Below are 144,179 nucleotides of genomic sequence, written 5' to 3' on the forward strand. Positions count from 1 at the left end.
GCAGAAAGTGAGGAGGAATTAAAGAACCTTTTAATGAGGGTGAAAGAGGAGAGCGCAAAATATGGTCTGAAGCTCAACATCAAAAAAACCAAGATCATGGCCACTGGTCCCATCACCTCCTGGCAAATAGAAGGGGAAGAAATGGAGGCAGTGAGAGATTTTACTTTCTTGGGCTCCTTGATCACTGCAGATGGTGACAGCAGTCACGAAATTAAAAGACGCCTGCTTCTTGGGAGAAAAGCAATGACAAACCTAGACAGCATCTTAAAAAGCAGAGACATCACCTTGCCGACGAAGGTCCGTATAGTTAAAGCTATGGTTTTCCCAGTAGTGATGTATGGAAGTGAGAGCTGGACCATAAAGAAGGCTGATCGCCGAAGAATTGATGCTTTTGAATTATGGTGCTGGAGGAGACTCTTGAGAGTCCCATGGACTGCAAGAAGATCAAACCTATCCATTCTGAAGAAAATCAGCCCTGAGTGCTCCCTGGAAGGACAGATCGTGAAGCTGAGGCTCCAATACTTTGGCCACCTCATGAGAAGAGAAGAATCCTTGGAAAAGACCCTGATGTTGGGAAAGATTGAGGGCACTAGGAGAAGGGGACGACAGAGGACAAGATGGTTGGACAGTGTTCTCGAAGCTACGAACATGAGTTTGACCAAACTACGGGAGGCAGTGCAAGACAGGAGTGCCTGGCGTGCTATGGTCCATGGGGTCACGAAGAGTCGGACACGACTAAACGACTAAACAACAACAAATGTTTAAGTAAATGATTTTACTAGTCCAGTCGCGCTTCCGGACATAAATCTTCCTTTTCAGCAGAGGTTAAGGTTAAGGATGAGTCAGCGAGAGTCGCAAATTCAGGAACTCTGGAGCACATTGTAAACTCAAAAGACTTTATTTACAAAAAACATAGCCTGGAGATAAGGCAGACATCCTTCATCTCTGAGCAAGAAAAACTTAAACAAAACTTTGCCTCAGCGCACAAGCTCGAGACATGATTTCTACTACAAACTGCAACCAAGAGGAAAAACCGCTACTAAGAGAGAGAGCACATGTAAGGAACTGACTATTTATACAGATTGTCTAACATTCCCGGATGATCCATGATGCTCAGCTTCTCAGTGTTCAGAGCATCTAGTACAACTTAACCCTTTAATACCAACATGCCGGTGCTGGAAAGGGCACACAAAAATGATTATATTTTATTAAGGAACGCATTGGAAAACATTAAAAGTGTGTATTAAATGGAAAAAAGAAAAAAGAAACATAGCAACTTGCATACAAAATGTGTACAATGGGATGGGACACCGGGAGGTGGCACACCTCTATGATTGTCAGCAAGCATGAAGCGGGATGGAATTCACTGCTCAGCCCATCCCTAGTCATAATGTGTAGGGCAATCTCTTCTCTGTTCATGCCCCAATTTGAGAGTAAAAGAAATAGTCATTGGGTCCTGTGTAGTTCTGGAGAAAGACAGAAGAACCATCGCTAAGGCCATATTCACACCTTCCTCCAAATAATCCTGGGAGCTATAGTTTGTTAAGGATGCTGAGAGCTGCTAGGAGACCCCCACTACTGGAGAGCCAGTGTGGTGTAGTGGTTAAGAGCAGTGGACTCGTAATCTGGTGAACTGGATTCACTTCCCCACTCCTCCACATGCAGCTGCTGGGTGACCTTGGGCTAGTCACACTTCTTTGAAGTCTCTCAGCCTCACTCACCTCACAGAGTGTTTGTTGTGGGGGAGGAAGGGAAAGGAGATTGTTAGCTGCTTTGAGACTCCTTAGGGTAGTGATAAAGCAGGATATCCAGTCCAAACTCCTCCTCCTCCTCCTCCTCCTCCTCCTCTTCACCTCCCAAAGCTACAGTGGCAGAGTGGGCTAACAATCAATCCCTCTTCACAGGGAACCAGAACAAGGGGCCCACTATGCACATAGAAAGGAGCCTCAGTGCATTCTGACTGAAGTCCTAGAGGCCTGTCCTTCTGAGGCTGCCCTTGGCTTTTGAAGGGAACGTGGGGTGCTTTGGAGGTGCCTCTGTCTTGCACACTTTCTTCTAGACCTGTGTGTAAATGATATTTCAAAATTCTGTAGGCAAAGAAATTGTGGCAACTTCCTCACCCCAGGGTGAGAAGAGAAATTCTCCAACACTTTCATTGGTGAGGGGGACCCAGCCATTGTGAGTGGTAGTAGCATAGCTTCTTTCTCTCCCCTACCCCACCCTGACACAAGGAATTATTGGAAGCGATGGAGCAGCTGTAGTAAACAGGACTGGAGCCCAGTGATCCCAGTTTCGAAGATAAACTTCTTCTTCAGCCTGTTAAGTTAACAAGGTCCCACATCGCGTACAAGTTGAGGCAACTGCTGCATACTGGCTAGCAAAGTTCCTTCCGTCGGAGATAATGAAAACATATCATTTATTGTAATATTGTACTTAGTTTGATGATTCTGGAGTATCACTTGTATGAACTGTATGTCTTGTAATAGAGGGTACATTGTGACAAATACATTCGTTGTACTTTGCTTGCCATATATTGTGTCTTTGTATGTTGGCCTGAACCCCTGGTTTTATCCACTTGTGTATGTTCCTCCCATGACTGCCAGAGTTGGTTATATGTACTGGTCTTTTCAGACCTGTGGGGAAGACAAATGGGGTTTATATCCTCTGCATTTCTCCCTCCTCTAAGAAGTCTCACTGCTTCTGTGCTGCTGTGGCCTCTGCAACTGGTTCCCTTCAAACTCTTCATATTGTTGGATGGGCTGGCCACATCTTCCTGAACTGGTAATTCTTTGGACATGGAGAGCAGTGCAGAAAATATTTTTTGAAGGTGAGAGGATTTGGGATGGTGCATTAGGTGTAGTGGTTGTCCAGTCAGGAGGGCTTTTGGAGTAACACCATGATACATTCTGGTTTCTATGAACCATAATGGATTGGATTGGGTCATCTACTTTCCACCAGAAAACTTTAAGGACTGGAATGACTTGGTTCCATTACTTCTTAATTCCTGGCATAGATATTGTATGATACATCATTAGAACATTTTGCTCCCTTTGCATTATTTAGATGGGTTGTAATTCTAGCATTAGCTTAGATCTTAGCAGGATTTTGTTAGAAAATAAGTCTTTATTGATCTTCCTACTGTCATGTACACTAAGGCAGCCAATTCTTCTCCTGATGTATTTCTACGTTCTAAAAGGCTTAGATCTAAATCTGTAGAGTCTCAGTTGTTTTTCATTAAGACATTTTTCATTGTCTAAATAACCTTCATGGCCATACTTTATTCTTTTTTAGCTTTTCTGCTGAAGAAGTGAGCATAATCAGACCGGTAAGAGTGGGAGAAGTTGCACTTCTGAATACAGGGTGTACTGTCACCACCGACCATTTTTGCTTCAGTGTTTCACACCATTCAAAAAAGGGCTGTTCACACATTACACTGAACACGCATACAGGGTGCTATACAAGTGTCTGTGTGAAATAATATATGCATGTTCTTGTCCCCTTAAATAAACTGGTGTTTCCATCAAATGCAGGTAGTGATGGAGGAGAAATTTGCCCTGTTCACCTGATGTGTTTTGGGTAGATCATGACCTACATCTGAGCAATGGTCCACTTTATAAACCGCAATCCAGTGGATTCCATTGCAAGGTTGATCATGTTCACACCATACATTTAAAGCCCTATGGTACTACTTTAATCTGCCACAGCTTCTCCCAAATAATTCTGGGGAAGGTCATAGCTGTTTAAAATGGTATCATAGTGAGAGTTGTGTGCTACCTCCATCCTCCCACCTTGATTTTGTTCCTTAAAACTTCTACAATATCATATCCGGCCACTCACAGCCTGAATGACTAGCACATAGGACACCTTGCTGCTAGGCGCCTTGAGTGTACATGAAGAAAATCTTGCTTGGAGTGATGGGGCTTATTTTGCTTTCAGGGGGAATTGAACAGTAAAACCATGGCTGCTTCCATTGTCTATACTATATTCTGGAGGATCAGACAACTTTGTGATTCATGAGCTCATTTTGTGTGTGGCAGTGTTATGGGAAGCAGAAATCAGACATATGCAAAACACAATAACAGGCATAATCCAGATATGGTCTGAAGAATCTTGCCATGACTTCCAGTCATCAATCAGTTATGTGCCATTTATTGGGTTTAGTTGGCTTTAAGTGGACCCAATGTTCTCAATAGGAAATTTATACGGAATTCATATTAGCTGCCCTCTTAAACAAGTTCATAAAACCCTACAGGACTTTAAGGTATCCCCTTAATTGTCATTTCTATGTTTGCTGTCATTTTCATCAAACATCATTCACAAAAACAGAGGGTGTGGTGCAAAACACTGAAAGGTTGACCATGCAATATAACATCACTATGGGAATGCTTTGTCCAGAAAAGTGGATTACTTTCCAAAGGTGACGCTCATCTGGATTTTTTTCCCACTGGCCAGAAGGCAACTTTTAGATCACACAGGGACAAAGTCGGAAGGCAACTTTTAGATCACACTGGGACAAAATATATTGGACAGTGCTGAATATTCACAGCGTTTATTTTTCATGACACCAGGTGCATTTCAAGGGGTAATATTCTTTAGTCTGAAAGAGCCGTATTCACCTAGATAAACAAAACCTTTCTGTGCATCCATCCTGCTGCACTCTTGACAAAGTGCTTGCCAAAGGAGAGGGATTGCACCACAACAGTGGAGATATTTATTTAAGGGGCACACAATTTGTGCACTGTGCTCCATGCGTAAGAATGTAAGGCGAGCCTTGCTGGATCTGACCAAAGGCTATCTAGTACAGGATCTTGTTATCACAGTGCCCAATCTAATGTTTCTGGTAAGCTCGCAAGCAAGAAAAGTGTTTCGGCAAGGAGCAGGAGAATTTGGCTTTGCCTACCATGACATGGCCCTGCCTCTTGACAGAAGAAGTCTTACAAGACCCAGGCTCAAGTCCCTTGAGAGTTTATGTAATCAAGGCCTGAAGCCTTCTGCAAGGAGAGTGACCACTTACATATCACTAAAAAAGAGGAAATCCATCACTCCCCCCCCCCCAAAAAAAAACTAGACAGAAGAGGAAACACATTTACATAAGAATCTTATATAGTAAGTTCAGGGCCGGATTTAGGTTTGATGAAGCCCTAAGCTGCTGAAGGTAATGGGGCCCTTTATATGTCCAGCTGTCCTTTGTCAACAACAAATTGTCACTGTTTTTTGTGTTGAATATATGCTATATGGTAATTTATGGACCTAATAGGTATCTAAAGCCATTTGCACATGTTGCCCTGCAACCAGTCCATGCAGAATGTAGGCACCCTATGTATAGAAATGAGCAAACCTGTGATATTTTAGGGAGCAGGCTAGCAGGTGGGGCCCATGACTTAAAACATAGGAGCCTACACAACACTAAACACTGTTGCTGTATGTAGGTTTTATTTTATTTGTTTTTTTAATCTTATATTTTGGAAATGTACATCCAGGGGTTTTTTCCCTATGAATTTTTTTGGGACCCGGTGTACAGCTTCCAAGTCATGTGGCCAGCATGACTAAGCCGCTTCTGGCAAACCAGAGCAGCACACGGAAACGCCATTTACCTTACCTATTTATCTACTTGCAGTTTGACGTGCTTTCGAACTGCTAGGTGGGCAGGAGCTGGGACCGAGCAACGGGAGCTCACCCCGTCACAGGGATTTGAACCGCTGACCTTCAGTGCTATAATTCAAACAGAAATATGAAACATCTGACCATTGCACGTGGTGAAACCATTTTGAGTGGGACACCCCAAATTTACAGATGCCACTCCAGCTTCTGGTGCCAATCCTGGATGTCCCATTTTGGATTACTCTGCTTCCATCTCCGCTTCCTCCAGTGCTTCTGCCCCCTCTGCTGCCACTGCCAACACCAGTACTTCTGGAAGCTGATGCCGCACTTGCCCAGGAACCAAAGGAGCGTGGAACCAAAAGACTGAGGTTTTTTTGGTGCTGCACTCTCCTATTCCTCTGGCACTGCTTCAAGAAGTGTGTGTGTGTGTGTATGTGTGTGTATGCATGTGCATGTGTGTATGGCAGTGGTGGAGAAAGGTGGCCGATGGTGTGATGGTGTGGGTTTGGGGAGGTTGTGTCCTGATTTACCCTCCCAAGATGTTGGAGGGTATGCAATTGTGCTCCTACTCAGTCTGATGTCCACTTATTGGGTGATTTCGAGCCTCTGCCCTTCCTTCTTATAGTTCTTTTACCTTTAAAGTGGATTTAGACCTGAAAGGCTTCAAACAGAAGAGCATTTCAAGAACAGAACTGCCCTCTGACAGGCTTTCAGAGTACTGCCCTCTGTAAAGTAGAACCCACGGCCACCCTTATCCTTACTCATTAGGCTTGGGCCTAGACCTACTTCTCTCTTTTTGACCCCAGCAACTGCTCCCTCCCAATGAAGACAGAGAGCAGGAGCCCGACCTCAGAGAAAAGCAGAATTTAAATATTCCTGAAGGCCACACGACATCATTTCAGACCATTTAAGGCTTCTGTAATGCCATTCATTCAGAAATAAAATAGCTACCACTCCTGAAGTGCCATTCCATTAGAGAGCAAGCAAGCATCAGTAGTGAGATAAATGAGAGTACAGAAAATTGATTTTATACTCTGGTTGTAAGTGTGGTCAAATTTCTTTAGGCCAGTGCATCAAAGAGGATTTTTAAGTTTTTGCAGTGGTTGAAAAACAAACAGTAACATAATATATACGCTTAAATAAATGCAATTGGATATATATTTTGATTTGGTTGTTGCTGAGTTTAGATTAAAATAGTCATTTGCTTCCAATGTGGTACCAGTAGCCCTTTCCTTTTTGTTTCTTCCCTTCCCTGTCAGCCATATGCTTGTAAGAAAGCAGAATCACTGCTACCTCTTTTCTGCAAAAAATACCTCCAAATGGCTTTATCATGTAGCAAAACCTCTCACAGCTTGATACTTGTGTGTGTCAGGCAAATAGTAGAACATATTCACTGCTCCTGAGGAGATTGTGGGGGCCTGGAGACAGAAGGATACAAGATTTCATGATATTTCAACTTAATTAAGTCCTCCTGTAGGCCTGTTTGCATACTGAGAGGCAAAGAGCTCTCCGGTTTTGAACAAGACATGTGCGTTGCAAAATCCTGATTCGATTGCACTAGGTTTTCTTTTTCCTGCCATGCTAAGTCAATGTTTAATTGCCAACCTTTCCCTTCTTATTTTCAGATCTGCCTGCTTTGGATTCTTGCCTTACTGATGCTGGTTGAACAGCGGTACTGCTCAGTTGGGACGAGTCATTTCTTCTCAGGTGTTTCAGATCTCCTCATGGTTGAGTAAGAGCAAGGATGATTAATGCAACATCCTATTACTCTCCCTTCCTTGTCGTGTTAAATAGTCTCCAAGGTAAGTAGACAGCAGGACGGTGACATTTTGAACAGCCTCGGCGCTCTCTTGGCATCTTAACGAGAGCACTCTGGCCATTATTTCCCCCCTCCCACTTAGAAATTAAGAGAAGAATCTTCAACAACACTGGCAAAGCATCACAGACACATTAGCATGCCAAGGCTAATGTCACCCAATATGGCTGTTCAGATAAATCAGTACTGTATTTCAGGGCTGAGTCACAAAAATCTTGAGTCCATTCCTGATTGTTGTTGTTGTTGTTGTTGTTGTTATTTTAGATTTTTTCATTGGCGAACCAGAGTCTGGGGTGAGAAAAAGATACAATTATGTGTCTGGCCATGGACCAAATGGGCCAAATCCTTAGCTCATGCGAAGGAAGCCAACTTGCTGATTTAGAAGTGTCCATATGCTTTTCTCTAAATTACTTCTGTGTTAGTAAAGCCACTTAAATAACACAGGTGGAGTCGAAAGAGAAAAAGTCTTGATAACATTTTAATGAGGACGCTGAACAAACTAGTGTATAATTTGAGGAGAAATAAATAGCGAGGTTTTGTCTAATTTAGGCCTTGGATATAGCAGGGAGGCATTCAGCCAAGCCTACAGAGGAAAGCTCCCTCAGAACTATGCAGCTACTCAGAGCACATGCTACCTCAGTGAAGATCATGGCGCTCTGCCTGGTTGCAAAGCAACACCTCCTCCACTTACATTAAGCCTTAAGTTACACACCGAATGATCTCTGCTGTTACACTTCTAGTACTGGGGATGGGGGTGGCTGAAAATATGAACACAAATACTGGTACATTAAAAAAAATCACATTAGTACAAGTGAAGTAAGGGGAAAGGCAACAGAGAAAAGAATTCACCTCTTATTTTCTGGGCCAGTGTGGTCCTTTCAAAGGCTAGCATAGAACAGGGCAGGAATTGTGGCCTTCTAGATGTCGTTGGGCTGAAATTCCCATCATCACTGACCAATGCACATGCTAGTTTGGACTGATGGGAGATTGGAGTGTACAAACATCTTGGGGAGCACAGTTTCCCTATCCCTGGGGTAGTCATTGCAGATGTGGTTGAGGACAAAGGAAACCCAAGTTCAAATCCCAACACAGTCATGAAACTCACTGGGCATCCTTGAGCCTGTCACTTTCTCTCAGCCTAGCCTCATCTCAGAGATTGACTGTGAGGGTGAAACTGGGGAGAGCCTTGTACTCCACTTTCAACTCCTTGGAGAAAACACATAAAATAAACCCATGGTTTCTTCATACTCATAGAAAATCAGGGTTGGGGCAAAACACAGGCGCCATGCAGAATAGTGGAGCTCATGGTGTGGGGGACAATACATACCACCCATTGAAGGCAAAGTGGTTGGTATTATGGATCAATGTGTGTGTGTGGGGGAGTATATTTAGATCATGAAAGGGAAATATGTGGTAATAAGTCAGGGTTGTCATATTAATTGTGCAGAATTTTATTCTGGAATGGTTTCATGGGAGGTGATGCTGTTGGTTTCGTCCCAAACAGCAAACACTGCAAAATCTTGTGGCATCCCTGAAAAAAAACCTCTGAAACTTTTCAATATGTATAATGCATATGCAAGTGCATCTATTAAAATGATTAGGGAGAAGCAATAATTTTGAAATGAGAATGAACATCTGGGTTGGTTTTGCTGCCCACTCAGTTTCTATGGGTATATTGCTCTTGGGTGGGTGGGTGGGGGATGTTACAATATCCTGACATTGCTGTTTGCCTGATTACAGTTTGACCTGCAGATTTACTAGCTTTTGTCAGACCTGACAGATAATTATAACATTCCAGCTCACATAACCGGGTGTTAGAAATTTAGTCTTATTTAATGCCTTGTGTTTTTCAAGCTTTGTTTTGTACAGTACAATCCTAACAAAATGCATTGCTAGGACCTTGCTTTTATTCTTTGGAATAGCAACCAAAATGCTTGAACTCTAGAGAGAATTTATATGTTGTCAGTGGTGGGTTTTTTTTTTTTTTGGGTGTTCGACTGGAAAATGCTCCTAAATATTTCCCCAAATGGGTTCCACTCCTCATCTTTTAGGTGTAGCCCCGGTTTCACCTGTTAGCAAAAATAATACAAAGGTTCCATTCTGAGGAGTAAGGAGTAAGGTCAGGGGAGCCAAGGGGAGCCAAAAAGGCTCCATGATGTGAGAGAGGGCACTCAGGGGTGATCATGTCAAGGGCCTGAGCAAGTAGGACGGTTGCCCAGGGTCTCAACAGAGGAACCAGTCATATCATCTGGGGAGAGGGGGCCCAGAGCCTTCTGAAAACCCATTGGATCTATCAGCCTGCAAGGCAGACTATCCCAATAGATCCCCCACCTCTGCAGAGGGGGAAAGGTGCTCAAATCCTAGAATAGAATAGAATAGAATTGATCTTTATTGTCATTGTCCCCATGTGGGAACAACGAAATTTCTCGATTGCTGTATCAACTCAATTAAAACACTCCACATGAATTAAAATACTAATAAGCACAATACAATACCTATAACTCAACAGGAAGTGATATAACCATGACAAGGAGCTGGTGTCAATATCCTCCTATGTTCAGATCACCCTCTTCCTTCCCTGTTGAGAAAAAAAGGTCCAGAGTGTGGCCTGCTACATGTGCTGTGGAAAAGAGAAGGCATTCAGACAAGACCATTGTATGGGTTAAAATTAGGGCACAACTTTATTGAGTGCAGCAAATGGATGGGTTTGGCATTGGAGAAGGCAAGGATCCTGATCTGAACAGCCCCACCTTCTGTTTGAAGACATGCCCCAGCCCATCTGCTGGAACACCGTAAGTTGGTGTTCCTGCCCAATGCCATTCGTCTTCCACTGTTGTGACAGCCTTAACAATAGCAAATTGTTCTTGTTGTGAGAAAGGTGGACACCTTGTGACCAGTAACCAATTGTGTTTGGGAGTAAAATTCCTTTCTGGCCCTGGCAATCCAGCAACCAACAAAGTCCTCAGCAAAACCCTTTAATGGAGATGTTGGGGGTTGGAAGAAGACTGGGTCTTGTGATCAGGCCAACGCTTCTACGTATATGTAGTGCCATACCAATCTCTGAGAGACCTCACAAGACCTCACAAGCTCCCAGGAAGTTCCATGAGTCCACGTGGGCCAATGGGAAGTCCTGCAAGACCTGGCTTCCTCTGCCTGGGGCCTTGCACAGTCCACACAAAGTGGTCCTTACTGGGGAAGTGTTGTGGCAGAACAGGAATAAGAGTAAGCAGGGCTTTTTTGAGCTGGAACTTGATGGAACTCAGTTGGGTGCCATTACCATTATAAGAGAACAAGGGAGGCATTCATGATGAGTTCCGGCACCTCTTTTTCTAGAGAATAAGAATATGTGAGGGGGTGGGATTCACAAAGATATCCTTGGAATGAAAATTGGAGTTTTTCAATTATGTATCTGTTTTCATCTGGGAAATGTTGAAGGATACATGCACACCCTTAATTTTAATTTTTTTTTAATGCACATTGTTTTGTTATGTTTCTATTGACATTATATGCTGCCCTCCTCTTTTAATGTGCTGTTATTGGCGTTTTGTTTTGTGACGTTCAGTATAAGGGTTTCTTGCAAATTACAGTCTTTTAGATAATATTTTTCTGGCCAATGCAAACTGCAAGAAGGAGTTTTATTGATCAGAGCCTGCAAACCACATTGACTAAAAATGTCATCAATTAAACTCAGATAATAGTGCAGTCTTGCTGAAAAATAAGCATCGGTAACATCTCAGTAAGAGAATGGTTCAGGGTTGGATTTTTTTTGGGGGGGGGACACCCTCTGTTCCTCCCATATTTGTGTCATTTGCTGGTAATGACTCTGCACTGTTATTGACAATAATCCCACACTAATGAACATATAGCTTTTCGCTCACTCTAAAAACATACGTTAAGTGGTTTAAATTGTGCATGTGGGTCAGTACAATTACTGCATCATATAATCAGTCCTTGAAAATTTATGAAATCATGAACTCTCGATATTGGTCCACAGCATGCTTGGAAAAGGCTCTGAAATACAAGATAATTAACATCCATTGGTGAAAAGGCCCCAAGTGTAATAAGGTAGATACTTTTTGGCAAAAGCATAAATCTGGTTTATAAATAATCTGGAATATGGCAGCTATTTGCAGTGGGGAGTGCAGGGAGGAGAAAGAAATGGGTGAGACATGTGGGGTTAGCCATTCAAGATTCTACTTGGACACTGTTTCCAATGGCCGAATCCTGGCTATGTCTGGGAAATTCAGGACATATGGCAACCCTATCCTGAAACAAATAAAAAAAATTGTCATTCCTTTAAAAGGCTCTGTGACTTAAAGTCAGGATCAGTGCCAGATTTATGTATAAGCTAAACAAAGGACAAAGGACAGCTGGACATATAAAGGGCCCCATTACCTCCAGGAGCTTAGGGCCTCATCAAACCTAAATCTGGCCCTGGTCAGGATACTTAAGGACCACCTCCTCCCATGCCATCCAGTATGTTGTAAGTCATTCTGAGACTTGCTTTTGCAGCAGAAGAGCATGATGTACCTGCAGTAATGATGCTTAGGGTGATCTTATAAACAGAATAAAGGCAACCAGAGTGAAGGGGCTGAGCTACTCTACAAAGTAGGTGTAAGTCAATAGCTCTCTCCATGATCTTCTCTGCTCCGTAGTTCTCTTTGGGGAGCCAATAGACATCCCTATGTTTCTTCTTCACGCAGATCATGCAACATGTGTCCCGACTCCTCCCTTTAACTAAGGACATATCCTATGTTCTTATCCATGCCCTGGTAATTCATGATCTGCCCTTTAAGGACTTTTTTTGATTATGCCTTGCACACTTTCCCATCCGTGTCTGAATTTCCAGCTATTCTGCAATAAGTACCACAACCATGCCCCTGTGTGAGTTTAAGCTTCCTGTTAAGCACGTAGGTGATGTGATCCTGTATCACAAGTCTCACTGTGATCAGTGGGGCTTTCTTCCAAGGAGGAATGCTGAAAACTCTTGTTTGGTTCACATTTGTAAGTGCAGCAGCCTGGTCCACAACTCCCGTAGATCGGAATGCAGTTGTCCTTGAGATTTCACAGTTTTCTGAATTTTGCACTATAGTTATCCGTTAAGCAACATAACAAAATCCATAGAAACATGCATGTTTTAGGTTAAAGCATGTGCACAAATCCAAATTTCCATGGTTGTTTTTTTTTAATCACAGAAATGGGGCAGCAGAATGGCTGTATGGCTGACTGAACACATGCAAAACCGACACATGCTAGAAGCACCTGTAGAGACATCCCTGCACCCATCTAAGTGTTCATAGGGTTGGAACCTAAAAGGAAAGTTATGGTTAGTTTACTCTCATATCCTGCTTAGCATAGGAAGCCTAGTATAAGAGAACCTAGTGAAGTATAAACATAGAGAAGGTGCAGTGAGCTGTATATGAGCTTGTGTCTAGTTTTGAAAAATAGAAACCAGAGCCAGCCCTACCATTAGGCAGAATAAAGTGGCTGCGTCAAGTGGCTGATACAGCGGGGTTGGCCATTTCAGTGTTGTGTTGGCAAGGACAGAGTTCTTTGTGTCCTACAGCATGCCCTTCAACTCTCAGCCTGGGAAGCTTTGGTATAGGACAGGCATCCCCAAACTGTGCCCCTCCCAGATGTTTTGGCCTACAACTCCCATGATCCCTAGCTGACAGGACCAGTGGTCAGGGATGATGGGAATTGTAGTCCAAAACATCTGGAGGACCGAAGTTTGGGGATGCCTGAACCTAGTGAAAGGAGTACCATGCGTATTTGCAGGGGCCAGGTCCTGAGTGCAGTGAGGAGATCCAAGCCCTTGCTGTGTTTGTCTTGGGAGAGTCAGGTGCAGCCTGGCAGGTGTGGCCAGATCAGGAGATGTGCAGCACCTGGAGGCAAAGCCAGGAGGAGTATATAAGGCCAGCATTTTGCCCTGGTTCTTTGCCACAGCAATGTAGTTTTTTACCCTGTTGTTGTTAGTTCCTGCTCCAGTGTGCCTGTCCTTGCTCCAGTTCCTTCTCTTGTTCCTGTGTTTCCATCTTCCATTGAACTGCTACCATTTTTAGCATCCATACCCTGTTCCTGGCGATTCAGGTCTCAACTGCAGCCACCTACAACCCATGGCAATTAGGAAGCTGCCTTAGAATCATAGAATTGTAGAGTTGGAAGGGACCCTGAAGATCACCTGGTCCAACCCCCTGCAATGCAGGAATATGCAGGTGTCCCATACGGGGATTGAACCGGTGACCTTGGCATTATCAGCATCATGCTCTAACCAACTGAGCTATTTCATTATACAGAGCTAAACCCAGTGGTTCATCTAGTTCTGTATTTTCTACACTGACCAGCAGCAGCTCTCCAGACATGGTCCTCTCCCAGACCTACCTGGAAACTGAACCAGGGATCTTCTGCATTCAAAGCAGATGCTGTGCCACTGAGCTGCAGTCCTGCCTTAGGGAAATGGGAAGGCACCCCCTTGTCATTGCCGCAGGCAGCAAAATGCCGTGGACAAGACCAGACAGAATTGATACAAGTACAGAAGAATGCTCCTGTTTTCAGCTGTGAGTTGTTGGATTGTGTGCCCTACATATAAGCTAGCACTTGGCTGAGTACATTCTCAAGAGGCCTGCAGAGCTGAGTATAAACTTTGTACCTAGCCTACAGCTACAATATCCCCTTTCTTGATATATTGAAGAGAGTCAAGCTACATAGCTGAAAACGATGTAGAAAAACCTCCATGGAATGTAGCGCGCGCACACACACACACACACACACACACACACTCCTGGCACAGTGCTTTTTTCAGCTGTATCTCCCAATGTGCCCTTTTTTCAATTCGTAGACAAATGAAAACTCGAAGATCCTATTTGACAAAAAGTCTGTTATTGAGAGTGCTCGCACGGTTTTGACACATTAAGTAGTGCAGTGAATGTGTTGAGTATTCATTGTATTCATTGTAAAAATGCTTAGAAGTGTTACAAAAAAAATAGTTTTTGGATTCCAGGTTACAGGAGCAGAAAAGATGGAGGAAACTCCCATTGACTCATATCACTGAATGACAGCTATTGGACCAATTCTATCTCTGCGGGTTCCAAGAACATCTTTCTCTCTTGCACATAGATTAGTTTAATTTGCTTTATCTACTGTTTAAAGGCGTTTTTCACCTACAAATCTTCCAGAATTCAACAGCTTAACCTCCTATGCAAAGAGGAATGCTTATGTCATTCAAAACTGATAAGACAGACATTCTACTCCAGCTGTAGTTCTGTTTTAATAGTTCCCAATGAATTAGTATGAGTATCAGATTCTAATACTTTCTCCCTCCCTCCCTCTCTAAATACTATTGTTAATCCAGTGGCAAACTTTCAAGATGATTGTGTTGGGTATTATAGGGCTATGAGTAGTTTAATTGAATAGCTAGGACCATATTATGTCTAAGGTACTTACTAACATACCTTTGAACAGCCAATGAGGATATCAGATTATTATTTTGTCACTTGAAAACATAGTGAAGATAAAAATATTTGCACTTATATTTCTCTTTTTGGTATTGGCAGTGCAATGCTCTTTGTATCTACTCAGAAGTAAGTGCTATTTGTAGCAATTTGATGAAGCACTTTCTTTAAAAAAATGTACATAAATTCTTTTTGCATATTCACTCTCTCCCCCCCCCCCAGTGGACTTAGGCAAAATAGATGCCTTCCACAGTAATGTCCTCTGTTGTGTTTATCTTCAGTGGGCCATTTGCCTTTCATTGCCCTTGTGCATGATGGTGACTGATTATCGCATCCTGTGTACATCTCTGTGCAAAATAGCCACACATAGAAAGCATGTACTATTGGGGAATGCCTTGTCTCTCGCTGCATGCTTTCAGTGCCTTGTTTTCTAGTCTATCTTTCTCTTTTTGTCCAGAACTGAGTCCTTTTCCCTCGTGTTTGGCAGCACAGGGCTATCTGCTGGTCTGGTTGGACCATATATAACATTGAGAATAATAACTCTCCCAATATTATTTAATTTTAATTAACAGTTACAGCCATTCCGCGTTCAAACACAATCTCTTCATCTCCTCCCCATCTTCTCCCCACATAGCACCGAAACATTTTTTTAAAAAACAAAATAAAAAACCCCACTGCCCTCTGTAATAAATAAGGTTATTTGCCTGCCTGTTTGCTTTGCTTTTTAAAGATAAAGCTATATGGCTGGGGCTGTGTTAAGCGTGAGTAAACCTGGACTTGTCCTCTTTCCAAATTGGATTTGGAATGCTTTCCTCATTTATTGCTTTCCATTTTGCCGGCTGCCAAACCTCCCGCTAATATGCATAACATGGTTGTCATGGGAAGTACATAGCAACATGTCAAATCTATGGTTTGTGCTCCAGGAGGTGCTGTTGACATTGGAATGGATTCTGTACGCCCTCCCACTTGGCACTGGAGACAAGGAGTGGGGAAGAATCACAGCTGCTAGGAAGTCAGTAAAGGGAGGCTGGAAACAATAAGATAAGCTCAAGAGTAACCTTAATTCCCCCCACCCTTTTAAAATACCTGCATATATATATATATATATATATATATATATATATATATATATATATATATATTCCAGGATGGGGGCATGATTGCTTAGAGGACATACCTTGTTTGCCTAAAGCAGGTGAGCAAACCTTTTGAGATAAATCTAAACTTTTGGAAAAGCCATTGTTGAAAACATATTGGCCCAGAAACTGTCTCTGCTCTCCCTCCTTGTCTTCCTCCTTCCTGTCCTAGAGTTTCCACAGGGTCCTTCCTCAGACTGGGGCATTGGGGGGACTAAAGTGAAATGGCCTCACTGACAGCAGATAGTTAGATAGATAGATAGATAGTTTCTAAGATTTAAACAGATAGATAGTTTCTAAGATTTAAACAGATAGATTTAAACAGATAGATAGTTTCTAAGATTTAAACAGCTTTTTGTCAAAGCTGCAAAGCTGTGGTGGCGCAGGAACTCTCAAGAACCACCTCATCACTCGGTACCTCACTCTGAACCTTCCTTGGATGGTTCACATTGGCTAATGGACCAGATCTGACCACAACCTTCTGTGATTTCCACATTCTACCCAAGCAATAAATACCCATCACTGTGTCCTCATACTTATACTTTTCAGTATCCTCTGTCGTCTGTCTCCATGTTGCCATTGCTTGTCTCAGCCGTAGGACTAGAAAGGACCAAGAGGATCAAGCAATTGCAATTTCTTACGAATTCTTCTGATGTGCCATACTTTCCCCATCCCTCACAGATGAGCTTCTTCATGATGTGATCTCTTACGGCAAAAAAGCAAAGCAGTTGTAACTTCACCTATTTATTGCCCATACTGGCTTGGTCTGATGGTCTGATGGGAGCTGGAATCTAGCCATAGGAGGTTCCCCATCCCCAAATGGCAAAGAGGACTGTTCACTAGTTCCCCTCATGAATTCAGTGACTTCATGAGAGGGAGAGGGCTCCCTCCCATGCCTCCTGACTGTCACTCAATTAACATTAAGGGACGCTACACACATATGGTTGTAAGTGCAGATAATTCTTCTATGTCAGTGTTTCTCAAACTTGGGTCTCTGGCTGTTTTGGGACTACAACACCTATCTTCCTTAGCCAGCAATACCAGTGGTCAGGGATGATGGGAACTGTAGTCTTAAAAAACACTGCTCTATGTGATCAGGAATCTGCCCTACCCCAGGGTCTCAAATCAAATGGAGGAGCCCTATGCATGTATATGCTCATAGCCCATCAACATTAAGTGTGTGGATGTTGGGGAGTTGGCCAGTCACCAAGCTGACTTCAAGAGTATGGCGAGAAGTTTCCTTCATCACAAGTTCACTAAACATATGAGGGTGGGGGGATGAGTTAATAGTCCTGATGCCTGTTGAGCTTTGGAGCAATTAAGTGCTCCACTGCTCATGCAAAGTTCTGCTGTAGCTCCCGTATTTACTCTGCTGTCAATGCATGCAAATCCCTGACAATGAAGTGTATGGGACAGTCCTTGCCCACAAGTGCTGTGCTGTGTGTACATGTGCATCGGGGCCACTGGATTGGAGCAAATGTGGATTGGAGCAAATGTGTCTGAATGCACATCTGGTCAAGGGAATTGTTTTACGGACCCTTCCGTGCAGGAAAAGGATACCCATTATTGAAGAGAACTGGTTTTTATTTTCAAGTCATGCAGGCTATTTAAAACTCAGGAAATGGCAACAAGAAATCTCATATAGCTAACAAGCCTACTGACTGGAAATGATTGGTCATTTGGAGGAACTGATCTTTAAATAAATGTCAAATAAAATCGTACTACATCTCCTGGGAACACTTTATAAGGTGTTCTCACATTTGAAGATGGTTTGTACTATTTCCTGGTCTTTTAAGTGTTATTTATTACTGGAACCACCAAAGCAGCCAACGGGATGCTTTTTCACATCTGAGCATCAGCAGGAGTCTAAGATATCCATTGTGCCTGACTAGCACTGAAATTGCTGGGGAATAGTTCCTATGTACCTCACCCAGTGCCATTGTGCGCTGCTTTGGGTATCTGTAGCTTACTGAGCTTGCCTTCTTCCCCAAGAAGAGGAGACTGGGAAATCACTCAAAGAGTTGTATCTGAATGGTAAGAGGGCGTTCCACTATTGTAACTTGTTTGGCCTCACAGTAAAACACAGCTGGGAAGAAGAATGTCTTGCCTCAGGCCACTGAATGAAGCTATAACTTGGAGGAGAAGCAACCATTCTATCCAAATGTGTATAAGGAAGTCCCAACTGCCTTAAAAAACAAACAAACCCCAAAACAGAGGAGCTGGAGACATTCTGAATAGTGAAGGGAAGCAATGCCTGTTGAAAGCTGTAATGAATAAACCAGGTTCTATTTCTGTTTAGGTGTTTTAGCATGAATGAGATTTAGTGCACCCCAGGAAGAATACAAGTAAGGAATCAGACAACCAATACGTATTGCAATTTCTCTATAAAATTGCTTTCTTAATTAACAAATGTGGCACATAACAAGACAAGGGAACATGCACTCAGACACACACGCAATCACACACATGCATACTCACACTCTTCTCTAGGCTGGCCAGACCTAGAGGATGGCAGACAGACAGCTGGATCCCAACTGCGTCCGACACACACTTCAGTCCAAAAAGGTCCGATCTTACATGCTCTTCTCGCTGTGCATCTGGGTCTCCACATTTTTCACTGTTTATGACATGTTCGTTCTTAGCATGTTAGCATGTTCTTGGCATATTACGACTCTTATTGTTTGTAACTGGTCTTCTATAACTTTGGGTGTGATACGATACTCATTGTTTGTAACTAGAATTCCATAGCCAGCCTTTCACGCTTCCTTGCAGGTACGGTTCTTTTGCCAGAACATGAACATTCCATTAGCCCTTTGATCAGCACAGTTCATTAATAACAGCATCCATTTTATGTGGCATGCTTCAGCCATCTTGCAGCACATTCAAAACATGCCCTTCATGACAAAGTTTGTTTCCCTCTGTGGGGTTCAAGAAGCATGTAATGAAGGGGTGGAGAACCTCAAGCCCAGGGTCCAAATGCAGCCCTCAGCAACCCTCTTTTTAGCCATTGAGACTCAGCCCAGTCCATTCCATCTCCCTGGCTCTGCTCTGTGAGTGCTTTTGCCTGGCTAGATTGCATACTTGAACTGTGATCATTTCTATTTCTTGCTGGATGGAGAGGTGTGTGTGTAGGTTCTCCCTGGGGAAATGCAGCCCTGGAGCTGAAAACTCTTCCTCACCCCCAATGGAAATGAAGGTAAACATGCATCTGGGGTTGTTTGTGTATGTATAGATGCATGTAGGGGGAATTAGCTTGAGTAGAGTAGAAAAATGGATGGCGGGAAAGAGGTTGAACACTTCTGTAATGCCCCAAAGTCTGTTGTTGTTGTTGTTGTTAGTAGTAGTAGTATATTAATATTTTATTAAGATAATTTCAGTTGTAGAAAATGAAGTGAACAAATATTATTTAAAATGGGCGCTGTCTTTTTTGGTGATGCGTAAACGGCTACCCGAATATGTAGGCATTTATTGCCAGACGTAGCAAGTTTTGAGATCAAGTTGTAAAGTTCAGCCTCCTCTGAAATCAATAGTATCTGGCTGTTGGGAATTCAAGTACTCTAGCATAACTGCTATGACTTTCAAGCTCTCTCTCTCTGTGTGTGTATATGTGTGCATATATAATCTACATATCTAAATATAATAACGCAACATATTGATGTGGATGCTTATCGTAAACTGCAGTGATGGAGGTGGTAAGAGGCTGGCTCCACAGCTCTGCCTGACAAGACTGAGGAAGGTCACCCTCTGATTCCAGAAAGGTCAGCTGAAGGTCAGAGATAATGGTTTCCCATAACTGGGGTGCTAGTGCTGAGAAGGCCCCCTCACAAGTAGGGATCAGGAATAAATTCATATTAGAAGTGCACCTACCCAATTTGCACTTTCCAAAGCAATACCCAAACAAAACCACAGCAGTCTGTCAATTTTTGCACTTCTCTGAAATTTTCAATGTTGTTCTCCAGCCAAGCAGTGTGTGCAAAAGTGCATGCACTAGAGTTAAACATGCATAAAAATGTGCATGTTAATGAAAATTGTATATTCGGGGAAATTGCATACAAAAATGTGTGTATTAGGGAAAAATGCACTCAAATGCTGATCAATTTTCACGAGGATGTGTTTTTTTTTAAAAAAAACTTTCAAAAACTGATGTAGAAAAGTAGAGAACTGAACTTAAGACTGGGATGAGAAAGAAAAGAAAAGTGACAGATTTGTCTATCCATACTGGGGCCGACCCATGAAGCTTCTAGCAATGGCACTGCAGCCATTCCACTGAGAACTTTAAACAAGTTTCTAAGTTAAGGCACAGAAGAGATATGGGAGTCTTGGGTAAGGAGGTAGTTCTTAATGCTCTGTAGCAGGCATCCCCAATCTGCGGCCCTCCAGATGTTTTGGCCTACAACTCCCATGATCCCTAGCTAACAGGACCAGTGGTCAGGGATCATGGGAATTGTAGTCCAAAACATCTGGAGGTCCGAAGTTTGGGGATGCCTGCTCTGTAGCATTCACACCCTCCCTCCCCCATAAACAGAGAAGCTAGTGCCATTTGCAAATATATTTTCCAGTTTTTTTTAGGGGTGTTGACATCAGGTACTGAGAATGAATCAACTCATTGAGAAGACATTTGCAAGAGATGTATGGGGAGGGCAAAAGACTCCATGGAGATGTAATATATAACCTTTTAAAAGATTCATAGGCCAAAAGACATATGAAACCCTGGAAAGGCATTTCTTGATTTATTAATGTGTCTGAGTAATCTTTTATCCAATCCAAATCTAGCATTCTAGAAAGGGAACCCATAACTCATTTAAAGAAAAATTAAGAGACTGTTAGTTTTTTAAAGAGACTTTTTAAAAAATCCCTATTATTGAAAAGCAGGCATGCAACCTGATTCTATCCATGTTTACCCTGTTGCAAGTCTCATTGTGTTCAGTGTGGCTTACCCCTAAAGAAGCCTTTGTAAGGTTGCAGCCCAAGTCTCAAAGCTTAGATAGGAAGCATGTATGTATTCGTTCCTCCCAGTTTAAAAACGCAAGCCATCAGTTTACAGTGCTAAAATTTCAAAAGCAAAGTGAGATTGTGCTGTTTGTAATGGTGGACGAGCTCCTTCCAACAGTTCACTTTGTAACTGGTTCAGTTTTCTGAGCTTCCTAAGAGAAAGTTTTAATGTATTACCTGCCCTTCACTTTAAGGTACCATTTTGAGAAGACAGAGAAAGTTTTAGTGAAACTCTTATGTGTGCTTTTCTCAAAGAGGGGCTATAATTAACAATATTATTTGTAACACTGGTGCATCTGGAGAAAGAGATGGAAAAGAATTTTGGCCAGCATTTTTAAAGAGAACCAACCAATTCTCACCTTCTGAACCAACACACAGATAGAAATGTTCTTCAAATTTCACACCTTTGTGATACCATTCTCTGCTCAAAAGCACAATAAAAATGCATGAAAACGCATCTTTTAAGAAAAAAAATGTGTCCAGAAATATGTGCATTGAGATAACATGTGTATTTAAATACGTGGCTAAAAATGTGTTTAAGTATGATTAAAGACGTTTATTTAAAAAAATATAGATGGGAAATGGGGTGAAATGGAGTTATGAATAAACACATGTGACTCTCACCTAGGCTAGAAATAGACTGAACTTTCCATACCTATGTGGAGAAGATCCTTGTCCAGAATTCCTGCTGGTCCTCCCCCTCCACAATTTTCTCAGTAAACTTGGCAAAGGGGTAAGAGACCATTGTGGAGAAACATAGCTAGCTGGCAACAGCAGAGGCATTGTGGACATTATCTGGATGTGTTGTAATGGACCCATTATGAATGGCATGCTTGGGAATTTATTTATTTTATTTTATTTATTTTCAATGTTGGGTGTGTTGGCATGTTTTTTTTACAATGCTGTTGAGCTGCCCAGAGTGGCTGGGGCAACCTAGTCAGATGGGCAGCATACAAATATTATTATTATTTATTAAAATTTTATATTGCCCTTCACCTGTAGTTCTCAGGGTGGTTCACAGCATAAAAATACAAGATAAAACACACAACTACAACAACAACAACAACAACAACAACAACAACAACAACAACAACAACAACAACTTATTATTTATACCCCACCCATCTGGCTGGGCAGCTCCCAACCAAATATTAAAAACACAGTACAGCATTAAACATTAAAAACTTCCCTTCATTCATTCAGATTTATATAGCACACTTCATCACAAGATTTCAGGGCTGTTCGCAAGATAAAAATACAAGGTAAAAGCACAAATAAACAGCTAAAATAAAAACAACAAAATAACCCACTCTCCCACAAACATATTTTAAAAGGCTGTAGAATATTAATCAGCCAAAGGCCTGGTTGCAGAGGAACGCTTTTGCCTGGTGCCTAAAGAAATAAAATGAAGGCGCCAGACGAACCTCCCTCAGGGAGGAACACAAAATAAATGGGGAGCCACGCAGAAAAGGCCCACAAAGAAGGGCCTCAGATGATGAACCTCAGGTTGGTTTATATGGGAAAGGTGGTCCTTGGGGTATTTTACATAATAAAAACAAGAACAAACCAAACCAATAACCAATAACTCTCCCTCACCCCTCACTCCACCCCTTCCACAAACACATTTAAAAGGTGGTTTAAAATTTGGTAGCAGGGTGGCCAAATTTTCCTACTATCAGAATTGTTTTTTTTTTCTAAAAAGAAATGCCAATGCTCTAGATAACTAAGAACCAAACTTGGCCCTTGAATGCATAGAGGCCAGACTGTCTCGGAAACGTCTTGCCACTTAGAAATCTGACAAAAGAAAATCAGCCAGATTTGTTCACTGCTATTTGCATTTCCCCCCTCATTCAGGGACAGAAGTACATTTGTAATGGCTGCAGTGATTGAGAATATTCATCTCCTACTTTCAGCTGGCATATTTACAAATGGCATGCCCTTGTTACCAAGGGCAAAAATTCAGAGTGCAGCCTTCAACGTCAATATTTTGGACAGAATAGGATTTGGACCATAACACTGGGATTTGAGGCAAACATTGGTTCTCCTGCTTGCCCATTTTCATGTCCATCTGCTAGCATGGCACTTTGCCTAGCTACAGAGCTGTGGGCCAGTTGCGATAGATGTATTTAATAAATGCAGGTAGTTTTCAGAAAAGACCTCTCAAATAGCAGCAAGAAAGACATCTACTGGATTGTATGCACACTGATCAGAATCATTATAAAGTCTGTTGATGCCAAACTAAAGCTCACCAAATGCACTGGTAATCAGGCAATTCATATTCTCTTTCTCCCCCCCTCTTTCTTTCTTTCTTTCTTTCTTTCTTTCTTTCTTTCTTTCTTTCTTTCTTTCTTGTAAGAATCCTCTCCCTATGATCTTTAAAAACCACATATTTACATATTTGTTCTGGCTAACGTTAACAATTATTTAAAGGAGATTAAAATGAAAGAGAGTAAGCAAAAAGTATGGATTTTTCAGATTCCTTTACTCTTGTGGCTGCTTGAAAGGGCTAACTAAACAACTGAAGAACATTAATGTTTATACTTAAATAAAACATTGACAACAGAGCCATACATAGCAATAAACACATGGGAATTACAACAAAATGTTGCATTGTGTATTCTCCCACTAAAAAGAAGTGCTCCTTTTTATGGTTCCAGCCAGACATCTCCTTCCACCAGGGCATTTTTCTTTTCTTTTGCTTCCTCCTGGATTCCTTTTTTCCTTTCCAGATGTTCTGCTTTAAGCAGCTGCTGAGAATGCTGTTTGGGGCATCATTCAGCCCACACTGAGGTCCAGTACCGAGGGCCTTCTGACGGTTCTCTCACTGCGAGAAGCAAAGTAACAGGGAACCAGGCAGCGGGCCTTCTCGGTAGTGGCACCCGCCCTGTGGAACCCCCTCCCATCAGATGTCAAGGAAATAAACAACTATCTGACTTTTAGAAGACATCAGAATGCAGCCCTGTTTAGGGAAGTTTTTAATGACTGACGTTTTAATGTATTTTTAATCTTTTGTTGGAAGCTGCCCAGAGTGGCTGGGGAAACCCAGTCAGATGGGTGGGGTAGAAATAATAAATTATTATTATTATTATTATTATTATTATTGGAGGTGGGGATTGTCTCATTAGCTTATATATATATATATATATATATATATATATATATATATATATATAAATTTCTGCAAACCTTGGGCTTCTCGCAGATAAGACAGCCTTCTCCTTTTGATTCTCTGTCGCCCCAATTTGGCTACAAAACAGTAGTTGGTCGCCATTTGAGTTCACTATTAGAAGGAGTGGTATGTGAAAATGTGTGCACTTTTGTATATTCTATATTTATGTAATTCCTCCCCCCATGGTTCTAGAGCCAGTGTGGGGAATATTTGGTCCTCTGGGTGTTGCTGAACTACAAGTTCCATCATCCCTAATAGTGTGTCCCATGGCCAAGGATGATGGGAGTTATAGTTCAGTAACATCTGGAGAGTCAAAGGTTTTCTGCACTTGCTCTAGTATGTTTCCTACCAAAGAAAGCCAAACAGTTAAGCCTTCATGTTCATTGTTTCCCTCCATGCTTTGAGCTGAAATTCAATCCAATGTCCATCTGCAATCTTTTCGCCACCTCTTTGCCAGACAGGACAGAAATGGGACACTGACTGGCTATGAATTCTTTCCTTACTCATAGAGTAGAGTGAGAAGAGAAGAAGGCATTTTCAGGCTCATTATTACCTCGGGTTCAAAGAAGGCTTCCGTACATGATGTAGCCCCTCCAGTGCACCTTCTCCAAAGCAAACTTCTATAAATAAACCCGGCTGTCATCGTATGAATGTGATGCTCAGCTCTGCCTGCATAGTTTTCACAGCACAGCACTTTCTATTCACTGGCCTTGTCGAAGGAATTGGAGTCAGAGCTGAAACATGTGCCTCCTTATAGCTGGCTCTTATATATGAAATTATAGCTTGGGGGAAAAAGCTCCTACAGTGGAATAGGCATTCTTCAAGGGACAAAACCAGAGGGAACCATCTGTCTAATTGGTTAGCCATAGATACAACTTTTTAAAATTATTTTTAGCAAGACTGAGTAGGCACATGTCCTGCCTTCACTCAGCGGCGGAGGAAGCAGCTCGGGTACCTGGGGTGGCATGCCCGGGGCAGGGCGAGCTTCCCATACGGGCAGGGCAAGCCATCCATAGGAGTGGGGCAAGCCTCCATAGGGGTGGGGCGCACCACGGGGCCTCCGGAGTCTGCCTGCCTCCTCCCACTCAGATGCCCTTCAGCTGGGGGGGGGAGGTGGCTGGTGGACTGTTTGGGCAGCGTGGAGCCTGCGCATGCCCAAGTCACTGCGTCTCTCCCAGGAGAGATGTGTGGCTTGGGCACGCTGCAGGCCCCACGGTGAGTGCCGCCCAGCATTCTGTCACCCCCCTCAGTGATGACACCCGGGGTGGCCCACATCTACCGCACCCCCTTCCTCCACCCCTGCCTTCACTGTGCCCTCCATGCACTCAAAGGAAATGTAGTTTGTCAGCAGTGCTAGGAAAACTACATTTCCCCATGTTCCTGATGGCTGGCATGCAGCTGGAACAGAATGCTAGATGCAAGAAGGCAGTGAAGATCTCTCCTCGCCACCACTGCCAGGCATCAAGGCAGGTGTGTGGGTGTGTGTAAGCCAGCAAAGTAAAACTTAAAACAGATTGGCTGGGGGAAACTCAGCCCGAAGGGTGTGTTATAAAACAACAACTTTGTACACTTCTCTCAGCAACATATGTATTTTTTGTGTTCATTTTTCGTGCTTCAAAAAATTCAGAAAAGTGCAAATTTTGAAACAGAGCTGTACGTTGTTTTGCTTATAGGTTTGGGAAGCATGTATTAGACTGAACAAATTTCTCCCCATCTGCTGCTATACAAAACATTAACATATAGATCTGAAACTTGGGTCTCATACATACACCCCACACAAACAAAATAAAACTACCTACATTACACACACACACACACACACACACACACACACACACACACACAGTGGTACCTCGGTTTACAAACACAATTGGTTCCGGAAGTCTGTACTTAACCTGAAGTGAACTTTCCCATTGAAAGTAATGGAAAGTGGATTAATCTGTTCCAGATGGGTCCGCGGAGTACTCAACCGCGGAGTACTCAACCTGAAGTACTTAACCCGAGGTATGAGTGTTCCGGAAGTCCGTAGTTAACCTGAAGCGTACTTAACCTGAAGCGAACTTTCCCATTGAAAGTAATGGAAAGTGGATTAATCCGTTCCAGACAGGTCCGCGGAGTACTCAACCTGAAGCGTACTTAAAAATACTTAAACTGAAGCGTACTTGAAAATACTTAAACCAAGGCGTACTTAAACCGAGGTATGACTATATATATACAGTGGAACCTCGGTTTATGAACACCTCGGTTTATGAATTTTCGGTTTATGAACGCCGCGGACCCATCTGGAACGGATTAATTCACTTTCCATTACTTTTAATGGGAAAGTTCACTTCAGTTTATGAACGCTTCAGTTTATGAACAGACTTCTGGAACCAATTACACCCATGTTTCAGTTTATGAACGCTTCAGTTTAAGTACTTCGCGGACCCGTCTGGAACGGATTAATCCACTTTCCATTACTTTCAATGGAAAAGTTCGCTTCAGTTTATGAACGGTTACTCCGCGGACCGTCTGGAACGGATTAATCCACTTTCCATTACTTTCAATGGGAAAGTTCGCTTCAGTTTATGAACGCTTCAGTTTATGAACAGACTTCTGGAACCAATTGTGTTCATAAACCGAGGTACCACTGTATGTCATTTTCAATAAACCGAACAATTTGCAACAAAGGTGTTATTCTTTACAAGTAGTGGAAATGGTAAAAAAAATATCAGAGTACCTATAGTGTGGCTTGGACATCAGAAGAGGAAGTAGGGGAGGGTAGAGTCTCTTACCAAAAGAGAGAGAAAAAACTGGGTAGGTGGGGCTCTCAATCAGGTCACTTTTGTTAACAAATTGAATAAAAGGAGACCAAATTATTGTAAAATTATCAGCTTTGATCCCCCACCAGCTTTGTCCTTCTCCTCTCCTGGGTCAAATTTCCATCCAAGACTAGTTGCCAAACTCTGTTGTACCAAGATTTAAGGGAGAGATGTTTTGATTCTCTCCAGTTCCTGGCAATTTCTGAATAGTGGCCAGAGTGAAATGCTTGTCAGAAATCTTAACTAAACACACACACACACCCCTGCATATACATAAACCTGTTTGGATGGAGGCAAACATTTAAACTTTTCATTTTGACATCCAACTAAAAGGCCACTTTTGAGTGCTAGGTTTGACTAGATGTTACAGATTTGACAAGTGAATCATCCAAAGCTTCACTTTAAGAGAAAGCTACCAAGGCATGGTTCTGTCAGTGTTCTGAGAACCAATTCAGTCAGAATGAAGTCTTTTTTTAAATGGAAAAGCAAAGGCCACCAAGCAGGCGTAGCACTGAGGATGTTAACTCTCTGTTGCCCAGTTGATAGAGATAAGAATTCCAAATAAGGCAAGAGAAGAGCTTTGTTGTCTAAGAAATCAAAGAGCATACTGACTGAAATAACTGTCTTACAGGCTAACACAAGCACCCCCAAACTTCGGCCCTCCAGAAGTTTTGGACTACAATTCCCATCATCCCTGACCACTGGTCCTGTTAGCTAGGGATCATGGGAGTTGCAGGCCAAAACATCTGGAGGGCCACAGTTTGGGGATGCCTGGGCTAACAAATATGGAGCCCAGGACAGGTGGCATCAAAGTTCAGCATGGCTGGACATCTGCTAAGGATTCCTATGCCAGCAAGGGACCCAGTGACAAGTCTACCTGGTCTAAATCATCCATTTCACCACATTAACCTTCTTGGTAGCCCACCTTTGACTTGGGTCCAGACAATGGTGGCATTGGTAGGGAAAAGCAGTCGATGTCATGGGGTACCCTCCAACACGCTGAAGTGAAAAACTGGGACACCATCTTCCAGGGCTCCACTTCTGTGTGAGTCACATGACCCACATGAGAACGTGGCCCCGAAAAAGTGTTTTTTTCAGGCTGAGATCACATTGCCATGTTCTCACACCAAAAACAGGATGTCCCAACTTTATCAGGAGAGTTGAGGGTATGTCATGGCCCACTTGCTTGCTGATTCTGTGCCTGGCAAGCAAGCCAATGGTGATGTGGAAGAGGAACAGCAGCAACAACTAGTGACAATTGTGGTGTGGAAATACAGTCAATAACAGAATTGGGACCATGGGGGCTGCATAAAGGATAACTGGCTTGGTTGATGTGCACAATGACTGGTTATCTTGCACATTGACCACTTAACCTACATTCCCCTTAGCTTGTGCAGGTGGAGCTGGTATGGGGTCAATTATTAGTGGTCAGCATTGATTTCTTCTCAGTGTTTGGTGTTTGTTTCATCAATATTTTCTCCCTGGCTCTTCTGCCAAGGCAGGCGTTTGTGTCCCACTCAGATGAACGTGCAAGACAGGACACAATCACAGACAGGCTGGATTACCCCATTCTGATGTAAGTGAACTGATATTCGTTGAACTAATACTCATTAGCATCTAAATGAAAAAGACTATTCAGAGGCTAAAATTACCTTACTGCCTTTTGCCATCTGTTAAATAAGTATCAATGATATTTAACTTTAGTCATCATATGGGTGCTAACTATTTTGCTCACTCATTCAATTGCTAGGTTGCCCCAAAAAGACAAAGGGTCACTCCAGATGTGCTTCCTCACGATCATTTGTGATCATGGTGCTATTGGGGTGAGCATACATGATCCTGCTGTCAGTCCTGTTTGGGGTGGTCACACCACTTCATTTCTAATCAGTGGGTATATGTAATTTACTGCTCAAGTCCCATAACATTTTATACCACAAATGTTCTGTTGTTGTTGTTGTTGTTGTTGTTGTCCTGCTTTTGTTGGGCTATAGCCTCTTTGGACAGCAATCATGTGGGGGAAGCATTGCAGAACCTACTAAAGGAAAAAAAGGGGGGAAAGTCCACCAACAATGCACTATTATTGTGCCAAGCAAGGGCATGTTGTGGAATACACCTGAAATAAAACCTAAGTCTGGAAGGCCCACAGGAAGTGAAGAGTGCCTGAGGGTTTGGTCAACATGTGTGTGCGTATATAAAAAGGTAAAATATTTGGGTGTATGGATAACAGCAAAAAAATTAACATATATAAAGATAACTATGAAAAATGTGGCATGACGTAAAAAGAAATATGGAAATATGGAATAGGATGAACCTTTTTTATTGGGAAGAATCACAACAATAGAAATGAATCTACTTCCAAGGATGTTATTCCTCTTTCAGACAATACCAGTAATAACAGGGAATGGATGCTTCAAAGAATGGAAAAGAGTTCAAGATTCATCTGGAGTGGGAAAACGCCAAGGATAGAAAATAAGATTCTTACAGATGTGAAAGAAAGAGGCGGATTCTCACTTCCAGACCTAGTATTGTACTATGAAGCTGCATCCCTAACATGGATCCGGGATTGGATCAAGTTAGATAAGGAGGAAATAACAGAACTGGAAGGACATGACAATAGGTTTGGATGGCATGCCTACCTATGGTATGGAAAAGCGAAAATACACAAAGGGTTTCATAATCATATAATAAGGACATCATTATTCAAAGTTTGGGAAAAATATAAAAAAATATTAGAACCTAAGACACCCTGGTGGTTATCACCTATTGAGGCACTATCACTCAAAACATTGGAAAGAAAGGGAGAATGGCCAACATACAGAGAGTTATTGGTAGAACAGGAAGGGAAACTTAAATTGAAAGGATATGAAGAAATCAAAGTACTTCTTCAAAGCTGGTTGCATCGTAGAGAGCTAAAGGATGTCTTTAAAGAAGACAACAAAAAAGGCCTTTTATACTTGGTTTCCAAATTCCAAAAGGAAGTGATAGAAGGAAATTCTAAGTTGCTAAAAAAGACATATAATATTCTTTTGGAGTGGGAAACTAAGGATGAAGAAGTAAAATCAGTGATGATAAAATGGGCACAAGATATAGGTCATAATATACAATTTGATAATTGGATAAAATTAAGGAAAATAAATTTAAAATTTACGAATTGTATATTGTTGAGGGAGAATTACATGAAGATGATGTACAGATGGTATGTATCACTGGTCAAACTAGCAAAAATGTATAAAAATGAACAGAAGAAGTGTTGGAGATGTGAAGTTGAAGGTACTTTTTATCATATGTGGTGGGACTGTAAGAATGTAAAAACATATTGGGAAATGATATACAATGAATTGAAAAAAATGCTGAAAGTAACATTTGTTAAACAACCAGAAGCCTTCCTGTTAGGTATTCTGGGTCAATATCTGCCGAAAGGGAAGAGGACATTATGTATGCTACTACCGCGGCGAGAATTTTGTTAGCACAAAACTGGAAGACTGGAGAAATTCCAGCAAAAGAACAATGGCAAGTGAAATTGATGAATTATGCAGAAATGGTGAAATTGATGGACAAACTACGAGAAAAGGACAACCGGGACTTTGAAAAAGACTGGGAACCTTTTATAATATACTTGCAGAAACAAAATCAGAACATTGACTTGATGGTAGGACTTAAATAAATGTGCACATTTTCTCTTTGATAGAGAACATTTAAAACAAAGAAGAAATGATATGGCGGACTGGTTGAAACAGCAGTCCAACAACAGATAAGGGGGTAACAAACCAGAAATGGGAGCTGGGGGAAGCCTGGGAGGGAAGGGGTGAAGATGTGTAACATGTATGTTATTGATATGAGATGTTTGTTCAACTAGAAAAGAAAGTTAACATTTTTTTAAAACAACAACAACAATGTGTGTGTGTGTGTGTGTGTGTGTATTTCGTTCTCTTCTAGTGGACAGACAGTGGAACAACCTGCTCTGAGTGCAGGTTGCCATTATTAAGAAAACAAGGGTTCATGGTGAGTTCTGGCATCTCTTTTTCTACAAAAATAGCTCTGGTGGACACTATGGGAGACAAGCACACAAATCACCCAGCCACACCAGCTGCTCGCAGAAATGATTGGTTTTATAATACATATTCTTTCAAGAGAAAAGAGCCAAGGAACACATATACAAGAGGTCAGTGTTAGAACTGGTTCAGCTTATTACAATAACAGGTGGGGCTGCAGATGTTAACCACCTTGTTCACACAAGCATTTTCCCTTGTGATCCTGTTACAAGGAAGGGGTGTGTGTGTGTGTGTGTGTGTGTGTGTAAAAGTTTTCTTCTCTGCCCTAAAGATATTCAACATGGGCCTTCAGAATTAAGACCCAGAACTAAGGCGACAGTCTTAACCTGAATTACATTTATGCAAACCCACTGAATTTCCTAGAAAACTTAAGGATAAGCAAAAGGACAGGAGCGCTGAGAAGAGATTTATTACATGGAAGACAGAAGAAATTACTTTAGGCCAGATTGTGTCTTAGCTTACACTGGTGTAAATCTGCAATATTTTTATTGACTTCACAATTATCGATTCGAGTTAGTCTGGATTTACAGCAAAGAAAACAGGACCCACCCTTGCATTGCAGTGTGTTGCAAGCTACTCTCAAAATATAGCCAGTCAGCTAGAGCACTGAATCAATTCTTTCCCTTTTCCCCATGCTGTGCAATTTTCCTTATGCCCATTGTAATATTTTTACTCTTCCCACCAAGCCTTTCCACAGTGGAGCTTCAGAAATGGTGATGAACTAGCAGAACAATGACCTTTCCTAATGAGAAATATTACAAGACTGCTTGTCTGACAGTATTTTAACTGTTTCTGCTGCTGGAAACTTAACTAGTGAGAAAGGGCTCCTCACTTTTTCTTTCCAAAGTTAACCGTACAAGTCTTCAGGCTATTCTGATTTGGTTTTCTGCTGAAATAATAATAATAATAATAATAATAATACCACCTGTATTGTCATTGTACAACCTGTGTACAATGAAATTAAACTGTGTACAATCTCTTATTGAACAACACACCACCTCACAAGTCAATTTTGCTATGTTATTTTCCATTCAGCAGCCTAACAGCCCATGGATAGAAGCTATTTTTTAGCCTGTTGGTACAGCTAATTATACCCAAGGGTAGAAGATTAAAGAGGTGATGGCCGGGGTGTGAGTCATCCCTGAGAATTTTTCTCGCTCTCCTAAGGCAACAATCCCTTGCGATGTCATATAGAAGACTCAAGGGACAGCCCATGATATCACATACTGTATTCACCACCCTCTGTAGAGGCTTTCTGTCCATGGCTGTCAGGCCAGCAAACCACACTGTGATACAATATGAAAGGACACTTTCTATTGTGGACCGGTAAAAGGAGTTCATCAATTGTTGTTTAACATTATTCTTTCACAAGACCCTGAGGAAATGGAGTCTCTGTTGGGCCTTTCTGACCACCTGAGTTACCGGTATGTTGATTTTCTAAGTGAGGTCCTCACTAAGGTAAACTCCCAGGAATTTAAAAGAGGAGACTCTCTCCACACAGTCCCCCCTGATATACAACGGGGCAGGTTCCCCTCTCTTCCTCCAGAAGTCCAACACCATCTCCTTTGTCTTACTAATATTTAGCTGCAAGTTATTCTCTAAGCACCATCTAGATACTTTTTGAACCTCCCCTGTACGCTGTTTCATCTTCGCCTGCAATTAGGCCCATTACGGTAGCATCATCTGCAAACTTAATAATTACTGTGGATGGATCCGATGATATGCAGTCATATGTGTACAATGAGTACAGGTAGGTACTTAGCACACATCCCTGTGGGGTGCCAGTGCTGAGCTTCAGGGAGGTAGATGTAACAGTCCCAATCCTCACTGTTTGTGAATCTGACTGGCGTCTATTCCTAGTGAATATGTAACAAAATCCAGTAGCAGGTGGTGTGGTGGGGGAGCAGCACATACCCAACCTCCCGACACCTGAGTTGCTGATACTTGCCTTGTGGGAGATGATATGGGGTGGTATTGGTGCAGTGCAAACTGGCAGGAGTACTAAATGGGTTTGACCACAGAGTTTGCACCGTGCTAACCTCCTCCCTGCCTCCCTTCTCCCCCACTTCCTTCCAGTAAGCACCTGCAAGTCAGCTATTAGGAACCCAAGGTTATGTACTGATCACTCCACCATGCTATCTATAACTACCAAAATTCCTTCTTAGAATCACAAATACAGAAAAAAGAGAAAACAAGCACTGCATAAGGTTAGCAAAAGATGGGTAAACCAGTCTTTTCCCAGCCTGGGTCATTTTCACATGTGGTTATTCATAAGCAGATTCCATTGTGTTTCTGCTCATGTATACAAACATTTTTAAAAAATAAAAAACCAGCATGAAAACTCACATTTAAATGCATATTTTTTTTAAAAAAAATGCATTCTATCTTAAAATGTACAGTTCCGAAATATTTTATCTCAAAACACACATTTTAAACACACAGTCTGACATGCAGCCTGTGCCAAGATCAGCATCACTACATTCGAAAAAAATCCAGTAGGTAACTGCATTTAGATACTCCAGTGGTCTGGATCAGGCCAGTTCATAATGGAATTCACAAAGGCTGACTTCTTCAGGAAGCCTTATTTCAGCAACTTCTGAAATTATTGAGCTTATGCTGATGAGGTATATCTGTTTCCTTTCCCCGTAAATTGTGACAGTATTGTTAAAATGTGTGTATTCTCTCTCCCCCCCACCCCCGTTATTTGGTAGTAGCCTGATTCCTTATGAATCTGCTCAACCTTCAGAGGTACACCCTTTGCCAATGTAAGTTGCGTGATAACGGGGTATCAGGGAGATCTATTTAGAGGGCTAGATACAGTATCAGGGATGAGGAGCCTGTGTGCTTCCAGGTGTTGAACTACAACTCCCATCATCCCTGTTCCTTGACCATGTTGGTTGGGGCTGATAGGAGTTGGAGTCCAACAGCGTACAGTGTGCCACAGGCTCCCCATTCCTGGTCTGGACTGATATATGGATATACAAAGATAAATAATGTGCTCTTTAGATCTCTGCATTAACCTTGCAGAGCTAGAGGTCCTGCCAATATTCCTGTTTTCTTTGGATTCCTTTTTGGAGTGAAAAAGTGTTCTGCTCTGGAAAGGCTGCTGAGGAATTGGATATCTTTAAGCAATCAGCCCACTGTACCAATCTAAATTGACACAAGATAGATTAGAAGCTTGAAAAAGAGTTTTGACCTTTTGCTAGGTAAAGTACCAGTGCAGTATCGTCTGTTGTAGTCTTGTTTTGTGATACATTTCAAAAAATGCTTTGGGAAATGCCAAGAGCTCCATCATTGTTGCTGAGATATTTTTCAGCTGAGGTCAATAAAACTGTTAAGAAAAAGCTCCATAAAATTAACTTGCCTCTCAGTGTGTTGAGTTCGGTATCTGAAGAGTGGCTTCTGTTGATCTCTCTGCCCTCTTTTTTGTAATTCCTCCTTATCATTGCTTTTCATTTGATCCATCTCCCTGTTAGCACTCCCCACAGTTTCTTGTAAAATGAAACTTGACTCCCTCCCCATGCTACCTGACTCCATAGTGACTGATACTCAATCTCTTCATCTTTGCCATTTCTGGACTCTGATTAGTCATTCTGTTTTTTGCTGGGGGAAGAGGTGGCATCATTTTTCTTCTCCTGGTGATTGTTGTGCGCATTCCTATTCAGATTTTTTAAATGTACCCATCTTGTTTGTTTTCCAGTTGAGACCTGTCTTTGTGCATGTGTGAAAATGACATACAGCCAATACTCCAATTGATTCCAGCCAATAACCCAGAGATAAAATATTTTGGGTACTGAAGTGCCATCAGATCTCACACAAAGGAGAAGTTTATTGTTGGTTTAAAGGTAAAGGTAAAGGGGCCACTGACCATCAGGTCCAGTCGTGTCCGACTCTGGGGTTGCGGCACTCATCTTGCTCTATAGGCCGAGGGAGCCGGCGTTTGTCCGCAGACAGCTTCCAGGTCATGTGGCCAGCATGACAAAGCTGCTTCCGGCGAACCAGAGCAGTGCACGGAAACACCGTTTACCTTCCTGCTGGAGCGGTCCCTATTTATCTACTTGCACTTTGATGTGCTTTCAAACTGCTAGGTGGACAGGAGCTGGGACCGAGCAACAGGAGCTCACCCCATTGCAGGGATTCGAACCGCCGACCTTCTGATCAGCAAGCTCTAGACTCTGTGGTTTAACCCACAGCACCACCTGGATCCCTTATTCTTGGTTTACTTATGCCAAATCATGCAGCTTAACCAACATGCTTGTTTGGGATTCATAGCCCATGTTGATCTGTTCCTCTAGCTGTTGCAGGATGACTTTCTCCTAGTGGGATCCCTCTAATAAATGACCTAGGGGCTTCTTTGTTGTTATTATCCATGAAAAGCAAATAAAATAGTGCAGCTTGTATCTCTGAAGACCCAGGTGGATGAAGCTAGCAAGCACGGCTCAGTAAGAAAGATGTTTGATATTTGCACAGAGTCCCTCCAAGCCCATCCTGGGATGCTCTTCCACTCAGCTACAGCATCGGCAGTATCAGGCAAGATGTACCAGTGGCCTGACTTGGTATAAGGCCACTGGTACACCGAAAAATTGATGCTTTTGAATTATGGTGCTGGAGGAGACTCTTGAGAGTCCGATGGACTGCAAGAAGATCAAACCTATCCATTCTGAAGGAAATCAGCCCTGAGTGCTCACTGGAAGGACAGATCCTAAAGCTGAGGCTCCAATACTTTGGCCACTTCATGAGAAGAGAAGACTTCCTGGAAAAGACCCTGATGTTGGGAAAGATGGAGGGCACCAAGGAGAAGGGGACGACAGAGGGCGAGATGGTTGGACAGTGTTCTCAAAGCTACGAACATAAGTCTGACCAAACTGTGGGAGGCAGTGGAAGACAGGAGTGCCTGGCGTGCTCTGGTCCATGTGATCACGAAGAATCGGACACGACTAAATGTCTAAACAACAACAGCTTCCTATGTTCTCTATTTATAAATAATAAAAAGCAGCATGCATAAGAGATGACAAGCTGTATGCTGGCCTACCAATAATAATGCCAATGTTGTGTTATTGGAAAAGTTTGTGAAGACACAATGAAGCATTGTGTCACTGTATGTTTGCAAAAAGAAGAACTGTGTGTAGGATTATGGGCAGTTTAGTCATTTATCTTTCCCTGCTGCTGCTACTGATGAAATGCTTTGAGCTATTCTTTAGGCATCTTAAGTGGGATTTGTGGATGCACATAACTTCCATGAATGCTAACAAAAGCTATGCCAGACCTTCCAAGTGTCCCCATTTTCCAGGGACACTTCTGGATTTAGAAAAGCCACCCCAGTTTCTGATTTCAGCCTGGAATGTCCCACTTTTCCTTAAGAGGCCCCTATTTTCATTGGAGAAATGTTGGTAGGTAGGGAGTTATGCAACCCGCAAGCCAAGGAGATACAACCTTTAGAAGACATCTGAAGGCAGCCCTGTATAGGGAAGTTTTAAAATGTTTAATGTTTTATTATGCTTTTATATATGTTGGAAGCTGCCCTGAGTGGCTGGGGCAACCCAGTCAGATGGGTGGGGAATAATAATAATAATAATAATAATAATAATAATAATAATAATAATAATAGGAAATCCTTATTTTCATAGGAGAAATGTGTATGTTATGATGTAGTGCTGAAAGTACAGAGAACCTCCATTCACTTCAAGGAAATATGGTGGCTGAATGTGTTGAAAAGCAGCTTTTGGTGCATTTCTTGTCATTATAATTAACCTGAAAGATTGAGTGGTAATGAATATAATTTTAGACCCTGCAGGGTGTGGTTTCTGAAAGAACACAGTGTCTGAGAAGGAATGGATACAATGAGAAGTATGTGTAGCTACCAGAAAGTTAAGTCTACTCAGAAGTATGTGAGCATAGGAGTGCCTCCTTAAGGGGTTAAAAACGATTCTAAAGAGCAGAGGGAAGAAAATAATCAGAGAGAGTGTAGGAGGCTCTTCTTAAAGGTTGTGGTTGGGAGGATGAGTTTGCCCTGATGAACAGAACTTGGCTGGTGATGAGCTGTATAGACAAAGGCTACCAAAAAACAAAAACAAAAAAACCAGCAATCATGCTCTTAGAGAGGAAGTGCCAGGGAAAAGAACTGCTCTTTTGGCAGAAGTGTTGACGTGGCGGGCAGGTGCGGGGGAGAAGGATCAGGTTCCTAGCGATAAAAGAATTGCATGAAAAACAAACAATAAATTGCAAGCAATAAGATGAAGCATTAAGCACACTCAAGAGTCCCGTTGGACATGAACACGAACTCCCACATTTTATCATTCTGCTTTTTGCAGGATAGGATCTGTGTGCATTAAAAAGGGGAGAGGGGAATAAATTAATTAATACGTGTGAATGTGGTCCGAAACATATGGAGGGCACCAGGTTGGCTGGTGTTGACAAAAGTGAGCTGGATGGACCGCTTATCTGACTCAACACAAGCAACTTCACGTGTTCCTAAAATTTGTAACTCCTGCCCATGAGTTTGCCATCACAATTATACACCATACTCACAATGCCAGCCACAAAGGGAGGAGTCACTAGTCAGTAACCACCAGTCACACAGTAATAATGGGTCATTCTATTGGTGTCTTCTTAGTTTCAGTTAGTGGCCAGTGGGGCTGTGTTGGTGGGGCTGTGTTGCTCTCCTGACTTCTCAATGCTGTGTGACTCTGCTGGTTACCAAAGGGAAGAGGCTAGACAGTGAGCAGCACAGCATTCGGAGCATCCTATTGGCTGCACTTGCACTGTGCCAAACTCCCCACTGCCCTGTCCCTCATAGGAACTGACAGTGTGGTGTGACATTAGGAAACCAGGAGAGAATCCAAACCTGCTCAGCCCTGCCCACTTCTGCTGCTTAGTGTAATACATACATACTTCCATTTATTGTGCATTTAAGGGCAAGAAGAGGAAGTCATTGTTTGTCCCTTGTTTGCATATGTGTGAATTGTACACCTACAGGGCTGGCCCATGGCATTTAGCTGCCTGAAGCAAAGCAGCAAAATCTAACCCAGGGGTCAGCAAACTTTTTTCAGCAGGGGGGCGGTCCACTGTCCCTCAGACCTTGTGGAGGGCTCGACTATATTTTTTGGGGGGAAATTGAACGAATTCCTATGCCCCACAAATAACCCAGAGGTGCATTTTAAATAAAAACACACATTCTACTCATGTAAAAACACCAGGCAGGCCCCACAAATAACCCAAAGGTGCATTTTAAATAAAAGGACACATTCTACTCATGTAAAAACATGCTGATTCCCAGACTGCGGGCCGGATTTAGAAGGTGATTGGGCCGCATCCAGCCCCCAGGCCTTAGTTTGGGGAACCCTGATCTAACCCAAGTCAAGGCACCTAATTCCCAAAGCTTTGAAGTCAGTTTGGCCTCTGAGGCAGAAAAATCTCAGAAGTGCCTCTTCTTGGGAGTAAAAAATAATAATCAAGAAAAACAAATAAAATATCTAATAATTTGCTGCCCTTTCTTGACATGGAACATTAGCAGTCTGAAGTGGCTGCTAATGGTAGGGACTCTGCCTAAGGGTAGGGACTCAGTGCCTTGGTATTAAGTAATAGTACCACTGTATTCTGCTCTGGTCAGACCTCACCTGGAGTACTATGTCCAGCTCTGGGCACCACAGTTCAAGAAGGATACTGAAAAGCTGGAACGTGTCCAGAAGAGGGCAACCAAAATGGTCAAAGGCCTGGAAACGATGCCTTATGAGGAATGGCTTAGGGAGCTGGGTATGTTTAGCCTGGAGAAGAGAAGGTTAAGGGGTGATATGATAGCCATGTTCAAATATATAAAAGGGTGTCATATAGAGGAGGAAGAAAGGTTGTTTTCTACTGCTCCAGAGAAGCGGACATGGAGCAATGGATTCAAACTACAAGAAACAAGATTCCACCTAAACATTAGGAAGAACTTCCTGAGAGTAAGAGCTGTTCGGCAGTGGAATTTGCTACCAAGGAGTCTCCTTCTTTGGAGGTCTTTAAGCAGAGGCTTGACAGGCATATGTCAAGAATGCTTTGATGGTGTTTCCTGCTTGGCAGGGGGTTGGACTGGATGGCCCTTGTGGTCTCTTCCAACTCTATGATTCTACATAACTGTGCTGTTTCCCCCCCAACTGCTTTATAAAATAATCATTGCTGCACTGCTATTGGTGCAATACTTCACCTTGGGAAAGTCTCTCACATTTGAAGAAAGAAATAATTCTGTTGTGTAAATAATGTTGACCACCAGTAGGGAACCTCCCTTATTCCCCTACATATTGCTATGTTCGCAAGTAAGTGGAAACGTTTTGGTGAATCTTTCTGGAAACCACAATTCTGTCAACATGCTGGGAGGCATTACTGAGAAGCCCGAGGCAATATACAAGGGGGGAAATAGTGCCAGTAAAACATAGAAACCTTTCCCAGTGAATATGACATACTAAGTAACCGAGGGATATATTGTAATTGTAACATCTGTCTTCTCTCAAGTAAAGATTGGAGAAGGGACTGTGACACAATTCCTACTTTGGAAGAAGGGATTTATCTACTGCTAGAATAAATTTTTTAGCTATAGCTGCAGAAAATAAAACATAGAAGTCACTGTAAAGAGGGTGGGGGAACATGGAATTACCCATTTGTGAGAAATTCCATGTAGATGACTTTATAAATAATACAAGCTATATGTCATCCTCTTTGTGTCACACTGTGGTAACTGAGGATAAATTATTTTCTCTTGAACACATTCCTATGGAACACTTTATGTCTTTTGCAAGGTGCTTACCTCAAAAAAGAACATAAGCTCCTTTTGCAAAACAAAACAAAACATAAGCCAGAACAGTCTTTAGATATAAATGCCAAGCCAAGCAAATGTCAGAGCCCCGGTCTGGTGAGGGGTATGCTATATGCAGAAATAATTTCCTTTGTACATGCAAGAGGCTGTGCTATCTTAGGCATCCAGAGAACTCTGTGTGCTTCTCCTCATCCCTTTATTTTGAAGAGAGGACCAGCACAGTCCAAGCATCTCCTTCTTCACTCTTGTCAGTGTTGCATTTCTCTAGGAGGGACAGGCACTGCCACTGGGCAGTGTGAGGCATCTGCCTCAGGTGGCATCTATTGGGAAGTGGGCATTGGGGTGGAGGAGGAGGCTTAGGCAACTGTGAGAAGGCAGGGACCTTCAGTCCTTATGATCACCTCACTAGGGCAAGATCTACTGGGAAGAGTCGCTGTGCTCACTAGGCGTGAGATGTTTCTTCTTTCAATAAAAGAGTTGACTTCACTGACGCCGTGTGAGTTATTGCTGACCTGCTCCCGGCACCCAACCCAGACATTAGGGATGGGGGAGAAATTTAATTTGGTTCTCATTTAAAGAGAATTTTCTTTTTCAAATTTGCACTCTAAATTTCAATCTAGACCTCCAGCCAAGTAATAGGTACCAAAATACGTATGCTAGGGGTAAGGCATGCACATAAATAAGCTTAGAAGTGCATATATTAGTGAAAATACAATACAAAAGTGCATTCTATTAGGGAAATTTTCTAGCTATTGAGCTCAGTGGTGCTAACTCCCGGGTAAATACATATAGGATTGCAGCCTTAAAAATAATGTCATTAGTGCTTTTTTCAAAATTTCCACTGCAAATCCTCTTTTACTCAGCATCAACATTGTGAAGAAATCCCCCTCTCTTATTCTACATTTTCTTCTCCCAGTTTTTTGTTTGTGGAGGTCTGTTTTCTGTTTTACATAGCAATATGCAAGCTCTGTACCTGCAGACTTTTTATCTTTCATTATAGTTTGAATGGTTGGTTTACAGTAAATTGAATAGTTGGTGCATTTCTTATCCTCTCACCCAAAGGAGTATAGATGTTTCCTTTTAACAAGACAAGAAATGTTGACCGTCATATCAGTATGCGCTGTCTGTTGATAATTCTGGGGTGCTGCTATATATTTACTGTGTCTTGCATTACTTTATGTTTCGAGAAGCTGGACGTTGTCTTTTGAACTATGCATTTTATGTAGTCCAGCATTTATCATTTTCCCCTTGATGGTTTACCTTATTTGCCTCTATTTGCCTTATTTTGTTTAATTGTCATGTCCTGTTCTTGTTTTTCTTGTAACATGTCACATCATCATCATCATCATCATCATCATCATCATCATCATCTTTCTATACCAGCCCTCATCTGAGGACCACAGGGCAGTTTACAGCATAAAAACACACAAATACATAACATAGTAACAAACAAAATCAATAACCCTCTTCCACAAACACATTTAAAAAGTCACAGAATATTAATCAGCCAAAGGCCTGGTTGAAGAGGAGCATTTTTGCCTGGTGCCTAAAGATATACAATGAAGGCACCAGATGAACCTCTGGGAGGAGGGCATTCCACAAGTGGGGAGTCACCACAGAAAAGGCCCGCTCTTGTGTTACAGCACTCTGGACCTCACGTTGAATAGGCACATAAAGAAGAGCTTCAGATGATGATTGCAAGCTCCAGATGGTCTTTGAGGTTCTGAGTTCTGAGCCATTCAAGGCTTTATAGGTCAAAACCAGGGCTTTGAACTGGGCCTGGAAACTAATTAGCAGTCAGTGCAGTTGAGACAGGAATGGTGTTGCGTGCTCATACTGTTTTGTCTGGTTAGCAAGACAATGGTCCATCACATGCCCTGACACACCTGCAGGTGTAAAGAAGTAGAGCTGCATGTCATCAGCATATTGCTGACAATGTACTCCAAAACTCCAGATGACTCCACTCAATGGTTTCATGTTAAACAGCACAGGGGATAAAATTGAATCCTGAGAAACCCAACATTGAAGGCTCCACTGGACTGATAAGCACTCCCCAAGCATCGCCCTCTGAAAACGACCATCCAAGTAGGACCGGAACCATTGCAAAGCAGACTTTCCGAGTTCCATTGAGTTTGGGCTGCGAAGAAGAAGAAGAAGAAGAAGAAGAAGAAGAAGAAGAAGAAGAAGAAGAAGAAGAAGAAGCAGCAGCAGCCCTGGCAGTAAGTGAGATAAGTGTGAGGGAGAGGAGAGGGTTCTGGAAGCAAGTGGATGGGTTTTCTTCTCTGGCTCAGGTTGAAATCCAAACCAGGAAAGAAAGAAAAAACACCTCTTAGGGCATAAAGCTTAAACCATCTATATGATATAAAATTTAAACTGCTACTGTGTTTGAATACAGTACATGGCTTTTATTGCTGCTAGGTCCATTTTTCTAGGGCACCAATAGTTGTTCAAAGCTGTAGCCATTGCCAAACTATGATAACAGTGTCATTCAGTCTCATGAGCTATTCATGCTAAGTAGTCATTTCTTCCAAAAGTTGCTTATTTTAGCTAAGTCAAATTTGTAACTTATGCTGACACGGTATGAGTAGAGACCTGAATAGACTTCCTGGAAGAAGAAGAAGAAAATGCTTAAAAAGTGGATTCCATAGATTGGAGATTTACTTAAACTCTGTCTTAAATGAGTATAACCTAATGCTAATGCTGATGGACTGAAAGAAGATTTACAATTCCTCCAACTGTAATGACCACACTGATGAGGCTGCAAGAATAAAGCATTCTTGTTTAATCAAAGCACCAATTTTTATTCCCCAAGTCTTCGGTCTTGAACGTCATTTGCATGCACCGTAGCCCAACATACAAAACAGCTAATCGGACTCCTGCATCATCACTCTAATAGCCAACTCAAGTGGGGCGTGTCAGTAGGACTGGAACAGACACACTGAAAAGAAGAGCAAGGTATAAGTGTTCTTGGGGAAAGCCCATGATTTGCAGAAGTGCAAAAATGTCATTTGCAAAAAAAAAAAAAAAAAAAAAAAAAAAATCTAAGGGGACAACCTCCCCCTGCCGAAAAAACCCAGCCTAATGAGGACTAAGAGTGCATGTGTGTGTGTGTGTGAAGTCTAAGGAGGAAACTCCCCCTAATTGCAACCCCTATCTAATGGATATACTAAACTTGCTTCATGGCTACAAAATACTGAGTGTTAGCTGAACAATAAAAATTGAAAATAGAGAGATGGTGAGGTCGGGAATACATGCCCTGTTCAGATATGCTCTGGTTAAGAGGCAAGGTTATACTGTAATATATTGTTGCAGTTTCCATTTGCTGCAAGTTCATTTCCCTGTTTTTGTTCATGAAGGCGCTCGCCATGCTAAACACTCAGTTATACCTTTTTTTTTAAAAAAAAGAAAAATAATAGTAAAAGTAAAGAGATATACCAACTTGGAACAGCAATGACTTGTCTAAAAGTACCAGAGCGGGTGAAAAAAGTGTATTTTGAGAGCAGATTGGAACAGAGATAGCTATCTAAGGGGAACGACTTCCACACTGACAGGCTTGACACAGTAAAGGCTCTATTGCCTCTCAATGTGAGATGCAATGGCAGAAGTTACGGTTCCTTGACAATGTCTCAGTTGAAAATATTTGTGATTTTGCCAAACATGACAACATACAAATTCCAGGATAAGAAGCAGTCTGTCAGAGAGTCGGTGGTTTAAGGCAACTTGTTGAAGGTCAAACCAGCCTTAAATACTCAGAGACCTTTCAAGGCAATGCAAAATTTGGTTCAAGGTTAGGGATAGGTAGATCAAGCTATTTCTGTCAGTTTCATATGTTTCCATGCATATGCCCAATCTGTCTGCATTCATCTGCAGTTTTTTTAATTAAAAAAAAACACAGAACAAAATCTGTTCTCTAATATTTAAATATGTATTTTTATTTTATTTTTTCCAAAATATGTCTTAAAATATATTTTTATCTCAATGAACTCATTTCTAAATACGATTATCCTAAAGTCCATTTCTTCTTTACCGATCTTGGTACATATCTGAGCTGAGAACTGTATTGTAAGATTTGGAGAAGTGAGAAATCTGAAAGATAATTGCATTCTGATTCACAGATTACCCATCCAGAAGGTGCGGATCAGGTCAGATCACACCAGAATTAACAGAAATGGAACTTCTGAAGTGTCCCTCATGTGTGTGTGTCTCCCCTCCCCTCCCCTGCTCTCTGTGATATTTAATCAGCTGTACCTTCCCTCTATAATATTATTGTGTCAACACTGGTATCTTCAGAAAATGTCAAATACCTATTATTTAACAGGACGTAAGAGCTAGCTAGAAAGGATTCCCATTATCCACATGGGGATGGGAGAAGGGGGAGAGAAAGGAACATCAGGGTGAAGTTTTTTTTTAGGCATCTGTACTCAGAACTCTCCTTTCATCTCTAGTTTTTATGTTTCTGTATCATGTTCTGCAGGAAAATGATGATGAAAGAATACTAGCACATCCATGCTCATTCCTTCCTGGTAATTTCTTTGTGTGACAAACAAACTTTAAAGGACCTGTCAGGTCAGATTTCCCAATTACTTGTGAGGCCTACGGGTGTATAGATAATTATATAAAAAAGACAGTAGTATTTCAGTACACATGCTTTTAAAAATATGTCAGTCCCTTGTGTAATTGTGCATTTTCTAAATTTCAAGTGCTTCTGTTTTGAAAAGAAAAGCAGCCTTATTTTGTCCCAAATGTGTTATTAAAGTTGTAGCAGCGGCTTGGTGGATTCTGGATCCAAGAAACGCTCTGATGTTTTGAGCGATGTTTATTGGGGGAACTAAATAAATTGGAGAGATAGAGTAATAACCTGCCAATTGCCTTTTAATCTTAAATGTTTGTTTGGAATGGATTCCATCCCATAAATGAGGCAATGAGGGCTGAAAGTCCATATGTATAATTGACAAGGCAGTAAAAAAATAAAGCCTCTTTAAATGCATAGTGGAAATTAGGAAGGGGAAAAAAATTCTCAAGGAAAAGTACTGGCTCCCTGTGTCTTACGAATTATGCCAGAATATAAGCCCAGATCTATCCATCGTAAGTGAGCAGTGACTAGAGACAATTTATACAGTTTGGGGAGGATAGAAAGAGAAGGAGTGTCCACCATAGCTGCCAAGTTATCCCTTTTTTTAAAGGGATTTTCCCTTATGCTGAATAGGCTTCCTCGCGAGAAAAGGGAAAACTTGGCAGCTATGCTCAGTGTCCACTGCTACATCCTTTTATCTATAGCAGGGATAGTCTCAACACTATATGTTGTTGGACTACTACTCCCATCATCCCTGACCATTGGCCATGCTAGCTGTGTCTCATGGGAGCTGTAGTCCATCCACTTCTGGAGGGCACCATGTGGCCTATCCTTAATCTGTAACGTGTAGTTTAGGGATCCAGCAGAAATTTCCAACCACTTGGTCGTCCTGGAAGAACGTACAAACAGCCATCTCAGTTGCTCATCCCCATTTTGTTCCTGCCTTGGAACAAAGTCTCCAGTTTGTCTGGAAATAATAGCTGGGCAAGGGCGAACAAATTAGGCCACGATGCATTTTGCAGCTCCCATTGGCTCTCTCTGTTGCTAAGCTCAATCGCTGGTGCTTCCTAATTTATTTATTCAATTTAGGGTCTCTGGTTTTTTGACTGCCCAATCAGCAACGAGTGGTTGTAACCAAGGAGAAACAATATTCAGTTTAAACAGAAAGAAAGATTAATTGCAACCAGAGACCCAACCCATCCAGTTTCCTGCCTAAAAATCAACACAGTGCTATTTAATACTTAGCAGACATAGTCTGTTCCATGCAGGTGGCAGGGACAGAGTTCTAAAAGAATAATAATCTGGTGCCCAAAGGATCTTTGTGTAGGTGCCAAGCGAGTAGGGTTAGGGAAGGGATTCCATAACTGGGGTGTCAGCACTGGAAAGACCTTCTTAATAACCACCCACCCCAATGCTCTAGGCTACCTGAGTGGCAATATATACCGTATATTCCGGTGTATAAGACGACTGGGCATATAAGACGACTCCCAACTCTTCCAGTTAAAATATAGAATTTGGGATATACTCGCCGTATAAGAAATATGACCCGGCGTATAAGACGGCCCCTGACTTTTGAGAAGATTTTCCTGGGTTAAAAAGTAGTCTTATACCCAGGAATATACTGTATGTCTAATTGAGCCTCCAATAAAGACCTAAGGCTCAAGGTGACATATACTGTATATGGTCCAAAGCCTTTTAGGTCTTTAAAGATTAGTAACAGTGCTTTGAACTGGGCCAATAAATGGATATCCATGGAGATGAGAACATCTTCCCCTATTTACTAGCCTCACCACATTATTTTGGGACAGTTAAGAGTTCTCAACAGGAAGCTTCATGCATGAGTTTCATGCATGAGGCATTACATAATTCCAACTGGTTTTTGACAAAGAGCAGAATGAGATGTGTCCTATATCATAGGCTGTTTGGTGCTGCTTGATTAAAACTGGACCTACAGTAAGTAGTGGAAGTACCAATTTGACATATTCAGGAGCTACTATAAAAATACTTTTATTATCAGATCATGGCGCAGTACTTGTGGAGATGTTCAGTTCGGAACAGTTGACATGTATTTTCCATTCATCAAAACAACCACTTTGAAAGCTGCCTTCTAGATCAATGTCCTTTGGAGCACTGTGGGAAGTTGTTTGAGTGTCAGACTAAATTTCATACACATATTTTAAGAGACTCTGCCATAGGAAAGGGGTCAGAGATACTGCATGGTGGTTGCAGATTTCATAGGAGTATGGATTAAACGTCAAATAAAAGTAGCAACGATGGGAATAGAATTTAATAAATTACACCCAGTAAAAAGTCTCAGGAAGGGTCAAAATAGTTTAATATTTTAAATAGTTTAATACTCAAGAGGGGCAGAAACTGCTTTTTTAAAATCTAGATTTATAATCTACTTATCAGGTGTGAGTTAAAAGTAAGAGTTGATTTAGTTAATATTTGTAGAACTTGCATATTTGGTTTTTTAACCATTTGCTAATATTTCTCCATTTTCTATAACCAAATAAAAGAATAGTTGGGGGGGGATAGGGGGAAGGAGGAAAACCACAGTGTACAGCCAATAAGTCCTTTAATTTGTTAAAAGGTATAGTAGGTACAAATTAGTCTCAGCATTAGCATCAGAACTCTCATTTCATGTGTTGTTTCCTACAAAGATCTATAAGTAGTTTACAAAAATTAAAAATCCAATACAGATTACAATGCTGAAAGCCAACACAATGAAGACAGGAAGGTATCAAACTATTTTAAAAAAATTCTCCACCATCAGCTTTGGCCACCCCTCTCCTCTATGCTGGTTTATCTTCTCTCCCCCCAAAAGCATGGACGTGCGACAAATTGCAGGTGCTGAGGGCCTGAATCAAATCTATACCATGACATGGAATTGGGATGACCACCACTGTCATGCAAGCCCATGGATAGCTAGATCTCCATTGTGTACCCCAAAATCCATGTGGAGAAAGCAGAAGCTCACTCCCAACACTTGGGACAACAAGGTCCTTGAAGGGGGGAGTGACATTTCCCTTGCCTCAGTATTTCATGGAGATCCATGCTATTCTCCCCCACCCTTACCCACCACTGATTTGTATTATACTCAGACTAAAATGGTAAAGTCTACACTTGCAGGAAAACCACTACAGCTTTAATTAACTTAAGCCCTGTTGATTTCAATGGGTCTACTGTAAGCATGGCTAAGTTTGGATCAAACTCAACCCCATGTCCGATCCTAGTTGCATCTTCTCCAATGCAACTAGACTGATTCCTAAAATATAGTGACAGAACTATAGGCAACCCTCCATGTAATGTCCAATATATCGCTTACATGGTAACTGTTTCAACTCCTTTGATTTATGATGTTTTCCCTCTAGCAGTACAACACAAGCAATGTCCCACTTGCCTTTAAAATAAAAAATAAAAATTGTACTGTTTTCCACAGATTGAAGACTGTAGGGCAATTTCCTGTGTTAGCTATGTTATGTCTTTTCATCAGGTTGATCATCTAAAGATGCTATGTGAAGTCTTGGGTGCCCCCCTCTCTCTCTCACCTTCCATTACATTAATATCTCTCAAAGAAATCCTTGGCAAGGCAATAAATCTGTGACCTATTAACCTTCCTCTGTGTTAGCAAGGAAACCTATGGACCTGGGCTTTCAAAAATGGGGCCTAAGATTTGCTTTGCATGGGTGAGAACCAAATTCGGTGATACATGCAGCTAAGTTTTTTCTGTCTTCTTTAAATCTAACCAAAGGCAGCTTTGAAGGGAGAACACAAAGCTAACCCTTCCCTCTCCCTTTGCCTCTCACCAAAGCTGCACCTCACCCCAACCACCTCTCCTTCATCCCTTTAGTCCTCACCAAACCTCCACTTTCTGGCCTAGGCCTCCTGCCTGTCTGGGCTACCCAGTTGCTCACTTGCTGTCATAGGCTACCTACTCACATGCCAGCCTGGGTAACCGTCTCACTCACTCCTAGCCACTCACCTGCCTTCTTTTGTCTCGGGTTTCCCTCTCCTTGCCCTCTGATGCTTCTGCGATGGCCCAGCAGCTCTGAGAACCCACTTTGTCATACTGTAGTTCGCAGCAGCACCTGTCGGTGTCCATGCAAACTGCAGCATGATAGCACCCTTGGAAAAACATGGATTAGGAGAGCATTACCACACAGTGATGATTTTACAAACATTGAAAAAGAACTAGGTGTTTCTTAAAAAAAGAAGAAGAAGTAAAGCTGGCTGGAGTAACCAACTTGGTTCCTACCACGTTTTTTGACTACAACTCTCATCATTCCTTGTTGGAAGTGTAATAGCAGGGATCATTCAGTTTGTAACTTAAGGGTTAATTATGTTACCAGTAAGTCATCTAACCTAGAGCAGTAGTGGAAGAAGAGGAGGTGTTGCTTAGCAACCAGCATAGTGTTCACTGAGGTAGCATGGTGCCCTGATTGGGTGCATAGTTCTGAAGGAGATTTCCTCTGTATGTTTGCTTGAATGTCTCCCAGCTATGTGTAAGGCCTGAGGTAAGAAAGTCAAAACATCTCTGTTTATTTCTCCTCAAATTTGTTCAGCTTCCTCAATAAAGCATTATCAGGATTTCCTTTCTCTCTGGATTCTGGCTGCATTGTTCCAGTGACTGCTAGCATTTCTGACCATTGACCATGCTGATCTGGGGAAGATGGGAGTCCAATGATATCTCTGGAGCACCTTGTTGGCTATGCCTGAAATATGGCATCACCCCTTCCAACTGCTGAGGAAAGGGAACCTACAGTGTTAAATTAAGGCCTGTTGGAGTGTCTGGCTTTGATTGCTTATCTTGCTTCATAGCTTATTAGTTTTATAACTGCTTCGGAAAAGCAAGAGCTTATTAAAATAAAATATTATGTTCTGTTTATTGCATTGCAAGTAGTTAGAAAAATTCGAGAGATACATGTTTCCCCTTGCCTTAGTTTTACAGGTACTGTTAAGTGCCTGACAACTAATAATTTGGCACCTCTGCCTTCGTTATGGCCTTGTTAAGAGGGATAGCATTCAAGATGCTTCTAAATGGGCCTGTGGTCATTAGGCTGCAGAGATTATATCTGTTGAGGAGTTTTCTCTAATAAGGAACAAGAACTATGACTGGAGTGTACAGTATCATCGAAGCAAAGAAAGACCATTTTCAGTGACTAATTATAGCCTAAGGCAGCAAGGAAAGACGTAAATAAGAAAAATCCATCAGCAGAATTAATTTGGATGTTGGTAAAAAAAAGAAAAAAAGAGGATGCTTTGAAAAGTGTTTGGTAACTGCTCATAACCTTATTCATTCTTTACACTGGCATCCGTGTCACCATATATATTACCAGCAGCTTGATTATAAGGAAGACAAAATGGTTCACATGATAATGTGGAGGTGTGAGTAATATTGTTCACTGGGCTAGAGAGGAAGTTTTATTTACTCAGAATAACTGCTTTAAAGACTGCAGTCTGGACGCCTTGCATCCAACTGTGAATGTGACAGCACATAGAGTGGCCTTAATGGGGTTGCAAACTGAATTTCATCTGAAATGGGATTCAGATTACAATAAGCATTTCTGCAAAGTTAGAAATATTTCTCAAGAGGAAAACTCACCCAGGTGCACATTTCTGTGATGGATCTATTCTACTGGTAAAGGCAACCATTTTAGCATACTTTCCACCATGCAACTGGTGTGCTGTAAATTCTGCATCCCTTAGCAGTGTGATTCATGTCCTCTTCACGGCTTCAAATGAACATAGGGGGCTTAAAGTGGGGAGGGGGAGGAGTCATTCATGCAAGCCCCACCTCAGGGTCCTCACACTCACCAGCTTTTCTCCTGACCATCACATGTGCAGTAAAGGCAGAGTCTAACCGCTTTCAGCCAGAAACCTCCCTAGTATCAGGAATGTTGAACATTCAGGAATTGCAATTGAAGGGAGGTCTCTAACTGCATCCCACCATGCATGGTTAGGATCTCCCAGCAGACTTTCATGCATTCAGGGGAGGAGGGAGGGGGCTGTAATACAAGAGAATACTTCTCCTCCAGGACATGGCCCCCGCCCTTACAAAGTTGGAACCCTCACGCTTTCTTTTGAAGACCTGAAGAGGGCTACAAATAACCAAACTGACTCAAAGTGAGAGCGTCATCTCTATGGACACTACAGGATATCTGGCACCATTCCCTTGCTTTTGATGACAGAGCAGCAAGACGTTTTGCCATCTCTCATTCTATGGTGTGAACCATAGTACTTGCTGTACTCAGAATGTCTTTTCTTATTTCTGCATGGTTTTAACCCTTCTTGCAAACAAAGCAAAGCAAAGCAAAGCAAAGCAAAGCAAAGCAAAGCAAAGCAAAGCAAAGCAAAGCAAAGCAAAGCAAAGCAAAGCAAAGCAAAGCAAAGCAAAGCAACAACAAAAAACCAAAAACCAAAAACCAAAAACCAAAACCTCTTTATGGAGACAAAGGTTTTAATCCAGGTCAGTTGCTGCAGTACAATGGACAGCTCCCAGCAGAGGACAAAGATAGCAAGGCAGGTCAAATGCTGAAGCACCATGGACAGCTCCCAGTAGAGCAACCTGCTCTGACATGGGCTGGGAGTGCACTGAAGCCTTTTGAGACTCTGTTTCCAACCCACGCTCCAAGGCTCCACCTCATTACTGGGAATTAGTACCCTTAAACACACACACCCTGCCCTGACAACAGGCACTTCTCTTGTACTCAGTAGCCTCCTGCTTGGTGTGCTCTCTGTGCTGTTGCACTGAAGAGGTAGTTTGGTTCCTCAGTCCCTGGGGAAGATATCCACGAGGATCCTGGTTTTGAATGCCCTGGTGGTGTAGGATATGGAACAGGGGACTCTTGCTCACCAGTCAAAGATTCAGTGGTCTTTTGGACACCAGGCTCAGAGTCAAGAATCCAGCCTGACGTTGATAACCTTTGAGTCAATGTACTGGTCACTGTGGGTCCACAGGATAATGACACTCCAGTGCATTTGTCTGCTGCCTCAGCAGATCCAATGACAGAGCCTCCTGTTAATTATGAGTACACGCTGTCCTTTGCCATAGGCTCAGGGTGGATTAGAGGATCTTAAAAAGTCAAAGAAGAAAAAGCTGCATCCACGCTTCTCTCTAATCTGTAATTCCCATTAACTCTGGCAGGAGTCAAAATGAGCACATGGTTGATGGAGATACAGTGCTCGCTGAAGAACCAGTCATGGCAAACTTGAGGAAGAGAAGAGAAAAGTGCAAATACAGAAGGTATTACTGAGCATATTACTAAGACTTTCTTACCATCCCGACTGTGAATGGAGCCTACCTTGGAATCATCAGCTCTGCTTTGCTCATTTTCCACAGTCAACATTCTTTTGAATATCCCCCACTCCCCAGGCAAACATTCTTGCACAGTGCTTTCAATAGGGACAGCATATGGTATAAAGTCTCTACTGTTACTAAGTAAATCTTATTCCCCCCCCCCAAATCACCAGCAAATATTGATCAAGAATTGCAGGTTCCTCAGAGACTTTCCAAAATGAATTAGTTTAAAGCAGTTTCAGAAGTAGTAAAGATGAAAAGCGCTTACATAATTATTCCCCTCTGACTTTTGCTATGGATTTGGGGGCTTCCAAATAGCATGGCCTTGTTTGGACCAGCACATTAGTAATTTCCATTTCCAGCTTTTGTTCAGATCACCAAGTGTGTACAGTTTGCTGCACTTTTGGGTCTGTGCATCTCCCAGCCCCCCCCCCCCCGAGGTTACCACTGTGCACAAATGCATGTCACACATTGGTCAAAACACCACATTTAGAAAGGGAATCCTGATGCAATTGCACATGCAGAAATTCCAAAATGAATTTTGGAAATTAAACGGAAAGACAGGTGGGGTGAAATGCAGAGCCGAGCCGAGCCACAGAACAATAATGAAACTGAACAGGTGGCATCCATTCATTGCCCCTCTATTTGCAAACCATTTTTTTCTAGAAGCAAATAACATAAAAGTGAGTGCTAAACGTGTGCTATATTCTGCTATACTGTATTTCGAAAGTGCCTTTTACATGGTGTGAAAACTCAAATACAATGTGAAGAATAACTGGGAAATAATGGGGAAACAATGTCATGTGAATGCAGATGTAAGTACATGTGACTGTGAACTCTGGTTTATTCCAGTACTGGACTCTTCCCCCCTCCTCCTAAAAAATTGTAGATCAGATATTTTAGCAACTAACAATGCTTCAGTATTTTATATCTGTAGCTGCAGAAGGAGACCTCAGATTACGACAGACTATCATTGCTAGAAGCAGAGATGAGGATGTACACTTGTCATTCTTCCCTCCTAAGGCAGTAGATAAAGGGGACTTGTTTTCTTCACTGTTTTCCTCCATTTCCCATTGTCTGGATGCCAGGAGCTTAAAGATAATTATTACAGTCTTCATGAAATGCTTTCTGCTGTGGAGATGAGACTCTGGGGAGTGGTAAGAAAGTAAATGGCAAGGAGGTAAACAGCATAACTAGAATTAGATTAGCTAGAGCAGTGTTTATCACTCCAGTTGAATTGCCTGGGAAACTTGTGTTATGTCTCATGCTGAGTTCAGGGTAGGTGCAATGAATGAGAAGTGGCACTGCTCATTATACAGCATAACTACTCAGGATGGAGCTGTTGAGTCTTTAGTCAGGATTTTAACCCATGGGGGGGGGGGTTAAGGAAGGGTTTGGTTGGATTGTTTTTCACTTTTTACTTGAAGTTGTGTTGTTGAACAGCATTTATCTGCCTTTGCCTCAGTATACATGAAGTATCTAAGTTTTTCCATACCTTCCGAAAATCTGGGCATGTGATGACAATGTAATAAAGGCCCTAACAGGTATGGAGAAATTGTAGGCTTCCGCTTGTTGGTTTCAACTCCTATAAGCCCCTGCGACCATAGCCAATAGATGATGGGAGCTGAAGTCCTACAGGATCTGAAGGGGCACAGGTTCCCCATGCCCATTTTTGTTCTTTATTACATTGTCATCAACCATCCAGGTTTTCAAAACTGGTGGAGTATAGAAGACACTTCATGAACCTTGGGAAACGAGGGGAAATGCTCAAGGCAAGAGACCAGCTTTAGTGAGATAGGACAAAAAAGGTATTTAGAATGAGGCCTATCAGAATCCCTCAAGGCTGCCTGACCAGGCCTAGGCTATAGAGCAGGGGTAGCTGACATGGCACTCTTCAGATATTGACAGATTACAACTCCCATTATCCCTGACAAATGGCCATGCTGGCTGGGGTTTATGGGGGTTAGAGTCCAACAACTTCTGGAAGGTACCACATTAGCCACCTCTGCTGTAGAGGGACTGAGCCATAAGTAAAACCTGAGTTGGAGCAACTCAATTTTCTGGAATTCTAGGAATTCTAGAACATATGGACTGATTAAAAAAGAAAAGTCCCCTAAACATTCTGGTATATTCTCTGTATTATTCAAAAGAAGACTTTATTTCAGATTTTTGTAGGCTTTCAATTTGATACTACAACCTCTTCTTTCTTAAGTACTAATGTTTTAATGCTGGGCAGAATTACATGAAAGTAAACCCCAATGAATGAGCCCAGTGGGACTTACTTCCAAATGAACATACCTAGCTGAGCCTGCACATGAAAGTACAAACAATCTCAAACCTTTTCTGACTGACAGTCAAATAAAGAATAATGATGACGACAATCTCAAATCAGTTTGTGGGAGATTTCACTAATTTATCACAATGAACCAGGCAATATTTTAAAAGTGCCATGTGGTTTGTTCAAATCAATTCCCAATAATGTAAGTTCAGTGGGTCTTCCATCAATATATAAAAAGGGTCTATACAAAGCTCTAGGGACCCAGGTGGCACTGTGGGTTAAACCACTGAGCCTAGGGCTTGCTGATCAGAAGGCCGGCGGTTCGAATCCCTGTGACGGGGTGAGCTCCCGTTGCTCGGTCCCTGCTCCTGCCAACCTAGCAGTTCGAAAGCACGCCAAAATGCAAATAGATAAATAGGAACCGCTACAGGGGAAGGTAAACAGTGTTTCCATGTGGTGCTCCGGTTCGCCAGAAGCGGCTTTGTCATGCTGGCCACATGACCTGGAAGCTGTACGCCGGCTCCCTCGGCCAATAATGCGAGATGAGCGCGCAACCCCAGAGTCGGTCACAACTGGACCTAATGGTCAGGGGCCCCTTTACCTTTACCTTTATACAAAGCTCTTTCACAAAGCACTTTCACTGGGGGTGAGTGTCAGCAATTTAATTTACATAGTTGCCTTCAGCTTCCAAAGTGTCTACCAATATGATCATTTCTAAATTATCTCAAAATCTGCAAATAAAAGCATCATGGGAGATGTTTTATTGAGAAGAAGTTAGCTTTGAACCATTCTGCACTTCATTATCCCTCAATCATGCAATCAAACTTCCTCACCTCTGGAATTCACATTTGTCTGATTGCCATTTCCGCGCTTTAATTGGTTACACTGTAATTTCTGGCTAGACCCTGGTGAACAAAACTGGAGCTTCATTCACAGTTTTATTCCTTTAAAAAAATAAAAATAGAAAATAGAAATAAAAAAAAAGTTGGCTGAGATTCCCTCCAGATTTCCCTATCATCACCTATACAGCTCTCCCACTGGCTATAAAATACTGCAGCAGCTTGTAGGTAATTGATCAGACAAGTGAACTGTAAAATATTCATTTTCTACTTCAACAGCTAGATAATTCTCCTGGGAAGTGGATGAAAATATTGCTTATGCACATCAGGGTCGACAGAGTAATAGCAAGGTTACTGATAAGCAGGGGTCTGCTACAGAGTTCAGGCTTAATTCTTCTCCATGCCAGAGACAAGGAAGCATGCGGTCTCCCCTTTGCCTGCAGCGAGAAGTCTCATTATATACCAAAGCTGAAGGCATCAACACTGATGGGCACGTCTTGCTGCTTTGGGATTGGTACTTCCTCTCCTAATTAATCAGGTTCCATCTCGGCATGCCAAGGAACCAATTAACACTTAGCTACTGTAACCAACCTGCTAAACACCCAGATACTAATGGATACAAAAGGAAATATAAGGAAAGGTGACAGCAGAAAAGGTGCAAAATCATTTTGGTTTGTCCTTTTGTAATCCCAAATAGTGCCCCCCCACCCTATGTGCTTTTCCTTTCAATTCCTTTAAGGCTAAAACTACGTATAACAGTTTGCAAAAAGGTCTTCTTGAATCCTATATTTTAAGAGTCAAAAGGGTTTGTGCAGATGAGCTGGTGTCTTCTGCAGATCACCTCCTTTCTCCCAAACCCCATCCTATGCCCATATGCTCCAGCTCTCTCTATTTACCAGCCTTTTTTCTGGTTCTTACACATAAGAACATAATAAGTGCCTGTTGGATCAGGCTAATGGCCCATCTAATCCAGAATCCCATTGCCACAGACAACCAGGTGCCTATGGGAAACCCTAAAGCAGAATGTGACCACAAGAGCACTCTCCCCTCGTCTAGCTTCCAGCAAAAGGTATTCAGAAGCATTTGCTGCCTCCAACTATGGTGGCAGAGAATAGCCATAATGGCTAGCGGTCATGGATAGCATCATCCTTCATGAATTTCTCTAATCCTCTTTTAAAGTTGGCAAAGATCCATAGCTTATCTTTGCTGTGTGTGAAGAAGTACTTTCTTTTATCTGTCCTGAATCTTACAGCGTTCATTTTCACTTGTCATCCTTGACCATTAAACAATCTCCGAAGGGCCACAAGTACTCCATGCATGCCTGACCTAGAGAGATGAGGGGGGGGGGGGCAAATCTAGAAGCCAATTCTGTGGTGGAAACAAAAAGTCTTCAGGGCCCCGATTTTTAGTAGTGACAGCTATCACATTTTTCATCTGTGGCAATGGTGACAGTAGAGCTCTTTTTGGAAGTTGTCTGCTGCCATTTTTCTCCACAGTGTAGTTCAGGCATGTCCAAAGTCTGTTTCAGGGGCCTAATCCAGCCCGCCAGTCAGTTTAATCCAGCCCCTGTGGCAGTTTATTTCCTGGGGTAAAATTCCCCCCCACCCCAATAACTTCAGTCCTAAAAAAACTCAACTCCAACCCTTTAAAAAAGCTCAAAAACTTCAATCCTAAAAAATGTCAACAACTTTGGTTGTTCACTTCATCAAATCTGCCCCTCTTTGGAAAACAATTTGGACACCACTTGTGTTTTCCTGTCTGTTCATGGGTGGTGGTGGCTGCCAGTGGGGCCTGCCTTTTTAATTCTCAGAATGTTCCAGAATGCGACATTAACTCCCAGAGCATTGTGGGAGGAAATTGGCAGAAGCCAGCCAGCAAGGAGAACTCTGTTGCCGTCCCCAAGGTGATGTCAAATAACTAGCTGGGAACAAAATACCTGGGCTGTTGCAGCAACAAAAAGTTAGCCCCCTTGAACTTGTTAAGAAATTCTGAAATGCCTCAAGCCATGCAGTGCCTATAAACAAGACCAAATTTTCTTTTTTGCCTGGGGTGGGATTTGTGTACAGCATTCTTTTTCTAGCACAGTTTCCCTAAAGATTCACTGTCTCATTGGGTTTTAAGTCCATGGAGGATTGCTGGTGGCAAAGCAAATGATTGTAGCATTTAGTCAGATGTTGAAGGTTCTTCCATCCGTTTGTACAAAGTAATTTGGTATGAGAATAGGACCTTTCCAACCATGCCCCTATTTTCACTGGTGAAATGTTTGAGGCTATATGGGTCCCAATATTGCAAATGACAAAAATGTTTGGGGGAGATGGGATGTGTGAGAAGGGAATCCATAGGGGAGAAGACAGTGCTCAAATGCCCCCTTTATTCTGTAAATCAGTCCTCACCGTACACCTTATGACTGGGGTAGATCCAGGTTAAGCAAACGCACCTGCCTCTGTCAGATGTCATTTAAGCCTAAGTTTTCAAATAACTGCCAAGGTACTTTAATTGAAAGTGGCTAAAAGTAGTCTGCCTACAGGGCAGGAGTGCGGAAAGCAAGGAACAAGTAATTCTTTTCATCTTTATCTCTCCTGGTTGCTATAGCAAGAGGTTCTGAAGGGAATTAGGAGCAGCTTTTCAGTCCGTCTAATGTTTAATGTTTCTTAAGTAACCTTTCCCAAGCCCAAACTGTACTAATCAGAAAATACATACAGCTCCTCCATACACTTTATTCTGACACGGGCAGCATGAAAGCAAAGCTTTAAAGATGAATAACAGGATTATACATACAGCCTCCTGTGTTTATTTTTTGAAGCGGCAGAGGGCACGCATTAGGGTTCTCTTTCTCTGGAGTAAGATATTGGGGGGACTGTCAGTTAATATAAAGAAGATGCATTGGAAGTAAAAAGAGAATTTGTATGCCACAGTCAATATGAACAGTGGCGCAAGATAAATGATGACTAACCATTTTGCAAGAGTATCAGAGTATAGCACACTCTATAATATAGAATATTCTGATCCTAGGAAGTTTGATTTACTTGTCAAAACCCGTATCACCTATATAGACTCGATATATGCCATACAGATTTTGACAAGTAAATCGAACTTCCTAGGATCAGAACAGTTTGCTCAGTTAAGAAGAAAAGCTCATTCCCTGTTTCTTTCTTTATCAGTAAACTACCAATGATTTAAACCCCATCCCAATAAAATGATGGCAATCAATCAGTCACACAACTCTGGCTGCTTTCTAACACTGGCAAAAGACATTAACTTTGCTCTGTGAAAGTGAATAGCCTTGTTCTCAAAGAAGCCCCCTTTTTTGGGAGATAAAGTGCCATTTTGGGACCAGTCACATTAGCTATAAAGCGCTCTTCACCCCAAGGTCTTTCTGCAAAAACTTCCACTCAGTTGAGAAACAAATCATCCCAAATCATGAGAATTCATTCCACTGGCCCCACACCTGATATGAAGCTCCATTCTCTGGGTACTTGATTTGAGCTTCTAACACATAACTGTTGATGAGAAAACTGCTTTTCAACTTTTTTTTTTAAAAGAGATTATTGAGTAGAAGAGATACTCATGTTCTAAGGTACCAGGATTTTGTTTCTGCTCTTTTGTGGGGAGCAAGAGTCTTGCAGAGCCTTGTTGAGGGTGTTTCTGCGATAGCATTTGCCTTTCGAGCTTAATGAGACGGCAAAAGAGGCTCTCCTTGACTGTGGAAATCTTTAGGGGGATCCCTACACATGCTCACAGTGCTGCAGGGCAATTTGCAGTTCTTCCTGGACTGGCTATGTGACCACATGGCATCACATGATCACAGAACCGCATTTCCGTGCGCTCTGGTTTCCATCATGTTGTTCTGTTGCACCAGAAGCGGTTTAGTCATGCTGTCCACATGACCCAGAAAGTTGTCTGTGGACAAATGCTGGCTCCCTTGGCCCTGAAGCAAGATGAGCGTCATACCCCATAGTCACCTTTGACTGGACTTAACCATCCAGGGGTCATTTACCTTTTTTTTAAGATTGGCTAGTGGTCTGAATCAGTGTAAGGCTACTTTCTTTGTTCCTTCAGGGTGTTTATAAGAGCTTTCTGAGGAAGCCAGGCTATGGGATATTACATATATATCCACCGTGGGATTTAAGTATTGAAAACTTTCCACCAGTAGGATAAGCCATTCAGCTCCTATACCAATTCTTTATAAAACACATTTTGAACCTCTCCAAGCCTGTGCTTCTGCCTTGTTACAGGTAGGTAGCCGTGTTGGTCTGGGTCGAAGTAAAATAAAAAAATTCCTTCAGTAGCACCTTAAAGACCAACTAAGTTTTTATTTTGGTATGAGCTTTCGTGTGCATGCACACTTCTTCAGTGTGCATGCACACGAAATAAAAACTTAGTTGGTCTTTAAGGTGCTACTGAAGGAATTTTTTTATTTTACTTCTGCCTTGAGTTACTTTTCACAAAGAAAACAGTTAAGTGCTGCTTTATTATTTTGATCGCTCTTTTACCCCTTTCTTCTACTTTTTGTTTTAATCTTGTGGTTGAACTTCAGGCTTTTATTCTTTAGATGTTATATACTCTCTGGTCCCCCCACTTTTCTTTCTTTTTCTATGTGCCCCCTTTTTTCGTAATCACCCTAGTTTCACCACGCATTGGCATTAGTTGTATATAATTCATTTTTAAATACTGATAAACCTTTGCCTTTGTCATACAAATGTGATGTGCCTGTTTCCCCACACAGTGCTAAAATATAGCTCTCTGGGTGAAGATAGTCCCTTTGTTCTGTTAATCATCTGCCCAGCTCCCTATAAAAGACTCTCTCCCACTTTCAACTCAACTATTTCAAAAGCTCCTTTCAGGGCTTTATATATCCTCTCATTCTGGCCGGTTATCAGGGGATTTATTGAACAGCCATAGTAAATGATTTTACAATCCAAAAGTTCAATTAGTCCAGTTACTGCCATTAATCTAGATAATTTACAAAGATCAATTAAGAAACTTCTTCCTAAGTTCTTCTTCTTCAGTCTCAACAGGAATCTCGGCAGGAAGTATACGGGCTTGTTAGCAAAAGTGACCAGAAGCAGAATATCGGGGAAGTGCTTAGCCTTAGCTTCCTCTATTGTTAACTAAGAGATGAGTTTATGGTAATTTTGTTATACAAATGTGTGTGTGTTTTTCCTGAATGAGGTGCTCCCCTACCATAGACATTTATTTATTGCATTTATATTCCATGTTTCCTCCAAGGAGCAAAAGGGTCTGTACATGGTTCTCTCCCTCCCTGTTGTTCAATGCGCAGGGAGTTCCAAAGCTTAGGTGCTGTCATAATGAAATATCAATTCCTTGCAAATACAGAACAAAGATCATGTGACCCTTCTTAAGAAAAGAAGGTAAGGAAACATTTGCAGCAGTTAGGGAAAACAGTTATGTCACTATAGGACATTAGAAACATGAATATTCTGTACACAATGATCCCTTATTCTGGGTGATTCGTTCCTGAAATAAATTTTACATTTATATGTGAGCTTCCTGTGTTTGGATGTCATTGAATACTTTGAAGCCAAAATCCGGGATGCTGTCTTCCCAGATTCCATCTTCCCAGTTTTTATGAGAGGATGGTGGCCATTTTGGTTGCCATGATCTCGTGCAATTTTGCACCACAGCCCCCCTCCCCAAAGTGTTCCTTGTTTGGCATGGTGCCCCAAAACACACATTTTGGGGCACCACACAAGATCATGACCCCCCAAAAGAGGGCCAGTGTGGTGTAGTGGTTAAGAGCAGTAGACTCGTAATCTGGTGAACTGGGTTCGCGTCCCCACTCCTCCACATGCAGCTGCTGGGTGACCTTGGGCTAGTCACACTTCTTTGAAGTCTCTCATCCCCACTCACCTCACAGAGTGTTTGTTGTGGGGGAGGAAGGGAAAGGAGATTGTTAGCCACTTTGAGACTCTTTCGGGTAGTGATAAAGCGGGATATCAAAATCCAACCCCCCCTTCTTTTTCTAGGAAAAAAATCACGCCATAAAATCACACGAGATCACAGCAATCAAAATGGCTGCCATTCTCTCATAATAAGAAATGGGATGTCCCAGTTTTTCCAGGACACTTGTGGGGTATGCCAATGTGTCTTGAGTAGACGTTCTTGAGTAAAGGAGAGTTCTACTACTCCCTATAAGTCAATAGATGATAGAAGCATTTATTTAAAGGGAAGTCTCTGGAAAACACAGTCCGCAATATAGCTGAGGGACTGACCTTTGTGACAACCTGGGTCCAGGTCCTTGTAGAGGACCCCAGGAACATCACACAATGACAGTGTTTTTTTCCCAGCTGCTGTGCTCAACCTGTTTGCTGCAATCAGATATATAACAGAAGGCCTGTAGCTCAGTGGCAGATTTTCTGCTTCATGTGCAGATGGCCCCAGCTTCAACCTCTGTGGGAAGGGTGTTCCACAGGTTTGGGGCAGCTCTCTTCCAGCCTCCCCCACCCCCGGTCTGAGTCTCTGGGGTGGAGAAACCACTAAGCTGTCCAGAGGGATGTAATATAGCTAAAGATCACTTCACCGATTTCTATTTCTGACATTGGGCATAAACACCCCTTTTATGTCACAACCTAGACACAGCACACTACGCTGCCTTATTTTTCTCCCTTGTATTTCTGTTTCAGTGAGTGATCTGATACCGAGCCCTCTCCTCACCCTCCTTTCCGACCGCCACTTTCCTTCATCAGCTCCCTTTGTCCCTGGTGAAATAAAAGGAGCTATTTCGCACATTTCTCATTATGGGAATCTAATAAGAACTCTAATTAGCATCATGAATTCTTCCTGTAGTTCTCGAACTTTACATTGGTCTGCACACTTCTCTGCCATGGTTCTGCAAAACACACACACACACACGGTTATTCTCAAAACTGATTTATAAAGTTATGTCTCAGTTTGGCATTTACTCTATTTGTTCCAACGACAATGCAAACTGAGGCTGAAAGGGCTGTTTTGTACCTCAGTCTCATCATTGTACCGAGCTGGTACATCCAGGTGTGCGTTAAAGGCAAATAGGAAGCTGTCTTATACTGAGTCAGACCAGTCTATCCACTTCAATACAGTGGTACCTCGCAAGACGAATGCCCTGCAAGACGAATGCGTCTTGCGATCTGATGGTGACTCGCAAGATGAATTTGTTTTGTGACAAATTCATCTTGTGAATCGCGGTTTCCCATAGGAATGCATTGAAATTTAATTAATGCTTTCCTATGGGCAAAAAAAGAAATTTCAATGCATTCCTATGGGAAACTGCGATTCGCAAGATGAATTTTTCGCAAAGCGAATTGACTCGCGGGACGAATTAAATTCGTCTTGCGAGGCACCACTGTATTTTCTACCCTGGCAGCAGCAATCTGGGGTTTGAGACTTTCCCATGGGCATGAAGCTTCTTGGAGTACTTGCACTGATCTCAGCCATAATTAGGAGACACAGAGATAATGAATAATTAATAAAAGTAATAATGGAAATATATTTTAGAAAGATTTAAAAAAAATTCTAAAGAAAAATAAGCAAACTGTGAACACTCTGCTTTCAAATGAATTCTTAGACAGGGGTTATTGTCCATTTAATTTCCAGAACTCTAAAGGTGGTAGCTTTTGGAGAAAAGCAAATACATTCCCTTCTCCTGAACTGCTAGTTAATGCATGTTTTACTTTACACCACACAAGGACACTTTTGTCTAATGATCTAGCTGTCCCCTGCTTATAGTCTCTGTTTTAGTTAATGCCACCCCCACCAAAAGCTAAGTCATTTTGGGTTGTTTTTTTGTTCTCTCCCAACTTGTTGAGACAAGATGTCTGCTATTTCTTTCTTTCTTTCAACTCTACTGACCTGTAAATAGTTCCTGCATTAATAAAGCCCTTGAAGCCCAGAAACCGTAAGCAATCTTTTCAATCTAATTCACCTAAGCTGCAAGGTCTTCCCAAAGCAGTGATACACTGCAAACGCCCCAAAGGAACAGTGGCTTCCATGTTGGAATGATAACACCTAGACTGCCCCTCTTTTACCAATACCTCCAGTCCTTAAGATTAAGAGTTAAGCAAATGCTAGGAGGTGTGGGACTGTGCAGTTGTGCGCTAGCCCTGTCTCCACCACCATTCCAGATGTCCTCCAACTCTTTGAGAGAGCCAGTGTGGTGTAGTGGTTAAGAGCGGTGGACTCATAATATGGTGAACCGGGTTCACGTCTCCGCTCCTCCACATGCAGCTGCTGGGTGACCTTGGGCTAGTCACATTTCTCTGAAGTCTCTCAGCCTCATTCACCTCACAGAGCGTTTGTTGTGGGGGAGGAAGGGAAAGGAGAATGTTAGCCGCTTTGAGACTCCTTAGGGTAGTGATGAAGTGGGATATCAAATCCAAACTCTTCTTTGAGGGAACTCTTCTAAACATCGGGACTCACTCGTATTCGTGGAGGATGCTTGCTGTTTTTTAGTCTTCATTTTTCAGTGTTCTAAACATGCAGAGTCTTTGTCTGGACAGGAGGCTCCCAAGTCCAGACAGTCATCATTCATGACTTGGAGTGGTGACAGGAATGATGACATGGGGTGGAACTAGCACACTCACCCCATGACTACCCTTCACATGTTCGTAATGCATGAAGAGGGCTGAACATGGCCAGAGGTTAATCACATGTGGTTTGTTGGTGTGGGGGGAGGTGGTAGGTTCTCTAGATCAAGAGTCCTTAAAATTTAATATTCGGTTGGAAGCTGCCCAGAGTGGCTGGGGAAACCCAGCCAGATGGGTGGGGTATAAATAAATAAATAAATAAATAAATAAATAATAATAATAATAATTGTTATTATTATTTCCCCCATTCTGTCCTGCTGAAGCAAATGGCATTCCTCTGAAGAAAGTCATCCAACAATTTATAGGAATGACTGCAGATAGGAATCTATAGCCTACCTAATTTCAAATCGCACCATTTTTAATTTATAATGGCAAAATGGTCCTTTGGGCTTCAAGCTATGAAGTACTAAATGAGCTGCCTGACATTATGAATGGCAGGGAGTGCAGGAACTCTCTGATTTGACGGGGGGTGCACGGAGATGACTTGGTGTACAGGCAAAGACTTCAAATTGCTATATACTTGGGGAAATTCTAGGGACCTGCTGTGTGAAACACGTGTGATTGTTTGGAAGATAATTTGAATGAACCTAGGTTATGGTCTCATGGCAAGGTGGGGTGAAGCAGCTGCCTCTGCTTTGAAACCAGGGACCCAGGTGGCGCTGTGGTTAAACCACTGAGCCTAGGGCTTGCTGATCAGAAGGTCGGCGGTTCGAATCCCTGTGACGGGGTGAGCTCCCGTTGCTTGGTCCCAGCTCCTGCCAACCTAGCAGTTCGAAAGCACGTCAAAATGCAAGTAGATAACTAGGAACCGCTACAGCGGGAAGGTAAACGGCATTTCCGTGGGCTGCTCTGGTTTGCCAGAAGTGGCTTTGTCATGCTGGCCACATGACCTGGAAGCTATACGTCGGCTCCCTCGGCCAATAATGCGAGATGAGCGCGCGACCCCAGAGTCGGTCACGACTGGACCTAATGGTCAGGGGTCCCTTTACCTTTACCTATGGTCTCATGGCAAGGTGGGGTGAAGCAGCTGCCTCTGCTTTGAAACAACAGGTGCATAAGTCTTGCAATTTTGTGCACACTTTTCTGGGACTATGTGGGGCTTATTTCCAAGTAATCATGTGTACTATTTCTCCATATATGTATACATTGCCTGAGTGGGCTTCTGCTTGTGCAGCGGAACTTCTCCTTCTTTTCTCAGCCCTCCCTGCTCAACTGCTCTGGAGAATAATTCAAGGGTGCATGGAGGAGAAGCAGGAGGCAGAGGTGGGGTACTGTTCTGACCACGCTTAGACACAGTTAGATGAAACCCATGCAATATCATGATTTCATAAAGACATAAGCTGCCTCCATGCGCCATCTGCCATACAATGGTGGAAAGAGAAAGTATGGGCAAGCCTGCTGTCACCACTCCTAACATTCCCAGCCCCCCTGACAGCCATGTGTAGTTGGGAGCACTTCTGAAGTGGTGAGTACTCTCTGTGCGTCCCCCATGATGTAGACGCCATGGGCAATCAAAGTTCCACATCACGTGGAAGCCTACACGCACAGAGCAAGCTACAGATGTGCACCTCCCTCCTGCATGGAGGGAGAAGTCATGGTGATTCCAGCATCTCTGCCTATAGTCTGCTTGTTTCCCACTGCTACCAAGTGGATGGGTGATTGGAGACCATTAGAAGCAGGCAGGATTTCAAGCCTTAGATTCATAGTTCCTGCATCCCCACTGGCTAGCTAACTTGAGGCAAGTTTGATCAGGATTCTGCCTTTTAGGCTTCCCATAGTGCCAGATATTGACATAGCTGCCAAGTCTCCCGTATTCCCCGGGAAACCCCCGTTTTTCCAGCCGTTCCCAGCTGGAAAAACGGATTCCCCCCCCCCGGTTTACTTACCGGCCGGGGGAGGCTCCTTCTGCGCATGTCTGAAGTCTCTAGACATGCACAGAAGCGATTTCTGGCATGACGGCCATTTTGGAACTGAGCAGAGCATGCTCAGAAGCGACTTTCAATGCTGCTCTGCCCAGTTCCAAAATGGCGGCAGCACTACTTCCGGTCTGCCGACCCCTTATTTTTCTGGCAGGAACCTGGCAGGTATGGATATAGAACAGGCATGGGAAACCTCAGAATTGACAAATGGTGAGCAAGATTGACAAACAGTCTGATCTGTGCAAGGCAGTAGTCTGTGCTCCTGCCAGCAGTGACAAAAGCAGCTTCTTCTGTCACATCCTCATTTACATGAGCGTGAAAGGTTCAGGGGTCTCGCCCTCCTATGGATCTGGCTCAGAGAAAGTCACACAGTGACAGAGGAGCAGGCCAGCTGAGACTTCATTGGGGAAGAGGGCATTGCTAAAGGAAGGGGCAAGGAGGGAAATAAAGAAGGTCAGGGAGGCGTCTGATGAATATGGACCTCTAATGAATAGGACCGAAGGCAATTCATGGAAGGTAAACAGTTCACTGGGTATAAGCCAAGTTGAATCAGCAGCAGACGATACACGCTTGTCCCAAGCTTTTAAAGTGAATCGTCATAATGGCCACCACAGTGGGGAAAATTACATGCTTCCTGTAAATCATGGTGATAATTCAAAATTCATATTTTGTAGAGAGAGCTTAAACACACACACACACACACACACACACACACACACACAAGAATCACAGGCTTCTTTTCAATTTCTCTTTGCAAATTTATTTTCTTGTTTTCCAAAAATAATGCAGCTTCAGATGGGAAATGGCTGGCAGGGAAGAAAGGCGTGTTCCTCCCTCCCACCACCATCCCAACCTTGTCTTCCTGTGCAAAAGCTCCTGTTCTGGAAATGTTGCTTAATGTGTTTGCATTGCTGATAATAGAGGGGAAAGTAGATGGCAAATGGTTAAAAGTGAAGCTGAAGGTGGCAAGAATTCAGCTGGAGACAGAGAATCGGTATTTTAAAAAGACAGCCGTACAATGTGTGGGTTCATGCTCGATCTGTATGCTTATGTTGCCTGAAATTGCATTTAACATACTGCGAGACCCTGGATTATTTCCTCCCTTCTCGCTTTTAGGAACCTATTATGAGACAATAGTGTGTTCCCACTTTAAACATGGAGTACCTGTTTAACAGTCCATGAACATCAATGCTGCATTGCTCTAAATGTTACACAGACTTTGAGCAAGTGAGGGTGAGAAGGGGATGCATATTGATTGATGTAGTAGAAAAGGCAGGCTTTGAACAGTTTAAATAAGAAACAGTTGGAAAAATGAAAGTGTGTGCATGGTGTCTGAAAATTGTTATGTCCAATTACTAGTAAATGTTGTTCTTGTCATGTGAGGATATTTATTTATTTATTGCAGAAATGTATATACAATTTCTTTCACTATGCATCCCAAAATGGCTTACAAAAAGACCCCCCTACAATAAAAAATAATTAAAAGATAGATGAAAAGACCAGATATAAAACATTAGAACAACATTCATGGCACAAAGGCCTCCTGAAATAAATCTGTTTTGTCCAGGCATCTGAAACATAGCAGGGAGGCACAATTCTTTGTGGATATGTGTTGTCCTTCTGGTCCATGATGGACCCTTACTAGTATTTTCCTAGATAATCCCAGTGATTGACTTGAGAAATATTGGGGTAAGGTGGTCCTTAAGTGTCAGGGAGAATTCGGAGGAACAAGTGACAGAAGAGACGGAGCAGGGGCTCGGGGATGCTGTGGAGCCCTTCAACCGTCCAGAGACAGAGGAAGTGGAAAAGAGGGCGGAGATTAGCCACGAGGAGGAAGGGCTCAGGGATGCTGCAGAGCCCTTCAACCGCCCAGGAGCTCCGGAAGGGAGCTCAGACTCTGGAAGGGAGGGGGCTTTCAAATCAGTACAGACAAGGAGGGAAATGAAACGTAAGGATCAAAGACGTCTCGCGCGATTCCCACACCTACTTTGTTGGTGCGGGAATCTAAGGAAGCCACTCCCCGAATCTGACTCAACGGGTTCGGATGCGTAATCCTGTAGCTGTTTCTTGTATATATGTAATAAAGACTGTCAATATCAAGCTGACTGCGCCATGGTGTTAATGCAAAGGGGAGACACCACCTTTACATTAAGGTATCCTGGGGCCTAAGTTGTTCAGGGCTTTGTACACTACTACAAGAATCTTGAAACTGGCCTTCTATGCCTCGAAGGCTCGCTCCTGCATGGATCAGTGTGGGGACGGGAAGAGGCACTGGGTGCTACACACTTTGCCTGATTCAAAACCCCCAAATCACCATTGGATGCAGAGGCTCTCCCTATAGCTGGGTTTTAATTGGTATTAAGAATAGGCATTCACCAATAGGCATTCACCAGAGATATATAACAATCAGCTGCATGGAACTGAGGTTTTAAATTGGAAGAAGATTCTATCTTGTGTTGGAGGTGAATGGAAGAGAGGGGGGCTCTCTGTTATATTGTATGGGAGTTTTTCCATTTAGGATTCAGCAACCCTCTCCCAATGTTGAATTTTAAGATATACAAGTGAGGATGGTTTGATGTATGATGTAACACAGAGATTTAAATAGGGTTACCAGACGTCCCCATTTCCCGGGGACAGCCCCCGGATTTGCAAATCTGTCCCCGGACAAATTGCATCCCCAGAATGTCCCTGGATTTCATTAAATATCCCCTGGATCGCTCCCAGCTCTGGTGGCTCTGATCCCAGGACCTGGGCGCTGCTGCTGCTTTTGCTGCCGCCTTCTCTCTCTCTCTCTCTCTCTCTCTCTCTCTCTCTCTCTCTCTCTCTCTCTCTCTCTGCCCCCCCCCCCGAAGCAGCCCATTCTCTTAAATTCCCTCCTGTTGCTTTAAATCGCAGCCGAGGAAAAAGCTATGGTTCCTCACTTGAAGCCTTTTTTGGGAAGTTAAATAATATAATAATAACTCAAATAGGAAACATTCAGACTACAGTTGTTAATTATGTGATAATTTTGGGGAAAAATGAATGTAATTGAAATAAATAAGAATATGAAACACAGTAATATTAGATCATAAAGATCCATCAAGAACGGTGCGCGGGAAGCCTCTTAACAAAATTGTATTAATTTGGAACTAATTTGTGTACAGTAATTGGGTTTATATTGGAAAATCAATACAAATAATTGGTGAAAGAAAGAAACTGGCCTACTAAACACGAAAGGCAAAAAAACTCAGGAGGGTGGTTCCATGGCATCCCCATCACCACACTAGACACTCCTGAAAACAGCCATGTATAGCATGTATTATTATCATTATTTCTATGCTACCATTCCTACCAATGGAGCCCAGGGTCGCAAAGCAGCAAAACAATGCAATCCATAATAAAATAAAACTATTAAGAACATCTAAAGCAACAAGGGGACACGAGTGACGCTGTGGTCTAAACCACAGAGCCTAGGGCTTGCCGATCAGAAGGTCTGCGGTTCGAATCCTCGTGACGGGGTGAGCTCCCGTTGCTCGGTCCCAGCTCCTGCCCACCTAGCAGTTCGAAAGCATGTCAAAGTGCAAGTAGATAAATAGGGACCACTCCAGTGGGAAGGTAAACACCGTTTCCGTTCGCTGCTCTGGTGCGCCCGAAGCAGCTTAGTCATGCTGGCCACATGACCCGGAACCTGTCTGCGGACAAACGCTGGCTCCCTCAGCCTACAGAGCAAGATGAGTGCTGCAATCCCAGAGTCGTCCATGGCTGGACCTAACAGTCAGAGGTACCTTTACCTTTAAAGCATCAAGAACATCTAAAAAATCCTTTAAATACAGACACGTATTCTCTTAGCAAATAATTTCAAGGCTTCCAGGATCAGTATCTTTCAGACATCAAATGCCTGGGCGAAGAGATGTATTTTAAAATGCCTCCTGAATGTTCATAATGAGGGAGACAGACACATCTCATGAGGAAGGGCATTCCACAGATGGAGAATGGTCATAGGTCAGTGTCAAACAGGCAACACTCAGTGGTGGCACCACCAACAGGTCTTCCACTGCTGATGGTAGGACCCAAGATGATTGATATTTGGGAGGCAGTCTTTTAGCTACTTGGCTCCCAAACAATTTGGAGCTTTGTATGATAGTTCTAGCACCATGAGTTGGGCATGGAAACTCACCAGCAGATCTAACTTTGTACCTTCCTAATGGCAGGTTCCAAGCAAAGTTGAGTACAATTGTGCTGCAATTTAGCATGTGTGTGTGTGTGTTTGTGTGTGTACGTGTAAAAAATGTAACTATTGCTGCTTGTTTGAATAACAAACATAGATTTATAAAAATTACTGTTTCCTTTAAAAGAATGTAGGTATACATTTGTATAATAGCATGCACACCATGAATATGCTTAGAATTCTTGCCGGAAAGTTGTAAAGGAGATTTTCCCCTAACACTGTTCCTTTTGTGAATATGCTTGTGGGTGTATGAATCTTACTGAACATACCCAAAATACACACCATTTTTATAAACCATGTTTGGCATTTCAAAAGTCGAAGCGGAGCTAGAGATGGCTTCACACTGGGATGCACTTTCAAAACAATTTATCCACTTTCAATGTAAATTTGATAAGTGACACAGCTACCCCACAGCTTTCAAAAGATTAGGCAGGAGCAAATGAGTCCATTTTTGTGCTAAGAGCTTACACCTGTTGGAAAAGACTACTGAGTAGAAATCACATCGTGGGGGGAAATGGGGTGGATTCTTTCGGATTTGAGCCCATAATCATTTCACAAAGCATCTCTTGATAACAAAGATGCATTGTGAGAGATCCATGAACAGGAATATATATGATACCGATTGGGGCAATAGCACAAAGGGAGGGGATTTTGTCATTTCCTCTTCAATAAAATTCCAAGCTGGATTTTTAAAAAAGTTTTCCTCAACCAATTAGCCCCCCCCCTCTGCTGTTTACTATGGAATAAAACAAGGGTGGGGAACCTCAGGCCAAGGGAGGCATTCATGGTGAGTTCTGGCACCTCTTTTTTTCTAGGAAAAACAAAACACACTGCACACAGGTATTTGTGTTTTGCCCTAAGGACAAATGACTTTGGGGGTGATTTGAATCAGGAAAGTGTTGCAGGAGCAGAATTGGCCCACCTTTTAGGCAAAGTGAGGCAGCCTGAGAGCTGAGGAACAGCTGAGGAGAGGTGCTGCTGTGGACAGTTCCTTGTAAGTTATAACTGAAGAGGAAGGGAAGGGGTGAGGCAGAGAGATTTCTGAATGAGGTTTCAGTTGAGCCAAAGTCTGGCAAGCAGAAAGCGCTGGCAGGCCATGAGAGGAGGTGCGAGGTCTCAAACTGTACCCTTCTGATGGTCTACAAAGAAACTGCTGGAGCATATCGGAGAGGGCAGATAGTGTTTGATGTAGCAACCCTCTCCTAATGAAAAAAACTGCAAACTGAACAATCCAGGCATTGTACTTCTTTGTGCACAGGAAGAGAGGGACTATAGGTGTGGACACTGGGCCTTTTGACATAACCCTGCCTATGGAAGCCTATTAACAGTAGCAGTAATGATGTTAATAAAAGTAATATGCAATTAAAATATGAAGATGCACTGCAGTCTTTGTAGCTCCTGGTGTATTCTTGAAAGAAGCACTTTATATGTGACCAAGCAGCAGCAGATCACATACTGATCTTTATACAGAGCTTCATACAAGCAGACACTTCTGATTATTCCTCAACACATACCTTGAGGAACCTTCTGCACATACCGAGTATCTCCTGCCTTTGTGAGAAATGCTCCCATGAACAGCAGTGCACACATGGACGTTCTTTTGCTTTGTGCTACTCTGCGTTTCCTCTTTGCTGTGGCTCTCTCATTCTTGTGCTTGTTGTTTCCGGAGCAAACCCAGTATAGGTGGGGAGGGGAATGCAATACCTTTTTCCACACACTGTCTCACAAATTCAGCTGGGAAGCAGACTCACTGTTCCCCTTCTTTGTCTAATAGAATATTGGATTTTTCCCCCCTCCAATGGTCCCTGTACAGAAATCAATGATCTGCTAGACTGAGTGAAGAAACAGTAGCAAAGGAGATATTGTTCCAAAAACACTGATACACCATCAGTTCTTAGGTCTCCAAATTACTCTTTTCCTACAATGAAGAGTAGAGGATTAGGGGAAAAGAGCAGCTTCTGTATTTTTTGAAATGAAACAAATTCTTCAGATTCAGGAACAGAAGTGGTCAAAGAAAATTTATTTAAAAAAGGAAACCCAGTAGTTCTATAGCCAGCTTTTACAGATGTGAAAAATAAATACTTCTGTTCTTTTAAAGATGTAGTTCCATAGTAAATGGGGGCCATATTCCTAAATACAAGTGGCTTGTCGCATAGAGTGGGGCTGTTAAACTAGCTTCCTAGAAGGTGGTTTACCAGGAGGGAGAAGGATTTATTCCGCTGATGTGTTTGCACCATACAGACCTCCCTACTATTTCACATCTCCCCCTTTCCCTCCTGGTAAGCTACAGTGACTCTCCTATATCTTCTGGGACTCCAACTCCCATCAGTTTCAATGAGTATGGTCAGTGATCTGGAGGGTAATATGTTGTTGTTGTTGTTGTTGTTGTTGTTGTTGTTGTTGTTGTTGTTGTTGTTAATTTCCATACTGCCCTTCCTCCAAGGATCACAGAGTGGTTCACAATATAAAAACAAAAAAATAACACAGCAACAAACAAAAACGATACCTTCCACCAATTTAAGAGGCCATAGATTGCTTAATTAGCCAAAGGCCTAATTTGGTCATACATCTGCTGCACCTGGTCCAGACCCGACTGAACCCAAATCTCATTTCTGAAAATTGATCTCTCTCTTGACCCCCAATCTCTGCTTCCTCTGCCTCCTTTTTGTCCTTCCCCTTTTCTTATTATGCTCTTTAGATGGTAAGTCTTCAGGCATGATGGTTCTTTTTAACTTAATCACGGTGTGACATATGAGGAATCATCATCATAATATATATAACTTCCTAACTTAGTTTGAATGTCAGGTGCATTCTCATGTCGGAAGCCCCATACCTAGGGCAGTCACAGGGCTTTCAGGAGACTGTTAGCTCCTCAACTAGAGAAGGGGGAGAATTTCAACTGGAATACTGGAAGGAATTATTTTATTTAATTTCAACTCAGTTCACGTTTGAAGGAGAATCGGCCGAATTTGCAATTTCCAAAACAGTACGTGAACCAAACAACAACCATCTTTTGAAATTCACACCTCTCCAATTTTTGCTGTGCTTTTCTCAACCCGAGTAATGTGTACAAAAATGCATAAAGTAAATTGTGCATAAAGATGCATACCTGTATATCAGTGGAGTTGACATCACCATACAAGAGCTATTAGATAGATATACACATTTCAAAAATGTGTATATTAGGCAAAATTGCCTACATAAAATGTTGCGTTAGGGGAAATTCTCACTAAAATGCTGGTGAATTTCCATAAGGACTTTTTTAAAAAACAAAAAAGGAAAATGCAAACTGCTGTGGAAATGTGGAGAGCTGAGTTTAAGATTGGAAAAATGAGAAATTGAGAGAAACTAAAGCTGAGAGATTCTTCTCTCAACCATACTTGTATGATGTGGAAGAACGTCTTGTATATCTCAGTAAACCTCACTGCCGTATGGCGTATTTAAGACTGGAGGACAATCTAATCAATGCATTTGTGACATATAGACTATCTACAGAACATGAGCTCACTATTTTGATAATTATAATAAATGGGAAAGTTGTACACGGAAACAATTCCCCCAGTTGTTCCACTTGTATGCAACTGACCACAAGGTGGTAGCATTTCAGAATATTATGGTTATTGCCAGGCATTCTAAAGGCATGCTTTCTTAGTATTACTAAGCATCAAGAAAAAAGTGCACCAGAGACCCAGCATACGAGAACATGAGACGCTGCTTCCTTGCCTATTATTGAAAAAACAATAAAATTGTAAATGCAGGAAGCAAAGTTGTTTCATTGTTCTGGTCTCTAGGAATATGCGCTTTGGGCAAAGAACTTGATCATTGAAAAGCAAACTCATTTGATTGATCAATCCTCACAACAAAGACGCTATTCTCCAATATTCCACAATTTACATAAAGAGAGATTGATATTAGAGACTGGAAAGTGCATTTTAAAAATGGCTCTACAACCAGGTTTTCGAAACTCTGAAGCGTAACACTATTTGAAGAAGTGTTCTGCCCAACATTTATACTGTGTTTCTTTATCTATGAGCATTCTCCATCAATTAATGAGGTGGTTGGAGTGGGTAATGCGTGTCCTTTCTTACTTTCTACAAGCCATATCTGGTAGAAATATAAGAAGGCATCATTTTTTGTTCTGCCCTCTATTCATCACATGCAGTGCTGTTTCTGTTCTGCTGTTATTCTTCTCGCTGAAACTATGTCATTCACATAATTATGATAAATACTAATCATACTCCCTGGCTTGATTTCTGTTCTGGACATGAGACAAATAAACAAACGTTGGCAATTTCTGTTTCCATTTCCACTGGGATTCTCTGACATCCCTATTCTCTCTTGATCTGAATTCTGCAGGCTTCCTGGGTGTCTGAGTCTTCTTACAACCCTATGACATGCTTGACTGGGCCTTTCCCTGTAAGCAGGAGAAGGCAAGAAGGGTGTCTATTGTGCACCTAATACCTGTCCATTGTTATTAATGCTGTTGTTTGTGTTTTAATGTTGTAACAGTGGCGAACGGAGCTGCTTGGCCACCCGGGGCGGCAAACCCGAAGGCAGCCCCGGGAGCAGGGTTGTCTGCGGCACACATGCTCCCGCAGCGGATCCTGGGAGGGGTGATCCTAGGAGGGGCAAGGTGAGGGGGTCTATTGGCGCTTGCTACGCAGCTTGCTTGCAAACCGCCAAGCAGGTTTGCGGGCTACTGGGCAGGCTGCGGAGCCGGGCTGCCTCGCTCTGCGCTGCAACTTGCTTGCGGGTGGGGTTTGTCACGGGGGTGTCAGTGGCGCTCGTGCGTGTCCATCATGACGTACAGCGCGACACATGTGTGCTGCGGACGCCCCCGTGGCAGATCCTGGGAGTGGCGATCCTGGGACGGGCGAGGTGAGGGGCTCTGTTGGCTGTTTGCATGCCACTCAACAGAGTGGCAGCCAGCAACATCGGGGCCTCTCCTTGATGGCTGCGGCCACGTTGGCGGTGGTGGAGGTGCGGAGGGGGCGCTGCCCCCCCGCGAAGTGGAGCCCAAGGCGGCCCGCCCTCTTCGCCCCCCCCATTGCTATGCCCCTGTGTTATAACCTGCCCTGGGACCTTAGGGTGAAGGGTGGGGAAGAAACAATTAAACCAACCAATACAAATGTAATCTTTTGTACTTTAAAATGAATTGGTGTGTATTTTAAAATTCGAATGGAAGAGCTTCCCTTAAAAACAAAAACAGTGGGCTTGATATTATTGTTTGCCATTATCCCTGCCTCTCCAAACTCCAATTAAAGCCCAAAGGAAGGCAGCATGAAGTAACTATCATATTTGCCCGAATATGAACCACACTTTCCCCCCAAATTCCAACCGTGAAAAGTTAAAAGTGCGGCTTAAATATGCGACCTTGCCAAAATTGGCTTTTACAATATCACTGTAGGATTTTCTTCTATGTTTGTCACCTCCACCGCCGCCAACGCGGCCGCAGCGCCACTGACACCCCCGTGACAAACTCTGCCTGCGAGCAAGTGTGAGTGCCTGCAGAATTTTAAGACAGTAGCTTATATTCAGGTATTGTCTTCTTTTGTCCCCCCCCCCTGAATTTTAAAGGTGCGGCTTATTTGCGGGTGCAGGTTATATTCGGGTCAATACGGTACCCCCATGCGGCTTTTTCGGATCAGGATGTGTCATAGCTGGGGAGACTGCAGAGTATTGGAGGAATGTTTAATGGAAAGAAACACAACCTGCTCAGTCACCTTTCAGTGACCATGTAAGTTATACCCCTCACCCCCCAAAAATCTCCAAATTAATTCTAAAGGACTTAAAGAGAAACATAATTCTGATTTCTTTTCTTTTTTTTGAGAAATTGGAGGATAGGTTTTGACATAGCACTAAGAACATACGGCGAGTCTGGATGGATCAGGCCAATGGCCCCTCTAGTCCAGCATCCTCCTCTCATTTTTTTTTTTTAAAAAATCAATTTTTATCAAATTTTTCACTTACAAACCAATCATTTCATACCAATTATTCCAAATTATACAAACAGCATCCTCCTGCAGGTGGCCATGAGAAGCAGAAATTGAGCCCTGCAATTCCCAGCAACTAGCATTCAAAGGCAGTCTGCCTCACTAATTCAAACATTTCTTCTTTTTCTAAACTAATATATCAGGTTTGTCTATCTATCTATCTATCTATCTATCTATCTATCTATCTATCTATCTATCATCTATCTATCTAACCACTGAGCCTCTTGTGCTAGCCAATTGGAAGGTTGGTGGTTCAAATCCCCGCAGCGGAGTGAACTCCCGTTTCTCTGTCTCAGCTCCTGTCAACCTAGCAGTTGGAAAGCACACCAGTGCAAGTAGAGAAATAGGTACCACTGTGGCAGGAAGGTAAACTGCGTTTCTGTGCACTCTGGTTTCTGTCACGGTGTTCCATTGTGCCGGAAGTGGTTAAGTCATGATGGCCACATGACCCAGAAAGCTGTCTGCGGACAAACGCTGGCTCCCTCGGCCTGAAAGCGAGATGAGCGCCTCAACCTCATAGTCGCCTTTGACTGGACTTAACCATCCAGGGGCCCTTTACCTAATTTTTGTATGCTTCAGGAACTAGGATTAATCTTACCTTCTCATTTTCACTGAACCTTCATTTTAATATTATATTCCTGGCATATATAACTGTTCTTTGAGTACTTCCCAAACATAAGATCCTTTGTATTTTGAGTGTTGCTTTGGAGATCAAAAGGATCATCTTGCAATTTTGGAAGTCCCATGTTTTTCTCTCGTTGGACCATTGGGTTAGCAATGATGCTCTTTTGTACTAATACAAAAATCACATATAAATGACATTCCACCTCTCACAGCTCTACACTTTACAACTTCAGCTCTGCCACATGCCTTTTTCTATCTTTTTGAGCAGTTGCTCTGAGATGCCTTGAAGATTCTATGGTTGCATTTTCCCTTTGTACATCCTTTGTACATCCTTTCCCCCTTTCTTCTATTTCTTCTGCATGCAGCCTTCCCATTGATCTCTTTCACTATATCTGGCTGCAAGCAGCCTGCAACTTTATTCTTCCTTTTCCTTTGTTAGATGAGGGAAAGGTGTGGGTGGATTGTGTAGGCCAGGGATAGTCAACCGCTTTCCTTCCAGATGTTCTGGACTATGACTCACATCACCCCTTGGCCATGCTGGTTGGGGCCGATGGAAGTTACACTTCCAGAATATCAGGGTGATTGCAAGGTTGTGAACCATTGGCGTAGGTAATTTCTGTTCTTTAAATGTTCTCATTTCTGTTTAAACCAATGGTGATCTTAACAGGGACAAGAGTAAAATGCAACAAGCTAAAATTGTAAAGCACAAGCTACAACTGTTACCATAGTATATCAGGCAGACCATTTCAGTTCTAGACTTCAGGTGTTAGTCTTCAGCTATCTAGTGAAATAGAGAAAAGATAAAGATTAAAAAAACAAACCGATTTTACACAAGGACAAATTTCTGGATCATTGGCAAGCACTGAGGTCTTAAGGAACTCTCACCCCTCCAAAATTCCTCAGTGAGAAATGAATTGAAACGTATTTTGAGCCATTTCCCGTGAGTTAAAAGCTGAACACAATTACTTGTGCAACTAAGATGTTACCTTTACTAGGTATATGTGCAATACCTGTTTCCATGCAAGTATGAGGAAGGGCTGTGACTCAGTAGCATATTTTAAAAGTATGCATTAATTGAGGGCCTTATCAACAGTGGCACCCTCTCTGTGGAACACCCTCCCATCAGATGTTAAGGAAATGAACAACTATCTGACTTTTAGAAAACATCTGTATCAGGAGGCTTTTAATGTTTGAGGTTTTACTATGTTTTTATATGTACTGTAAACCACCCAGAGTGGCTGGGGAAACCCAGCCAGATGGACGGGGTTTAATAATAATAATAATAATAATAATAATAATAATAATAATAATAATAATAAATGCTACTCACTTACCTGATGCCTTTACTAACAATAATATAAATATTTAAATGATTTGACTTTGACAGCTTGTGTACCCTAATTTGTCCAGCAAGGCAATATCCTTTATTTAATTTATACATTAATGACTTTTATACACTGCTTTTTTTAAAAAAAAGACTCTAAGCAGTTTACAACACTGTAAAAGAAAACTAACATTCTGAATAAAAAAAAGTTTTTAGAAAGCATTGAGCATATTCGAACAAAGTTTAAAAATCAACAGTAGCTAAAGAAAGCATGTCTGGGTAGACTTGCTTAAAGAAACATGTTTTAAGAAGGCGCCGAAAAGACAGCCTGCCTGATGTCAATAGCCAGGGAGTTCCACAGTGCCTAGATAACACGATACTAAAAGACTTGTTTCCTATACATGTGTGGAATGTGTATTATGAGGCACCTGCAACAGCACCAGCTCCACAGACCAACATGGTCGCATGGGCATATGTGAGGTGATCTCTCAAGTAAGGGGATATCTCAAGAAAACGGAGCCCAACCCATCACAGGCTTTGTAAACTAATAGAAACACCTTGAACTTGGCCCAGAAGAAAATAGGCAACCAGTGGAAATCTCTGAGCAGAAGTTTTATAAGCTGCGAACAGCAGCATCCAGATCAGGCACAAGCGAAAAGTACATTGCAGTAACCCAGCCTTGAAGATCTTTGTAATCCTTTTAATACAATGTTTTTCAACCCTTCTTGTTTCTCCTTCTGCTGATTTAAAACGAATCACAATCTCCTCACCCACCCCCTTTTTTATATATAAAAAATACCAGCTCATTTTTTGCTTTGAACACCAAATATCATCTTGGGTGATATACAACGCTACTCCTACTCGGAATAGACCTATTTATGCCTAGTGACTAATAGGTTTAATAAATAATACTTTAATAATAAGACTAGATATGACTATTTTAGGTTCATTAATTTCAGTAGGAATGAGTTAAATACAACCCAGTATTCCTGTAGACTAGTCGATCTAATATTTTCATGCCCCGTTTTCTCTCGTCTTTTTACATTCAGTGTTTTTAGTTTATTTTGGATGAGCCAGATTTAAGAAACAAAAGAATTGTAGGGAGAAAGAGAAACAAATGGGCATTTCTTCAATAAAAATAAAAATAATAAAGAAAATCATTATTACTGCCACTTTTTAAAAAGTGACCCAAAGTTTGAGTTCATTCCCTTTCAGCCTTGAAAGACAGGATAGCATCTGCGGATACACAAGGAAGCTTTGGTTTGCCAGCAAATCTTAAACGAATACCAATTTTTAGTCCTTTGAGCTGCAGAATTCTTTTGAACTCCAGTTGGATAGAGGGATCACAGGGATCAATCAGACGACTGCGGGCAGGATGTGTTCATTCAGTGCAGCAGCTTTGGCACCGACAGAGGATTGTTAGAACCTATTTTCCTTTGAGCAGCAGGAGTAAGCACTGTAAAGAAACAGGACTCAGTGAGACTGCCGGATGCATAAACAGTATGTAATCCTCTGAATGCGCAGGGAATTATATCCGAACGAGGGAAAAGAACAAAAATCCGGTCGCTGCTTTCACAACCGCGTGGGGCTCAACACCCTAGGTTAGGCTGAGCTACTGGAGGACTCTTGTTTTGTCTTGGAAGGTGGGGAGGGAGGTGTACCTGGAAAACACACACACACACACACACAGCTCCCTCCATTCAGAGTCTTAATCTCTGAAGTCCAGAAAGTAAACTGATCTGGACTTAGCTGTTTTCAGCTCCACAGGTTTTTGGTTTAGTAAGGCAGATAAAGCACATCACTTTATAGATTAGCTCAAAGCTATAGAAGGGGACAGCAGTGACGGTGGTGACATTTATTGGATTGGCTTCTTTAAACAATGCGGGGATAAAACCAGCCTTCTGGTGTTTTTTGGGTTTTTTTGTAACAGCCGAGGGAAGGAAAATTCCAATCGGTCCCCTAAAAGAGGCCAGACTCTGGAAAAAATTTTTTAAAGCATGGGAAGTGAAGCTTGCCTTGATGACCAGCTTGCAGCCTAGTTCCTTCTGAAACCCTCATTGGACCATGTTTGCAATAAATTGCTGCATGTCTCGCTCCTTATTTTCCTTCCTGAGACTAGTGATGCAGCGATCACTACACAAAGAAGCTCAAATGCCATACCTAAAAGGTGTACACAAACATGCAAGGACACACACAGACACATACGCGTGCCCACACAATCTGTTGGGAAGAATCTTCCTGCTAATTATTTCTAAGGATGCCAGGTGAACATAGGGACACAGAAACTAAAACGAAACGAAAAGATCAGCAGCAGAAGGGCTCTGCCAAACACAACACCCCCAGTTATGTTTCTGTTTGTGTGAGAGATTTGAGTTGACATTGGTTCGCTCTAGCATTTGAAGGGGGGTTTAAAGCCTGGCAGATGCTTCTGTGTATTTTCCTCCTACAGATGGAGGAAGTGTTCGACAATCTGCTAGACCTCATTAAATAGCACAATCGTGGTGGAAATGGAAAGCGAGTGGTGGCTTTCACTTTTGTCGGAGGCTAGCGTTTAACAAGTTCTCCCCTTTAAAATGCATTTGTCCCTGGCAAAAAGAAAATGATGAAGTGCCCCGGCATCTTAAAACACAAACAAATGTGTTGCGGCCCAAGCATTCATGGAAGTGTAGAGCTCACTGTCAGCTCTCCTTTTGGAAATTGTTTCCTGGTGGGTAGGTTTGGCTAAATCCTTTTGCCACCTCCAGCACACTGATAAGGTGGAATAAATAAGATTTAAATAATAAATATATACATCCAATCAAATGCAAACCTGGGGCACTGCTTAAGCACTTCTAAGTCCCATTGATTTAAGCATATTTGAATTGACCCTAATTCTCCCTGACGTCTCCAGAGCTAGAGTTCAAGTAGATGTGTTTAGAATCATGATGAAAGGAAGAGAGCACCTTCTGGGTTTTTCTCCAACAGAGCAGAGGCTGGGATACTGTCCTCAGAGCCACTACAGATCCCATCCTGTGATTTCAGTCAATGATCATGTGTAGTAAACTCTGATCTCAAGCAAACTTTGGTTGTTTACAGATAGTGAGCTTATCATTACTTGAGAGAAATGGTTCTCTATAGCACCATCACTGACGGGCTCCGGGATCTACTTTGAACCCCAAGGTCCACCAACCAGAACCAGGTTGAAAATAGGGGTTCAGGAGGGCCGGATATTTATTAAGGAATTAAGTTACTGGGTGCCTCTGAGGCTGAACAGCTACTCAGCCCAGGAATTTGTTTTAAGTACCAATACTGAGTTCACAGTCTTCCCATTTTCTCCCTCCTGCCCCCCCCCTCCAATGTTCATTTCAGCAGCCTAATTTAGAGGGAGGGGAAGCCTTTTAGTTATTGCTAAAAGAATTGGTTGTCGGAAGCCCTTACTGATATACTTCTAGTGCTGGGGGGAGAATTTCAATTTACTTTGCATTTAAAGGCGAGCCTACCGAATTCAAATTTTCCAAAACAATGCAAATCAGAACACAGCCAGCCTTTGAAATACGCACTTTTATGGACTTCCCAATGCTGTTCTCTCTATCTGGCACGATCAGACATTGCTGCTCCCTGCTCTGGTGTTTCTTCAACCTTCTCCCACCACTAACAGCGGCATTATGGTAACATACCCTCTAACATTCATCATCAGAAAATAGGAACATTTCTCACTCCCCCCCCCAAACAAATGACCCTCCTCGACACCCCCCCCCGGTGCCTTCCACAGCCACAAACCAACTGGACTCAGGGGGGAAGCTTAGCAAATATTAAAATAAAGCAAACCATCTAGTGCATGCTATTGACAGCGAACATCCGAGAAGAATATGAGTGCCTATAAAGGTGAGCTTTCACACACACAGGTTTATCACTTTGTGGCTGCAATGGCAAGTTATCACTTGCCCATGGAAATGAGCTTTTACAGATCAATCACCACAGGCGGGACTTTGCTATCACTTGAAATCACCTGAAAGGAAAGCAGAAATGTTTAAAAGTTGTACAGTAAATTACCTTACACCAGATATGTGGTATACAATTATTATTTTTTGTAGTACCAGTGTATATGACTCTTAGAGCTGTGAGCTTCCTTCTAAGAACACTGTTGCCCTAAATATCATTGTGAAATTTTCCAGCCCTTTGTAACGGTTCCTTCTTAAGCCTATTATTATTATTAAGCAATTCTTTATTAATAATCAATGATAATGTTTAAGCTCCCCCCTTTTCAAAATATCTCTGGAATTTCCTCTTATTAGATTTTGAGTCAATGTACCTCCCTTCCCCCAAATCTCTGCATTTTGTTAAAAATGAATCCCATATATCTTTTGATAAAACCTACAGAGTTAAGTGCCTAATAAAATACTACACGACTAAAATTACTATTAATATTTTAGCATTATGCTGAAGCATGAGCTCCCCCCCCCCCACAAAAGGTATGAATCACTGGTTTCTTCATTTCTTTAATTCTTTATTAATTGGTACTCGAGGCAATAAACCATAATATATAACTTCGGCATCAGATAAGGTTTAATGAGTGCCTGACCTTTGCGTGGATAAATTCTCCATCAGAGAACTGGCACAAGATAACCCCTTTTGAGCTGGAATTCTTGTTACTGAACCCTGCTTCCTTTCCACTGTCCTTGACATAGCCAGTTGCTTTTTTTTAATCTGTAAAAGGCAGTCATTTTGCAAGACAGCTTCCTTTCTGAGGGGCTAATTCAGTGGAAATTTAATAGGGCTGGGGACATTTTCCATTTCCCTTTTCTTTTTCTTTTTTTGGCTCTCTGTTCCGTTAATTATTCTGCATGGAAGCAGAAGTCTGATTACAGCCATCACCAAACTGAGGACCAGGCAAGTACCTACTGCACGAAGCTTAGCTGCTATGTAGCTGTTATAAAAATTCCTGGTTTGTTTGTTTTTAAGTGAAGTTTCCTAGGCTAAATTTACTACTAAAATCCTGATCAGTATTTTTTATTTATTTATTGCATTTATATCCCCTCTTTTTCTCCAGAGAACTCAAGGTGGTTTACATGGTTTTCCCTCCCCCCCCCATTTATTCCCCACAACAACCCTGTGAGGTAGGCTAGGCTGAGAAGTAGTGACTGGCCCAAGGTCACCCAGTGAACTTTGTGGTTGAGTGGGAATTTGAACCCTGGTCTCGCAGGTCTTAGTCCCCCTCCCCATTTCTGGTTCCGATTTTCCTCCTCACTCCTCTTCCGATCTTCATGTGAATTTCTGAAAGGGGGATTTACACCGTGTTCAGTTGAATCTGGTGGACGTAGGCTTGATCTAGACAAATCAAAGAAGTGTTTCCTCAAACTCGGCCCTCCAGATGTTTTTGACCTCCAACTCCCATGATCCCTAGCTACCAGGACTAGTGGTCAGGTATGATGGGAATTGTAGTCTGAAAACATCTGGAGGGCCGAGTTTGAGGAAGCCTGAGTTAAACGCACCACAAATTTTGTATGAGAAATCAGGTTAGCAAAAAACAGAACCCCACAGTGCCATCTGGTGTCACAGTATTAGAATGCATAAACAACACATATAAAGGGCTTTTTCTTTGCCAACGTAGCTGAGTCCTTAGCATCCCTTGAGGTCCACTATCTGTTAGAGATACAAATGGAGGCTACCAAGAAAGAAAGGCAAGCTGTTGATCTTTATTGGTCTGCTGCAACAGGGTCTCTCCTTCCCTACTTTGCAAGGAGGTGAGGATGCGCCCCAAAGAAAAGTATGTAACATCTTTTAAAACCCCAGAAACCTCACTTCCCCCTTTGACAGAAAGACCACCCACAAGACCATCACCAAAATGTAACAGAAGGAGGAGTTGCCCGGTAAAGAATCTGAATATGTGACTTGACACCTGTCCATCAGTATACCTGATAATGGCCCTTTGGGGCCTGTCTTTACATTCTTTACAAATGGTAACACTCTGGAACCAGAGTTTATTCACAGATCCCATTGCCCTATTTTGCAGGTCTGCCCTGCTTTTAATAAACACCTTTCAGACTGGTTTTGCAGATACTTGAACCATCAAGGAGTTCGTGCCTACATGACTTGAGGGGGTCTTTGAGGTTGGCCAGGGTTTAAACATGGCCACTCTATTGTTTTCAGGCCTTTTGTACTGCTTCATTGGTAAGAAGTGCTATTTCACTGATAAATTGTGTAAAACTAGAGGTGGAGGGTTTAATTAAGAACTTCCTTTAGGCACGCACCGGAATGTGGCAATAATTGCCCCCCTACTGTTTTACGGGCAAGGTGGAGATGAGGTCTTTGCAACACCCTGCAGCAGGATTTGCAAGCAGCGTTTCTAATCATGCAGTACCAGTGGAAGCTCCAGTAGGGGCCGCTGTTGCAAAGGAAAATAATGCTGACTGGCTGTTGTGGTGGGGGAAATGGAAAAATGTGGAGAGGGAAATGGAATGGAATGGCTGGAATCCCAAACAGAAAGCTATTGTCCATTGCAACATTTTGTTGCAGCTCCTCTTACCACATTTCGCCCCTGTGGCTCAGTGCCCTCAGGCTTCTGAAACAGGAGCAACCTGAGCAATAGAAGCAGATCAACTCAAAGCTAAGGAGTAAATTCCTGTGGAAACAAGCTGCCACCTCATGGCTGAAAGGATATGTACCAATTGCGGAGAATTAATTAAGCTCATTTCCAAGAAGGACTGCCCTTGGTCCACTGAGAGTCAAAGGGCAGCTGGAAGACTATAATTACTTGTGTTAAAGAGAAATCACCATAGGAGGTCATCCAGTTTCGCAGTATGATTTAAAAGAGCAGCATGACTTCAGGGTATTTTTAGCTTAGATGTGGGTGAGTTGCAAAGATTGCGGTGTGTGTGTCTTTCTATATGCAACATTACTTATGGATATAAATGGAAACACTCTTTCCAATTTTTCATTCAGAATAACAAGGGGGAAGTGTTGATAACATGTCCAGCTCTCGCAATGAATGCATTCTGATACAGTCCTATTTCCTTGAGCTTATCAAGATAAGAATAATTTTGCAAAATCCTGAATTGAATTGCTAATTGCCAAACATCTTGGAAGTAACAGGATACCTAAATGGTCCCTTTCTTAAATCATGCATGCTAAGATCCCCCCCCCCGCCCGATTTTTACCTACTCTATTCAGTAACATTCAGTGAAGTGTAGCAGGTACTTTAAATCTCTAGAAAAGGAGAGACTGACCTTTAACTAAAATAAAGAAGCAACAAGCAAAGGTAGCCATAATAGCCCATTAAAGGGGGGCCCTCCCCAAAATTCATGTTACTTTTTTTAGGCCAACCACAATATTGACAAAATAGAGTGCAAGAATTCAGAACTCTTCATCAGGATAGATCAGGCATCCCCAAACTTCGGCCCTCCAGATGTTTTGGACTACAATTCCCATCTTCCCCGACCACTGGTCCTGTTAGCTAGGGATCATGAGAGTTGTAGGCCAAAACATCTGGAGGGCCGCAGTTTGGGGATGCCTGGTATAGATGGTAAAAAACAACAACAGGGAGTGGGGATTGGCTAATGTTGAGGCTATGGTTGGAATTTGCATTTTATCAAAGTTTTCAGATAAAATGGCAAAGGAGGTTGTACACAGTCTGATCAGGGCCTGTTAGACGCTTTGCAGGTTTCAGGTTGCACCCAAGGCAGCTTAAAAGGAGAAACGTACAATGGTTGGTTCTCCATGTTTTGGAAAAAGAAAATCTTGTATTTCCCAAGCCATACAAAAATCATACAAATTGTGTGTTAGCACAATATTGTTGCCCTGTGGAACATCAGATGTCAAAAAAATAAACAACTACCTGACCTTTAGAAGACATCTGAAGGCAGCCCTGTTTAGGGAAGTTTTTAGTGTTTGACGTTTTATTGTGCTTTTAATTTTCTGTTGGAAGCCACCCATATTATTATTATTATTATTATTATTATTATTATTATTATTATTATACCAAAGTGATACAAAATAGCATGTGGGCTTTCACTGTGGTTGCCAATGATTTCAGATAAATCTTAGTCAAAGCCCATAGATGGAGGGTGGTTCATCCATTATTTATTTTTTTGCTTTGATCCAGATAAATGCAGGTCAAGACATCTCAGACGGTTTCGGATAGTTGCATTTACATAGTTAAATTTTCTGTAGGGCATGATTCATAGCTGCCAAGTTATCCCTTTTTTACAGGGATTTTCCCTTATGCTGAATAGGCTTCCTCGCGAGAAAAGGGAAAACTTGGCAGCTATGATGATTGTCAAATAGGTTTCTGTTGAGATACTGTCAGCATCTAAATGGAAGAAAGAGGGTGTCATCAGGAACCAGTGGCTCTGCCAGGATATGTCAGTTTCTGTTATTTCACTTTTCATCTGTATTTTTGTCATGCAATTTTACAATGTGTTATGGAGCACCAAAAACATACCTATCTGGACATGGTGGTTTTCATCCATCGTTCATCCATCCTAACTCATTGCCTGCAACAAATGCTGTAATCTAATGACCATCATAGAGTATGCATCCACTGGCAGCTACCAATTATTATTATTATTATTATTATTATTATTATTATTTATTACATATTGCAATATGTTGCAATCAGGAAAGCAGATAAGCAATGCACATGAATTGCATCTGTTCTGAGGATGGATTAGACTTTGCAAGAAACGCATACAGCGGTACCTCGCAAGACGAATGCCCTGCAAGACGAATTTTTCACAAGACGAATGCGTCTTGCGATCTGATGGTGACTTGCAAGACAAATTCGTTTTGTGAAAAATTCATCTTGTGAATCGCAGTTTCCCATAGGAATGCATTGAAATTTAATTAATGTGTTCCTATGGGCAAAAAAAGAAATTTCAATGCATTCCTATGGGAAACCGCGATTTGCAAGACAAATTTTTCACAAAATGAATTGACTTGCGGAACGAATTAAATTCGTCTTGTGAGGTACCACTGTAATTAGCTACCCAGCTAAAGCCCTTGATTGGTGGAAAAAAACAGTGGAGTGAGATCATAAATTATCAGTGTTTGGGCTACACAGTTCAAACATATTTTATTGCAAATATAAAAGTTGGTCTACAATGAAATCTTCCCGGGTCATCCCTCAAGTGTAGCTCTGAACCAGATGTTTCCAGACATAATGTTCTTGGTTAGCTGGAGAGCACAGCTGCCTTATAAATATTCTACTTCCAGGGTGAATGTACTGCTGAGAAGTTGCCATTTCAACTCTTCATAATTTGTGGAGAAATGCAGAAGAACATCTATTCATAGCAGCCGAGATCTTCACACCAAAGTCTCTGTGGTCGATCATTATGGTGCTGTTTGCAAGGGTACTCGCTGTCATCCCAATGTTCTCATGTTTGTACTTACAGGACTTATCCCTTATGAAAGTCTCAGCTCTCAGAGTTCCAGAGCACCTGAAACAGAAGCTAGTAATATGCCAAAGAAGAGTCGAGACAAATAACTTTGGGAAACGGATTACTTACCCCATTGTGCTGTGTGTCTCCCAGACTGCATGCCCAAACCTGGCTCTTTGTAGTGCTGTAGGAGGTGGTGCAAGAGTTGGGACATCGCTGTGTCACTCCACAGCCCCCTCCTAACCCAGTGAGCTGTGCAGAGACCTCTCTCAGACGCGACACTCTCCCAACCTGCACATCCACATCATGTATGTCCCATGCACTCCAGACATCCTGTCTTTTTGTTGAGGGTGGGGCATCACATTTTCTGAATATCCAAAGCTCAGTACTTTGTCCGTATTGTATAAACCCTCCCGTAAGTCCACTGCAGCACAGTTGTTGCTTGTACGGGAAACAACGTGGAAGACATTGTGACGAGGAGATAGGATGGCATGTCTTAAAGTTCTCCCCATAGCCGCACCGCACCCCAAACTTAGCTTCTGCGTGGATGTTTCTTTAAGGGAAGAGAGCTTGTTGACCACAGGTGTTGCCAATTAAGAGAAGGCTCTCTATAAAAGGCAGGCATTTGGGATGGGAAGGGAGCCTGCCTGGAGGAGAACTGAGATAGGTTGCATGTCCTCGCTACCCAGGGAGCAGATTGGGGACATTGGGTACGTATGTTTTGCTTTCTGCAATAAAGGTTCTTTGGTTCACCTTCCACCTCCTCATTCCTTTTGTCCTGATATCTTTAAAAAGAACCGCTGCATTTGGCAGAACATTGCTCTTGTGAATGCTGAATGGAATCCGGTAGACTGAACGGCAAAAGCACTGATTGGATATTGTTTGTGACATAATCAGGGAGAGCAACACAACTCCCCTTGCAATGATTCCCCCTTTCAAAAGGCATTTATTTATTGCAGGCTGTGTGATCTCCTACTGTATAGCTCCTGCATGGGAACACACACTTGCAGCAAAACACTTTTCGCCTTGATTTCTTTCACGATGCTTTGTCTTTGAATTTTTGGGTGCTAATGAAACAACCCCTGTATTGCAGACTTGAGTCAAAATACCAAAAAAAAGAGAGGCAACACGTCGACCAATTCCAACGGGCGAAATATATCTGTTTTTATCTTTATAAACTATAACAACATGCGAGACAGTGATCCAAGGTAATCATACTGTTTCGGTTTGGTCTTCTTCAGTTTTTTAACTTGGTGTTTGCATACAATCTGCAGAACAGGGGTCATACACATATGTATTTTGACTTTTTGGAGGCTGTGCACTTCTCTGCTGTCTCAGCCCTCTATGGGAGATGCCTGCATGCCTAGCCCTGTTGTTGGTTGCTTGCTTTTCCAAAAGGGGCAAGTATAGAATGACTATCGGCTCCTCTGTCTGATGCACAGCCTAAGGCTATCTCTCCATTATATACACATGAGGTATTGTGTAGTGCCGGCACCCCCAAACTTCAGCCCTCCAGATGTTTTGGACTACAATTCCCATCATCCCTCACCACTGGTCCTATTAGCTAGGGATCATGGGAGTTGTAGGCCAAAACATCTGGAGGGCTGCAGTTTAGGGATGCCTGGTGTAATGGCTTCTGGTCACTTGCGGAAGTACCACACAATGGCTAAAATGCACTACCGGCTTACATTTGGTGCTTGTGCATTGATTCTTATCACTAGGGTGATTTAAGTACAGGAATAAACACTAGGTGGGAGATTAGCAAAGTCAGTGCTGTGCCCTGTTCACCGCTAATACCACCATAATTCAGGCATAATGCTGCATCCAAAATTACAGATTCAAGACCCTTTTCATCTGAACATTCCTCCCTAAATTAGCTCCTCAATTAATTCTTTAAAAGGCCTTTAATTACACCAAGAATCCCCTAAAGTGCCTGCTTTCCTTCCCCATCTTTCATGCAATATATTCTATTAAATGTACATTAGTTAAGATTTATTGGTGTAACTGATGCTGGAAAATTAACTATGGGGAAAAAGAACAGGTCAGCAGCATTGGTAAGCTACAGCAATGGAACTGGGCTTGATTAACAAAGAGCAATGCAAAAAATACCTACAGAGGATGTTCTGCAAATAGCAAGCTGCCGTTTTAAGGCTAACCGCAGCAGATGTAAGGAAGGAGCCCTTCCGCTGACCAGGCAACAACTGGACTCACTTCCACTGGAGAGTTTATTACAGCTTTAGGATAGTGATTAGTTCAGTATTTCACCCTAAATGTTAGTCATTTGAAACAAATAATAGTGGAGAGCAAGAAAATAAAGATCATGCTGAGTGACAGAAATTCAGATGTTCTTTTTTTAAAAAAATCATTGTCAGGAAATTTGTAGAAAAATAGTATTTTAAAAATCAGAGGGAAGAATACCAGAGGAAATGTGTATTTTTAAAATCTGCAGCTGGATGGGTGAAAGTGAAAGGCAAGCGACAGAATGATTAGCTGGAATGTACTATTGTCAAAAGATAGTGATAAATTGGGGCAATGCAAAACACAAAACAAAACTAAACACACAAAAAATATGATGAGAAGGGTCACCAGCAAGAAATACTATGATTCTCTTGAATTGGATCATGTCCATTTTGTGGAGTAGGAGGAAGGAAGGCATTTAAAGGAGAAGGGGAAGAAAAGAAAAGAAATCTGTTATTTGTCCATCTGTTTATCCATTTCTAAATGCCTCTGTGATTTAGTGCATTTGAATGCTATACGTTGATGAACTCGTTTAGGAAACTAACAAAGGTGTCATTTGCAGAAAAGACTTACAGCCCCCAACGGTAGTGTATAGTTTAATAGCCTGTGCTTTTGATTTCATCTGTTCCATAGTGCAATGAATGCTTCATCGTCACTGCCAACAAGCTGAGCCAAGCTTGCTCTAATGTTGCCTATTGCCTCAATTTTCATTGTGAGCCGAATACTTTTATCAGGACAGCAGGAGAGAGAGAGTGCTCCAACATATTATGCCACTCATGAGGCCACCCATGTGATGAGTAAAGGAATAGAGATATGCATTAACGTTATGGGAGTCCTCTTCTGCACAGTTAGTGTCTAGATCACTGGTATTTAAAGAAGAAAGATAGGGGGCATCCAAAATGAATCTGAGTGGGGAACTGCAGCTTTCATTAAACAGGTCTGGGAGAAAGATGTGCAGGGATTCCACTGTGGCCAGTTACAGATATTAGAAGAAATTCATATTTGGAGAAAGGAAACACACATTTGCACATGCTCAGTGGAGGTTTTGCATAAAATCCTCACGTTTCATTGGGGGCGATATAGGCGAGGAGCAGCTGCTTAAAATTAAAAGGGAATATTCCTTTAGGATAATTAGGCTGTAAACAGCTTGGGCTCAAGGTTCAACTGGAGGTGCAGGAAGTTTGATTTGAATTTTCCTTGCTCTGTAGAGTAAAGCTCACATCAGATTAGAACGTTTTGGTTTGGAATTGGAGTGCTATTTCTTAATGGCTCCTAACCCCGATACCTCCACTCCTGGAGACAGTGTGCTTGTGAATAACAGCTGCTGGAAACTGCAGGAGGGGAGAGTGAGTGGTGTTGGACTCAGGTCTTGCTTGTGGACTTCCCACAGAGGTCTGGTTGGTCACGGTGAGAAAAGGATGCTGGACTAGATGAGCCAAAGGAACTGCTGACACCCTGCTGCTAGGCCTCCATGTATTTTATGGGCCACTGTAAACAGGAATAAGATGGATATGCCAGATAAGCTGGGCCTCTGGTCTCATATATTATTTATTTATTTATTTATTCAATCAATCAATCAATATACTTTATTCGACCGATAGTCAGAACATTATTTATTTATTTATTTATTTATTTATTTTACCCTGCCCATCTGGCTGGGTTTCCCTAGCCACTCTGGGCGGCGCCCAACAGAATATTAAAAGCACGATAAAACATCAAGCATTAAAAACTTCCCTAAACAAGGCTGCCTTCAGATGCCTTCTAAAAGTCAGATAGTTGTTTATCTCTTTGACATCCGGTGGGAGAGTGTTCCACAGGACAGGCACCACTACCAAGAAGGCCCTCTGGCTGGTTCCCTGTAACCTCACTTCTCGCAAGGAGGGAACCAGCAGAAGGCCCTCAGAGCTGGACCTCAGTGTCTGGGCTGAACAATGGGGGTGGAGACGCTCCTTCAGGTATACTGGGCCAAGGCTGTTTAGGGCTTTAAAGGTCAGCACCAACACTTTGAATTGTGCCCGGAAATGTAGTGGGAGCCAATGTAGGTCCTCTCATCTTCTTAATGTTCACTTCATACTCACACCCAGGAAAGGTGGAGGCAGCACCAGAGATGGGCATGACCACCACAATCCAGTTATAATGGCCATATTTAATTTTACCACAGGCCATTACTGACTTGAAACATACACAGGGCTTTTTTCAGGGTGAACTCACAGGAACTCAATTCCGGCCCCTCGCAGGTGGGCGCCATTGCCATTCTAAGAGAACGAGGGAGGTGTTCATGGTAAGTTTTGGCACCTCTTATTCTAGAAAAAATGGCACTGTGCATACATACATACATAGATACATACATGACATTTGACTTGCCCTTTCTGCTCTTACATGCCTTTGGGTAGGAGCCTACAAGAAGAAAATGGTTGCTAGTTTCCAATGAAGCTTGAAAGGAGCCCAGTTTACAAATACATGCTTGTGGACCGCAGCAATATAATTATCACAGCAGCTGGGGGGGGAAAGTTGCCCATTTATATAGCTATAAGCAGACTGTATTTCAGCATGCCTGTTAATCTGCAGAAATTGTGGCTTCAGTAGGAGGCCAAAGAGGCCAGTCACCAGACCAAACCTCAACCTCCCACTGTGTTGGGGAGAGAGCGAGAGAGGGAGAGGGAGAAAGGAAGGAAGGAAGGAAGGAAGGAAGGAAGGAAGGAAGGAAGAAAGGAAGAAAGGAAGAAAGGAAGAAAGGAAGAAAGGAAGAAAGGAAGAAAGGAAGAAAGGAAGAAAGGAAGAAAGAAAAGAGAGAGAGAGATCGGTCCCCAGTATCATTAGTATGTAAGAGAAAGGATGAACATTCAATGAAAACTCCTTCAGCCAGTGCTTACTCCAGAAATCACATACATTAAGTCATCGTCCCTGATGGTAATGTCCACCGTGTGGGTAATTGCAGTTCATGTCACCCTGTTCACGAGCTGCTCTGCATTGTTGACACATGCTCCCCTGGAGGGCAGCCACACTTCACTGAACTGCTAGATAGCGGTTCAGCTGTATCACTCCTGCCTAAATCCATTTGCTGGTGCAGTTCTCCAAATGCACAGCTTACTAAATGTGAAGTACATTTAAGTGACTTATTTGAAGAAAGCAATTCCTGTGCTCGGGCACCTTAATGCGCTGATGACACATGGCACATGGACTTACAGGATCCCTATACTGTGAACAAAAGGTGGCACTAGGTTATTGAAATCCTTACTCTACATTCGGAGCAGGAGGTTAAGCAGAGCCGCATCACCGACAATGCAGCTTTTGCACATTGCTAAACAAGTTGTCTCTCCGGTAGGAGAAAGCAATTCAGTCCGTCCCGACTACCAATTAAATTAAATTAGCATTGTGGCAATAAGAAGCTGCACAACATCTTGAGATGGAAAAAACATAGATAATACACTCAGACAGTATAATGCTAGTTTTATTTTTTATTTTTTAAAAATGCTTCAGGACAGGGAAATGTATTCTTCCGTTGCACTTTTTTTTTTTTTGTCTTTTGGATGGGAGGAAATAAATTCCTGGAAATAGGAAAGGCATTTTTGTTAATCTTGTCAATTAGTCTAAGTCAACTTAGTTTTTCATGGAGAATAAAGCTATCAGTGGCTGCTAGTCATGATGGGTATATATATTACCTGCAGCTTCAGAGTCTCTGTGCCTTTGAATACCAATTGCTGGGGATCGCAGACAAGATAATCATTCAGGACTTACTTGTTGGAGTAAAGTCCTTTAGCGACCCTCCCCGGAATAAGCGCTCTCTCTATCATAATCTGAACAAGAAGTCTTTTCAACTTGCTTCCTGGCCTTTAAGACATAGAAGGAGACCCGAATCCCATTTTACATTTCGGAAATCCTTACAACATACATCAAATGGCTGCAACTGAGAGTGCAAAACCCTTCCTTTAGCGATAAAAGCCATTTTGCCTAGAAGGTATCAGCTCAATAGAACCAAATGATGCATCTTCCTCTGCACCTCATTTGTCTTTGTCATGTAACGTGTTTGAGTTTCTTCCTCCTTGAGGCTGATGACCCAGCACCCCCCCCCCCACATTTTCTTTCTGCTAAGATCTCAGACTCTTTCAGGAAGAATATTAAAAAAAGAAATCATTAGTGATTACAGCTCGTTTTTGGAAATTGGATCATTCTGTCTCCTGGTCCCCAAGGATAACTGGTTAATAACTTCAGGATGGCAAGGTAAAGAAGACAATTTAGAAAAGAAACCTACCCCGAAATCACAGGCTTTTATCTGTTTTCCAACAATGTCACTGAATCTTTCCTGGCAAAACTAATAACTTGGAGAATACTACCCTATAGTTTTCTGGAAGACATTGTAAGTGTTTTTTAATCAACAGAATTTAAACTCTTTCTTCCTGTTCTGGTATCAAGGCTTTAGATGAGACCGCAAGTCAATTGTTTTAAAAAGTCATTGTGGTAGGTGAAAGGGACCTCAATTTTAAACACCACTTATTATAAGAAGGAAATATCTCCCCACAGATATGCAGTCCCCAAAACTGCTGTTGGACTGGCTAAGGAAAGAAGCCTTATTTGAAGGTTTCGTTTCACGAAATGCTCTGAGATATAATGTGGCACAAAAATCCAGAAGATAATTTGATTTTAATTTCAGTGAAGCTGAATGCACTTATTTTGAAAATGGTACTTAAAAGAAAAAAGCAATTAGTATTTTTTTAAAAAAGAAAAGCCACATATTGTCTATTGCTTGGCGCAATTGATTTTATTATTGTTTTTTCAACAGAGTTTGAGGGTGCAAGGGTATCCGTAACTACTAGAGTCAGTGAATGTTAGAAATTAATAAACGGGTAGGGTTTATCTTTTTTTTTTTCAGTATTGAAGGGAAGATGCCAGGCCAGTGGGGTCTGTACTGGCTAAGCTCCCTTTCCAGGACAAGGAGTCACCTGGAATAAAAGCCATTAAGCACGACAAAAGATGTTGATGGCCCATCACAGGGAAATCGTTGGGTGTGTGCCAATGGAGGTTACCAAGGCTATGCTTAGCGATGATGTAGGTTACAGGAAAATTGTCACTTTTTAGAAACTAGGGATGGAATAGCAAGGAGAAGGTGGCAAACAGAAGTTCTTGGAATGCAAACTCAGTTCAGTATCACAGGTCAGCAGTGAGTCCTTATGGATGTGAGGTGCCTTGGAAACAACATACTCCAAGGCTTTTTTGTTGTTGCAATATATAGTTTACAGGGCTGCTGGTGTCCCTAGTGGAGCGTAGGCAATGTGGTACCTCCTAGATGTTGTGGCTTACAACTCCCATCAGTTGTAGCTATCAAGGTCAGTGGACAGGGAGGACACATGTTGGCTACTGAAAGGTGTACAGACAGGGGCACTGACCTGGGCTTCACACTGTGGGTACCCAATGCCAGCGTGCACTGTGTCACACCATCATGATGTCACACCACCATGACGGAGCAGTTCCGACCCCACAGCAGTGACTGGACCGGGGCCTCCACCTCTGTGCACCGCCTCTTTGGTCACCCACCATGGCAACCTCCAGATGCAACCAGATACTTCTGGGAAGCCTCCAAGAAGCCCATGAGAGCCACAGCATTCTTGCCATCTGATTCCCAGAAACTGGTATAGGATAGTGCCCCCAGCCCCCCCCCCAAAAGAGTCAGGGCTCTGTGTACACACACACACACACACACACACACACACACACACACGATTCAACATTCTGTGTCTACATGGATTGATTTAAATCTGCGATGTGACACAATCCTCGGAATGGAAGGACTGGAATGAACTTTAAAAGGATCTTAAGAAATGAACAAGTTAAAGAAAGGGATTTCCTTTCTCCTTGTTAGGCAAACTTTCAGAGATGCACTCTCAACAATTTACCAGCCCTCAACAGCTGCACTTTGTCTGCATTAGGAGCTACTTAGCTAGCACTTTGAGTTCATTGGATAGGCACACAAATACAAACTCATCACAAGCTCACTCTTGGCTCTCGCTTATTTGCAACCAATTCTGAGATAAAACACAGTCTGCCCTTTCCTTCCCTAAGCACGGTTATTTGTCCCCCCCCCTTCTAGGAATTGGATGTTGAGCCCACTGCCCTCTCCCCACACTGACTGTATGCGCTGAAGGGGATATTGTAAACACCTCTGCTATGTGACTGCTTATAAAACACACATAACATTTCTACAATGCTTCCTCAAGTTGGGGTGTTGGTTCCCTAGCACAGGGATGGGGAACCTCAAGTCTGGAGGCCTGAATGTGGCCCTTGCAGCCTTTCCATCAGACCCCCTGGACTCTGTCCAGGCCATGCTCTTTCCCGATTGTGCCTGTTCCATGCCTTTCTCAAGTGCTTTAGTCTGCCTGGAAGGTGCCCTTGAACAGTGATTGTGCCTCTTGCTTGCCCGAATGGATGTGTGTGCATGTGCATATATGCGCGTGTATCTACATGCTCATAAGACTGACGTTTGCATGATAAGAGTGTAGCCAACTCATAAAGAAAGTGTCAGGTGTTGCCTCGGCCACAGTTGTCGCCATCCATCACTGGAATGTGATCCCTGGAAGGCTACCCACAAGGGGATGAGGCTCTTGGGCTGAAGAAAGGTTCCCGCCTTCCCATAAAACAGATCTTGTGCTGTGTTAGGAATTGCATCCTGAGCTACAATATAATGGAGCATTTAGTTAATCTCTACGTACAAGGCCTCTAGGGCAGACCCTTCAAAATGCATGATTTCGCTCATCACTCTCAACCACAGAACAATATGAATCTTTGTAAGTTTCTTTTTTTAAAAAAAAACCCCAACTAAGATGATGCTATCTTACATGTTATCACTAAAACACATCAAATGTGCCTTGTTATAGCATAAGATGTGTTACGAAGCAATTGTATAGAAAAGGCTTTAGGGCTTTGCTAATTAGAACAATGACAGATAGTATAGAACAGCAAGTTACGCTGCCGAGAACAGTAGACAGGGAACAATGTATTTAAATTAGCACTTTAAAACAATAAAGGATAATATGTTAAGTATCGTGCTATCTTTGACACAAATCTCACTAAACACTGACAGAGCACAGAATGTATTCTACAAGTAGCCAGGTCAGTGAATAAAAGTGAATGAAACAAGGCCATAGATGGAAGCCACATCAGTCTTACAATATTCAGGAACACAAAAAGATTACAGTTCTTTGAACAGATGTCTATTGTGGGCCTTGGGGCCTCAAATTCCAGCAGTGCCCTATGTGATAAATTTGGCGCCCTCACCACTCGCCTTCCATTCTGCACCGCAGTTGCAGTGCCCCCTGGTGTGCCCCTGAGGCTCTGCACCCAGTGCAACTGAACCAATTGTGCTTCCCTAAATCTGTCTCTGTACATGTGTTCAAGCTGCACATATCTTGGCTACATGATCAGGGAGAGCCTGCTTTGGACAGTATTTCCAAAAGTGTGGACAGAGTCTCCCTGATTACACGAGGGAAGAATGTTTGAACAGAGCAAGACATATGAATATAGGAAGCTTCCTTTTTAGTAGTAGTAGTAGTAGTAGTAGTAGTAATTTTTATTAGTTTTCAATTACAAAATCCAATGTAAGCCTTATTATATCAATACCTAATTACAGTACCAATTCAAATACCAATCAATCATATAGCCCAGGGTTGGCCAACTCCCAGGAGACTGCGATCTACTTTCAAAATTAAAATCTGGCAGTGATCTACCACCGTTTTTGGGGGGTTAGGGTTAGGGAGGGGGATGCAAGGGGGAGGAACAGAAGCAGCAACTAACCTGACGATCGCTGGCCAGATAACAGCCTCCGTTTCTAAACTCCAGCTTCCCTTCTGAAACAATAGAGGCCAGCGCAGGGAGAGGGGGTGGGGCCAGAAGGGGGCCAGCGATCGACCGTGATCTACAAAAGCCTCACAGGGATCGACCAGTAGATCGTGATCGACGTGTTGGACAACCCTGATATAGCCAATTACACAATTTAGGTGGCCCGCTGCACGCTAGATTTGAAGGTTTCATAGTGCCCTTTAATTCTGCTTCCAAAGTGTTATTCAATCCAATTGCAATCCAATCCTAATAATAATTCCTTATACAACCGCTACAAATATTTTTTAACTTCAATTCGTGTTGACACATTTAATAATTTATGGTGTGCAAGCAAAGTTCTCTTTTCTTCTTCCTAGGTGTGGTATTTATTTTAACCATATTGTTCCATATTGTCTTGGGTGAATATTTTGTCTGTCTTGGTTATTCCTGATCCCACCATGCTTCGCGGCATTGTTGTCTCGATGCCCTTATTCTAAAGAATTCCCTCTTCCTTTGTTTTCAGCCTCTGGCTGTAGCTGCAAAACTCTGCCCCTGCTCTCTGCCATTTCCCCCCGATCTAGGAAAGGGAGTAGCCTGGCACCCTGCCAAAGCCCTGGCAAGCTTCCTTATACCACATCAGGCCATTGGTCCATCTAGCTCAGTATTGTCTGCACTGACTGGCAGGATTTCAAAGAGACTCTCTCTCTCAGCCCTAACTAGAGATACCAGGAATTGAACCTGGGAACTTCTGTGTGCGAGGCAGATGGTCTACCATTGAACTGTGGCTCTCCCCCATAAATGATTGCCAAATGATGGCACTCAGAGTAGAATGTTCAGAATTATATCTTAATTTTGGCAGATATGGTGGTGAATTTTGGATGTGGGGTTCTTTGAAATCCTGTTCTATGATATTCAGTACCATGGAGGAGATTACAGATACGAAATCTCAGCTATTTAATTATAATATCCCCACCTTAACTAAGTTCTAAATTGAGGGGTAAATCAAGAGACTTTGCATTCCAGATAATGTGCATTTAAAAATTTTGAATATTTAGATGATTTGTACTGCTGGACTTGTGTGGATATTTCCTCTTGGTCAACAAGCTGTTTCTGGGCAATGTGATGTGGGCCTTGGAAAGTTCTGGATTTTCAGCCATTGACTTTCAAAGGTAGTGTCTTCTGCCTGGGTAAATATAGAATGCTCGAAATTTAAGCAGGCACACAAGCCCATAGCTGCCAAGTCTCCCGTATTCCCCGGGAAACCCCTGTTTTTCCAGCCGTTTCCCGCTGGCAGCCCGGATTTTCTTTTTAAAAAGTAAATCCCCCGAATTCTTACCGGCCCAGGGAGGCTCCTTCTGTGCATGTCTGGAGTCTCTGAACATGCGCAGAAGTGATTTCTGGCACTGCGGCCATTTTGGAAATGGGCAGAGCATGCGTAGAAGCAACTTCCGGTGCTGCTCTGCCCAGTTCCAAAATGGCCGCAGCGCGACTTCCGCTGCTGTGCCGCAGCCGATCCCAGATTTTTCAATCTTGGAGTTGGCACCTATGCACAAGCCCCCTTTCTGAATTCATTCTGTTGTATCAGAGCTCTTTTAAAGCTGTTGGTTTCAAAACACTCACTGGTTCTGTGACACTTGGCAAAGCATTAGGCTTTAAGCAGTGCTGACTGAGACAAAAGCATAAAGACGTTATTGAGTGGCTTGTTGTAATATAGCTCCAGTTTGTAAAACCTCTTTCAGATTCAATAATAAGTGCTTTATGGCAACAATAAATACATTTTAATCTCGCTTAATAGTGACTGCCATAATACATGAAATACAATTGGAAGGGGGGGGGTCTTTTTTTTTTAATGAAGTCTCTGAATTGGTTGAAACGAAGTTCTAGTGGAATTCTAATGCAATGATTCAGTCAAAATCATCCATACAGAAGGAACCTGCTGGATAACACCAGTGGCCCATCTCAATCCACATCCTGTTTTCAGAGTGGCCAAATGGATGCCTATAGATGCAAGCAAAATTTGAATACAACAGCACACTCTCTGCTTGTGGTTCCCCAGGAAGTGGAATTCAGACCCTGGTGCCTTTGACAGTGGAGGTGGGACATATCCATCAGGATTAGTAGCCATTGATAGCCTTATCCTCCATGAATCTGTCTAATCCTCTTTTAAAGGCATCCAACTTGGTGGCCATCGCTGCTTCTTGTGGGAGAGAATTCCATAGTTTAAGCTACAGTAAGACCAAGCTTTTCTCAGCCTCAGGTGTCACAGTGATTCCATGGAATACACAACACAGACCATGGTAGTGACAGGGGAGAAACTTGCTTCACTTTGCATTTAAAGGTGAACCTACCTAATCTGCGCTTTCTGAAGCAATGTGTGATGGCTTAAATATAGCCACCCTTCGAAATTCACACTTCCCTGAATTTTGCAATGCAGTTCCCCGGCCAAGCAATGCGTTCAAAAATGCATGTATGACACAGTCATAGAAATGCATGTATCATGGAAGATAACTCAGTCATGTATTATATTAAGAAAACTTGCTTTGCAAAAATGTTTCCAGCAGGTGGGCAGGTGGTGTACATTCTAGCTTGAAATAAAATAAAATAAAATCCAGTGCTTGTTTGTATCCTCTAAGGCAGACATTTTGGTACTCCAGTAAAAAAGCCTTATTGGTCCTCTAATACAGCGTTTCTCAACCGCTGTTCCGCGGCACACTAGTGTGCCGCGAGATGCTGGCTGGTGTGCCACAACATGCGGCGACGAGAAGGGCGATTTGCATTGTCACGTGCCTGGCGGCCGCCAATGAACAACACTAACCCGCCGGAAAGCAATATTTCTCCTCCTCTTTCCCAAAGCTCAGTGCAAACGAGCCTGGCGGCCGCCAGTACACAACACTGACCCGCCGGAAAGCAATATTTGGCAAGTGTTTCTTACAGTCATAATTATAATATAGGGCGGCACAGAGTTAAATTTTTTAACTTTTTTAATGGTGGTGTGCCTTGTGATTTTTTTCACGGAACAAGTGTGCCGTGGCCCAAAAAAGGTTGAGAAACACTGCTCTAATAACCTTTACAATATGAGTCTGTCTAGAGTTCTGTGGAGTTCTAAAGTGTTCAGTTTTTGTTAAAGCATTTTTTAAAAGCACACATCAAAAACATAAATTATTCTTTTCACTTAAAAATAATAATTTGCTGCTATGCTCTAACAAACATAATATTCCAGGGTTCTTCAGGACTGCACAGACAACATTTAGGATAGTTTCACTTCTTGAAAGGCCACAGAACTAAAGAAACCCAGAGACATACAAAAATATAGAGCTATTCTGTTCAGTTAAGTAGAGTGGAAAAGCTGAAAACCTCTAACAGAACGAGATGAGAATTTGTGGAGGCCATGATTCAACTTGGGTGGGTATTGATATTACATTTCAACTCAGAACAGCTGAAAGTCCCCCAATTATTTGAATTTACCACATAATTCACCCTCCATGCAGAACCAACTGTGTGCATTTGTGTGCATTGTACTATTCGGTTGATAAATCCGCTTGATCAAGAGTATAAATTTGTTTAGCAGTTCTCATTATATTACTTCGAAGTCATTATTACAAATTTCAGAAGTTCATTGTTTCATAAGCCTCGTTCCATGCCGAATAAGCATGAGATGCCTTTGCCCGGCAGTGCTGCTAGATTATATGGCAAAACCATCTCTCAACAACTTGATTTTACAGAATCCGTACAATAATATTTCCTTTTAGAAGATTATGCACCAGTGACTATATTTCAATGGACAAAAAGCTTGTGTAATCCTACATTTGAGTAGGAAAAGAAAATCTTTCTTACAACCCTCTTAAGGCTGATCTTAGGATTCTATTTTACTTTAACCATTTTTACTGGTTGCTGAATATGGTGTTGATGAAACAACATTTGTATTGCAAAATGACATAATGTGCAGTGTTTTATAGAGGATTTGTTTTATGTCATTTTTTAAGAAGTATTGTGTAATTTGCTTTACAGGCATCGTTTAAATATTATTATACTAAAAGACGGGGAGGGGGGGATACCTTAAGTTGGAGTGGGTGGTCTGCAAGTTAAATTGTATTTATAAATGCTCCACTGAACAGAATTTTTCAAATATAATTAAAGTACAGTAATCATGTTTAAAATATAATTTCTCATAGTTATGCCCCATCTGCTCTGTACTGATAAGGGGTTCAATAAGCCAGCCTATAAAAATCAATGCCATTAAATGTTTATTAATTATATTACAGATTGTTTAGCCTTACAAGCTCATTTAATACCACCAATGGGTATTTCAGGTCTCTGCTACAGGTCCAGAAGATACATATTAAACATGTTTAGTCTGCGCATTGTTCCTCTCAATTTATAAGCAACATGCTTCATTATTTCATTAAATCTGTTCCTATATTGAGCGGGGTTTCAAAGGCAACAGAAGATAATTTCTGGGTTTGGGGCAAATGAAAAATCAGTACATATTAAAAACCAGCGAAGCATGTTGGATAAAGCTGGCTCCTGATGTTTTTCCCCAAATTATCAGCAAATTCAAGACTCGTTTTTTTTATAGAAAAAATTGAGAGCCATTATTTTTCGCTGAAGCCTCAATGCGAGCTGATTTATTCAGCCAGTGGTGTGTTTTCCATTCTTGTGGGCACCAGAATATTTCACGCTATCCTCAGGATAGCATTGAAAGGAATTCAGTGCATCTGTGGTATCTTATGACATTAAAGGTAAGTACGAGGGCAAAACGTATTTCAACATAAAACAGAGAGGTAGAGTTAGCGATTGGTAAGAGAAGTGCACCCTCAAATGCCGAATTTGCACCAATTTATTTCTTGTCAGAGTGAGAGTCATTTTAAATAGTTAAATAAATGATGCTTCCGTGTCCCAACCAGCCACCATAGTATGGTGGTTAGAGCAGCAATGGAGGGTCATTTTCAACTAGAGGACCACGTTTCCTTCTGAGCAATGTTCAGGAGAGTGGGGAGTCACGCATCAGTGCTGGGCGGGGCCAGACGAAAGAGTGGGCAGAATGATAAATGGAATTTTTACCTTTGTGCAGTAGGCTTGTTCATGGGCGTACCCAGCGAGGGGCAGGGGGGCAGCTGCCCCCTAGAAGCAAAATAATAATAATTACCGTGTTTTACGGACCATAACCCACACTTTATCCCTCTGAAAACTGAATAGGAAAAGTCACTGTGGGTTATGGAAATCGAGCTGTTTTTGCCCCCACCACGGCTGCAGCCAGCTACAGGAATAAATAATAAATATAAAATAAAATAAATATAATAAATTTCTCCCCCATCCGTAGGAGAGAGTCCTAAAGGACAGAGAGGCTTGGAAGGTCACAATTAGTCCTTTGGCCTAAGATTCTCCATCTTTAGATTGGAGTGTCAGACTGTGGACAGAGACAATGATCTATAGAGGCAGAAGGTCAGCTGCCTGAATGGCCATAATGACTGGAGTGGTGGGGAACCTCAGTTTCACTATTTGTTTTTCATTACAGATATAGTAATTACAGATATAGTAGTGACACCATACGGTAACAGAATTAGTCAAAGGGAAGCCACACTGTATCCAATAAGAATGAGAAAATGAAATATTTCAAGTTTCTTTTGCAAGTGGCTGCTCAATTGGTCATATCTGCCTCATCTGCTAATCTGAATACCCACAAAGCAAATAAAATTGTTGATAATATCGCTCCTCATTGCCTAGAGAAGGAAACATGCTGATGGATGATTTTGGGATAATGATAGATGAATCTCATTCTATAGTCTGTCAACTAAATAAATCAGTAAGGCAATCAATATCTTCAATGCATTAGCCTTCTAGAGAAGTTGCATCAGTATGGTGTCGTCGCCGCCGCCGCCCCGCCCCGGTTTTATCTACAACTCCATATGGCTTCGACCCACATTTTAGAAAGTTAAGAATGCAAAAGTGACTAATTGAACTGAATGGCTTTGCTTTCTATAAATAGGAACTGGGTTTTCTGCAGAATCACATGTGCACATGTGGTCCTTCCATCTCTGGGATCATGTGATGTGCCTTCATGGGTCTAACAAGTTGGGTCTAGGATACTGTCTTTGACTGTTAGTGGTTCTCAGTGGCTTGGATGCGCAGCTCATTTGCAGCAGGAACTGTGTGTTCAGCTTTGTGGGCCAAGTTTTATTGTGGACTAGGTCGTCCTTGCCTTTTCCTCCCTGCACATGCTCCAGGTGAATGAAGAAGGAAGTGGGGATTGCGATCTTGGTATATACCAACCCTGCCTGAACCTTCATTGTCGTGGCAGCCTCCATCTCTTTCCATCTGTTTTCAAATAGACACACATGCAGGGTCCTGAATACCAGTACCTGAATTAGCTATTGTTAGGAAGGTATTCTGAGGAACTGTTGGAACGGAAACAATGATGATGAGAGACAAAGTTCTAGGCCTAATAGACAAAATAAAAACTGACAAATCACCGGACGACATCCACATGAGCATTCTCAAATAACTCAGCTGTGAAATTGCTGATCTTCTAACAAAGATATGGAACCACATAGGCCTATATAGTCCAGCATTCTCTTCTCACCATATGTCTATGGAGGCTGTAAGACACAAGGAGGACACGACAGCTGTAGCCCTCTCCTGCTGTTGCTCCCCAGGGATCTGACAGTGGAGCAATATAGTCATCATGGCTAGTACTCATTGATTGTGATTGCTATATTCCTTCTTGCAGCAGAGGCAGTATGTCTCTGAATGCCCATTGATGGCGCTCAGAAGTGGGAGAGCGGTAGTGTGTTCACCTACCTTAGCTTTGCACACTAATAGCCTCCCTTAGTGTTTCATGAGTGAGTTCAGAAGGCTTTCATGGGTAGAAAATCCACACAACTTTCTGGACGAGGAAACTCTGTTGTGGTGTTCCTAACATGGATGCTAAGAAAAGCCAGGGTTCTTCTAAGAAAAATTAATGGTTTGAAAGAAACTGTTACCAAGCCCACAGCCCTTGATGTGATTTGAGTTTATGCAAATAATGTTAAGTGCATGAGGATGGGCTAGATACCTTAAGGACCTCTTAAAGAACAGAAGTAAACATGTCATGAGACACCGATTCCATTATCATTCCTCTAAACAAATACACGGACCATTTCTTTCTTATTTTCAGAGCGAAGTCTGTTCATTAACTAAAAAGAGCTCCTCGACTTAGCCCCTGTCCTTTTCTCATGCAATGTTTTTTTGGAGGGGCACAGAATATAAAATGACACAGCCAGCTCTTATGGGGCCTAGCAGGGCTCTGGATGTTTTTGATTGCCAATGTCAAATAAGTTGTTCCTGCTTGGTTAAACACAGGGGTGTCCCAGGGTGTTCTGTTGTCCTCACAACACAATTGTTGCCGCGCTCAGTTTGTGTGCAGAAAGTCAGAAGAAAAGGGAACCGCGGAGATAGGTAAATGCGTTATGCCCCCCGCCCCTAATGTGTTACAATTACCAGAGTAGCGCAGTGAAGGGAAATATTCCAAAGCAAATAAAATGCAGAGCAAACCAAAGGGAGAAGGGGAGGGAGAATCTAAAACAGAGGAATGGCCAAATCTGAAACTCTGCTGGTGATTCTTCCTCTCTTCCATCCAGGAATATTTTATGTCGCTGAGCACTGCTAGGTTCGAGACTAAGGTACAGTGTTCAGCAAACCCCCATTTCCCAGAGATAATGAATTTTGCAAACAAAGGTGTAGGAGTCTGTTTAACATAACAGTTTGTTTTCCCAGACCCCACTTAACATTTTTCTTACAAGAGTGTTCTACATAGGGGCTGAAGGAGGAGGAAAGTTGGCCACTCCCAAGTCAAAGCATGAATACCCCTCCAAATCAGATCAAGGACCCCACAATGCTTTGTGTTGCCCTGTTTCTGCGCTTTTCTAAGCTGCATCTCATATACGCTTATGTTCTTCAAGGTCCATCAGCCTTTTCAAGAAGTGAGATGGTCTCCCTGTGGCACACTGAAGAACTAAGAAAGAGGCTACTGCCAGGGGGAAGGAGGTCCCACTGGCAGTAGCCTCTTTTTTAGTTCCTCAGTGGGACCTCCTTCACATTAAAAGCCATCCTAAACAAAAACATTTTAGAGCCCCTAATCTCTACAAAGGAGAGGGCTGACTGTATATTCCAGAGGAGGAAGTTACAAAGCTCTGGGGCCACCACAGAAAATGTATCTGCCCTTGTATCTGCCAGGCTGATGTCCCTTCCTGGTGGGCATATGAACAAGGACACAGTACAGGTGATCTCAAATCCCTGGCAGATTCATATGGCCATTGGTGGTCTTTTAAGTGGCCTGGACCCAAAATGCTGCATTTAAAGCCTTCAGGTTTACATCCCATGTCCTGCAGAGGAAGACAGAGATTTTGTAGCACAATATGTGAAGGGCATATAATTCACTGGCAGAGAATATGTGTTGCACACAGGAAGTCCATGGTTCATTCACTGGCATCTCCAATTAAAGTAGGGTTTGGTTGCAGGCCAGAAAAGGCTCACTCATTAAAGTTTGTAAAGCTACAACCATACAGAGAAGACACTGGTGGGAAAAATGGCCCTGTGGATATGATTAACTCAAGTATGAATCAGCTTCATACCTTCAAATGCTTTCCGACGGACTGTTTTCTAAAGGAAGTTCAGATATTTAAAATCTCAGGATATTTTAGAGTCATGACAAAAAACTTCTCAGAAGTTACTTTTCCATTTAAAGAATAACTGCCTCATTTGCAAATAATTGGTGTAAATAAAGGAGATGTATGGTACATGTTCTGAAACCTACTAATTTCCAATTGCCATGGCACCTAATGAGTTGTCTTAACAGGATTACCAGACATGTAAAAGGAACCAATTACACTGCATTTAATTACAAAATTGCAACTAGATTCAAAATAGCCTTTGCAGCTGGCATTTTGCTGGCATTGCAAGAGGGAAATGAAGAGCTTGTTGGTGATCTAAGGACCATCCTTCTAATTTCTCAGGAAGAGTCACTCCTTCCTGCGCAGAATAGGAATCGAAATTAGTTTCCAGCCTTGAATAATTGGGGGGGGGGCATTTAGATGAATTAAAACATTATAGAGAATTTGTTTATAGAAATCAACACTCAGGAAGTATGGTTCACTGTTCAAATATGTTTTATTGGTCCTGTTACCATTGATAATACTGGCTCAGTATGCAAGGGTAAGCAATTCCTTTCATCTAATTTCTTGCAAAATTGCTTCCAGTCCCCATGATTTCCCTACCCCGGCTTTCAGGAATGAATGGCAGGTATTCACCTGAAAGTCTCTTGATCAATTGGCCAAAGTCTACAGCTTAGCTGAACAAACAGCAGTATACAAATAACATATATTTAATCAATGTAGGAATAAATTGATGTATATTCCTGGAATCCAAATACCTTTAAAATGGGACTACATCTATACTCCTACAATTTCCTTCTAGGTTTAAAGAGTTTGCATCTTGCAGTCACCCAAGACAAATGCGAGCGATGCTCATCCCAGTACTCCCACTGTAGCATATTTCCATTTACAAGGCAACAAAGTTATTATATAGTACCTCCTTTCTACGGGCCAAAAGAGATTTCCAACAGATGGTGTGCCTCCCAAGTGAGATTGCGAGGGCGACATTGCCCACTTTGGTTATTTTTTGCTCCTTTAATGTGTAGCTATAAATGTGTTCTGTGGGAGGAAACCCAAATGCCTGTTTTATGTAGCTGCATTTAGGGTCTGGTAGCATGGGAACCTTGAAAGCTTTTCTCTTTATTCCTCATTGTCATTCAATGTTAGTATGAAAGCCAGCGAAGAGATTTTGCATGTCGTCATGTAAATTGTTCCCAAGCATTTGCATGAACAGTGATTGGTATTAAGACTGGTGATAATTACAACGAGGGAGGCTGGCGATAACTACTAGGGATTATCTGAAGGTAATAGCAGGAAAGTGGGGGGGGGGGCTTTGGAAATCATCAAAGTTGGAGTGTCATGGCTTTTGGGGGGTTAATAAAAGGTGTGTGTGTGTGTTTGTGTGTGTGTGTGTGTGTGTGTTTACCTCTCATGTACATTTAGTTTGTCTTCCCAAGAAACACATGGGGATGTTTAATTTCTGGCAGTCTACACTTTAGGAAGTAGAGGCATGCTTCCAAGCCCTGCCTCCTCAGCACATCACATTTCAGGGTGTGTGTGTGTTACAACCCTAAGAACACAATACCCTTGTGAGATCAGCCCAAAGCTCCACCAGTTCAGCATCTTATTCCTACAGCGGCAAAAAAGATGCCCATGGGAAACTCACAAGCAGAACCTGAGTGCAACACTATTCTCCTCACCTGTGATGCAGAGCAACTGGTTTTCAGAGGAATATTGTCATGGACTGGTTGGACGCAGAGGAATAGTGGAACCACCAAGGGAAGAAGGCTCAGAGCCTGGAGAGTGGTGCTAGCACAATGATGAGTGGCTAGAGGGAGAAGAGAGAAGAGAGAAGAGAGAAGAGAGAAGAGAGAAGAGAGAAGAGAGAAGAGAGAAGAGAGAAGAGAGAAGAGAGAAGAGAGAAGAGAGAAGAAGAAGAAGAAGAAGAAGAAGAAGAAGAAGAAGAAGAAGAAGAAGAAGAAGAAGAAGAAGAAGAAGAAGAAAAGAAGAGGAGGAGGAGGAGGAGGAGGAGGAGAGTTTGGATTTGATATTCTGCTTTATCACTACCCTAAGGAGTCTCAAAGCAGCTAACATTCTCCTTTCCCTTCCTCCCCCACATCAAACACTCTGTGAGGTGAGTGGGGCTGAGAGACTTCAGAGAAGTGTGACAGCAGCTGCATGTGGAGGAGCGGAGGAGCAAACCCAGTTCCCCAGATTACGAGTCTACTGCTCTTAACCACTACACCACACAAGGAGACAAGGAAGAGGAGATGTCAGAAGCTGAAGGGGTAACAGGGCCTAGTGAGCTGGCAGAGTCTTTGGCAGAGCGCAGACCAGAACCAGAGGCAGAAGCTGAAATGGAAAGCTGATAGGAGAGAGGCCAAGAGGCAGAGATGAATCAGGCTGGTGAAGTCAGGGTTATCTCCCCTCCTCCTCCCATGAGAAGCTCCCCACACCCTGGTCTCCCAGAACCAGAAGAGGCATGAAATGGATGGAGCAAAGACAAGCATGCAGCTGTAGTCTCCGACTGCTTGGAAAAAATCCAGGGGGGACTTGGGCAGCTGTGGGGAGGTGGGGACCTTCAGTCTCTGCAACTGCTTCATGGGAGTGGGGAGACCTACCAGAGATGAACTGCTGTGCTCGTTACGCCTGACACTCTGCCAAACCTGTGCTGATCATGCTTTTGCTAATAAGGAGTTAACTCTAGCTTGCACCGTGTGATTTACTGCTGGCTTGCTTCTGACACACTGTCTCACACAGTGAAGGAAAAAATTAGTCATCATAAACACAGCAACCACTATGGAAGTCTGAAGTAGGGAGCCTCTATACAAGGTTGCTCTCTGTGACATTTACTACTACTACTACTACTACTACTACTACTACTACTACTACTACACCTTGTACTCCAAAGAACACAGGGGGGAGGCATACATAGTTTGCCCCTCTTTGTTTAATCCCCACAACGGTGCTGTGAGGTAGGTTAGGCTGAGGGGCAGTGACTGGCCCATGGTCACCTAGTGAGCTTCATGGCAAGCAAGGATTTGAACCCCAGTCCCCCGGGTCCTGGTCAAAAACTCTAACCACTACACTACAACCCTGCAACATAATTAGAGCATGTGCATAAACATGCTCTGTACCATTGCTCATTTTCAGGAAACTGTTCCACTTTATGGCTAGAGCTTAGGCAGCCAGAACCACCAGCGTTACAGTTGCAGCAATTTAAAATCACTTGTGATATGAGATGATTAATTAAAGAAGCCATTGATTGGAATGGCCAACAGTGGGAAATTGGGGAAATTGTCCATTGTTACCCTTTTCTTCACATGCTAGAGTCATGACTTAGAAGCCCATGCTAAAATGCTCTTCAAAACGTGATTAGTGTGCCTGTTTGGAGTGCATGCAAATGAGTCTATAATTTCCCTCCACAACCTATAATGGCTGTTCGTTCTTTTAAAGAGCTGGTCTCCCCACTCCCAGGTATTAAGTGAACTCTTCAGCCTTTCTTTACAGAAACTATAACTGCTTTGAATAGAGTAAAAATTCAAATAATTAGCCAATTCATGGGACACACTGAAGAATGAAGGAATGTGATTAAGGTTTGGGTGACTACCACAGCAAAGTCTTTATGAGCACACATTAGCTTCTAAGTCTAAATGTGCCTTGATTGTTTACCTGAACTCCTCAGATCTTTGCCAAGATGCATCTACAACATTTTGCTTTTGGTGATCATCTCGTTAAAACGCCACCATCTCTCCACCCCCACCCCCTGGCAGACTGATGATGCAATTATTTAAGACAGGCATAGGCAACCTTCAGCCCTCCAGATGTTTTGACCTACAACTCCCTTGATCCCTAGCTAACAGGACCAGTGGTCAGGGATGATAGGAATTGTAGTCCAAAACATCTGGAGGGCTGAAGGTTGCCTATGCCTGATTTAAGAGCAGTAATAAACTGATCGAACTGTTTGAATGAACTGGATTTAAATGGGGAAGAAGGAAGGCAGTGTTGCAACAGGTGGAGTTTCAGTAGAAAGAGAGCTTTGCTTGTAGATATCTTAGATGATGGAAGGAGGATCCTGAAAGAAATAGCACAAAGTGTTCTGAGATTCACAGATTCCAGAATACCTAGTCAGATTTTAATTTGGAAGCAACATAGCAATGTTTATTCTGAATGCTTTTATTATTTTCAAAATGTAGCAGAGTCTAGTCCTGAGATTGCCAAATTTGGGGGCCAGTGGGCATATTTAGAATTGTTGGGGGAGTGCCATGGGCACCAGTCACAGAATGATGGCTGCAGGATGTGGCATAGCACAGGTTGGCCATGCTAGGGGCTTGGCTTCTGCTGGCTACCGATGCCAGCCATTGGTAACAAGTTTTCAAATTAAATGTTATGCATACTTCCAATGCTGCGTTTTTAATGGATTTTATTGTGCCTTGAGGTGTGTTCAATAATAATCGGTACATATACATTTTTAGATAAACAGATGCATGGCAGGAACTGAAAATGAACTGCAATCTAGTGCAGAATTAGCTGGAGTTAATTTCATTGGTTGCAATGGGGGTTAAGCAGCCCAACCTGTATGCTGGATTCTTGGGCATTCTGGCAAACCAGACCCTCCAGGAAAAACACTGGCAAGAGGAGAAGCTACAGATCATGTGGAGCAGCTCCAAGGTTATGAATGGTATTACGAATGGCCACTTGCTCTGGAAACATGTATGAACTGGGCCATCACAGTTGTCTCCGATGGAGTACTCAGGTGATTGCTTTGCAATGGAATGCACCTGAAAATCCAGGTAATAAAACAATAGTAATTGGCACAGTCATTCAAGAGCCATTTGAATGAGCCCTTTGTGAGAAAGTGAGCTGGAGGATGGAGCAACTCAACTCCCATTATTGTGAAGAAGTTAACGTTTGTTATCTTTTGACCTTCTGTTCAATATCAGCCTCAGCTGCACTGATGGCAGGTATCAGCCCAGGGAAATCAACACCATTGACTTCAATGCAGGCAGCACCACACCATTAATCTTTAGTTTGTTGAGAAATATTTAACTGTCACATGGTAGTTGATAGACAATGGCAATAGATACACCATGACAGTGAGTGTTTTTAATCCCTCTCACTGCTGCTTTCCTGAGTGACGATTGTGTATACCTTTGATTTTCTCTGGAAAGTGGGTCTAGGTGAATCCATTGTATGTGCTGCATTTTATTTGTCCTTTCCCCAGCTTTTGCAGTGGCCTTCCTCCCCCGCCCAAAGCAAAGATGATCCACATTAAATGAAGGAATACACTCTTCGCTTCAGTCAAAACAAATGGAAATATCTTAGGTTCTGGTTACAGGTAGGTAGCCGTGTTGGTCTGGATCGAAGTAAAATAAAAAAATTCCTTCAGTAGCACCTTAAAGACCAACTAAGTTTTTATTTTGGTATGAGCTTTCGTGTGTGGTATCTGAAGAAGTGTGCATGCACACGAAAGCTCATACCAAAATAAAAACTTAGTTGGTCTTTAAGGAAATATCTTAGTCTTGCTGTTTATTTATCTGCTGTTTGAGCCACCACACTTATTAATTGCGCCAAGGAGTGCAGGCTGTTCTGGAACACAATGCACCCGATGATTCATGCAGGCTAATGGTTATCACTGTTTTATTATTATATAGGAGGCAGAATCGTAACAACAAACAAGTTTGTACACACAATCTCCCACTGTAGCCTACATTTCCAGCAGAATATATAATTAAAACCACTTCAGCCGGATGATTCTATTAGCAGCACAGTGTTTGCTTTGCAGGAACAAGCAACCTGTTGAAAATCATATTCAAGTATTGTCTGCTTAAGGCTGGGATCAGCACCTGCCATCCTTGGACAGCTCCCAGGGCTGCAGTACCTTGACAGTGTCCACAGCTGGTGCAGGACAGTGGAGGGTCCTTGCTTTCTTCTCTCCTGATCCAGCACTCCGGGAACAAGATCTAACTAGCATTTTACTCTGGGGCAATGTGGGAAATTAAAAGGGTGGGTCGATTCAGCCTACTGGTACTGCTTGGAACCCTGCCACCATAATAAGGAAGCACACCAGGGCCACGTTCACACCACACTTTTAAAGCACTGTAGCTTCTCCCAAATAATTCTGGGAGCTGTTGTTTGCCAAGGGTGCTGAGAGTTGTTAAGAGATTCCCTATACCCCTCCCAGACCTGCAATTCTTAGAGTTCGCTGTGAAGAGGGATTGTTAAACCACTCTGCAAATTGTTGCTCTAGGAGGAAAATAGTGGTCTCCTGACAACTTGCAGCAGCTTTCACGAACTACAGCTCCCATAATTCTTTGGAGGAAACCATGACTGTTTAAAGCGATATCATGGTGCTTGAAATGTATGATGTGAATGTGGCTCAGGGCTTACAATTTGGGAATGGGAGGGGAAATTCATCCAGTTTGAGTTTTAATATGAACCTATGGGACGCGGATGCCGCTGTGGTCTAAACCACTGGGCCTTGGGCTTGCTGATCGGAAGGTTGGCAGTTCAAATCCCCATGACGGGGTGAGCTCCCATTGTTCAGTCCCAGCTCTTGCCAACCTAGCAGTTCAAAAGCATGTCAAGTGCAAGTTGATAAATAGGCACCACTCTGGTGGGAAGGTAAATGGTGTTTTTGTGTGCTGCTCTGGTTTGCCAGAAGCAGCTTAGTCATGCTGGCCACAGGACCTGGAAGCTGTCCGCAGACAAACACTGGCTCCCTCGGTCTATAGAGCAAGATGAGTGCACAACCCCAGAGTCGTCTGTGACTGGACCTAACGGTCAGGGGTACCTTTACCTTTTTACCTAATCCATAGATCCTGAAACAATACTCAAACGGAATCGTGGCTATCCTTCAAATTTTGTTCTTTGAATTTTGCAAATGCAGTTCAACAACAACAGCAACAGGAAAAAATGTGTATTTTAGGGGAACATAAAGATAGTACTGAAAATAACATTTAAATGCATTATATCTGGGAAAATGCATGCAAACCTGCATAGATTAGAAAAAAATGCATACAAAAATGTGCATAGTGGGGAAATTCACATTCAAATGATATGGAAATTTTTATGAGGACTTTTAAAAAAACAAAACAAAACTGGGGTGCAAATGTGGAGAAATAAACAAGCTCAGTAGAATTGGAAATGGCAAGAAACTGAAGTTGATAAATGTGCCCATATCTACCACAGATGTGTGAGTCACTAGAGTAAGCCCTGGTCTGAATACAGCTGCTTCAGATATAGATTTGAGGGTTGATTTTGCAGAATCCCAGAAATTCAAAAACCCCTTTCTTGTTCCCAGATAAAATATATGTGTTAGAGCAGGTGAAGCTAAAAAGGCAAAGGAACAAATGAGGGTATCAGTCATCAAGAGATCCTGTGCGCCAAGGCTTATAACATCAATGGTCTGTGTCCTATCCTGTCCTTTCTTAAAGTCCTTGCATTTCTCTGTATCTGGTAAATGCAGGCCTCCAGATGCGGTTGGACACTGACTCCCATCAGCCCCGGTCAGCATGGCCAGTGATCACGAATAATGGGAGCTGTAGTCCAATAACATCTGGAGGGCCAAAGATTCCTAATCTCTACTCTACTACAATAATAATAATAATAATAATAATAATAATAATAATAATAATATATTATTTATACCCCACCCATTTGGCTGGGTTCCCCCAGCCACTCTGGGCGGCTTCCAACAAAATATCAAAATACAGAAATCCATCAAACATTAAAAGCTTCCCTAAACAGGGCTGCCTTGAGATGCCTTCTAAAGGTCTAGTAATTGTTGTTCTCTTTGACCTCTGGTGGGAGGGCATTCCACAGGGTGGGTGCCACTCATAGCTGCCAAGTTCTCCCTTTTTTTAAGGGAAATTCCCTTATGCTGAATAGGCTTCCTCGCGAGAAAAAGGAAAACTTGGCAGCTATGGTGCCACTACTGAGAAGGCCCTCCCTGGTTCCCTATAACTTGGCTTCTCGTAGCGAGGGAACCGCCAGAAGACCCTCGGCGCTGGACCTCAGTGTCCAGGCAGAACGATGGAGGTGGAGATGCTCCTTCAGGTATACTGGACCGAGGCTGTTTAGGGCTTTAAAGGTCAGCACCAACCCTTTGAATTGTGCTCGGAAACGTACTAGGAGCCAATGTAGGTCTTACTACAATGTGAAATATTAATGGTGTGTTGAAACTTAAGGTGACCACCATATTATGAATAGTGAAATGACCCATTCCATCATAAACATGCACCACATATATTTTCCTTTACAGTAATTGCCAAAAATGTTATTACAAAGGAAACTTCCATTTTAATCAAACAGCTATGTTTTGTCTTGTTTTAGACCTGGGGATTCCTCCCCAAAAGGCACGCATTTCCTTTTCTTCCCCTGCTATTTTAATTTCCTTACCCAAGCACATGGTGTGCGATGTATATCTTAGGAAAGCTTACACACCGAGCAATATAATTTATAGATTTATCTTAATCAGTTACTTTTGCCAACTGTGATCTTTTCAAGACTCCCTTGGCTCTCTGTGAAAGACAGGTGCCAGTATCGCTGGTTAACTATGGTATATGACTCCCCTCCTGCCCTTGAAGGTTTTCTAAGTATGCATAAAAAAGGTTCCACAGTGAGAACAGTTCTGCTATTTAAGAGCTCGTCATTTTGCTCTTGTCAAAAGAAGCAGTCTATGTTGACAGTGGTAAGTCTGCCTTAGGTGCCAGAGACTGTTCTTCCTTAGAATTCATTACAAGATAAGAAGTGTATCATTCCACTGATCTTGGTAGTCTCGGAAACAAAGAAATCATTTGCTCAGAGCATGGGAAGGGAAGATCTTCACTTTTATAAAAATCCTCATACTTATAACACTTCCTCCTCCTTATTCAGAAGCCACTGTGCCCCTTGTGGACTGAATGCTAAGATTCTGATCTACTTTAATGCTTGTTTCAAATCAAGTACATAATGATGCACGGCTGAACTGTAGGCCAGGATCCAAAACAAAAACAACCCAAATTCAAAGAAGGTTTCCACTATGCTGTCTTAGAAATGGCCATACAATTTGTTGAAGAGAGATTCCAACAGCTACAATAATATAATTCCTTATTTGGCTTCCTGTATGGTATGTGTAGTATTAGGGTGATGACTTTTTTACAACCTCATTTCCCTGTATCATAATTTGATGAGCTTTCATTAAAGATTAGATAAAATCTTACTTTCAAAGAGATTTGATTAAAAAAGTCACACACAAAATAATTTAAAAATTTTTATTTATCAGTTTTTTGACCATTTTTGAAGTCACTGTAAGCAGATATAAAATTGAACCCAAGCTTTAGAGTCACATATATACAACATTATATAGGGTCATCAAACACACAAGGAAGCTTTTTTTAGCTGCAGTAACAGTATAGACGCTGCTAGAGGACGATGTTTTGCTACCTCTCCTGTAGGTTCTTTTCCCAGCATGCCCGGCAGGGTCTGCTGGCTGAGTTTTGAGGTCCCAAAAGGGGGCTTTTACCTTGCGCAGGTGTGACATTTGTATACCCTATGTTGCTAAGAACACTCCCCATTGTGGAATGTGGTGTTGTGTCCAAATTTGATACGAAATATATATAGAATTGTTAATACAATTTTATGAAATGGTAAAATGGCATACAAAAAAATTAAAAACGGTTTGTGCGTGACCTTTTTTAATATTTCAATGGAATATACATCATTTTAGTCATTAATAGGCAAAGGTTCATCCATTTGTGCTACAGGAAATAATTTTTGAGGGGGGAAAATGAAAAAGTCATCACCCTAGTGTAGTATCAACAAAACAAATCTACTCAAGATGTACTTAAGATGTACCTGCAATATTTTTTATTTAAAAAAACCACATTGATGCACAATGGAAACAAAGAAATTGATGCTGAAGATCTGTGCTCTGAACTTATAGCAATATCCTGAAGACTTCCAAAGTCTATGTCGCCACAAGGAGTACTTCTCTTCTTACTACAACAAAAACTCCTGGAGAATGTAGCTAATGTTATTGCTCTAAGGATCCTTCTCATACTTCCAGTGTCAGTCGCACATGGTGAATGTAGGTTCTCAAAGCTCAAACATATTAAAAACTCAACAATGTTGCAGAAGAGACCAGTTGGCTTGGCAACAATATCAATTGAGCATGCTGAAACAACAGCACTGGACCTAAAGGAATCGGTGACAAAATTTGTAATGGAAAATGTACACAAAGTGAGATGTTGATGTGCTTGGAATTGGAACTCTGGAGAGACTTAAGTTTTAACATTACAATTCACAACATTATTCAAAATGATTTGTGTGCTAAAACATTTTCTTCTGTGTTTGAGAAAGGCAATCAAAAATCGTTGAACTACTTAGTTTTGCAATTTAAAGTAAATTTAGCAGTTTCAACTGTTGTGCTTTTCATTTCTTCTTCTTCAAGGCATCTGTTTTTGAAAATTAGAATTAGCAATATTCCTTTTGGTGCAAGTAGTTAGCTTTCCCTAGGGTGCAAAAGAGCTTGGCACTGAGGCCCCTTTTAAGTGCCTCTTGAATAAAAGGACAGTAAGCCTCCAGAATAGGCCCTGGGTGCTTGACATACTTCTTTAAAAATCTTTAAGTATTATCTTAATTAGGCAGAGGGCCTTCTCTGTAGTGGCGCCCGCCCTGTGGAACGCCCTCCCATCAGATGTCAAGGAAATAAACAACTATCTTATAGAAGACATCTGAAAGCATCCCTGTTTAGGGAAGTTTTTAATGTTTGATGTTTTATTGTGCTTTTAATTTTCTGTTGGGAGCTGCCCAGAGTGGCTGGGGAAACCCAGCCAGATGCGTGGGGTATAAATTTATTATTATTATTAGATGTTAATCGTTTTCTGGCTTTGACAAACTACGGTCTTGCTTCATTCCTGCACTTACACATGTGCAAAGGATCTATACGCACAATTGCAGACCCTGCAGAAAGTCTTCTCAGTTGTGCTGGGACTGAGAGACCTTACATGCATGCAACATGTATGAACATACATGTTGTTCTCACAGAGCTGATCAATGTTTGAAGGTCATAGACACCATCATATGCTCAATGTCTGCATCATCTGAAATGTTTCCAGAGGGCCAGGATTTCAACTGTTTAAATGACGTCTGGTTTTAATATCTTGTTTGCGCAGTGGAGAGGTGTCAATCGTTACTATTAATTAAACTGAGCTCATAATTGGCATTGGTCAGGGCTATAGATTAAATATAGCAAGCACACTATTTTGGTAGGAAGATTGTTATATTATTGGTAGGCAGAGCAGACAATCCATCATTATAATGATTTAATAGCCTGTAGTAGTTTAAATTCCGCTACTTCACTTGCTGTGAATAGCTTCCTTGCATAAGGCTCTTTCACTTTCTTTTAACTGTTCAAAGCAGTCATTTGTCTTCAAAATGTCCTGTCAGATTTGTTATACTTTTTCGTATGCAAAGTTGCTGGAAAAATCATTGTGGGCCTGAGAAACTACAGTGGAATGACTTTAATGTTGTGACACAAAGTGGCAATGGGCAATGAATTACAGCTAGCGCTTGTGCTGCTCAGAAGTCATTTTTTTAAAAAGGGAAAAGAAAAGAAAAGAAAAACCGCATTTGTATGAGCATGCAGTGCCATGTCAGCCTCATCTTTGAGTTTCTTCCATTCTGCTACTTTTGTGCAAAAACTCAAATTGCATTTAAAAGCTTAATGTTTCATTTCTCGGTGCCGATTACTAAGAGGAGAATGGGAAAATGTGTGGCCATAGCTACTAAATATTAAATAGGCACATAAGCCACGGATTCCGTTTTGATCTTTCCATTGCTTTAATTAGAATATCTCTTCTCGAGGTGCGTATTTCAACCTCCCTTATGGGGTATATGGCCTCCAGTTGAACTTAAGAGGAAGAACGACAGAATGAAATGATTCAGTCAGAGAACTCATGCTCTCAAACAAGCTGTTAGGAAGAACACCCTCACAGAACTTGTTCAATGTAGTAAAATGTGTGCAAATCTGGTCATATTTACATTTAGCAAGCAAGGGTTCATGGTTGTCCAAGGATCTTCTGTTTTTACACTAGGAAGTGTAATTGATTCTATCTTATTTATTTCACAAGATTTATTTATTTCACTTGATTCTAAGAAAACCTTCATTCTGCTTGATGGTCACTAATGTCCATTCACTAGAGCGCCATGAGAATGTAGTTCACCATATGGAATCACAGGGTAAGATAAGTCATTGTAGGCTATAGGTGGAGAACTAGATCTGGGTGGTGGGCCGGATCCTTCTCTTTTCCCCTTCTATGGGCGACCTGTCAGTCACCTTACATCATAATTGGCAATGCAGGGCTCCTAGTCCAACCCTGTGTTTCATGCAATCTAGAACTAATACATTCCCAGAGACTTCCAGCAAGGGAAGAGCCCACCTCCTTAGGCAATTGGTTCTATTGTCAAACAGCTCTTATCATTAAGAAGTTTCTTCTAAAGTTCAACAAAATTTAAGGCTATCAGATCCAGTCCATGGCAGCAGAGAATACAAGTCTTTGCCCTTTTGTATGTGAGAGGTCCTTCAGGTATTTGCCATGCTCTACCTTGTCCTCTTCAGGATAAACATGTTGAGTTCCTTCTGCCTTTCCTCATAAGACTTCTCTCTCCACCACCCCTTTTCAGTTCTTTCCATCCTGCCAGGTACTCAAATGTGAACAGTTTGTTCACATGAGAATTGGAAACACCCCAAAGGCATCTTCTTAAGCAGTGCGGAAAGGAAAGTGTAGGAGCTGGAACTGACTGGGGAGGGGTGGGAATCATGCCAAGCCTGGGGAAGACTACAGCTGAGTTGTGAAGAGCACATCCTTCTCATGTAGAAGGTCTTAGTTCTGATCCCTGGCATCTCCAGGTAGGTCTGGGAATGTCCCCAAAATCTGAAACCGTGTAGAGTCACTGCCAATCAGCATAGCCAATACTAAAGCTAGATGGACCAATATTCTCACTCAATATAAGGCAACTTCCTGTGTTCCTGTGTATGTCCAGGAAGCTCAGATAGACAGTGCATGTGGAGTGATGTGGCTGTACTGCTCACTGGAAGGTGCCCATGGCCTCTCTATCCAGGGCCGTCTTAAGCATATCTGGCGCCGTGGCACCGTGGTGCGAAGATCCCTCTGGTGCCCCCCCCCCCCGATTCCCAGCGTGGCTGTCTGGCAGGTGCAGAGTGGCGCCCCCCTGGCGGCCTGGCGCCCTGGCGCATTGCGCCACCCAGCCTTGCCTTAGGGCCAGCCCTGTCTTATCCCAAACAGTGAGTTCAATGGGATTTAAATGTCTCTAGACCAGTTCTTGAAGTAGGGTTAATATTGAAAGCACTAATACAATATGAAATAAATTAACCTACATGTTTAGAAGTGTAGGTCTGATGTCTGATTTATATCCCTTTGCGCTCTCTCTCTCTCTCTCTCTCTCTCTCTCTCTCTCTCTCTCTCTCCCCCACACTATATATGATATTAAAGTTTTCTGACCTCCTGCCTTCTTACAGTACCAATAGAACTGTGGTATACATGGTGGTTGTAATTGCCAACACAGGCTTTTTCAAGAGATTTAGTGTATTATTACGGCGGCTGATGTGATTGTGAATGCTATGTCGAAGTCTGTTGAGCACTGGCCGTTTTATGTTATTGTGAAGACCTTCCTTGCTTTGGCTCAAAGTGACAGCGGCATTACATCCTGTTGGATGGGGCGGCTGCATGAAATGCACATCCTCAATTAAAGTGAAGCTCACATTCAAGTTTCCAATAAAGAAACAAATTATACTTGACAGACACTGACCTTGACATGTTCAGTCACACCGTGGAAATTCATAGCCAGTTGGGAGCGTTCAGAGAACACATGCAGAGTTTTGCACAGCAAACACTTTGGAAAATGTTTCCAGCATTTGGAACACATTGTTAAGAACAATGGAAACTTGAACAGAAAAAAATGCTTGTGTGTGTGTGTGTGTGTGTGTGTGTGTGTGTGTGTGTGAAATAATAAATGCCATTTAGAGATGTGAGCGCTCTCAGTGTATATGCAAAGTAATACCAAAGTAAAGCAAACATAATTATAGAGCAGGCAATGGATAATTCTAAAATTTCAGCCAGCAGTAATCTCTGTTCTGGGATTTTGTTGCCTTCCCAGAACTATTCATTGGTAAAGACTGGTTCAACTTAGATTTATAAAATCTGTACTGGGGTATTTTTATTTTTTTTTAAATGTGGGTACAGTCATACCTCAGTTTAAGTCCGCTTCGGTTTGAGTACTTTCAGTTTAAGTACTCTGCGGACCCGTCTGGAATGGATTAATCCACTTTCCATTACTTTCAATGGGAAAGTTCGCTTTAGGTTAAGTTAAGTTCGCTTTAGGTTAAGTACGCTTCAGGTTAAGTACAGACTTCCAGAACGAATTGTGTACTTAAACCGAGGTACCACTGTATTTGCATATTGGATCACTGCATCCTTTTGTACTAATTGATAAATGAGTAAGTTTCCTTTCTGAATCCTGCATGTTTGTTGGTAGTTCACTGGATAAGAAGCATGCTATGCTCCCAGTTTTAGATTCTCATCTGTAAAAAGCACTGATTAATTAAATGAGAATATAACTCTTTGCCCATTGGTAAAGGTGCTATAATAGTAACGAGAGCTCATTTGTTCTAGGCAGGCAAATCCCTTCTTCCCCACTCCAGATTGACTACTCTGCTTCAACTATGGTAGGTGGGGTGGGGTGGGGTGGGGAGAGCAAAATGCAGATTTTGAAGGACAGCTGTGTTTCAGTTCATGTATTCATGAAGTGGATATTAGGTGGGTCCACACTAAAATGGATAGAATCTTTCTCCTACCCTTAACTGAGAGGGGGCAAGTGGTGAAACAAAACAGTTACAAATTATGTGTATGTTGTTTCATTTATATATTTAGGGTTCTATCCATTGTGGCAGTGAGGAGATCATTCCACCTGTGCAAGCATTTCTGTTTAACCAATAGAACAACTTCCTCTCTTCCTCATCCCTCATGCTGTTCGGATGTTCTCCTGACTCCCCAGAGCAGATTTGGGGTGGGCACAGTAGAGAACAGGGAAGGAGTCTTGCTGTGGTAGCAGGAATCCTTATGCTGACTTCCACTAGTAGTGCATTGAGTACCACTGTATTCTGCTCTGATCAGACCTCACCTGGAGTACTGTGTCCAGCTCTGGGCACCACAGTTCAAGAAGGATACTAACAAGCTGGAACGTGTCCAGAAGAGGGCAACCAAAATGGTCAAAGGCCTGGAAACAATGCCTTATGAGGAACGGCTTAGGGAGCTGGGTATGTTTAGTCTGCAGAAGAGAAGGTTAAGGGGGTGATATGATAGCCATGTTCAAATATATAAAATGATGTCATATAGAGGAGGGAGAAAGGTTGTTTTCTGCTGCTCCAGAGAAGCAGACACGGAGCAATGGATTCAAACTACAAGAAAGAAGATTCCACCTAAACATTAGGAAGAACTTCCTGACAGTAAGAGCTGTTCAGCAGTGGAATTTGCTGCCAAGGAGTGTGGTGGAGTCTCCTTCTTTGGAGGTCTTTAAGCAGAGGCTTGACAGGCATATGTCAAGAATGCTTTGATGGTGTTTCCTGCTTGGCAGGGGGTTGGACTGGATGGCCCTTGAGGTCTCTTCCAACTCTATGATTCTATGATCAAGTTGATATTTATATATTTATATAATTTATTGTATCTATAATCCACTTAATATTTTAAAACTTGCAAAACAGCATGCCACAAAGAAAGCCAATGCCATAAAAAGTAAAAATAAAAATAGTCAGGAAAACAGCAGCATAAAAGTGTACTAAAACAAAAACAACAGCAGCAGCAGGAATTTGGGAGATTCAAACAAATAAAGATGTTTCTCCATCGTTGATTGCCCAGATGTAGCATAACTGTCCCAGCCAACTTCCCAACTACTTAATTTCCCACAGCTATACATTTGCTGATGTCAAGTATTATATTTTCTTTAGGTCACTGTGACAAGCCAAAATTTCAACAGACTATTAAAATACAAGGAGGAAAGCAGATGACTAAACACTGCAAAGCAGGAACTACAGAGAGGGAAGCTTTATAAAACAGTGTTTGAAGCGGAAACTGGGAAGATTTCTAAATGAAAGCAGAACTGATCTCATGCTTTCAAGTTATGGTTGCTATGGGTGACCTAGAAATGAAACCAATCATGGCACTGTAATTTAAAACTAAAACAGCTGGCAAAAATCTTTCCTCTCAGAACATGTTGTCTCCAAAGTAAATGAAAAGATTGGGAGACTTTTCATTTACTTCTGAGACAACATGGGCTGCCTGAGCTAAAGAATGCATTAATGCTCCCTCCATGGCTTTCTATTACATGTCAGCCACTCCATTCCAGAATATCACAGTGGAAGTGATGAAAAAAGACAGGTGATAGAATGAAACGCTTGGTCCTAACACAAAATAATCAACCCATCTTTATATTTCCACTTTACATTATAACAAGAATCCTGATTACCTTCTTCAGTTGGTGTTGGTGACGTTTTACCTAAAAATGCCAGCATCTTGAAAATGTAATTGCCTTCATCGCCTTTATGCCAAACCAGAAAGCACATTGTTGTGATGACATGTTGCAATCAGTAGCTAATGCCATGAGAAGAAGTGGTGTCACATTCCTGGAAAACTGACTGGTTTAGAATTGGCCCTTGGCAAATGTGTAAGTGATCATTTGTGGCAAGTTCAGCCCTCACGAATGTTGGACTACAACTTCCGCATCATCCCAGAATGAAGTGATGGGAATCAGAGTCCATTGACATGTGGTGGCCCACGGTTTCCCCACCCATCTTACTGGGATGTCAGAACTTAGGCTGTGCGCTGGTTTCGGCTGAGACCCAAATCCCAAGCCAAACTGAGCCTTTTTAGAGGTATCCGGGCCTTGTTCAAGTCTGGCTGAAACAGCTCTGGACTGCTAAAGGTCAGGTTGGCTGGTTCAGAGAGCAGAGCCATCTGGGTCTGGCAGGGGGTAGGGTGAAAGGCATAAGGAGACACAGGCATGAGACGGAAGAAGCAGAAACAGCAAAAATAATGGACTTATTGGATGGCTTTATCTTTCCTTCTTCATGCCCCTTGAAGCAGCGCCATGCAAGACTGGGAGGATCCTGCTCCTTTGCTTCCCTCATGAAGCAGCAGCAATATGCAGGGCCTGATCCTCCTGCTTAAAACTGAAAGTTGAATTTAAAGTTGCCCAACATTCCTTTTCCTTTTTTTATTTTTTTTACAATTTCCACTTCAATATCATGTCTATTATTAAAGAGCCTGTAGCACTAACTCTGTAAGATTTCTAAGAACACAGTGGTTTGGATCCTGTGGACCATGAGTGGAATGAGGTTCATAAGAGTGGGATTTCTAATACTGTCCTCCTCATGTAGCTCTCTGTGACCTCTCAATACTTCTCTAAGGGGTCGGGGGACCGTCCTGAGTAGCGCCAGGTAGGGAATTGGGGGTTTATGGTGGAGGGAGTAAATCACCCCAAATTGAGTCCTCAGCTCACTGAAGGTGCCTTTGTACTATTTGGGGATCATTCTTCTCCACTGTCAGCAATGCCCAGTGGCCATCTCACTGCTCGGAAGGCACCCCAAAGCTCTACTGTACACAGGGGGAGCCTGAGGCCTCAAGCCCATATGTGGCCTTTGGGGTCTCTTAGGACTCTCCCCAGATCAGACCCTCCCACCCACACTCCTCCTCTGGTAGTCCCAGTTTGTGCCTTCCTTGGGTGTTTTGCCTGGATGCAATGCATCCTTGAATGCGGACAACTGCTCTGAATGGAAGATAGAGGGTTTGTGCAAGTGTGCGTTCAACACTTTTCAGGGAGAAGGAGAAGGAGAAGGAGAAGGAGAAGGAGAAGGAGAAGAGGAGGAGGAGAGGAGGAGGAGGAGGAGTAGTAGTTTGGATTTGATATCCTGCTTTATCACTACCCGAAGGAATCTCAAAGCAGCTAACATTCTCCTTTCCCTTCCTCCCCCACAACAAACACTTTGTGAGGTGAGTGGGGCTGAGAGACTTCAAAGAAGACTTCAAAGAAGAAGGGATGCTTCTGTTGCTCAAGCTCCAAGGCACAGTTTGGACTTCTTTCACAGCTTCTTTCCTTCCTTCCTATTATTACCACTAGAAAATATGTTGATGCCTGATGCAGTGATGCTCTATGACAGAGTTTCCCAAATGTGGGGCTCCAGCTGTTTTTGGACTACAGTTTCCACAATCCCTGACCACTGGTCCTGCTAGCTAGGGATGGTGGGAGTTGTAGTCCTAAAATAGCTGGAGACCCAAGTTTGGGAAACTCTGCTCTGTGGGATCAGAGGCATGCGATACAACACACACACATACACACACACACACAGTCCCTTGGCTGTGTCTCCAAAGCACTGATTTTCCTTGGGTTGCCATTATATGCAAGAGGATTGCAATGAAATAGCAATGAATGAAGTCCACAGAGGCATTTAACGCTCACGTCTGTGTTTTCAGTTGAGGCTAACTGCATCTTACTGTTGTGTATTTTCACTACAGGGCACAAGCCACCCTACAATGCATCTTCATTAGGAACACGATTTTTGCCTAGATTGCCACCAGGAAAGCATGACATGGTATGGAATGTTAAAAAGCCAAAGCGACCCAGGTCCAAAAGGCTGCCCATCCATAGCCAGACCAAGTGACATGTGAGTAGAGGGAAGGACCGGAACTCCAGCAGAACCGCGGCATTCGGCTATCGAAAAAATGGAGAGCACTTCCTCTGGATATTATCTGAACGTTAGCCACAAGCAGCCAGAAAATAGCAGAAAGTGCTTTTTTCTTCATAGCTCTAACTTCCAAGGCACACTGCAGAGTGCTGTGGCTTCCAAGCTTTAATCAGAAATATGGTGATAAATGGCCTCCTCTGCTAGCTAAGATCAAGGCAGCAAAGATTAGCAGACATGATGACATGCTATGGGAGAAAGCACAACATACGCTGAATGATAAGAGGAGCCCAACTGGTGGCACGTTAGGCAACTCTGAGGCTTGCTTCCCCCAGACATGAAACTTGTCAATTTATCCCTACACTTTATTTTGAATCTTATTCAAAGTGTCAGGTTGGGACTTGGGAGACCAGGATTCAAATTCCCACTAAGCCATGAAGCTAATGGGGTGACATTGGGTCAGTCACTGCCTCTTCAGCCTCCCCTACCTTACAAGGTTGTTGTGGGTATTAAATGAGGAGTATAAGTGCTATAAATAAGTAAACAAACCTACTTCCTTAGGCATAAGCCCCATTGAACCCAGTGGGACTCATCTCAGGTTAGACACATATCAAATTGCTGAAAGAGAAGTTGCTGAACTGCAACTCATTACCAAACTTAAAACCATGGAGAGACCTGGTCTGAATAAAGACATTGGAGTCTTATCTCATTGTACATGATAAAGCTATCGTTAGCCATCTCACCCCTTGCTTTTTCCTGCAAGACCAATTGCAGTCGTTCAGAGTCGTTAAGAGTCATCAACAGGTTTACCACTCCTATCAGCCAATCACCCATTCCCACCACCCTTCTGAGTAATACCCCTCCCCACCCTCTCACTATATATAAGGGTCTGGTGACTTCTGTTTCAGTGTATCCGAAGAAGTGTGCATGCACACAAAAGCTCATACCAATGACAAACTTAGTTGGTCTCTAAGGTGCGACTGGAAGGATTTTTTTAAATTTTGTTTCGACTACACCAGACCAACACGACTACCGACCTGTAACCAAATTGCTGCTGTTAATCTTCTTTTTGAAAGGGAGGGGCAAATGTGCTTTTAACACCTGTCTTCATTCTACATTACTGTCTACCTGAGCCATTCTTTTAGTGGGTAGAGAGGAAGGCTGGCTATTTAGGAAACCAGTTCACTAAACACACACACACACACACACACACACACACACACACACGTGTGTCAGAAATTAACAGTGAATTAAAACCACAGGTAAAAATAGTGACACTGGCATATTCCTGTCACTGATCTTGACAGCAAATTTATTTTGCTGCAGCCAAGAAGTAATTAACCTCCACTGAGAGAGAATTCTATTACTAGCAGCTATTCTGCCATACAAAGTGCACTACATGGAAATGTTACAGACCATCAAGCAGAAAAGGCAGATTTGTCTGCATTTTAAATGGAAGTTCCAGGTCTTCTGTCCCCTCCCTTGCTACCTCCCTTCCCCCTTTCTCCCGGTTGTCACTGGAGCCAGAAATTGAAGTTCATGTGGCAAAGGGGAGTATGGGATTAAGCCGAAGGATTTTTATTTTTGTAAGGTTTAGGTAAGGAGTTGATTTTGTGAATGCTTGCAGGCCATGGAGTGTATTTGTGACTTCTTCTTTCTTTACGACCAACACACACTTTTTATGGAAGGAAGTCCCTGTGATGCTCTAGAATGACATTCAGCCATGAATAGTTTCATTGCAGGACTATAAGAAAAGGTCAGCCTCGCAGCCTGATGGCTTCTTGTCGATGATACCTTGTGCTGTTTTGGTGAGTGAAAACGGCATGCTCACCCACTTGTGAAAATATATACAAAGTCAGTAGCGGGGAAGTTGGAAGCCTAAATTTAAAAAACAGCCTCGACTCAGAGTTTATTAGACTTTGCAAACTGAGATAACAAGGGACAGTAAATGCGCAGTGAATATTCAGACCTTCCTTCAGTTGACAAAACAATTAGGAACATATACTGAGTCAGATCATTGGCCCCTCTAGCTTAGTATTGTATACAGTGATTGACAGTAGTTTCCTGGGGTTTCAGAAAGGAAGTCTTTCCCAGTCCTTGCGATGCTGGAGATCGAAACTGGGATTTACATACAAGGCAGATGCTCTGTTTCAAGAGGAGTAAGTAGAGTCATGCATATACTCCATGAAATTAATATTTGTGGTTGCCCACATTTATGCTGACAAGCTGGAACATGTCTAGAAGAGGGCAACCAAAATGGTCAAAGGCCTGGAAACAATGCCTTATGAGGAATGGCTTAGGGAGCTGGGTATGTTTAGCCTGGAGAAGAGAAGATTAAGGGGTGATATGATAGCCATGTTCAAATATATGAAAGGATGCTATATGGAAGAGGGTGAAAGGTTGTTTTCTGCTGCCCCAGAGAAGCAGACATGGAGCAATGGATTCAAGCTACAAGAAAGTAGATTCCACCTAAACATTAGGAAGAACTTCCTGACAGTAAGAGCTGTTCGGCAGTGGAATTTGCTACCAAGGAGTGTGGTGGAGTCTCCTTCTTTGGAGGTCTTTAAGCGGAGGCTTGACAGCCATCTGTCAGGAATGCTTTGATGGTGTTTCCTGCTTGGCAGGGGGTTAGACTGGATGGCCCTTGTGGTCTCTTCCAACTCTATGATTCTATGATTCTATGCTGCTAATGTAAAAACGGACTTCATTGGAAGTCCAATCCTCCTCTTCAAAAAGGGCTTGGCTTAATAAAGTGTGGCAGCTGGCATTGTCTGGAATAGCTAAATCAATAAAGTAAGAGTAATCTGGAACATTCTGCAATATAGTCACTTGGTAGTTACCGTACTTTTCAGTGTATAAGGTTTTTTATTTTAAAATTATGTTGGGAGCTGTCTTATACACGGATAGTGCATAGGGGGGACTTGAGATTGGTTGCTGCTGCGAGCTGGATATGGTCAGTGGCTATTGGCTGTGTTATTGGTTGCTGCTGTGTTATTGGCTATTGTCACAGCGTCAAATGGAAGTGTGGTTGGCGGCTTCTGCCGGTGAGGGACATATGATCGCTGGCTTCTGCGACATGTGTGAGTGGCATTGCAGGTCAGGCAGGTGAGCGATTTACAGCAATCCCCCCCCCTAAAAAAAGCTCAACAACTCTGGGCAATCTCTCCCCCCCATTTTCTTAATTTGGAGTCCCCCAAAATAGTCTTATACATGGTGGCATGTTATACATGGAAAAATACGGTAATTGATTCTCCTCTATATTGCCTATGAAAGATAGTGAGGACGATGAATGTTACTGAGATTCCAAAAAGAAAGAAGGGATATCTCCCCCCCCCCAAATCACCACAAGGTAAGTAGTCAGAGGTTGAGAATTATGTGCTATGATGGAAGAGTGTCTCTGGCCTACTGGAGATAACTTGTGTACTTGATTTATTGAAAATAATAAAAACATAATTAACTTGAAATTTCAAGAGAAATTGACACTGAATTAATCAACAGCAGATGAACTGTTATGCACAAATATAGGATGGTGGAGACCTGGCTTACCAGTTGCACATGCGAAAAGGATCTAGGGGTCTTAGTAGACCACAAGCTTAAAAAGGGTCAACAGTGTGATTAAGTACGCTTCAGGTTGAGTACTCCGCGGACCCGTCTGGAACGGATTAATCCACTTTCCATTACTTTCAATGGGAAAGTTCGCTTCAGTTTATGAACGCTTCAGTTTAAGTACTCCGCGGACCGTCTGGAACAGATTAATCCACTTTCCATTACTTTCAATGGGAAAGTTTGCTTCAGTTTATGAACACTTCAGTTTATGAACAGACTTCCGGAACCAATTGTGTTCATAAACTGAGGTACCATTGTACAGTGTCGAGATCAAGGGAAGTAATAGCACCACTCTATTCTGCCTTGGTCAGACTACACTTGGGTGCCACAGACCAGTTCTGGGCACCACAATTTAAGAAAGATATTGACAAGCTGGAATATGTGCAGAGGAGGGCATCCGAGATGATCAAGGGTCTGGAAACAAAGACTTGTGAAGAACAGTTGAGGGATCTGCATATGTTTAGCCTGGAAAAGAGGTTACTGAGATGAAATATGATGGTCGTCATCAAATATCTAAGCTTGTTTTCTCCTGATCTGGAGGGTAACACTTGAACCAATGGATTCAAGTTATAAGAAAGGAGATTCTGACTAAATGTCAGGAACAACCTTATGACAGTAAGAACAGTTTGACATTGGAACAGACTCCTTCAGAAGTGGTTGGACTTACTTTCATTGCAGGTTTTAAAGCAGAGGTTGGATGACCATCCGTCATGGATGCTTTAGTTGAGATTTCTGTGTTGCAGGGGGTTGGAAAGCTTTCTATGGAGGAGTCCAGGACCTATCTGCCATTGCCATTTGGGGCAGAATCTGCTTGGCATCTTGCTTACGAGAACGTGGTTAGTAGGAGTGTGATTTGGCTCTGTGTGTGGACGGAATAACAAGGCAAATTAGGGTGAGTTGTTGGTGCCCTCCCATCTTAGTCAAAGTTCAATGTGATCTAGGCTAGTTCCAGTTCAGCCAGATGCAATGCGATTGGACCAATAGCTTCTTAAACAATTGCTTGTTTAAGGTGAGCATGGCTCTCTGTACATCAGAGATAGTCCTCCAGATGTTGCAGGATGTCTGCCTCCAGCCAGCCTGGACAATGGTCAGGGATGATGGGAGTTGCTGCCCATCAATATCTGGCAGGCTGTAAGCTCCCCACCCTTGGTCAAGTCTCACCCATTTTGAAAGCTTAAAGTGGTCACGATCTCTATTGAAAACCACAGGCTGCTTTTCAGCTGTTTTGTGAGGAACAGCTCTGCATTAGCAGCACGATTTCTTCCTCCTTCTCATGATAGCATGTTGCAGATGTGAAATGATTTCAGCCTAATGAAGGACTATGAAAAAAAGAAAAGAAATCTACATGTTAAAGTGACAGTGCACTCTAGGACCCCTGATTACTGTTATTAATGAGGAAATGTTTAAGACCTTTTTAGTAGGGGTTTCTGTCTGAATCATATTCCATTTAAGAGAGATTTTCATTTCTTTCTACTAAAGTTTCTGAGAACAAATAATTGAAGTTTACAATGTACCACCAAGGAACCTATTCAGAAGGTTTTTATTCTCTTTTTACAAACCCTCTGTGCTCAAAAGTCAGAAAATGTATGTGCTAAAAATGAGTAATGGACCATAATTGGCCACCCTAATGGGTTCTATGCTAACACCACCTCCAATCCACCCCCGAGCAGAATCTCATGTAAACAGTTTACCTCGGAGACACATAAACAAAATAAGCAAACAAAAAGCCAGCGTAAGATGGCACACTCCAGGAATATGAGGGGCCTTACACACTCATTTTTAAAGGCGGGGTGAAGTTTGCCTACAAATGAATAATTCAGGCTAGTGCCACGGGGAAGTGGGTATTTAGCCATACCATTAAAATAATTCCATCTACAAAAGCAAATGCAAGCACACTGTGTGTGTGTGTGTACACAAAAAGCTTTATCAAATGTCAATTCCATTTTACAAACCTAAGAAAATTGGTAAGAAAATAGAAGGCCAATGAAACCAGATAACACATACATCTAAAATAAAATGTCTCCACTTCCATCAAACATTTGGGGGTTAGCTTTATTACATCTGACATCCGTTTGGTGAATTATAGACACATTTGAAATATCAGCCACAACAGTGATAAAATGCACATTTAGTATATCACTGAAAAATGGGGAACAGCAAAATCAATGTACAGTAATTAATGCTTTCAATATGTGGTTTTTTTAAGCTGTGGTTTTATAATGTGTTGGAAGATGCCCATAATGTCTGGGATGGGCAACATATATTATTATTATTATTATTATTATTATTATTATTATTATTATTCAACCTCTGTTTAATTTCCCATTGATTATGCCTAAATTTTATTTGGTTTAGTAATGAATAGATCTTGGCTAAAATACCAAGGCCCAAAAGAGTTCTCCTATAACCCTTCAGCAGGCATCCCCAAGCTTCGGCCCTCCGGATGTTTTGGACTACAATTCCCATCTTCCCCGACCACTGGTCCTGTTAGCTAGGGATCATGGGAGCTGTAGGCCAAAACATCTGGAGGGCCACAGTTTGGGGGTGCCTGCCCTTCAGTATAAGGTTGTACGCTAAAACTCCTTTTGTTTTGTTCCTTTTAATGACCACATAATTGATACAACCAGCAATCTAAGCAGGATACCTCAGGGAATTAAGCACGATTTACTTTAGCACCAATTCAACTCTCTTTCCTTGAATAAAAACTTTGTCAGCATAAATGATAACGTTTATTTCTGCTACAAATCTTCTAAAGTGACACAACTTTATAATTTCACACTGAAATTTCCCAAATTTTAACACACGAATGTGCTGTACATTAAATCCCACGACCATGCTAAATTTCAATTTCAAGGATTCGGGTATTTTTTTCTGCTATCTCATCCCCGATGCATATGGTTAAAATGAGAAAACTTGCTCCTTTTTTTTGCAAACCAAAGCCTGTTTACTTAGCTCTGAACATCAATATTTTTTCTCTCTCACACACACAAATTTTCATTGCTGATTAATAGCTGAAGTTAAAGATATTGTTTTGTGGCCTTGCCCGTAATACTGGCTGCTTTTGGTAGCTATAAGGAGAGCAGCCCTGGATCCTCTAATAGGTGGTTGTCTGTGATGGATGTAGCAAACAGAATGAGTTCAATTATATGAGGATGGAAATTTATTTTAATAATGAGAGTACTTACTTTGTATCCAGAGGTTTTCTTACTCTATCCCTGGAATTCCCACTTTGGCTTCCCCACACCCTTTAAAAGATCAATTATTATGAGATGGAAAAGACCTCCCTTTACCTGAAACGATGCAAAGGCACTGTCAGTCAAAGTAGACACAACTGAATTTGAAGTGGTCTTACCTGGTATAAGACAACTTCCTATGTTCCAGTCATTAGCGCCATCTTACATTTGTCCTTATCCAGTTTCTAAGTACAATTATTTTGCATGGCCCACCCCCCCCCAAAAGTGTACATTGTTTTATTTTATTTTATTTTTTATAATTTTTAATTAATTTTCACATTTAAACACTATCATCATATAAACCATAACAAACACATACATTTAAAATGAAAATAGAAAATAAAATATTTTAACACCATATTCAGACCATATTTTGGGATTACTCAGATCCCTTGACTCCCCTCCATTTTCTCCCCTGGTTCTTTTATAGTATCTTATATGATGCATGTCTATAATTTCTTCACCCTTATTTCCAATTTTAAACATTCTCCTTAACATTACAAGCATTTTTAAAAATCTGTAACTTCTTTACAATGCTTTTGTAAATATGCAATAAACATTTTCCATTCTTTTTAAAATATTTGTCTTCCAGTTAATTTGGCCATCTCAGCATATTCCATTAATTTAATTTAAGTTGACAATCTTCTCTAGTTGGGTCTTGTTTTTCTTTCCAATGTTGAGCTATCAGTATCCAGGCAGCTAAGAGTACATTATTTTAGACATATACACCACTTTTAAAACCACCCTGTTCTTGTTTGCAAACACAATATACAAACATGTGGGGATTTTTCTTGGTGTTAGGAGTAATCCTGGGAGTTTGATCCCCATAACTGCATTCTGATTCTCATCTTCCCACTCTTGCACATCTAGTGCCTTTTGTAATACTAACCAAAAGGGATTTTTGCAATGGTACTTCAGGGACCAGTTGACCATAATGGAAGGAGGAGCCGCTCTCATTACCTTGATTTACATGGGCTAATATAACCATCATTAATTTTTAAGGGCAAAGTGCAGAAATGATGCATGTTCCCCATGGTGAGGGATTTAATTGAATTATTGATCTTCATTTGCTTTAGATTTCCAACCTATTACTGAGATGTCTTCTGTTAACATTCTGCAGATCTTTTAATACGAGTCACTTTACAGTTAACATCAAATGGGGGGGGGGGTGAAGCAATACAAAGCTATTATTGGTCTAAATTCCACACTAAATCTTTGATCGGAATCCCTAGAGTCGTAGATATAATAAACTACTCATCTTGATTGTACTTGATTTCTGCTTTGTTCCTATTTGGGATGATTTGGCAATGGAGTGATATAATCTGAAAATAAACAGGTCAATCAAACACTGTAGCAGAGCACAGTATGGGTGCAATTGATGGCAGGTATCAACTCCACCTGAACATATGAAGCTGCATTGTACTGAGTCAAGGCAATTGGTCTATCAATCCCAGTTTTGTCTACTTTGGTTGACAGCACCTGTCTATGCAGCATCTATGGTCCTTATACTGATGGTGCAGGGATTGAATTTAGAACACCCAACATATAAAGCACACATGGAGAACCTATGACTCTCCAGATATTGTTGGACTCCAGTCCCCATCAATCCATGGCCAGAGATGATAGGAACTGTAGTCCAACGACATCTGGAGGTTCCCCATCCCTGATGGTAAGCATGTGTTCCACCACAGAGGTTCTTCCCCCTTATTAGAGCCAATGGGTGTCCAAAAACGTCCTTGTCCTTTTTACAGTTTTAACTCTCAGCACTTTTGTCAGTCAGGCGAGGCGTAAAGCACCATGTTCCACTAGTTGGTCACAGCTCCAAATTTTAGAAAACCTTGACAACATGAGATGTCAAAAAATATATGTGTGGGTGTTTCATACATTATGACTGGTTTACTACTTGACCCTGTCGGAAAGCTGAGGAGCATTGGGTGGTAGTCAATGAAGTCCTACTCAGAGCATACTCAATGGAATTAGTGAGTTTACTTTAGTCATGTCCACTAACTTCAATGGGCCTACCTTAAGTAGGACTGAATACCATGCATTGCTTTGATAACATTCATGCTGGAAAAAGACAACCTGTGCCATTGATAAAGATAGTGCAACCCATACTATATTTGTTGGTGACAAATATTCACACAGTTGTTCAAAATTAATTTTACACCATCAAATTTGTGAGAAAGAGACAATTACTTACAAAGTGCCATGAAAACTTACAAGCTACCTAAAATAAAGTGAACTTGCAATAAGAGATTTTACTAGGTTCTTACAAATTCTTGACTCAGTTTTTTTGTTTTTTCCTGTTTTCTAAATAAGTTCAAGAAGATTCAAGAAGAAGGTAAGTTCAACGATGTTCCCGGTAGCTGTGAGGTGTAGATGAACCTGCATATGAGGTTGTAAAGAAGAAAGGGTGCCAGCGTTCTATCCCCGTTTCGCCCAGCAGTCCATACAGTTGAGAGGTTGCTGTTTCACCCCCGGCGGGGCTGATTTGTTGGGGTTGGCAGATAGCACACTCCCTGAGCACAGTTTTCTGGGCTTCTTCAGTAGTCTCGTGCCATTAATGCGCCCCCTAATTCAGTAGCGCTTGTTGTCCTCTAGATGTTCCTAGTTCTTTTGCTATTAAAGGATCTATTACGGTTTTCATTTTTGGGCCAGACGTATATTCTGTTATTTCCATAGTCGTCTATCCCTGATGTTAACATTCATGGCATAGGAGAACCAATATCATACTGGGGAATCTGTGGTCCTCCAGATGTTGTTGGACTACAGCTTGTGACATCCCTGCCTATTGGGCATGCTGACTGGTGCTGATGAGAGTCCAACAACATCCAGGGTCACAGCTCCTTCACCTCAGCTGGAAAGGAAAGCCAATAGGTGTCTGAAGATGCTATATGATTAACTATTTCAAGCTCAATATAAATTGGCTATTATTCTTGGTTTCAAATCATGTTGGGACTTCCACTTCACATGGAAGTGTTAAGAAAAAGATGGTACCTTTTATCATATGCGGTGGGTTTGTAAGGAGGTGAAGGCCTTTTGGGAAATGATATATAACAAACTTTAAAAAATGTTGAAATATACATTTATTAAAAAACCCAGAAGCCTTCCTATTAGGTATTGTAGGTAGAGAAATACATAAGCAAGATGTTGTTTAGTCGTTTAGTCGTGTCCGACTCTTTGTGACCCCATGGACCAGAGCACTCCAGGCACTCCTGTCTTCCACTGCCTCCCGCAGTTTGGTCAATCTCATGTTGGTGGCTTTGAGAACACTGTCCAACCATCTCGACCTCTGTTGTCCCCTTCTCCTTGTGCCCTCCATCTTTCCCAACATCAGGGTCTTTTCCAGGGAGTCTTCTCTTTTCATGAGGTTGGTTGGAGCCTCAGCTTCAGGATCTGTCCTTCCAGTGAGCACTCAGGGCTGATTTCCTTAAGAATGGATAGGTTTGATCTTCTTGAAGTCCATGGGACTCTCAAGAGTCTCCTCCAGCACCATAATTCAAAAGCATCAATTGTTCGACAAGATAGAACATTGTTTTTATATGCAACAACTGCAGCAAGAATGTTATTAGCCCAAAGATGGAAGCAGGAAGAGCTACCAATGAAAGAAGAGTGGCAGATGAAATTACTGGACTGTGCCGAATTGGCGAAATTGACAGGGGAAATTCAGAACCAACAGGTCCAGATATTCCTGAAAGACTGGAACAAATTCATGTTATATTTGTTATATGTAAAAAATTGACATCGCTAGAAGGGTTACAGGAAGCTTTGTAAGGTTAAAAGTATTATTTATTATTAAGTGTAATTTAGAAAATAATTGCCGGTATATAAGATTATGATTTAAAAGTAATAAAAACATAAGAAAATACAATATTAGAGAATAAGCTGGAAAACCATCAGTCGGGGAGGAGGGAAGTCTCTGGCTTATATAGCCAAAGGTTTATTATATTGTTTTATGAAAATGTAATTACGTTTGAAAAATTTTGTGAAAACTATATATCCTGTTTGGAGAGATAAATTTGAGTATTTTATTATTTTTTAAGGTATATACCTTTGAATAGACATCAAGAGAACATCTCCTTTTGCATGCCTTCTTAAATCACTGCTCTAAAAGAGAATACAGTTCCACCTTTACCACTTCAACTGCATAAACCATGTTTTCCCCCTGAAGCAAATAAAGGGGGGAAAAGAAAACCCTCTAATTAACAAAAACCTGCCTTTGTTTCCATATTACCCAGCAGATGAACAGATTCTTCTTGTCACTACAGAATATCAATTGGATTATTCAACTGAAGAAAACCCACAGCAAACAAAGAAATAAAAATATTTTTCCCCTCCAGGGGCCTAAATACACATGTAACATTAATGGGTTACAAACATCATCTAGCTAATTATTTATTACTTTTTGAAAAGATAACAAAAAAGAAAGAAAGAAAAGAAAAATAAATAGTTGGTGAAAAAATTGCCCAGAAGCACAATTATTGTCAATAGAGATAGGCTGGCAAAGTTGGCCTGCATGTAGTCTATTGCCAGCAACAAGCCAGCTAGGATTTGAGTAGTACGACATTGGCCTAGTGGGAGCCAATGTTTCATTGTGCATAAATATTGGATGGGTCTGAGAGATTGATAAGTGGGTTGTTAATGATTTCCAGGTTTTTACACCCTACTTTTAGGCCAAGACTGGGCTCCAAGGTGGCCTACAATTAAAATCCGTACAGAAGTACAACATAATTAGGGATACATTGTGAGTGAGGAGCAGTATCTCCTAGGGTTGCCAGACTCAATAGAGGACAGGACTTCTGTGCCTTTAATTGCCCTGCTCTCTTTTGAGTCCGGAAACCTTAAAGAGAAACCAGCAGACCCTTTGCTTGGAAATTAAACAAAGGGTATGCTGGTTTCTCTTTAAGGTTTCCGGACTCAAAAGAGAGCAGAACAATTAAAGGCACAGAAGTCCTGTCCTCTATTGAGTCTGGCAACCCTACTCCTGGCCCATGACAGTCTTTCTTTTCATTTGCAGTGGATGGCTCAGAGTTCAAGTTCTAGCATTCGAGCTAACAATTTCTCTTTCTCCACACTGTTCATAATTTAATAAATTTATATGATGCTTTCATGTCCTTTGGTTGTTGGTCTTTCTCCTTAAGACCAGTGTTTCCCAAACTTGGGTCTCCAGCTGTTGTTGGAATACAGCTCTAATCATTCCTAGCTAGCAGGACCAATGGTCAGGGATGATGGGAGTTGTAGTCCAACAACAGCTGGAGACCCAAGTTTGAGAAACACTGCTTTAGATGGATTGCCTGCTCCCACAAGTACTGTACATTACTTCCATTTTGTTATGATCTGATGGGGACATCCTTTTCACTGTACCACATCAATCAAGTGTTCTTTGTGTGATGGCACATGAGAGGACATTATTAGCAATGCATCTCTGATTGTGGGTGACCCTCCCCTCTCAGGTTCAACAGGTGTCACTCCAGTGGGCTTTTGGCACCAGTTAAAATTGCATCTTTGCACCCATGTCCTTTGTTAACTTGTTCTTGCCGGAGACAGACATGGCTGCCCTGCAAATCCATGCATTTTGATGCTCTTAGTGTGTGTGTGTTTTTTAAATTATCTAACATGTTTTAATAGATTGTGTTTATTGTCTTATATTCCACTCTGTAATATTATGATTTTAATGAAAAGCAGATTAGAAATCTTAGAAATGAAGAACATATGGACTACCTCAGAAGGGGGTGAACTCTCCTTCACTGGAGGCTTTTAAGTGGAGGTTGGGTGGGCATCTGTCAGCGATTCTTTAGCCGTGATTCCTGCATTGCAGGGGTTTGTCTGGATGACCCTCAGTGTCCCTTCCAAGTATAATTCTATGATTCCATAAATGAATAAATAAACTCCAACCCCTTTCGCACGATCTGAGTTAATGTGGTTTCACTTTTCTGTATTTTATTCAGCTCAGTTGAAATTTCTTTTGGATAGGAGGCAATTTCTTTAGAATGCCACTCTTATCATAGCCCAGGGGGGGGGGGGAACCTGAGGCCCTCTGGCGCTCTCTGTCTGGCCCTCAGGACTCTCCCTAGGCAACAACCTATTCCCAAGGCACAGACCTTGCTGTGGAGACTGCTTTGTTTTCAGCTGACAGGGCAGCTGAAAGTCTCCCCCGGTGCACAGGAATCTCACAATCATAACAGTTTTTCTCTCAGCAATCAAAAACAAAACCACATGCATTTAATGATCATTGATTGCTGCATTCTTTCCTTTGCAAAGAAAGCCTTTCTCCTGTTATGGAATCTAATGAACTGAATTAAAATTGCTCAGCACCAGCCTGTTAGAACCATAAGGAGGTATTTCTGCCACAGTGCAGGGGTGTGACAAAAACCAAACACAGAGACAAGTGTATGTGTCTATGTACAGACACAGCTTGCTTTTTTAATCAGGTACCGTATATACTCGAGTATAAGCTGATCCGAATATAAGCCAAGGCACCTAATTTTACCCCCCCCCCAAAAAAAAAACTGGCGAAATTTTTTGTCCCAAGAATAAGCCAGTTCACCACACCACAAACCGGAGGAGGAGGAAGGAGCAGCCCGAAAGGGCTGCTTTCAGGCTGCTCGTTCCTCCTCCACGACAGCGGCAAAGGCAGAGGAGGAGGAAGGAGCGGCCCAAAAGGACTCCTTTGGGGCCACTTGTTCCTCCGCTGCCACCTCTGCTGCTGTCGGTCCTCCCCCACTGCCTCTGCCGCTTGCAAGAGCAGGCATAGGAGCCGCGGTTGGGAGAGGCACCTCTCCCAACAGGGGCTCCTGCGCCTGCCCTTGCGAGAGGCGGGTGGTGGCAGTGGGACCAGCTGTGAGAAATGAGTCCTTTCTCGCCACTCGTCCCTCCGCCGCCACCCACCTCACTCGAGTATAAGCCAAGGGGGGCTTTTTCAGGACAAAAAACGTGCTGAAAAAGTAGGCTTATACTCAAGTATATATGGTAAGTCAATGGGAAAGGAGAAAGTGAATCCAATTCCTGAAAGGACACCTAGCCCCCAGTGCAGGTCCCCAAATGAAATAATAATAATAATTTTTGTTGTTTGTTGTTGTTGTTGTTGTTGTTGTTGTTAAAGATGGGGAAGAGGGCTAAGATCTAATCTTCCTTACAACCTCACAGGATAGGAACTCGGCCCCTCTTTGCTTCCACCTGCAAAATAGAAAGAATGGGAACATCCAAACCAGAATTCCAAGTAGTCTCAGAGGAGACTGTTTCCTCTTGCTCTCTTCCTCTGCTGAAATTGCCTTGTGGGAAGACAGAATCAAGAGTTTGAACCTAGTTCCCCAACAGGATGGTTTAAAAAACCAATAAAATAAACAAAAAGCCAGAGAAAGCAAATGTGCATTCAGTTCCAAAGGCCAAACTAACTCATGACCTCAAATACCTGATCTCATATAGAAAGACTCTGCTGGTTTCTCTTTAAGGTTTCCAGACTCAAAAGAGAGCAGGGCAATTAAAGGCACAGAAGTCCTGCCCAGGGGCGTAGCCAGGATCAAAACTAGGGGGGGGGAGCCATGGTCGTTCAGGGGCGGGGCCAAGGCACGGGAGGGGAGGGGCCACGAAGTGGGAATGTGGGCGGGGCTACAGGGCCAACGGGCCCGATGACATTGTGGCGGCGGCGGCAGCAGCGGCCACCTTGTGCTTCTGGGGCTGGCAGCGTTGGTGGCTACCCTGCTTGGCTGGAGAGGACGGGAGGGTCGGGCAGGCGAGAGGGGGTGGCAGGGCGGGCGAGGGCGAGGCAAGGCATGGCCGCAGCCACAACAGCTCCGAGGCGTTGCTGCATATCAGCATAATATTTCAACCATGGTTCAAGCCCCACCTTAGGAAAAAATTCCTGCATTGCAGGGGGTTGGACTAGATGACCCTTGTGGTCCCTTCCAACTACAATTCTATGATTCTATTGATATATTACCATAGCATATGCATCATTCTGCTTTCTTGAATTGTCCTACTCCTAGACATAGCAGCCAACTCCTAGAGGCCTAGGTGCCTCTCCCCCCCCCCCCAATTACTGGTAAATACCGTATTTGAAAGAGTCATCCCCCCATGTTGATGGGCTTTCTATGTGGGGCTTATCTGCCCCCCCCCCAGATTTTATTAAGGATGGAAGAGGGAGGGAAGGAAGGAAGAAATAGAGAGAGGGATAACTCATATTTGTGGGTGCCTCTGGGTGACACTGTGATGCTGGAACTCTGCATGTACAGGAGCCTTGTAAGCAGCTTTCTCTCTGCTTGATTTACAGCAGGCACGTCCAACAGGTAGATTGTGATCTACCAGTAGATCACTGGATGTCTGTGGTAGATCACTGGTAGGTCACTGGCACCCCTAAAAAAAGCTCACCCAAAATTTTCCTCCTCCCTAAAAAAAGTTGAACTATGACCTGAAGCCCTAAACAAAAATGGGCCTCCCTCCCTCCTAAAAGAAGCTCAACAAGTTTGACCTAAACCCCCCAAAAACAGGGCTTCCCTTCCTTAAAAAAACTCAACAGCTTTGACCTGAACCCCCCAAAAGGGGGTAGATCACCCCCAGTTTCAAACTCTGAGTAGATCAGAGTCTCTTGGGAGGTGGCCACCCCTGATTTACAGTAGATGCAGGAGGAGGGGCAGACTGGAACACCAATGCTTTTTATAAACATCACTGTGTCTGTCAAAGCTACAACCTCCCCCCTTTCTTATTCACTTCCTTTTAGCCTTGCAGAGCCACCTTAGTCAAATTGAATCCTCTGAGTCTGCACCCTCACTAAATCGCCAATTGAACTCTTAATGCTCCTGAATGCTCATTAACAACTCCCACTTAAGAACAATAGGGTGAAATGGTCAGCTATCGAATCTTGCCTGGGGATATATGCTCCATTGTCTTAACTGCTTAACTACTGGTAGCCACTTTGCTTTATTTATTTGATGTGTTTTTGTTACAGCTGTGTGTCCCCCCCCCCTCCCCAGCAAGAGGAGACTTAGCTGCTCTTGCTAAAGCAAAGCCCTTTCCACTTCAGTTTTTGGAGGGGAAAAGTGCTGGTTATGGTCTGTAAAATACATTAATTTTTTGCTTCTGGGGGGGCAACTGCCCCCTCCTGCCCCCCCTTGCCTACGCCCATGGTCCTGCCCTCTGTTGAGTCTGGCAACCCTAGGAGGCGTTTTCCTCAGGAAAGGGTTAAAGCTCTCTGTCCCTCTGCTGGTTTCAATGAAAAACCAAAAACACCACAGGCAGATTAGATGCAAAAGGCACACTTAGTGATGTCATGACTAGTTTCACCCTATGAGATGAAGCATAACCACCCATTGCTTGACTTCTAGCAGAGGAGCGATCCGTTTTAAGCAAAGAGAGTCCCTTGTCTTCCAAATGTGATGATTTGGGCATTTGCATTTGATAATAATATTGTGTGCTTGCTTTTGCTCAATCCCTTCGCAAAGTGTTTTCACATCCACTTTTGAAGTACGTAATAATGTACTGTAAGTTGCCAGTGGGGAGAATGCCAGCTTCCAGAATACTCAAAAGCCGTTTTACTTTTAAAAAAATTAAAATGTCCTATTCATGCAACCTTATACAGCCTGTACCATTTAAATGTTTGAAGCTGTTAAGAGTTTATTGCAGGTGGACTCCAAAGAACGCTAATTTCAGCCCAGGATTAGCTGAAAGTGATGGAAGAAACAACAATTCTCTAGATTGCCAATTCTAATGTTAATAACCCAGATGTTGCTGGTAGCTGCCAGCTGGGAACACAATGGCCTAAAGCTCTGCATATGGAAACTAATGATGATGAGTGAATCATTTGACCACAACTAGCATTCTTGGCTTATGTTATCATTATCGCTTGTAGCCTCATTCCTTTAGCCAGTGTCACAGGGAGCACCACGATATAGAATGCCGGATTTATGGCTGCTTTCTTTCATGTAAATTTAGCTCTCTGCAAATCACCATCTCTACCTTATTCTATTCACCATTTTATCCCATCATGTCAAGCTCAAGACTGCATGATAGCTCAAAGAAGGCTTTCAGGAATTCTATAATAAATGTTTGTTGATTTTTCAAGACATAACTGTTTCCTTGAAAAAACCTAGAAATTGCAAGAGAGAGGGGGGGGGAGGGAAGGAAGTAGAGAGAGAGAATTCTGAAACATTTTTTAAATAAATGTCTCATGCAGGAAAATGCAGCTTTGCTTTGCATTGATTAATGCAAGAAGGGACACATCACAAAATGAACAGAAGAACAGAAGGAGAGCCAAGCTGGATGAGACAAAAGGCCCATCTAACACAACATCCTGTACCAGTGCTGTGCCCCAAAATAAAAAAGTAGTTTGTTAAGGATACTGTGAGTTGCTAGGAAACCCTTATTCTACTCAGAGAACTACAATTCCCAGAGTTCCCTGGGAAGAGATGGGTTGTTGTACCGCACTGGGAATCATTGTGGTCTGAAGCTAGTAGAGGTCTCCAAACAACATCTACTAACTACATCAGAAAAACTACATCAGAAAAAAACATCTACTTCTGCTTCATTGACTATGCAAAAGCATTTGACTGTCAACCACAGCAAACTATGGCAAGTTCTTAAAGAAATGGGAGTGCCTGATCACCTCATCTGTCTCCTGAGAAATCTCTATGTGGGACAAGAAGCTACAGTTAGAACTGGATATGGAACAACTGATTGGTTCAAAATTGGGAAAGGAGTACGACAAGGTTGTATATTGTCTCCCTGCTTATTTAACTTATATGCAGAATTCATCATGCGAAAGGCTGGACTAGATGAATCCCAAGCCGGAATTAAGATTGCCGGAAGAAATATCAACAACCTCAGATATGCTGATGACACAACGTTGATGGCGGAAAGTGAGAAGGAATTAAATAACCTTTTAATGAGGGTGAAAGGGGAGAGTGCAAAATATGGTCTGAAGCTCAACATAAAAAACAAACAAACACCAAGATCATGGCCACTGGTCCCATCACCTCCTGGCAAATAGAAGGGGAAGAAATGGAGGCAGTGAGTGATTTTACTTTCTTGGGTTCCATGATCACTGCAGATGGTGACAGCAGTCACGAAATTAAAAGATGCCTGCTTCTTGGGAGAAAAGCAATGACAGACCTAGACAGCATCTTAAAAAGCAGAGACATCACCTTGCCAACAAAGGTCTGTATAGTTAAAGCTATGGTTTTCCCAGTAGTGATGTATGGAAGTGAGAGCTGGACCATAAAGAAGGCTGATCGCCGAAGAATTGATGCTTTTGAATTATGGTGCTGGAGGAGACTCTTGAGAGTCCCATGGACTGCAAGAAGATCAAACCTATCCATTCTGAAGGAAATCAACCCTGAGTGCTCACTGGGAGGACAGATCCTGAAGCTGAGGCTCCAATATTTTGGCCACCTCATGAGAAGAGAAGACTCCCTGGAAAAGATTGTTGGGAAAGATTGAGGGTACTAGGAGAAGGGGATGACAGAGGCCGAGATGGTTGGACAGTGTTCTTGAAGCCACAACATGAATCTGACCAAACTGCGGGAGGCAGTGGAAGACAGGAGTGCCTGGTGCGCTCTGGTCCATGGGGTCACGAAGAGTCGGACACAACTAAATGACTAAACGACAACAACAACAACTCTCAACACTCTGAACAAACCAGGGTTCCCAGAGTTCTTAAGGGGAAACCAAGACAGTTTAATGTATTATGATACTGCTTTAAATGTAGTGCAGATGGGGCCAGAGTAAAATGCATCTTGTTTCATGAAAAAGAGAAAGACTGTCTTCATTATTTTATGAGAGGTTCTGTCATAATGCCAGAGCATTATCGCAGAACTGTGGCATGGAAATTCAAATTAAGCCACACATTCAAATGTGCTCCAAGAAGGATTAAGAATAAATTGCAAAGTTGTGTATGTCATTCTGTCCACCAAGAGGGTATTCAGGAAATGGGCTAGACATTTCGAACAAGTTTGCATGCTGGTTACGCACTCCCCCCTCCCCCACTATAAACAAATCATGTCCTCCCTAAAAGAGGGCATGTGTTGCGGTGAGACCTGGAGACTGACCTCCTTGTTGTGGGTGGATAAGATTGGATAGCCACAACACCTGATTGGTAGGTCCCTCAATGTTGGGTTCAATCTGCATAGCTGCCAAGTTATCCCTTATTTTAAGGGATTTTCCCTTATGCTGAATAGGCTTCTTCGCGAGAAAAGGGAAAACTTGGCAGCTATGTTCAATCTGGCCAATGGGGCGCAGTCCAAACTGATCAAGGGACCTATATATACCCATGCACGTGACCCAGAGCTTCCTCTTTTGGCGCGTGCATTGGAATACCCGTCCACCGCTCCCTATATTTAGGGCATTTTGCAATTGACCTTGATATGCTTGTTGTGTGTCTGTCGTTGGGACAGGGGCACAGCAGGAATTTTCCCCTCTTGGCTGATTGGCTGGTGCCACTTGGGTTTCGCCTGCTGCATAGCAAATCGTCACAACTTGTAAGGTTGCAGATAGGCACTGGTTCAGGTGATAGGGATGGGAGTACGGTCTCGCCATCCCTATGTGAAGGGTATTCTGTTAAAGGAATCCAGGGACTCAACTGGTTTGGTCAACCCCCGAGAGGGGGTTGTGCCCGTGCCTGAGTCCAGGGGAGCATCTGGGTGGTGAACATGGTCTGTACCTGGCTTTTCACCTACCCAGGTGTTCACCCTTGGCTGACCTATGCTGGTGCCCTGGGTCAGCGCAACCTGCAAGGGTGCAGGGAGCTAGTCGAACCAGAGCCTATGCAACCACTCACTTTCTGTAATCAATAAAGCTGTGGCCTAAATTCTGCCAAAAACCAAACTAAAATTTGAGACATATGTGTCTTTATTTAGGGGGGAGGTCTCTAGGTCTGAACACGCAATAAGTAATTTAAAAGGACCTCCAGTTCCGGACTCTCAAAATAAAGGAGAAAAGGAGAAAATGACTACGAACCTTAATGTTTAATTTTATACCATTTTTGTCAGCTTGTTTCGCAACCTTAAGACTGCTCTGCCCGACTTTGATATAAAGAAAGAAAGGTGACTCTGGAATGAATAATGGTTGTCTGTCTAGTCTATTTCATTTCGGTCTGTTTCAGACTTGTCAATTTCTTTCAGCATCACTAGCTCCACAGAGAAAT

General features: G+C 42.3%; 1 long non-coding RNA gene across 2 annotated transcripts; it reads left to right on the forward strand.

Annotated features, from left to right (window-relative positions):
- Positions 1 to 18,935: 18,935 nt before the first annotated feature.
- On the forward strand, positions 18,936 to 87,553 carry LOC148684242 (uncharacterized). 2 transcript variants are annotated; one of them, XR_015946344.1, is made up of 4 exons: positions 18,936 to 19,200; positions 51,527 to 51,625; positions 75,082 to 75,241; positions 86,635 to 87,553. It is a non-coding gene; the product is annotated as an uncharacterized LOC148684242 (long non-coding RNA). The 2 variants fall into 2 exon arrangements; XR_015946343.1 differs by having other exon boundaries at positions 86,814 to 87,553.
- Positions 87,554 to 144,179: the final 56,626 nt, after the last annotated feature.

This window comes from Zootoca vivipara, chromosome 11, assembly GCF_965207765.1.
Source record: "Zootoca vivipara chromosome 11, rZooViv2.hap1.1, whole genome shotgun sequence".
NCBI lineage: Eukaryota > Metazoa > Chordata > Lepidosauria > Squamata > Lacertidae > Zootoca > Zootoca vivipara.